Here is a 131,221-nt window from a genome sequence, read left to right as displayed (position 1 = left end):
GCGCACCACAATGAAGAGTAGCCCCTGCTCACCGCGACTAGAGAAAGCCCGCGCACAGCAACAAAGACCCAACGCAGCCAAAAATAAATAAATAAATAAATTTGTGAAGAAAGAAAAAGAAGACTGATTGGGGTTCATGTGTCAAAGCTTCATTTTCTTCTTGTGTCATTTTTGCATGAGAAGAGGGAAAACTTTCTCTTAAACGCTACCTACTGTCTCTTCTGTTTTTGCAGATTTATCCTTTCCCCAGATCTGTTGCACCTCTACAATGAAATATGTTAGATTCCATTATGGACTGAATGCTGGTGTCCTTTCCAAATTCCTGTGTTGGAGGCTTAACCCTCAATAGGATAGTATTTGGAGATGGGCCTTTGGGAGACAATCAGGGTTAGAGGAGGTCATGGAGGGGGAAGCCCTCCTGATGGGATTAGTGCCCTTATTTGAAGAGACAGGGGAGAGCTTTTTCTCTCTCTCTCTCTCTCCTCCCCAAGAACCAAATCAGCTGGCATCTTGATCTTAGACTTCCCAGCCTCCAGAACTGTGAGAAACAAAGTTCTGTGTGTAAGCCCCCAGTCTGTGGTATTTTGCTATGGCAGCCCAAGCCTGCTAAGAGAGATTCGAGCTAAGTTTGGTTTTTTTAAAATAAATTTGTGTGTTTGTTTATGTTTGGCTGCGTTGGGTCTTTGTTGCTGCGCGCGGGCTTTCTCTAGTTGCGGCGAGAGGGGGCTGTTCTTCGTTGCGGTGCGCGGGCTTCTCATTGTGGTGGCTTCTCTTGTTGCGGAGCACAGGCCCTAGGTGTGCGGGCTTCAGTAGTTGTGGCACACGGGCTCAGCAGTTGTGGCACACGGGCTTAGTTGCTCCACTGCATGTGGGATCTTCCCGGACCAGGGCTCGAACCTGTGTCCCTTGTACTGGTGGGCGGATTCTTAACCACTGCGCCACCAGGGAAGTCCTCGAGCTAAGTTTTATCTGAGAACCTCTGTGGCTGAAGCAGGGGCAGAAGTAAGGATAAGACCAAAACTTGGGGGAAAAAAATGCTTAATTCAGGGAATTCCCTGGCAGTCCAGTGGTCCAGTGGTTAGGACTCCGTGCTCTCACTGCCATGGGCCGGGGTTCGATCCCCAGTTGGGGAACTAAGATCCTGCAAGCCACGCGGTCTTGCCAAAAAAAAAAAAAAAAAAAAAAAGCTCAATTCAGTGAAGTAGTTACTTGGCAAATCTGCTTTTTGGAGAATTGGCTTTGGGGATGTAATGGCCTGTCTGCAGAAGAATATGTGTCCAGGATTCAGAAGAGTCATTTCCTAGCTGTGTGACTTTGGATAGGTTATGGAATTTCTCTGGGCCTCAGTTTCCCCACTTACCTGAAAAACAGAGCCATAGAAAAGTTCCTCCACCCCAAACCCAACATGAGGATGAAATAACCCAACACGAGTGCCTGCTCCCAATAAGTGCTCAGAGATGCGGACTCTTATTCTCCCCTCTCTCAACTGGCTTGAGGATAAGGAGATAACAAACATGAGAATGCTCTGAAAAAGTACCATATGCAAAGTCAAAGCGTTACTACAATTAATATTAAGCAAAACTGTTCCGAGTTAGATGGTGAGACCAGACGCCCTCCAGCTATTGGCTGACTCTTGGTCGTAACTGTCTGTCAGCATTCTTGGCTGTTGGATTCTGAACCCAGAAAAGGTAAAAGATACAAACACCATGGTTACAACAAGGCCAAAGGGAAAGTGAAGAGTCATCCTGATTTGCATTTTCAAAGCTCCAAACTATAGTTCCTGGTCACACAATCCCATGGTTGTCGGTGCTGTTTTGGGAAAACCTGAGCTGGGTCCTTCTGTCCCGGGCAGACTCTGGTGACACCTAGCATGGTCCTTGGAGTACACTGCCTACCAGCAAATCTGGTTTTGGACAACGTAGCAGTACGAGGTCAAGATGTAGAGGGGCTGTGAGGGAACCCGTCCTTTGCTGATGATGCCAATTGAAAGTGGGAATTACGTAATACCATTTGCAGCCACATGGATGGACCTAGAGATTGTCATCCTGTGTGAAGTAAGCCAGACAGAGAAAGACAAATACCACATGATATCGCTTATATGTGAAATCTAAAAAAAAAAAAGGGGTACAAATGAACTTACCCATAACACAGAAATAGAGTCACACGTGTAGAAAACAAACTTATGGTTACCAGGGTAACAGGGGAAGGGATAAATTGGGAGATTGGGATTGACATATACACACTACTATATATAAAACAGATAACTAACAAGGACCTACCATACAGCACAGGGAACTCTACTCAATACTCTGTAACGGCCTATATGGGAAAAGAATCTGAAAAAGCACAGATATATGTACATGTATAACAGATTCACTTTGCTGTACATCTGAAACTAACACAACATTGTAAATCAACTATACTCCCATAAAAATTTTTTAAAAAAGAAAGTGGGAATTACATTTTAATATCAGAAACACCCAGAAGGATTACCTGTCCACGACACTGAGCTAACTGCTCCAACAAGAAAACACCACAACTCTAAGATGTGAATTCCATGAGGGAAGGGATGTCTATCTGCTTCACACACTGCATAATCCGGTTACCCAATCCAGGAAGCGTTCAACCCATATTTGCCAAATGAGTGCATCTGACCTGAACCACTACGGCCGAGCCTCCATTCCACCCTGAAAACTCAGCTTCATCTCATCACTTCCCTAAATTCAGATGACCTTTCTCAGTTCCCCTGCCTCTGAGATTCTCACTTGCAAAAGCGCCCTTGCTGACGTGCTGCTTTAGGTGACAATCACATATGTGTCCTCTCTTAAAACTAGAGTAAACACTTTGAGAGTACGGACCACATCCTCCGAGGTGTGGTTTTGTGGCCTGGGAAACTACTGCATTCGCCAGTGCGCATGAGTGGGCTCTATGAGCAGAGGCTGTCCGGACGGAGGAGCGATGGACGTGGGATGGAAGGATGGATGGATGTTGCCTGTACCCAGCCCCGCCCCAGATCCCTACTAAGCATCTGAGCTCAACACAGAGGCCAGAGCCCTCCACCGACCACAGCAGGGCAGGGTCCCTCCTTGCCTCAAACGCCTAACGCAGTCCGGGAGCATCCTTCTAGCTTCCTTGCCTCATCCCGCTAGCCACCTGGAAAAGCATGGATGCACTGCTCTGACAGGGGTAAAATAGAAGCTTGACAGTGTGTGTTGTTCCAGGGAGCAGCCGGACAGGCTGTGCGTGTTTAGACAAGATGGGGAAAGCTAGCATCTCCCTTTAGGCAAGAAACATAGCAGGAGAGCAGGTTTTCATTCCTTGGACTTTGAGGAACATGATGGGTGGGACGTCAACAATTATCCAAAGGAAGTCTGGTTTGGTGGGGACAAAACCCAGTGGTCCCACACCCAGCACTTTCCAAAACTTCATGACTCACGACCGTGCCATGAGTCTAACATGACATGTATTTGTTCCTGAAAGCAATGTGATTAAAATTACTTGGTTCCGAGAATTTTAATTTTCGTTTTGTTCTGTTTTTAGGACTCTTGCAACAGGCTTGAGATCATTTATAGAGGCCTCCTCAGGGCCATTGTTCTATTTTTTTCTTTATAAGCAGTGAGAAAATGACAAAACTACAGGAGCAGTAAACAATGGAGACAAAAAAGGACAAATGTCAGGGTTAACATCCAAGTAAAAGTTACTCCAGAGTGAACGCAATGCACACAGTGATACATCAACACTGCCCAGAATGGTAACCAGGCGTGAGAGAATTCAGATCACCAGAGGCCCCTGGTACCCTGGGTGGGGAGGTGATCTCCCTGTCCCCAAATCCAGCATACTCTCCCCCGACCACCACCTTCCCCTCATTCTCTTCATCCTTCACCCCTCCGCCTTGCCAGTGCTTGCAAGAACTTTCCTACCCATTCTAGGCCCACCGAGCTCCATCTTCCTCAACGCCCCCAGCCTCTTACACAGGTTAATTCAGTTAACCTAGCAACACAGCACTAAGCTCCCCACACAACTACCCTCTGAGGGAGGTATTATTATTATTATTATCATCCCCCTTTCGTGGATGAGCAGACTGAGGTGGAGAGAGGTTAATTCGCCCAAGGTGACACAGCTACCAGGGCAGACCTGGGGTTCCAAGTCGGGCCTTAGAGTCCATGTTCACGTGCATCTTAACATTTATAGCATCTTCCACCAAACCTCTCAATTACACAGCCCCCTCCCTTGCCTCTCACAGTCCAGTGTGGTGACTCTTGGGTTTGTTTTCTCTCTCCAGGGAGAACAGGGAACCTCATCTTGCTTGTCCTCATACTAATACGGATCCTCCTCATTGGCCTGCAAATGTTTCTGCTTGGGTTCCCCACTAAAAGAATCTGGAAAAACAAAACACCCCTTCCGTATTAACTCAAGCTGCCATAGCAAAGTACCATAGACTGGGTGGCTTAAAAAATAGGAATGTATTTTCTCCTGGTTCTGGTGGCCAGCAGTCTGAGATCAGGGTGCCGGCAAGGTCAGGTGCTAGTGAGAGCTCCCTTCCTGGCTTGTAGATGGCTGTCTTCTCACTGCACCCTCACATGGCCTTTCCTCAGTGTGTGCTCACAGAGAGAGACATGGAGAGACAGAGAGATTTCTCTCGCTTCCTCTTCTTATAAGGGCATGAATTCCATCATATGGGCCCCACCCTCATGACCTATCTAACCCTAATTCCTCCCAAAGGCCCCATCTCCAGATACTGTCACATTGCAGGGGGGAGGGGGGAGGGGGAGGAGCTTCAACATCTGAATGGTGAGGGGCACAAACATTCAGCCCCTAAAACCCTCACACAGGGTTAAGTTACCTTCATTACTTCATCACAATTCTAAATAGCTGCAAAAGTTATCACTTCAATTGTATCCATAAATGTTGACTTTTATAACAAAACTATTAAACCATGCTTTTCAATGTATCCCATGTCATATAAACACCAGAGCAATTGCAGGATCTTAGTTCCCTGACCAGGGATTGAATCCAGGCCCCAGCAGTGAAAGCGCCGAGTCCTAACCACTGGACCGTCAGGGAATTCCCACCATCATTCATTCAAAAATTACTTGAGAAGAGTTCTCATTAGGTTGGAAATTTTCTATCATTTCTCTCTCTTTTTTTCAAAACTGTATTTCCATTCTATCTCAATATACTAGACCTTTATGTTCAGAAGTAGTGAATTACCTTATCCTACTTTTCTGGAACACAGACTTTGTGTAGAAATTGAAATTTAATTGCTTATGCTTTGCTCCAAGTGTTAAAAAAAAAAAAAATCTCTTCTGGGTCGAGCCACTATCATTACTACTGTAAGTAACTGTTTAGAATCAAACAACATATATTATCAATTTTGACAAATCATTATTAAGCACAAGGTAACTTTCTTGGAAATGCATCTTTAACAAGATGCACTTGGGAGATGGGACATATTGACTTGAAGAGAGGAGCTTTCCCTGACATAATATTTTGACCTTCCCCCCAGAGGTGTTTACAGCTAGAGCAGGGCACCCTAGTGAGATCTTGGCTCTGACTAAGCAAGAGAAGGCCCACCAGGCAGGAATAAAGGAACAGCGGGCCTGCCCCATGCTGAATTCTCAGACAAATCAGCTTCAGGAAAGAGCTGATGCTCTGAAAAGTGATTCCCCCAAAACTGTGCCTCAGAACAGATCTTCCCATTGGGAAATCTTCAAATTCTCCCCAAAACATGCATTTCTGTTTCCCTCAAACCATCAAATGTCAGGGTTGGGGGAAATCCTGTAAACCTCAAGATAAACCCAGCACCTCCACCTCGAGAGTCAGGATTCCTAGAGGGAAAAGTCTGTGAAGTTCCGTGCTGTCCGGAGAAGCAGATATTAACGTTTTAAAGCGAGAGTTTGAGTTCATCGAATACTCATGGTAAGACAGGCACGTGGTGCCGACACAGGGAAGGAGGAGAGCGGGCGGTGGGCAGGCTGTCCAGGCCTCCCTACGAGCCCCTCCAGGGCTCCCCCTCTGCCTTGGCTGCTCTCAGGACCCAGCCCTTAAAAGCGTGCTTATACTTCCCTGAGCTCCAGACAAGATTCCTTTCAGTCTACTTAGCCCAAGTTGAAGTTCTCACGGGCTGGTAAATGCAGGCAGCTTATTTGCAAGCCAGGGTCATATCTGCCTAGCAACCCAACATGCAGACTAGAAGGACTCGGAACGTCGACAGAGACCCGGCAGGCCAAGTCTGCACAAAGGAATCTGTTCTCATGCAAATGAGCCAAAACAGGAGGGCTAGAAAAGAGACAGCAGTGGGGACAGCTCTCGGGAGCCAATGCATTTCCAGAGATGTTGTGGGACTTTCTAAAGGCATCATTATAGCCTTGCCCCCTGTAAACGAAGGGCCCTAGGGGCTCTGCCGCCACTTGGGTTGCGACAGACACAACAGAAGAGGCTAAGAGGGGCGCTGAACCCTGAACTTAATTTCCTGATTTTTCTGGTTCTGTACTCCAGGTTCTAAAGGTCCTTTTGTTCGTATTTAGCACTAAACAGAGTTAGTTTTGTTTTTCTTTTTTTTTGGGGGGGGGAGGTAATTGATTAGCATGGTAATGCAGTGCTTTCCCTCCTTTGCTTTCCCTGGAAGAGAGAGAAAAACAGGGGTTTTCACACTTGGTCTCACTAGGATTCAGGGAACAAGGTGAAGCCAGCCTCTAATCATGGTGGGCAAATGTCACCAGTTTGTGGCTGGCAAGACTGGACAGGGGTTGGGTTTCCAGACACCTTTTGCTGTTATCCGAGAGCAGGTGGCAAATGTCATACTTGGAAGTGCTCTCAGTTGCAAAAAGAGACAGTGTGTCTAAACCTTGGGGAAAATCCCTTCCATGCTCTGTGCCTCAACTTTTCCCATCTGTAAAATGGAGATGAGTGTCAACTGTAGAAGGTTGCTGATGGGCTTAAAATTAGATCACATGAACCACACCTAATACAGGGAACAAAGCAAAAGTGCAAAAAAAATACTAATAGGTATAATTAATATTAACAAAAGAGCATTACATTATTATTGTTATCATCATTACAGTCATATGCTCCTCCAACAGCTAGCCATCTCACCTGGTCATACGCTCAGATGTGACCTTCCCAAACGTCCATTCACCCCTAGGGCTTTCTGCATCATTTGCCTAATGTTTAAAACCAAGAAGCTGAAGCACCAAGATCTTTGGTGACTGCTTGTCACTCAGCTATAGCTAATGGGCTGCACCCCTAGGTTCCTAAGCAGGTCTCAATACAGTATGTGCTGTGTCATGTTAAATATGACATTTCCACACTCAGCAGGGACAGGTCCCAAGGCACTGTAAGATCCTAAACTATATTTACAGGCATTCCTATTTTAGCATCAAGTGCTTTCATGCCGGTGGTTAAAGTCACATTCTAAATTTCATAACGTGTGGAGTCCTGGAAGAACAGCTCGAAAAAGGACCGCATGCAGGATGTGTGCTGCAGTCAGCTGTTGGACTTGGAAAGCCACAAACAGCAGTAACAGTAAGAGCTACTGGCTACTGAGGGCGTACCATACATAACGCCAGTCGCTGTGATCCGTCCTTCACCGGCATCATCAATTAGATCCTTTGATTCTGGGAATATCATGATTGTCCCCAGGAAGCTAGGTTACTCGGGCAAGGTTGCAAAGCTCATCAGTGGCCCCCGGCTGTACCGTCCCGGTCGTAAGCAGGCACTCTGCGCCAACACACCTGCTCCCCGAACCCACGCCAGAGCTTGTTAACAGCACAAAATGGCACTTAACCCAGTAGACCCGATGCCAAAATCACGGGAGAAATCAGGCAGCGACCGCAATGGGCTTTTTATTACGATTCAGACCGCCGACTCCTCCCGGTGGCGACCCTAGGTACACGCACCCCCAAAGTAGGCTCTCCCGAGTTTCTCACACCAGAAGCACATTCTCCGAACCCAATGCAGGGAGCGGCTGGTGCGAGTCGGCAGGGGGACGCGGAAAATAAGGCATTCTGCTTCCGAGCAGTTCTCAAAGAGGCCCTGGGGACGTGAGGTGGACACCGGGCGGCCGAGTCTGTGCCCCCGCGGGCTCCGAAATGGCTGGCACCCAACACACGGCTTTGTCCCCGTGACGAGCTCCTTACTGAGGTTCCCGAGCATCATCTGCTGAGCCCCCTGTGACCCTGGGGTCCGGGACTCAGGGATGAGGGGCACGCAGCCCCTCGACGTCCGGGTCCCTCGCCCACCGGAGCTCCCCGCGAGTTCTGCGGCCTGGCACCTGTGTGGACGTCGCCTCCCGCTTGGCGGGGAGGATGCGCGCGCGCCCCGGGCCGGGGATGCTGACTCAGCCCGGCTGCTCGCCCGCATCCCTCGCGCGCAACGCGATGCTGTCGCTTCTGCAGCAAAGGGGGGAAAGCAAAGCGCCCGTGACAGCCGGCCGCGAGCTTCCTGGGGCCCGCACACCCCCCCCCCAGGGGAACCGCTGGGGTGCGCGAGTTGACGAAATCGGGGGAAGCGGGCATGAGAAGAGGAACTCGGGGTCCGCGGCGCCGCGCGCGCAGCTCACACTCGAACTGGAAGGAACCTGTTCTGCCCGGGGCGGGCGCTGAGCCGCCGCAGCCCGGAGCCCAAGCCCTCCGGGCGCGGGCGGGGCCGGCGGGAAGGGAGGCGGCCCGGGGACCCCGCACGTCCGGCCGGACGTGTCCGCAGAGTGGGTTGCCGGCGCGCCCCGCTTACAGTGCGGCCGAGCGCCGGGGTCCGGTCGGGCCAGGCGCGCCAGGATGCGCGGGGCCGGGGCGGGTGGGGGGCGGCCCCGCGGGACCCCACGGCCGGTCTGGGGTCTGGCACGGCGAGGCCGTTACCTTCCGTGACCCACGGCCCCGGCCCTGGGCGGGCGCGGGCCCGGCACGGCCTCGTCCACGTGGGCCGGCGCGCGCACGCCGGGCCGGCCCCCTCCTTGGCGGCGCTCCGCGCTCGCAGCACATGGTCGGCGGCGCGCCCCCGAGGCCGGCGGAGACCGGCTGCAGCCGGTATAGGATAAGCGATAGGCAGCGACGCGGGGCCGGGGCGCGGGCGGCGGCACGCACGGCTCGGCGCGGCGCGGCGCGGGCGGCGGGGAGGGGGGCGGGGGGCGCGGCGCGGGGGCCCGAGGCGCGGGAGCGGGCGGGGGGCCGGAGCCGGGCGCGGCGGGGCGGGCGCCCGGGGCTCGCCCGCCGGAGCCAACTTGCCCTAGGCTCGGGCCCACGCCCTAAGGGGTTAATCCTCTCTCGTGTTCCCGAGCGGCTTATAAGGAGGGGGCGGCCTGGCCTCCGCCTTATTGGGAGCCTTTTGGGGTTTATTCTCTTCCCTTCTAACTTGGTGAGTTGGTTTTATCATTTTACATGTTTAAAAGTTTGATGGTGGGGTGTGGGTGGGTTTTTTCTTAAGCTATGTTGGGAGCTTTGGGGGGCTGGTGGTGGGGGAGGCTGGAGGGAGGAAGAGGAAACCACTTAACTGCTTAACATTTTGGAGAGGTTATTCCCCCAAATCTTCTCTGACAGTTGGGAATGCCCGGGGCCCCCGGGATGGCGCGCTCTCACCATTGCGGGCAGCCGAGAGTTGCCTGTCGGTGGCCCGGGTACAGTCGGTGTCCGGAAAACACCTAAAGGCAGGTTTGGCCTTTGGGTGCCCCCCGGCCCAGGCGAGGGCCCCCAGGCTGTCGGGCGAGGGGGGCGCCGCGCTGAGCTCCCTGCACGGATTTTCCGCATGAAGTTGCCCGCGCGTCACAGGAGCGAAATGTCAGAGGTACCGTCCCCAGGCTCGCGCGCGCGCGCGCAGGGCGGCCCCGCAGACAGCGCCAGGGAAAGCGGGGTTCCCGGCCTCCCCCCGCCTGACACACGCACCCGGGGCGGCCGACGGGGAGGCAGGCATGTCCCCGCCGAGAGCAGCTCGTCCACCTTGACCGTCAGGGCTGTCAGCGGCTGACGGCTGGTCCCGCTCAACTTCCAAGGTTCCCAGGGCTGCCAACCACGGGAAAGCGCCCGGGTAGCTGAGCGGCGCTGTAGCCAGGGAGGATGGTTTTGCAGAGGAAATGGGTTATTTCCTTCTGCTTCTTTTTTTTTTTTCTTTTTTAAACCAGACCGCCACACTCTCCCACAGACAGATGATAGAAGTTTGTTAGGTGGCATGTAACATGTCACCAAACACGGGGGGCGTCAGTCTTAGAGAAAAGCTCCCCGGAGCCAACCGGGGAAGAGCAAGCAATGACACCTTGTCATCCTGGAAGCTGGTTTTGTTTGCAGTTATAGACACACCGTGTCAGCTCTTTCTCAAAGGAGACGGTTTCTACCCTGGGAATGGGATTTCTCGGTAATCTTACTATTTTGCAAATCATACTAAGTGGATTGGGTGGAGGGTCTTGTTTGCAAAAACAGCCCCAAGTGCTATGCAGAGATCTCTGAGTGATGCATCTCCCCATGTCCAAGCACCAGTCCCTGTCATGGGGGGGGGGGCGATCAATAATACGTCCTGCCTGCCTGGTGGATACAGAAATACCTCTTCTCGTCATTAAGTGTCCAAGATAGTTCCAGTATGTAAATAAGCAGTGCAGCCAAGTGGAAAAGCTCCTTCTCTATGAGAACCAGCAACCCTGAGTTCTCCTTCTGTGGTTTCCCAAAAAGGACTTTCCTCGGTGGAACTCCTGAGGACGACACTTAAATTAGGGGATAGGTTTCTACATCACGATCTTGTAAAAGGGGGTGAATCGGTGCTCTCCAGGGATTCAGAGCAGCTGAGGCTGCCGTCCAGGTTAGGTTTGGGGGTTTTGTTGTTTTTTTTTAAAATAGAGAATTGAAGTGAGCTTCACCTAAATACAGACTGGTTTTGACAACTAGGGCTGGAAACAACTTGTCGAAAGCTGTTCTCCAGGCGACGCCTTTAAGAAGAATGGAGATTGGCAGTGGCTCGCTGAGGCTTTGTTCACACCAGCCACACCAGCAGCTGCCACCGCTGCCCATCCAGAGGCTGCATTTTGAACTTTGCTCTGATCTGACCCTGGACTGGCACCCTGACGGTCTCTCACAGTCCAGTATTTTGCATTCCTCATGCCTGCAGGGGACAGCTCTTCTCAAGAAATCAAGTCGCAGTTGAGAGTCCCAGCTACAGCAGATTTCCAAGCCTTGGCAGAATTCTCGTTTATTTAAGATTAGACAACCAAATGCTCATAGGAAGCTACTCCAAACCACCCAGTGCATTTTGTCCGTTCCGCTTCCTTTGGGAGAACATTTGGAGGAAGGCGACATGGCTGCCAGGAACCCCTGTTCAGAATCGTAGCATTTTACCCTCCAGACCTCTGTGTCTCACCCCTGCTTTTAGAGGATGAAACTTAGGAACAAAGTCATTTCCCCATGAGCGTGAGGCCAGTTAATGGTAAACAGAAATTCAACAAATAACGCACAAGGGCCTCACAGAGACAGACCTGTGGACCTTGCGTCAAAGGACTCAAAAATGAATTGAGAAAGATGAAAGGGTAACTTGGAGCAAGTGGGGGTCAAAGGCTATCAGAGAAACGTAGATTTTTAGGGCAGGAAGAGATCTGAGATCACCTCCGTCTAGTTCAACTCCCTTGTTCACCTCTTGACAGTGAAAATCAAGCAGCAAGGTGATTCTCCCAAGGCCGTGGGGTTGCTCCTCGCTCGGCTCTATCCCCCCCACAGTAAACGAATATCCCATCCCATCCCGTCAGGGAAATTCACATGCCCGTAAAACCAAAACATTATTTCCATGTTCTGGAATTCTTAGAGCCTTTGAAGCCACAGGCCTTTCTCTTTCGTTTGTAGAGGCCAACCCGTTTGTTAAGCCAGTCGTCCTGCTGAGGGGATGGTAGGAAGGAAAGAGTCCAGGGGAAGGACTGATTATGCAAGCAGGGACTTCCTCACTTGATGACTGGGCTTCAGGGGGCTAGAGCCGTGCATTGCTTTAGGAGTGCCCCAAGACGCATGCTTTGTTTAGTGAACTTTTATTGAGCACATACTGTGTGCCAGGCACATGGCCAGGCACTGGGTCTGGAAAGAGCTGCCGACTGCCCTGTGTGCAAGGCGTCCTCAACCGTATGTTACAGAAACCAGGTTATTCTATTATCATTCTGTACTGTGATCTTCAAAGCTCAATATACCAGGGCATAGGCTGCTTTAGGATGATGAAGGCGTAAACTTGGGAGTATCAGTGGGTTCTGGGGTGTCATCTTTCTTTTATGATGATCCCAGGAAAACAATAAAAAAGCTGTCCTCCCCAAACCTAAGAATGCAGGTGAGAGTTATATTTGGATCTAGCTTCAGGGGAGTAGCCCAGATGTAAAGTTTAAAGAAACAAAGGAGTTGAACACCCAGAAGGAGCTCAGAGAGTGAACAGAAGGAAAGCAGTCAGACAGCTGCCACCTTCGAGCCGGCTGTCCTAGATCAGCTCCAGCCAGCGTCCGGCTCCGTTACAGCCGCGTCTGTAAGAACCGTCTGGCACCTGCACTTTCCTCCCAGCTCCCAGGTCTCCTTGGGCCACTAGGTTTCACCTGAGCAATCAGGTGGTTGAGAACTCAGTGCTGAATAACAGAAGTGTCAGCTGCCAAAGCTGGGGGAGCTTTAAGGGTTCCCAAAGCCAGCCTCTTCATTTGACGAGTGAGGCACTCTGGCCCAGAGAGGTGCAGTGACTTTCTCCAGGTCACACAGTGACGCGGTGAAAGAGTCCTCACAACCTCTATAGGAAACGCCCCCTCCCTGGCCTTCAGAATGCTGTTCTGCATCCTGATACAGCGGGGCCCCGGGGAGACAGGAGATCAGATGCTGGACCATTTCGGTCCAGTCCCTTCCCCTCTCTGGGGGTCGGCTTCCCCATTTTGCAAAATGAGTGGGATTTTACAAAGAGGAGATGGACCCAGATGGGCTCCAAATCCCATTTTGGTTGTAACATTCTGTAATTCTAACTCCACCCACCCGGGGGCCTCCAGCCCCACCCATCTTGCACATTTAAACCACCGATGGCAACAGGCAAAGAAAGAGAGAGATGGGCACCCATCACCAGAACTGAAGCGCTGGCCTCGCCCAGAGCCTTCCCATAGTAGGTAACCTCGTCTTCCTACAAAAACTGCAGTCTAGTCTTGACCCTCTGAAATGCAACCCAACCAAAAGGTTCTGCGCCTTGGTCCTGCAGTGCTTTTAGGCTAGAGAGGGCTTCTGTCTGTCTCTCTGGGGCCTTTATCAATTTTACCCAATGTGTTTTTATTCAAGTTGGCCCCGAGCCCTCTCTTAAAATGCTAAGGTCTTATGGGCACCCTTCGTGCCGACCTGGCCTTGGACTTAGTCGCCACTGCTTGTCAGAAATGTTCTGAGCTCCGGGAGGACATGGCTGAATGGTTTTAAAATGTGATGGGATTTCAGTCTTAAGGTTCCTTATCATTATCATCAACAAACAATTTCATCCAGGGAGGCAGAGGCCATCTCTGTATTGTCACTGTCGCCCCTAGCATAGGCCCTGGCACCCAGCAGTTACTTTGTTGGAAAGAATTAATTAAAGCTGTGTGCAAGGTACCTGGGGGGGGTGGGGGTGGGGAAGGGATGCAAAGAGAAATAGGCCCAGATTTGTTTTCCGTGAGCTTACAGTTTAACTGAGCAAATAAGATAAATGCGTACAAGTAGACAGCAGCCCATTATTAAAGGGTGCCTGTCCCGTGAAGAGAGCTCCTTAGGTCGAGTGGATCAGAGGAAGCCTTATGCGGCAGGAGGATGTGATGAAGCGGGCCCTTGCGGCGCCAGCGGTGGGGGGCCTCCAGCCTGGGGAAGGGGCGCGCCGCAGGCAAGGTGGCTGGCGAGTCAAGCAACAGAACAGGAAGAACTAAGGCTGCTGAGATCCGTGGGGGGCAGGGGCTTCCAATTAGGAAGAACTTTGAAAGTCAAGCTGATCTCGTGGATTTTGTCCTTCAGAAAGAGGAAAGCCACTGAAAAAGTCCGAGCAGAAAAATGTCATGACGATGAGGCATTTCAGAAAAATTAATCGTACCAGACAGTTGAGAGACCAGTAAAGGAGTCTTGGGCTTCCAAGGCGAAGCTCAAAGGAGTGGCCCAGTAGGGGGGGCGAGATGGGAGGGGGACCTGAGCTGTGGACTCCCCCCCGCACTGCCCCTCCTTCCCTCCTACCCCGCTCCCTAGGGCTGAACACGGTTCCAAAGCCAACACTGGCATGTACTTTTTTTTTTTTCCTTCTCAATCTTAAGCCCACTACCGTTGTCAGCTCCTCTGCCCCAGGTGCCTCATCTTGGGAGCAGACTTTGAAAGTCTTAACGGAGGAGGGGACTTGGGAAAACCTCAGCTGCTGGAGGGCTCGGGGTTCCCATGTTAAATCAGCTGCTTTCCGTGTTGGGAACATGAATGACAAACTGGTCTGTAATTGTTACCCTACACCCAGAGCCACTTAAGTGCTCTTCCCACCTTTGCCCTCAGCTCTCAGGCATGCCACACTGACACACACCAAAATGCAGAGGCCTTTGCTGCAGGGAGCACAGCGTCTTAAAGCATCTTATGCCCTATTTATGCAACCAAATAGCCAACAGTAAGAGAGTAATAAGTGAGTATATAGTCCTTTCAGAGTACTAGGCTACCATGCTATCAGTAGGCTGAACAATATGAAATTAGGTCAGATTTGCTGCTTTGTAAGGTGCTCAGAGCAAATTCCGAATACTGGATTCCCGTAGCAGAAACTGGGAAGTCTACTGTCTAGATGAGGTTTTGTCCTGTTATTTCTCAATTGCGCTCCATTTTCAATAAAACCTGCCTTCGTATGTGAACGTGACAACTCGCGGCTAGGCCATCCACGCATCCTGAAAATTCACCTGGCTACGACTGCATAGTTACAGAGAATTCTTAAACTCAAGGTGCGTTGCCATTAAGAGCGCAGAGACCACAGACTCATTTGTTATTTATAGGTATTAATTTTTAGTTGGGTTAAAAACACACATGACTGTTTCAAAGTGTATGTAATTGCAGAGGTTTTGAAAATGTCTGCGTTTTATGTGCTCGAGCCTGCCGCGGAAGACTTAAACGACCCTGCCTCCAGTATTAAATATAGTTTCCCCTTAGTGGTGATACGGCACAGGGATCTGATGTTCTGATGTTGGTTGCAACCTGAATGGAAAAGCATAGCAAGGTCAGGAGTAACTTGGTTTAAGTTCCCTGGCTGTCCAGACCCCACAAATTGGTAGTGCCTTATTTGGTCACTATATCCTAGAGTACTGGTCCTGTGTGGAAAAATTCCATTTCTCATACACCACGTGGCGACCGACTTTGAGGAACTCATTCATGCTAAACCAACACCAAGAAGACAGAATCCCCAAATTTTAATTTGCAGTCACATTCCGTTCACATAGGTACAGCCATATGGGACCCCAGACCATAATCAGAATGTTGCTGAGTAGGAGGTAGGATGGTCTGAATGACCAGGGGCACCAAGCAGAGATGCAGGATTTCTCCAGCACTTAGCTGCCCCTGCAAGGTGGCCTCTGAGCCTCTCTTTGCCGAGGCTTCATTTCTGATCCACATTCCTTACAGTCAATTCAGTCTTCCTTTACCTAACTTGTCTTCAGGTTCAAGGTCTGCACTGATCCTTGGTCTGGTGGCCATTCTTTGTCCTCCAAAGTGCCTCTAAATATTCTGCCCAGGCTCTTTATGTTTTTTTTGGTTAGTTTTTTCATTTAACTGCCATAGCTTGGAAGTCTGCCTTCCCAAAATCTTTCGCGGCTCCATATACAATACAAACATAGTTGGTTCATTAGATAGATAAGACGGATAGACGATAGATGACAGAGACAGATAACGATAGATATAAATGTGATAAGATGACAGATAAAAGATGACATCGATGTATAGGTAGATAGATACCATTATTCAAAGACTTCACACTAACTGCACATGATTTAAATATTCATCAGCCTAAGAAATGTAGTGAGTAGTTCTTATCTGTCGAGCGTTAGAATCATCCACCCTCATGCCATTGCTGGTCTAATTTCTTTTTTTTAACTTTTTCTTTTAGATTAAGAATGACCCAAAAGAAATCACAGCTTTGTTCCAGAGCCAATGTTTATACTCAAGTGCCTGATGGAGGATGGGGCTGGGTGGTAGCTGTTTCTTTTTTCTTCGTTGAAGTCTTCACCTATGGCATCATCAAGTCATTTGGTGTCTTCTTCAATGACTTAATGGACAGTTTTGATGAATCCAATAGCAGGATCTCATGGATAATATCCATTTGTGTGTTTGTCTTAACATTTACAGGTTAGTACATCTTCCAGCTTAAGCGCTACATAAGCATATGCCTCTTTCAGTCTGCCTAATTATGTAAGAGGCGCTGAAGGAAAAAGTCTACTTGCCAGACTTGACTGCCTTCATTTAATGCACACGTATTAAACGCCTACTGTATGCACTCTCTTAGGATACTGCAGATTATTTTGAGGACAATAGCAAACCCCGGTTCAATGGGAATGTGGTCATTTCCTAAAGAAGCATTAAAAGTTCTTGGCATCCTGGGTCCTGGTCTCGTAAAAACATGCTGAGGAAACAGGTTGGGAACATGAAAATGCGACTACATGAAGGAGAAAGATGGAAGGTGTAAAAGGGTGTATGGGAAAACTACCCATATTGCCCGGAGAGGATATTCTGAATTCCAAACACCTGTTTCCCTAAAGGACTTCACTGGCTAATCGGTCTGCCCAGCTCCCAGATCCAACAGCATCAGATGAATGGGACTGTAGTATAATTCTTAACATACTGATTTTCACTTGGTCCCATTCAGACCTAATTCAGCACATCTCTGAGGTCTCATGACTGTTCATCCATCTGTCAGGGGCCGCGCCAGGGTCGTCTGAGAAAGCAAGGCCGTTGAACTTACCGCGGACAGTTAACGGGGCTGAACTTCAGCTTCCCTAACTTTACCCTAATATCCTGTCACGGAACCATTGCCTCTGAAGTTTTCTAAGCCTGTCGTTAAAGGCACTTAGTTTTCAGCCCTATACTGTCTCACAAAGGTAGCTCCACTGTTCTTCGCTACCGAGTAAAGTCAGAATCTCTCCCGTTAGCCCTGATACCCTCTCCTACACGGTTCACGGAAGTACTTCTAGTTCCGGTCTGAGTATTAAGATACTTAATTTCTTAATTGGCAGGATGTTTACTTTCTTGGAAAGATAACTTACATGAATTAGAACCAAAATTTTACATTTGGTAACCAAAATAAAACGAAAATCCCAAAGCTGAACTTTCAGCCGTTTTCTAACCAAAGATAATATAGTCAACAAGAAATTTCCAGCTAATACTATTATACCAGAAGATAATTGTTCTTCATGCTGTTATTCCAGTCATTAATGCCTTGAGTCTACACACTGCCTAAAAATGATCCTAGTGATTTCATTATTTGCTATATTAATATATTAGTTTACATTCAACTCACATAAGAGATAGGTATGCACCAACCCCAACAAAACTTACTCCTTTTTTAGCTCTTTCTATCCAGCATGTACGATGTTGTTCTTCCTCCCCCCAACTCTGGAGGGTTCCCTTATCTCATTGTACTCAAGGCGGTATCAGTGGGAGCCTAAGTAGCATCTGACTAGGAAGCTCATCTTCCAGATTTAAATGTCCCGGAGGATACAGAGCACAGAAGCTACGCCAACTGTAATTCATCAGCCACTCTGAACTGTCTATCCCATAGCTAGCCTCCTTTTGGTATGCGTAACAGAATTCACCACACTTTCATATCATTTGCAAAAAAGTCAAATGGAACTGAGCTGGAATTTGACCCTAACCGGAGCCTTTTAAAAAAGAATCCAAAGCAGTGAGTATAGAAAAAAAAAAAAAAAAAGTGCCTCGTCCAATCACAGGAAAAGCCCATTTTTATTACAGAATAACAAATTTAATGCATATCCAATCTTATAGGGGCTCCTGGTGAGTCAAAATCTTTCATCGGAGACAAAAGATATGTTTTATACTATGACTCTTGATTTCTCTTCAAGGAGCCCCCAAAATATATTGTCCAGCTTGTGCAAATAGTAAAATAAGTCCTGAACTGACTTAAGGAACCATTGCACAAAATGCATACTTATCTTACATCATCACCTCCATGTTAAAGGCTTCAAAGATGGAATCTTACCACAGACTCACAGAGAACACAAGAGACACAGAGAACAGATGTGCGGTTCCCGAGGGGGAGGGGGAGGGAGAGGGATGGGGTGGGTGGATGGGGTGAGCAGGTGTCAGTGAGTGTATACGGGATGGAGAAACACCAAGGCCCCACTGTGTAGCACAGGGAACTGCATTCTACATCCTGGGATAAACCATCCGGGAAAATAATAGTTTTAAAACACGAGTGTATATACATGTACGTATCACTGAACCACTCGGCCGTACACCTGAAACTAACACAACGTGGTAAACCAACTACACTTCACTAAACGTTAGAAAATGTAAAATTAAACAAGACGGAATCTTAGGGTATATGCAGAGCTGATTCACTCTGTTATACAGCAGAAACTAACGCGCCATTGTAAAGCAGTTAAACTCCCATAAAGATGCTAAACACATTTTTAAAAGAAGGAGTCCTAGGGAGGCTAAGGCTTTTTCGCCTCTGGGAGCTGAGACCGTTTTGCTCTTGCTGCAGCTCCTGTGTCCACCGTCCTGAGCATTGGGTTTGGACACCGTCTGGTGGTGATGGTCGGGGGGCTGCTGGTCAGCGTGGGCATGGTGATCGCCTCCTTCTCACAGAAGGTCTACCACATGTACATTGCCATCGGCATCATCTCTGGTAAGTGCTTCTCCTGGGCTCGCTCATTCTCCAGAGACTTAGCTTCTAGAACAATGCGGGGGCGGGGGGGGGGGTAGGGAATCAAATCCAAAGTGTGTTTCTTTCTCCCTTTCTCTCTTTTCTTTAAAATTAATAATGTCCCAGATCAGTGGTTTTGAACTGGTCTGTATGGGCTCCAGGGTGTTCCCCTGGGAACCTCTCCTCAATCAATGCCCAAGACTTTTTGTCTGATTTTTTTTTTTTTTAATATTTACCAATGAGAAAGAGAACTTCTCTTTTGTGATAGTTTGCAGCCCAAAGACATCATTTTCACAAAGCAAGGTTTGCGTTTCTTTAGCTGAGATTTCCCAAGTCAGGCTGTGAGGACCCTGAGCTGTAGGGGAGGGTCTGTGCCGGACTTATTCTTCGGGGTCTGAGAAAAATTTTTCCCTTTCAAAACACTTTAAATCTTTTCATATGTTTCTACACATACCAAAACTCATTTATTTCCAAATAGAAGTCTTAAATAAAAACTATATTCGATAAGAGTTCTGTCCACTGTGGATTATATAAATTGGGGGGAAAAACATTGCAGAAAAGTACGGAAAAAAACCAGAGAACAGGTTTGTTTTTTTAACTCCTAGCTTTCCAAAACAGCTCTTGCAGTTTCTCCAGACCTCTGACGAAACCTGTTTTGTGTTTTTTTTTTGCTACAGCACTATTTTCCAGAATGAATTTCTGGGCTCCCAGAACTTACCATTTTAAATATGGGCACAAAAACCCCAGATCTTTGAGTGCATTCTTCTGGCATCAGTGAGGATGTGGTCCTTTCTATCGTTTTTGACTTTCCATCACAGGTCTGGGATACTGCTTTAGCTTCCTCCCAACTGTCACCATTCTGTCACAGTACTTTGACAGAAGACGCTCTGTGGTCACGGCTGTTGCTTCTACAGGAGAATGTTTCGCTATGTTTGCTTTTGCACCAGGTAAGTGGACGACTACAGTCTACGTGTTCACGTGAACTAGCTCTTCTTGCTACACTGACTCTTGCCAACCGTCAGTTAATAGACTGACAGCTTCGACTGCGTGCAGAAGGAAAGGTTAATTGTCGTCTCTTCTCCAGCACAGTTTCAGGATCTGTCTTCCCTAACCCCGATTTTAGGAATTCAAACATTTTCATACTGGTCCAAGTTTACATAAATAGGAATATACAATGGCACATATTCAGTGGTAAGGCTTGAAACAGCCATTCCAAAATAGATGATTTAATGATTTCAGATTGTTCCTATTATTCTATTTCTCTCCTTGGTCAAAAGAGCCATATTCAATGCGGATTTAAACTGTGCTAGTAAAGTCCCTTTCGTGAATGGTGTGTGGATAATCTCACAGGGAGTTTTTTTTTTTTTTTTTTTTGCGGTATGCAGGCCTCTCACTGTTGTGGCCTCTCCCGTTGCGGAGCACAGGCTCAGTGGCCATGGCTCACGGGCCCAGCCGCCCCGTGGCACGTGGGATCTTCTTGGACCGGGGCACGAACCCGCGTCCCCTGCATCGGCAGGTGGACCCCCAACCACTGCGCCACCAGGGAAGCCCTCACAGGGAGATTTTTATCCCTGGTTTATTTCCCTATCTTAACGAGAACCTGTGAATTTCACTAGCCAGTGGCAGACAAATCACCTTAGAGACTTAGATTAACCTCTTACTCTGCCATTTCTTGGTGAATGTGTCCGTGGATCGCGGCGGATTTGTCCAAAGGAGATACACGTAGTAGTATTTAGGGGTGACGTGTCATGTCTGAAGCTTTTCAGATAGTTCAGAAAAATTAATGTATGCTTGCCTATAAATAGGCAGACAGAGAAGAATGTTAACTGTTGAAATTCGCTGGAGTGCGGGCAGGCAGATAGGTATCATTCTTCGCACTTTTCTGTCCGTTTGAAATTTTTCAGAACAAAACACTGAGGGGAGAATCAGTGGCCTGTGAACGCCCTGAAGGTAGAAACTGCATCTTGGTTGGCTTTGTTCCCTAGCACATCCCTGGCACCTGGTAGGCAGGCACTCAAGGAATGTGAGTTGGAGCAAAGAAGAGCAGACCGATCATTGCCAGAGGAGGGTAAAGCACTTTGAAATACCCAAGCCTGAAAGATTTTGCAATTCTGAGTTTCCCATATTAACAGGGGGAGAAGAGGTGTGAGCAAAGCATGCTACGACAGTAAATGGAGACCCCGTGCCCCGGAATTCGGGGCTGTCTTGCTAAGCTGATCTTTTTTCTCAGGAACCAACTTACCATGTCTCTTATACCTGACTGTCAGCTCTCAGAGAATGAGAATCTAGTGAAATGAAATTCTAATGAACATCATTTCACCTTTGTGGGATGATGATGAAAATTCCTGAAGGTCTCGTGGGGCCCGCATTATCCTCTTCTCACTATGGGTCCTGAAGCCCCCTTTGGCCTGACACCGCCCAACCCCCAGAGGACCCCAGCCAGGGCCCAGTCCCCCCTCCAGGCTGCCTCTGGGCCGGCAGGAAGGTAGAACGTTCCACAAAGCAAGCGGAGAACTGCAGCAATACTGCACAGGACCGTACTGTATTCACACAGTAAGTGTCTTAATTCCAGGATAAGCCTCTGAGCTTTTAGATTCTTCATTTATCCTCTCCTTCATCTGTTACTACTGAGGGTTGAAGGAGTGGATGGAGAACCATCTAGCTCAGAGGGTGGAAATTCTGTCTTGAAGAGGCCAGAGGGGAAATATTTCAGGCGTCACGGGCAAGTCCTTGTGGGATCCACTCCTCTCTGTGGTGACAGCACAGAAGCAGCCGTAGACGACATTAAAGAATGATCTCGGCTGTGTTCTAGTCAAGGTTTATCATCCAGTAACAGGCTGGATTTGGCCCGCAGACGGCTGTCTGCCGAACCTTGATGTGGGTCACGGACTTGGTTCATCTCGAGTCTCTGCCTGGAGGAAGGCACCCACCAGAGCTCTCTCAGAGGCCTGGGCTGAAAATGTGTCTCTCTGCTCATCCTTACGCACCTTCCTCCTTCTCGAGTCCTAAAAGCCCCCAAAACCTAGAAGAAAGGGTAGTGCGTGTCGACTGCATTCCCACGGCCAAGTAACTTTTGTTTACCTGTTTCCCGGTCTGCGTTTCTTCTCGCTTCCCCCCACCCCCGCCCCCGGTCTTGAGTTCGTTTCTGACCTTGGCTTTTCTTTCTCCTTTGCTCCTGCCCACCCAAGCCATCACGGCCCTGAAGGAGACCATCGGCTGGAGGTACAGCCTCCTCTTCGTGGGTCTCCTGCAGCTCAACCTCGTGGTCTGCGGGGCGCTGCTCAGACCTATCATCATCAAAGGACCCGGGACCCCCAAAACCACCGCCCACGAAAATCGGAAAGAAGTGCAATACATGCTTGAGAACGAGAAAACCCGCACCTCGATAGATTCCATTGACTCAGGAGTAGAACTACCTACCTCACCTAAAAACGTGCCTGGTCACACGACCGTAGAGCTCGAGCCCGAGGCCGACCTGCAGCAGACCCTGGGCCAGCCCGGCCCCAGGCCCGGCTGCCAGAAGGCCCCGCTGCTGGACTTCTCCGTTTTGAAAGAGAAGAGTTTTATCTGCTACGCGTTTTTTGGTCTCTTCGTCACCCTGGGGTTCTTCGCCCCGTCCTTGTACATCATTCCCTTGGGCCTCAGTCTGGGCCTGGACCGGGACCGCGCTGCTTTCTTATTATCAGCGATGGCGATCGCAGAAGTGTTCGGGAGGATCGGGGCTGGGCTGGTCCTGAACAGAGAGCCCATCCGCAAGATCTACATCGAGCTCATCTGTGTCGTCTTACTGACCGTGTCCCTGTTTGCCTTTACTTTTGCCACTGAATTCTGGGGTCTCATGTCCTGTAGTGTATTTTCCGGGATTATGGTTGGGACGGTGGCGGGGACCCACATCCCGCTGCTCGCTGAGGACGACGTCGTGGGAATCGAGAAGATGTCTTCAGCGGCTGGCGTCTATGTCTTCTTCCAGAGCATCGCGGGACTGGCTGGACCGCCACTTGCAGGTAAGTTAAATACACAAAGTAAAACCCTTGTCTGCTATCCTTTTACAATATTTTACTTTTCCACGACGGTCTGTCCCAGGATATTGAATACAGTTCCCTGTGCTCTACAGTAGCAGCTTGTTGTTATTCATCCTGTATCTAACAGTTTGCACCTGCTAACCCCAAACTCCCACTCCATCCCTCCCTCATCCCCCTCCCCCTTGGCAACCACAAGTCTGTGAGTCTGTTTCGTAGATGAGTTCATCTGTGTCACAGTTTAGATTCCACCTGTAGTATACTGTCCTTTTACTAATAGTGCCAGCTTCCTATTCAAGTCGAATGGAAAATAAAACTATTGATTTTTATACTTGCAGAGAATTTTAGAGGTGTCGGGATAGAGGTTACCCGAGCCACCTCTCTTGACTTAAATATGAGGAAAGTGAAAGCCAGAGAATGTCAGCGTACCGCCCAATGGTAAATCAGTTACCAAGTCAGGATTAGAACCTGGGTCTGCAGCCCAAGCTGCCCGGGCTTTTTCTACCTTTTTCTACCTTGAAAAATGCTCGCAGCGGGGGCGGGGAACGCTTGGATTTCTGACCTCATTACCCTCTGACTTTTGGGATAACAGAACTAAGGGTCTTCTGTAAGCCAGCTTCCCTTCTAGGGAGGGGTTTTAGGGAACTGAACCTAGAACAGCACTCTGCAGAGCGCTTCACTAATCACTACAGAATATTTCCCTGTAGGAAGGACATGGCTTTGTTTTACATGTTAGCCCTGAAATAAGTCCTTGAGGTTATTGTGATTAGAAATCTTACCCCATGTGAAAAGATACCTGAAGTGAACTCGAGTGAAAATAAAAGAGCTCTTTCCTCTTAGGAGAGGATGTCAGCTTTCCAAAGGAGTGGGCATCTCACCGTTCCCAAGTTTTAGATCAGCCCACAAAGAACATCTGAGTGACAGAATTTTCTCAGGTGCTAAGTAGGTTGTACGTTTGTCTACATCTTCTCTCCCGTCTAGAAAAGACTCCTACCTTCCACATGCTTTTTTCTTAAAAACAAAACAAAAAAAAACAGACAAAACAAGGAAGGCAAAGAGCCTGAGAAGTGGCTGAGTTTGGGGGAGCCTGGCGGGGGGTCTTTGTGGCTAATGTGCTGACGCTCCCGCAGGGCTTCTGGTGGACCAGAGCAAGATCTACGGCAGAGCCTTCTACTCCTGCGCGGCTGGGATGCTTGTGGCCGCTGTGTGCCTCGCCCTCGTGAGACCCTGTAAAAGGGGGCTGTGCCGCCGTCCCCGAGCCGGGGAAGGGAAGGCCGAGAGTCACCGTGGGAAAGCTTTACAAGACATCCCAGAAGACTTTCTTGAAATGGACCTGGGGAAGACTGAGCACAGAGCTCCTATGAAAACGGAGCCCGTGTGATACGCCTGTCATTCACACCAGCCTCCCTGGGGGCTGGAGAGGGTGGGGGACAGGGGACCCAGGGCAGCAGAGATGTGGACCACCCACCCGCTTTCCAGACTACACTCTAAAGGGAATGTATGCGTGAACACCACTACCAACATCCTTCTTTCTTTTCTTGTAAGTTTTCCTTTTCGCTTGTTTTTTAAGCCAAAACAAAAACCACCGAACACCCTTTCTGTCCGTCACCCTGGCTGTACTCAGTAGCAATACGAAGGTGCACAGGACTCTCGGGGTCGCATTCCGGTTTGAAGAGTGACATGAATTGGCAAAGTGGTTTTAAGAGCTCTCACATGTGATAAACTACTATCTTGGCAAAGGACATCTGGCCGAGGCCACTGCAATGAAATTGGCCATTACAAAAAAAAAAAAAAAAGCTTACATCATTTAAAACATTTCTAATTTTCAGAAATATGAACAAATTGTTTAAAACCCTTTGAAAAATACTGAGGTTTCCATTAACAAATTAGGGCCTCTGAATTTTCCACATAGTTCATGGAAATGAAGTACAGTTTGAGACCAAACATTTGGCTAGTAAACGGAAATTTTAAAAATAATGTAACTTGAACTTCATAAATGTGAAGATGGCCACTGTTTTATGGCCAGTCACTACCAGAAGCATTTCGATACAGAACACACAGCACAGCATTCGAAAATGTGTTTCCTATTGCTTTTAATTATTCAGAAATATGTGATTGTAGTGTCTTTAATTTAAACCGCTATTTATTATTAAGTTATTCTAGAATGAATAAAGTAATCAAAAGAAAGAAAATCTGAGACATAAGCAGAATTTCTACCCCCTTTCTGCAATCCTTTACATGCCTCAAAGAATACTTCCTAACTTGTAAAGTGACTCTCGTAAAAGGCCAAGTTTAAGGATTCTTCAGTTTGATTAACGACAACGTGCGTCATTTCAAGGGGGGGGGATGATGATGAGTAGCAAATCGCCTTAGCTTTTTTAAATGATTTGTTTTATCACCTAAGAATACTTGAGGATCTTCTTTGATCAGAATTATATTTCATTGAATTGTTGAAGCATTTCTGATTTTTTTTTTTAATCTCACCGTTGAAGCATTTCTGTATTTCACGTGGGATAGCAGAGACATTTATTTTACCATCATGAGTTATATCATATAAACCCTGATTGCTCTACGTTACCAGAGTTATCGGGTTAACTGGTCACTGGGTTTTTTTTGGAGTTACATTACATGTATAGTATTTCTCATGTGCACATTTTTCTGTAAAAGGGCAAGTATGAGGGTAACAGGTTGGCTGCGTACTCATAATGTCCTGAATCTCACTCTACAGGTGATGGTCAGTACTGCTGCTCCATCTTTATTCATTTACTGTTAATTTATGACAACTCAGGGGGAAAAAAAATATAACAAGCCTAGTTTGGTTACAGGTACACACAAGCTTGAATATTTCTCTGCACTGAAATGAAAGTGGCACAGTTCATCACCACCTGCTACGTTTCTGTACAGTGTTTGATCAGCCATAGAAATAGGACAATCTGTAAAACTTTGGGGAGGGGCTGGGGAGGAAATGACAACGTGTCTGTCAAAAACAGACACACCTAGAACAAGCTGGATGTAGCAAATCTCTGTCACTACCAGAGAAGGACTTGGAGCTTGTGGCACTTTTGCAGACTTCATGACTTCAGCACTTTACAGCCTTTTTTACTATGAATGTTCAATACAACTTAATATTTATATCTGGTTTCAGAGCGATCTGCTTAAGACGTCCATTCTGTTAATTGCATGGAAAATAAAATGTATGCCAGTTTCAGTATGTCAGTAATCAAGGTTTTAAATATTTGGCAGAAAATGAAAACAGGATTGCTGGTTTGTTCTGTATTCTGTGACATTCTGGTACTTCTAGATTTGCAATAAATGTATGGCTTTTTTATTTAAAGAAAGTGATTCGGTTTTTTATTGACTCCTTGGCGTTCATTGTTGGATCCAGTTAAAGTTATAAAAACTCAAGGAAGATTCATGTCAAATAACGTTTTTAAAAGCTTTTGTGCAAAATCTTTTAACTGCACTAGAGACACATAAACGTTTCCAAGACGTGTTAGTTGAACATCATTATTTCATAAATGAAAAATAAATGAATGGGGACTTCCCTGGTGGTCCAATGGTTAAGACTCCACACTCCCAATGCAGTGGGGCACGGGTTCGATCTCTGTTTGGGGAACTAAGATCCCACATGCCACACAGCATGGCAAAAAATTAAAAAATAAATAAATGAATGAAATGATATCCTGGTGGCCACAGAGAGATAGCTCAGCCTATCAAAAGTAATAAGTGAAAATAGTTAAGACTAACCATACGTAGTTACAGAACAGGCCTAAGAACTGCTCTAACCTGTAAGTAAACAGCACGGACTTTCCATGCCAGCGGTCTGCAAAATCTTTTTCTGTAAAGGTCCAGATAGTAACTATTTAAGCCTTTGCAGGCCACACAGGCTTGGTCACAACTATTCAGCTCTGCCTCTGTAGGGCGCAAACAGCCATAGACAAAATGTAAATGAATGAGCATGGCCATCTCAATAAAAGTTTATTTTTGGATACTGAAATTTGAATTCCATAAAATTTTCACACACTATGAAATACTGTTGATTTTTTTCAGCCACACAAAAACGTAAAAATCATTATTAGTTTGCAGGCAGTCAAGAAAAGTCGGCAGTGAACTGGATTTGGCCTGTGGGCCCCACTGATCAGACAGGTACCACCAGTAGCAAAACTGTAAACTAGCTGTCCTGACTGATGGGAAAGGATCATCGTGGCCAGAGTGACCCTTAGATCACAGGTGCCAAAGATAGGAAAGATCAAACAGCTGCTAGCACATTATCAGGTTTCACTGCCTGTGATTAAAGAGATTTGGCTTCCACGTTACTGACGAAATAATTTCACTACAAATGTAGACCACTTCCCTTCCCAAAATAAAATCATTCCAGTTGTAAAAATGAGATAAGATCATGTGTTCTTTTAAGACAAATGCATCCTTAACAGATACAATGTTTCCAAGCTTTTGAACCAGGTTATCAATTTTCGACTCCAATAACGTGTAGGGTAGCTTTCGTACATTTATCTGCCTTTCCTTTCACTCAATACCTGGTGATAAAATACAGATTCTAACTCAGAGTTCCGTGGCCGAGTCATCCATTCACGGCACTTGAGGTACTTATTACATTTAGATTTCTTTACTTCTCAAATATTATAAATCAGAAATGATCATGAATCCCTTCTTTTTTTTTTCCTCTTCTTGGCCGCAACGCACTGCACAGCTTGCGGGATCCAGTTCCCCGACCAGGATTGAGCCCACCCCACGGCAGTCATAGCACCGCATCCTAACCACTAGGCCACCAAAGAAGTCCCATGAATCCTTATTTTTAAAAGCTCCCAGATATGGGGTTCACTAATACGCCTAGAATTTAGAAGCCACTGCCCTTAAAATTTTAAATGGTTATAAGCATTCATTAAAACGACCAATTTAAAGACAATCCAGACATGGTACACGCTAAAAGATCACTCCTATAAGTATACATCGCACTGCAAAACGAGAAGCTGTCCTGGGTTTCAGGTTTATGGTTAATACAGGGGAGGCCTACAGTCTCCAACAGGTGGGCCAGACTCTGTTGCATAAGTAAGGAAACTAGCTCCCCCTGGTGTTCAGTGTCTGTCATGACCGCCTGAGGGTGCTGAACAAGAAAAGTGCCAAGGTCAGGAACTTGCAAAATTTCGTTTTTCATGTACGAAAAACTCTCACGGCCAAATCACAATGACCACAGTGACTATAGATCTCCTAGTGGGGAAATGGGACAGCAAAACTGATACCCCAGAACACTTTATCTATAAAGGCTTTTAAAATATAGCTCACCCAAGGTTATGGGAAAAAAATACAAACTGTTGTGGCCATGAATTTATATTATGTATCTACCTTTCCGGCAACTCAAGAAGAGAACAAGCACGCTAACCATCCTAGCAACTTACTCCCCTAGAATTCGACCCAAACTCTACCTTCTCTACACTGGGGACTCTCTTGCTAAGTCCCCACTTCACTGCGGGTCTCCCGACTGTGTGAGGGCAGCAGGGCCACGCTAACCTGTCCTCAGCAGAAGCCTGATCCTTCCCCCACATCCTACCGGCTCTGCTTGCTAAATATATCCAGAACCTGACTGCCTTTGCCAACTCCGCCAGCAGCCCTGATCCGAGTCAATGTCATCTTCGCTCCATCACTGCAATCGTCTTACAGCAAGTTTGCCCACTTCCGCTCTCGCCACACATGTACCCCAGCCCACCCTGGCCTTCGTTTTCCAGACAGAAGCCTTGTAACAATCCTTTTAAAGCATGAGTTGTACACGACCACATGCCCAAGTCTAGTACTTTCTGCCCGGCTCTTACTGCACCGGCTTTATTATTGTTCCTTGGAATCACACGCCTCAGGCCTTGGCATCTGTGGTTCCCTTTGCCTGGTCCCGCTTCCCTGAGATGTGCACATGACATGAGCCTTCAATTTGGTCCCCCCCGCAAAAGTCACCCCCCTGAGGAGGCATGTGCGAATATCCTATCCAAAACAGCACTTGTTTCTACCCCTTTACTCTGAGGTTATACAAGTATTGTTTACTCACTTATTATCATTAAAGCATAGCAGTTTTTGTTCACCGCTATATCCCCAAAGCTTTGAGCAGGGCCTGGCACATTGCAGGTGATGCTCCAAAAAAAATGGATGAGTTAACGAGTGCCTCATTTTTCACTGACATTTTCCAGAGGAAAAAAAAATGGTACCTATTTACGATTACACTCAAGAGTCTGGTGCTTCTACGAATCAGCTCAGACGGCCTGAAAGCACGGTGCTCAAAAGCTGCTGGTCCCAGGCTTGTCCTGCATTCCGTACCCCTCCCTCTCCCCTGCTTGAGTGAGTCAGGGCCCCTTAATCAGCTGCTCCTTTAACCCCGTCCTGTCTGAGCGAAGAACAGATGCCCTCAGGCGACCTACAGGCACAGGAGAGGCCAAATCCAAAGCTGAACCCCAGGAGCTGTGCAAACAAAGAAGAGAAAGGGAAATCTCTCCCAGCAGCCTCAGGAGCAGCGGATTAAATCTCCACAATCAACCTGATGTACCTGCATCTGGGGAACACCTGAATACACAACGAATCATCCCAAATTGAGGCGGTGGACTTTGGGAGCAACGGTAGACTTGGGGTTTGCTTTCTGCATCTAATTTGTTTCTGGATTTATGTTTATCTTAGTTTAGTATTTAGAGTTTATTATCATTGGTAGATTTATTGATTTGGTTACGCTCTTTCTTTTTTTTAATATTTATATATATTTTTTATTTTTCTCTTTTTGTGAGTGTGTATATGTACGCTTCTTTGTGTGATTTTGTCTGTATAGCTTTGCTTTTACCATTTGTCCTAGGGTTCTGTCTGTCCATTTTTTGTTTGTTTTTTTTTTAGTATAGTTTTTAATGCTTGTTATCATTGGTGGATTTGTTTTTCAGTTTGGTTGCTCTCTTCTTTCTTTTATTACTTTTTAATTTTAATAACTTTATTTTATTTTATTTATTTTTTTCTTTCTTTCTTTCTCCCTTTTCTTCTGAGCCATGTGGCTGACAGGGTCTTAGTGCTCCGGCCCGGTGGCAGCCTGTGCCTCTGAGGCAGGAAAGCAGAGTTCAGGACATTGGTCCACCAGAGACGTCCTGGCGCCATGTAATATCAAACAGCGAAAGCTCTCCCAGAGATCTCCATCTCAACGCTAAGACCCAGCTCCACTCAACGACCAGCAAGCTACAGGGCTGGACGCCCCATGCCAAACAACTAGCAAGATAGGAACACAACCCCACCCATCAGCAGAGAGGCTGCCTAAAATCATAATAAGGTCACAGACACCCCAAAACACACCACCAGATGTGGTCCTGCCCACCAGAAAGACAAGATCCAGCCTCATCCACCAGAACACAGGCACCAGTCCCCTCCACCAGGAAGCCTACACAACCCACTGAACCAACCTTACCCACTGGGGACAGACACCAAAAACAACAGAAACTACGAACCTGCAGCTTGCAAAAAGGAGACCCCAAACACAGTAAGTTAAGAAAAATGAGAAGACAGAAAAACACATAGCAGATGAAGAAGCAAGGTAAAAACCCACCAGACCAAACAAATGAAGAGGAAATAGGCAGTCTACCTGAAAAAGAATTCAGAGTAGTGACAGTAAAGATGATCCAAAATCTTGGAAATAGAATGAAGAAAATACAAGAAATGTTTGACAAGGACCGAGAAGAACTAAGGAGCAAACAAACAATGATGAACAGCACAATAAGTGAAATTAAAATTCTCTACAAGGAATCAATAGCAGAATAACTGAGGCAGAAGAACAGATAAGTGACGTGGAAGATAAAATAGTGGAAATAACTACTGCAGAGAAGAATAAAGAAAAAAGAATTGAGGACAATCTGAGACAACATTAAACGCACCAACATTCGCATTATAGGGGTCCCAGAAGGAGAAGAGAGAGAGAAAGGACCCAAGAAAATATGTGAAGAGATTATAGTTGAAAACTTCCCTAACATGGGAAAGGAAATAGCCACCCAAGTCCAGGAAGAGCAGGGAGTCCCCTACAGGATAAACCCAAGGAGAAACACGCCGAGACACATAGTAATCAAATTGGCAAAAATTAAAGACAAAGAAAGATTATTGAAAGCAGCAAGGGAAAAACAACAAATAACATAAAAGGGAACTCCCATGAGGTTAACAGCTGATTTCTCAGCAGAAACTCTACAAGCCAGAAGGGAGTGGCATGATATACTTAAAATGATGAAAGGGAAGAACCTACAACCAAGATTACTCTACTGGGCAAGGATCTCATTCAGATTCGATGGAGAAATCAAAAGCTTTACAGACAAACAAAAGCTAAGAGAATTCAGCACCACCAAACCAACTCTACAAGAAATGCGAAAGGAACTTCTCTAAGTGGGAAATACAAGAGAAGAAAAGTACCTACAAAAACAAACCCAAAATAATTAAGAAAATTGATATACATATAAATAATTACCTTAAACGTGAATGGATTAAATGTTCCAACCAAAAGACACAGGCTCGCTGAATGGATACAAAAACAAGACCCATATATATGCTGTCTACAAGAGACCCACTTCAGACCTAGGGACACAAACAGACTGAAAGTGAGGGGATGGAAAAAGATATTCCATGCAAATGGAAATCAAAAGAAAGCTGGAGTAGCAATACTCGTATCAGATAAAATAGATTTTAAAGTAAAGAATGTTACAAGAGACAAGGAAGGACACTACATAATGATCAAGGGATCAATTCAAGAAGAAGATATAACAATTATAAATATATATGCACCCAACATAGGAGCACCTCAATAGATAAGGCAACTGCTAACAGCTCTAAAAGAGGAAATCAACAGTTACACAATAGTAGTGGGGGGCTTTAACACGTCACTTACACCAATGGACAGATCATCCAAACAGAAAATTAATAAGGAAAGACAAGCTTTAAATGGTACAATAGACCAGATAGATTTAATTGATATTTATAGGACATTCCATCCAAAAACAACAGACTACATTTTCTTCTCAAGTGTGCACAGAACATTCTCCAGGATAGATCACATCTTGGGTCACAAATCAAGCCTCAGTAAATGTAAGAAAATTGAAATCATATCAAGCATCTTTTCTGACCACAACGCTATGAGATTAGAAATGAATTATAGGGGAAAAAACATAAAAAAACACAAACACATGGAGGCTAAACAATACGTTACTGAATAACCAAGAGATCACTAAAGAAATCAAAGAGGAAATCAAACAATACCTACAGACAAATGACAATGAAAACACGACAATCCAAAACCTATGGGATGCAGCAAAAGCAGTTCTAAGAGGGAAGTTTATAGCTATACAAGCCTACCTCAAGAAACAAGAAAAATCTCAAATAAACAATCTAACCTTACACCTAAAGGAACTAGAGAAAGAAGAACAAACAAAACCCAAAGTTAGCAGAAGGAAAGAAATCATAAGATCAGAACAGAAATAAATGAAATAGAAACAAAGAAAACAATAGCAAAGATCAATAAAACTAAAAGCTGGTTCTTTGAGAAGATAAACAAAATTGATAAACCATTAGCTAAATTCATCAAGAAAAAGAAAGAGAGGACTCAACTCAGTAAAATTAGAAATGAAAAAGAAGTTACAACAGACACCGCAGAAATACAAAGCATCCTAAGAGAATACTACAAGCGACTCTATGCCTATAAAATGGACAACCTGGAAGAAATGGACAAGTTCTTAGAAAGGTATAACCTTCCAAGACTGAACCAGGAAGAAACAGAAAATATGAACAGACCAATCACAAGTAATGAAATTGAAACTGTGATTAAATATCTTCCAACAAACAAAAGTCCATGCCCAGATGGCTTCACAGGTGAATTCTATCAAACATTTAGAGAAGAGCTAACACCCAACCTCCTCAAACTCTTCCAAAAAATTGCAGAGGAAGGAAAACTCCCAAACTCATTCTATGAGGCCACCATCACCCTGATACCAAAACCAGACAAAGATACTACAAAAAAAGAAAATTACAGACCAATATCACTGGTGAACATAGATGCAAAAATCCTCAACAAAACACTACCAAACAGAATCCAACAACACATTAAAAGGATCATACACCATGATCAAGTGGGATTTATCCCAGAGATGCAAGGATTCTTCAATATAGGCAAATCAATCAATGTGATACATCATATTAACAAATTGAAGAATAAAAACCATATGATCATCTCAAGAGATGCAGAAAAAGCTTCTGGGGCTTCCCTGGTGGCGCAGTGGTTGAGAGTCCGCCTGCCGATGCAGGGGACATGGGTTCGTGCCCCAGTCCGGGAGGATCCCACATGCCGCGGAGCAGCTGGGCCCGTGAGCCATGGCCGCTGAGCCTGCATGTCCAGAGCCTGTGAGAGGCCACAACAGTGAGAGGCCTGCGTACCGCAAAAAAAAAAAAAAAAAGCTTCTGACAAAATTCAACACCCATTTATGATAAAAACTCTCCAGAAAGTGTGCATAGAGGGAACCTACTTCAACATGATAAAGGCCATATACGACAAACCCAGAGCAAACATCATTCTCAATGGTGAAAAACTGAAAGCATTTCCTCTAAGATCAGAAACAAGACAAGGATGTCCACTCTCACCACTATTATTCAACATAGTTTTGGAAGTCCTAGCCACGGCAATCAGAGAAAAAAAAGAAATAAAAGGAATCCAAATTGGAAAAGAAGAAGTAAAACTGTCACTGTTTGCAGATGACATGATACTATACATAGAGAATCCTGAAGATGCCACCAGAAAACTACTAGAGCTAATCAATGAATTTGCTAAAGTTGCAGGATACAAAATTAATGCACAGAAATCTCTTGCATTCCTATACACTAATGATGAAAAATCTGAAAGAAAAATTAAGGAAACACTCCCACTTACCATTGCAACAAAAAGAATAAAATACCTAGGAATAAACCTACCTAGGGAGACAAAACACCTGTATGCAGAAAACTATAAGACACTGATGAAGGAAAGTAAAGATGATACAAACAGATGGAGAGATATATCATGTTCTTGGATTGGAAGAATCAATACTGTGAAAATGACTCTACTACACAAAGCAATCTACAGATTCAATGCAATCCCTATCCCAATCAAATTACCTATCCCAATCCCAATCAAATTACCAATGGCATTTTTTACAGAACTAGAACAAAATATCTTGAAATTTGTATGGAGACACAAAAGACCCCGAATAGCCAAAGCAGTCTTGAGGGAAAAAAACGAAGCTGGAGGAATCAGACTCCCTGACTTCAGACTATACTGCAAAGCTACAGTAATCAAGACAATATGGTACTGGCACAAAAACAGAAATATAGATCAATGCAACAGGATAGAAAGCCCAGAGATAAACCTACACACCTATACTCAACTAATCTATGACAAAGGAGGCAAGGATACACAATGGAGAAAAGACAGTCTCTTCAATAAGTGATGATGGGAAAATTGGACAGCTACATGTAAAAGAATGAAATTAGAACACTCCCTAACACCATACACAAAAATAAACTCAAAATGGATTAGAGACCTAAATGTAAGACTGGACACTATAAAACTCTTAGAGGAAAACATAGGAAGAACACTCTCTGACATAAATCACAGCAAGATCTTTTTTGATCCACCTCCTAGAGTAATGGAAATAAAACCAAAAATAAACAAATGGGACCTAATGAAACTTAAAAGCTTTTGCACATCAAAGGAAACCATAAACAAGACGGAAAGACAACTCTCAGAATGGGAGAAAATATTTGCAAATGAATCATCGGACAAAGGATTAATCTCCAAAATATATAAATAGCTCATGCAGCTCAATATTAAAAAAACAAACAACCCAGTGCAAAAATGGGCAGAAGACCTAAATAGACATTTCTCCAAAGAAGATATACAGATTGCCAACAAACACATGAAGAGCTGCTCAACATCATTAATTATTAGAGAAATGCAAATCAAAACTACAATGAGGTATCACCTCACACCAGTTAGAATGGGCATCATCAGAAAATCTACAAACAACAAATGCTGGAGAGGGTGTGGAGAAAAGGGAACCCTCTTGCACTGTTGGTAGGAATGTAATTGATACAGCCACTATGGAGAACAGTACGGAGGTTCCTTTAAAAACTAAAAATAGAACTACCATATGACCCAGCAATCCCACTACTGGGCGTATACCCTGAGAAAACCATAATTCAAAAAGACACATGCACCCCAGTGTTCACTGCAGCACTATTAACAATAGCCAGGTCATGGAAGCAACCTAAATGTCCACCGACAGATGAATGGATAAAGAAGATGTGGCACGTATATACAATGGAATATTACTCAGCCATAAAAAGAAATGAAATTTAGTTTTTTGTAGCGAGGTGGATAGACCTGGAGTCTGTCATACAGAGTGAATTAAGTCAGAAAGAGAAAAACAAATACCACATGCTAACACATATATATGGAATCTAAAAAAAAAAAAAAGGTTATGAAGAACCTAGGGGCAGGACAGGAATAATGACGCAGATGTAGAGAATGGACTTGAGGACACAGGGAGGGGGAAGGGTAAGCTGGGACGAAGTGAGAGAGTGGCACAGACATATATACACTACCAAATGTAAAACAGATAGCTAGTGGGAAGCAGCCGCATAGCACAGGGAGATCAGCTCAGTGCTTTGTGACCACCTAGAAGGGTGGGATAGGGAGGGTGGGAGGGAGACACAACAGGGAGGAGATACGGGGATACATGTATATGTATAGCTGATTCATTTTGTTATATAGCAGACACACACCACTGTAAAGCAATTATACTCCAATAAAAATGTTAAAAAAATTAAAAAAAAGCCCTGCTGGTCCAGGGACTTCCCTGGTGGCTCAGTGGTTAAGGATCCGCCTGCCAATGCAGGGGACACAGGTTCGAGCCCTGGTCCGGGAAGATCCCACATGCCACAGAGCAACTAAGCCCGTGTGCCACAACTACTGAGCCCACATGCCACAGCTACTGAAGCCCGCGCACCTAGAGCCCGTGCTCCATAACAAGAGAAGCCACCGGAATGAGAAGCCGGCGCACCACAACAAAGAGTAGCCCCCTCTCACCACAAGTGGAGAAAGCCCCGCACAGCAATGAAGACCCAACGCAGCCAAAAATAAATTAAACTAAATAAATAAATTTGTTCAAAAAAAACCCTGCTGGTCCAACATCTGAGATGGGTGTCAAAGGGCAGTAAGGTCCTATATGGGCAGGTCAGCTCTGAGGAAGAAAACATAAATCCATTGGAGACTAAACAAACAGTGGGAAGAAATCACCACTAGGGTAGGTACGTCAGTCTTCAGTATCTGCTGGTTCCACATCTGAGGAGCCACCCAACTGAGGACTGAAAACATTTGGGAAAAAAGGCTTCCAGAAAGTTCCAAAAAGCAAAACTTGAATTTCCCACATGCCTGGCAACTATTTAAATAGCATTTACATTGTATTTACAACTCTTTATATTGTATCAGGTATTATAAGTGAACTAGGGATGCTTTAAGGTATACTGGAGGATGTGCATAGGTAATATACAAATACTACACCATTTTATATCAGCGACTTGAGCATCCACAGATTTTGGTATTGGGCGCAGGGGGCAGGTCCTGGAACCAATCCTCCTGCAGATACAGGGAGCCTGCATGCGAACGGAATGCTGTGAGTTTGAACACACACTGCTGGTGTAGAATTTGTTTTGACTTAACCTATTTTCCAGCAGACTTCTTCTTCATGATGCCTCCCCCCTCACCCACAACGGACCGCACACAGCTTGTGGGATCTTAGTTCCCTGACCCCAGGCCCTTGGCGGCAAAAGCACAGTCCTAACCACTGGACCGCCAGGGAATTCCCTCACAATGCTTTTTTTTTTTTCCCCCCAGTGGCTCAACTGGTAGCAAGTGCTTTTCTATATATTGAGCTTCTTTTTTTTTTTTGGTGCTCAAGCAAAGCACTGTGATTTCTCGGACTTTGAGCAACCCCAGATGGCCCAACTTGAATAGAAAAGAGGTTGAAAGAAAGTTTAATCTTATAAGCTCTTCTCTAAACAATGTGAAAAAAAACTGGTTAGGTGTCTGGCTTGTGGTATTTTACTCCTTATGAGGTCATACAGCACAGTGACAACAAAGCAGAACCTGAAATTGGGGAGATCTGGTCCCACCTTTGCCATTGGTGTAACTAACTACACAAGAGTTTACTTCGCTACTGCGGGCTTGTTTGCACATTAACACTTCCCAACTCTGCTTTCCAAAAGTGGAAAGGACGCACCAGGTCCTTCGCAATGGGAGGAGACAGTAAAACTCCATCCGCCACCGGGAAAACCCGCAAGTCCCAAGGCAAATCTACAGGGAACCCAGAGACCCTTCCAGTGCTCCCCCCTTTCAGCCTGAATGTGAACCCTCTCTGTACACACTGTCCGGAGACCCCGTGACCTTTCCCTTTCAAAGCCTCACTCCCTTGTTACTTCAGCTTCACAGGGACATCTTTGCATGCGGACTAGAAATCGGTCCGAACTGAGCTCCGCCCCGTCCAATACAGCAGCCAGGACCCGTGGGACCTGCTGGCCACTTGAAATGCGGCCAATGGGAACTGAGAGGCGCTGCCCCAGTAAAACACACGCGGAATTTGAAGACTTAGTAGGTGAAAATAATGTGAAGTGAGATAAGCAGAGAAAGACTGATGCTGTATGCCATCACACACACGTGGGCTTTACCAGAGCAGAACTGATACAAACAGGGAGAGAATGGTAGTTATCAGGGGTTGGGGGAGGGCGAACAGGAGCGAAGGTTTAAGGATCCAAATTCTCAACCAGTAGATAAATAAATCCTGGAGATGAGTGCACAGTACTGGGACGACACAGACAACAATACCGTATTATAAACATCCAACCTGCCGGGAGACTAGGTCTTAGTTATTCCCAGACACACACACATATACACACACGCAAGGAACGTAAAATATGTAAGTCTTATACCCATCTCCCGTTGGTAATATTCTGGACGTACTGGAGCACGCAGACTACACGATTACATTAATTTCACCTGCTTCTCTCTGCACGCGCTCACGGGGCTCCTAGAAACATGCCCTGCCACAGTGGCTCGTGTTACACCGGCCGGAGCCGCTCTGATCACCCATCGGAGCCGAAACAAGGAATGAGGTTAAGGCTCCACAGGCCTCGGCACCGCTGGGTCCGCGCGGATGCACTCACGGCTCTGCGCTCGCGCCCCTCGCCCGCCGGCCTCCAGCCCCGCCTGCGGCCCACGTGGCTGCGCTGCGCTCGGTCGTCCGGTCCCGCGGAAGGGAGGCCCGCTGCGCCCCGCGGTCCGGTCGGTCCGGACGGGGGAGCCCCGGGCGGAAGCTGCCGGGCGCTTCCTGCGGGGGAGAGGGAGGAGGAGGGAGAGGGGGAGGAGGGAGGTCGGGGGACCAGGATGGGAGCGCGCTCGTTCGCGGCGTGGGCATCTCTGCTGCGGAGCCGGGGCCGCGCTCGGCCTCCCGCTTTAGTCTCTGCGGCCTGAACTGAAAACGTAACCCTTCCCTTGCCCCAAGAGACACTGCTGAGTCCCTGGGCGCCACCGTGAACGCTCCAGATTCACTGTTTTCTAGAATGGTGTTCACCCGTGGAAAACTACTCTCTTTACTCCCAAATACCTTGTTCCTTCAGCACTTGCAGAGCAAAAGCTGCATAGGTTTCTGTTTGTCACTAAGTGAAAATCATTCTTAAAAACTACAAAGATTTACCTACAGTGTATAAATTTAGTTGCAGGAAACAAATTATCTAACTTAACCCTAAGAAATGTTCCAAAAGTAAATGCAATGCAATAATTGGTTATACACACTTCAGTGATGATTTCTGAATAAGTGCCCATGACCTAAAACTTCTGCTCATCCAGCTTGTGACAAGAGTGAATGATTTGTTTCAATCGACCTTTTTCCTGGTCTCACAGTGCAAAGGCGGTGCAAACAGGCTTCTATCTTGACCAAATAACTGTAACCCCCACTGACACACACAGCCAAATCTGAGTTCTTTTAGGCTTGTAACTAACGCTGACCTACACGACTAAAGCTGTGCTTACCCTGTAGGAAAAGGAAAGAAAACTGGACGGAATGGAGAAGAGTTAAAAGCGCATGACTCCAGGAAGATACACAACCCGTAATACAATCCACAAAAGTCCACGCTGCACTGGGTTCTCTCTGCAGTATTAGAATGACCAAGCGTCTGCCCTCCAGTTAGTTTTAACGGCAAACCACCATTTTCTAAATGACTCAGGGAGGTTTAATCGAGTAGGAGAGTGAATGGAAGAGAAACCGTTGGTTCGGTTCTAAAATGTGCTTTAAGTCATACTGCAATAAATAATAACTGAAAGGATTTAGGCATCAAAGTTAAAAAATTACCTTTAGTTTCACCCTCGAGATTAAAGGAGAAGTGGGAATCTGCTGGGCATGCAGTCATGTGATTTGCTCTAACTTCCAGATTTCCGGGAGACTGGATCCAGCTGAGGCAGGCTCTCCGGCTCTCAGGTCTGAGGTCTTCGCCCTGTTCCCCACGGTGGGAATCCAGCCCATGTTCCCAGCCGGACAGGCCGTCATGGGCATTCCTGGCACACCCACGGGGAACCCCACCCGGCGCTCTCACTCAAAGAAACAATGCAACAGAAAAAGTGCAACACTCACAACCGTAAGGACCAGTATGTAAGAGGGAAGAACCAACCAGACTCCATACTGGATCTGTGTCTTTCACTTTAACCTTCCTGTTCTGCCACTTTTGCTACAATTTAAGAATGTTGCCTAGAGCCTGAAATATACAGAAGGGCCCATTCTCAAGGCTCTGACCTTGAAGGGTGTAACACTTCTCCATCCATATACAGGGAAAAGCTGCAGAAGAGAATAACATTTATCTTGTTGGAGGTTCACAGAACATGGTGACCTGACCTAAGGGGACAGCTGCAAGAACAAAGGATTCTGACACCAAGAAGTCTGCAACAACCCACCACGGCCCCGCCCCTTTTAGTATAAGAGCCTGAATTCTACCAACCACATCCCCGCCCCTTTCAGTTTAAAAGCCTGAATTCTAACTCCTTTGGGACACTAGTCTACCATCTTCTTGGTCTGCTGGCTTTCTGAATAAGGTCACTATTCCTTGCCCCCAAAATTCGCCTCTTGACTTACTGGCCTGCCGTGCCGGCCAGCGGGACAAGCTTGCACTCCGCAACAACTACAACAAATCATCGCAAGACCCCTCACAAAGGGCTCTCTGAGAGCTGAGAACTGCAGTCCCCACAAGCATACGGCGCACTGCAAGCGCCACTGGCGTTTTCACTGGAAAATACTCTTGAGAAGAGGACATGTTTTAAGCTGCTAAAAGCTGAAGCGAGCTGTTGCTTCTTTCAGGGATGAGCTAACAATCAGCAAAGGAAAAAAAGAGGTAAGGCAGCCCCCAAGGGTGGAAAAGTTTGCAGAAAAGCAGAAGGGGTGTGAATGGAGAAAGTGACTTGGCCCGGTCAGCAGACGGGGAGCACCTCTTTCTAAAAACTGAACCAGAAATCATCCTCTGGAAATTATGTTCCTTGGAAACCCTTTCTCAGGACAGGGAGAGCTATGTTTACAGGACTCGTTAGTTACTAGTTATGGCTGGCCCTGGCTCTCTCAGGAGACATAAACGTATCTGAAGAATGGAAATGTCGTGCTTGCTGCCACACCCCAGGCTACTAAGACAGAAGAGAAAGCGTTTCGAATTGTTATCATTGTAAATGAGCCCCAGTTCGAAGTTCCAAGTTCCAGTGCTTTGAAAAAAAATTCCACTGTTACTTTGACACAGTGCAGAATCAGTGTAACAGTTTATTCCAACACAGTACAGTACTCCACCCAAATGAAAGCATGATGTGCAAGTGTTTATTTTAATTACTCCTATTTGAAGGTTCTTATTTCTGGAGAACAGCAAGGCATTTTGTTATCCACTCTTTCCATTCTTTAAAGGCTTCCACAGGTTTTGGCAAACTCAGAGGATCCTCACGACTATGTTTTGGAGTAACTGTAGGTGTGTCAGTGGACTCAGCATCAACCCACCTCACCAGCGCCTTGAAAAACAGATTCACCTTTTAACAAATCCCAGCAAAACAGACTTAGGCAAGAGAAAAACATTAGCTTCCAAATCAAGTTATCAACATCGGTGACTTATGCTACCCCACGGAGCTGTTCCATTTGATAAAGATGGTCACGAAGGTGAGACCATGCTTGTCAAAGGGCATGCACCAGAAACACGCCAGCTGTGAGCACACAGGACAGTCATGAGGATGCACAGAAGAGAAGAATTACACTGAGTCCTCACAGTTTTTTGAAGGTGGGAGGATAATTACTTTCTTTCCTCAACTTGCTAGGTGTTCCACAGGCATTATTATATCGTGGTTGCAATTTCACGGGGATACGTATACACCTGTTAAGTGTACACATAGGCATGCCAGATATACATATGTGAAGACACACGTGTAGACAGGGATTGCAGTCACTATGTTTGTGGACACACAGACATTCACTTGCACATGGAGATTAGATACTTTCCCTCCTTCTTAAAATCATGCCTTCCTCCTAATGAATATCATACCCTTGTCCCATGTGTGGAAAGATAAATCGCTTCCACATATTCATAGTTTTGGGGGGGTTTTAATGTAAATTTATTATTATTTATTTATTTTTGGCTGTGTTGGGTCTTCATTGCTGTGCGCAGGCTTTCTCTAGTTGCTGCGAGCGGGGGCTACTCTTCATTGTGGTGCATGGGCTTCTCATCACGGTGGCTTCCCTTGTTGTGGAGCATGGGCTCTAGGTGCGCGGGCTTCAGTAGTTGTGGCTCGCGGGCTCTAGAGCGCAGGCTCAGTAGTTGTGGCGCACAGGCTTAGTTGCTCCGTGGCATGTGGGATCTTCCCGGGCCGGGGCTGGAACCCGTGTCCCCTGCACTGGCAGGCGGATTCTTAACCACTGCACTACCAGGCAAGTCCCTTCATAGAGTTTTTAAACATGAACTTTCCCTCACTTATCAATATTTATTCTGCTCTGCAAAGTCAAGCTCTCTGGCCCTAAATGAACGGGAGACACAGAAACCTCTTCCACCATTTCTCATTGAATTCTAAGTGTAAGGCAAGTCAAAGTTTTTAAGGAAGATATTTCTTTGCACTTTTTTTAAAACCACAGCTTCCTGCTTACCTTTGCACTAATTTCCTCTGATAAATCACCTCCAGAGAAGGGCCTAATAGAAAATGGTAGTTTGCTACTTAAATAACCACTTCCCCCTTTATGGCTTCCCCCACTTACTTTGTATCTGTCTTTAAGGTGGAAGCCGACAGCACTCTGCAACTTGCGTAAACAGATGGGGCAAAGGTCGAGGGGACGCTGGTCAGCTTCTTCCAAGTGGTTGGAGCCTTGCATCAGGCATGCGAGCCACTGGCAGTGCCGAAGTCCAAAGATATGTCCAATCTCATGGGTTAAAGTCTGCAAGACATTCACATGGAGGCTTACAGCAGCACGGTCATCAGCAACAAGGTACACCCCCTTCTTTGCATGCTCTTCCAAGAAACCAATTCACAGGAATGAGCTCCCTTACCATCACCACCAAAACCTCAATCTGCCCCAAGACTTAGTCCCTCATTTCCCTGAATGTCTTACTGCCTTCCTCTCTGGGCTTCAGTACTCCCCTGCCCAGGGTTTCTCCACCTCGACACCACTCACATGTTGGACAGGATCATTCCTTGATGGGGTCGGGGTGGGGTGTCTTGTGCACTGCAGGGTGTTGAGCAGCCCGGGCCTCCACCCACCAGACGCCAGTAGCATCTCCTCCCCCGCTGTGACAACCAGAAATGTCTCCAGACACGGCCAAATATTCCCTGGGTGGCAAAACCACCACCCCTGGTTGAGACCACTGCTCTGGACCAGTGGGATGCTTGCTAACACGTAGATTCTGAGGCCCTTCCCCCAGAGATGCCCAGCTGGTAGGTAGCAGGGGAGCAGCTTGAACTGCATGTTAACAAGCAGATTAATGCAGGGAACGTACAGCTGACCCTTGAACGAGGGGGGGTGGGGCACCGACCCCCCTGCAGTCAAGAACCTGCTCTGGCTTTACAGTCAGCCCTCTGCATCCGCAGTTCCGCGGGCCCTTGCGGTAGGGCAGTACCTATGGCACCAGTGAGGAACACTGCACGTAAGGGGACCCTTGCAGTTTAAAGCCATGTCGCTTAACGGTCGGCTGTACTCTGAACCCGTCATTCCATCAGGTGTCGTTCTCTACCCCCGACACACAGCAGTGGTGAAAGCAGAAAAGCCCGTCTGGCTATGAAGAAAGGGGGAAACGAGGAGACAGGCTTTCCACAGAGCAGGGCAGGGGGAGACACGAGGAACCAGCAGCAGAACCAGCAGCTGCAGTAGGCAGCCCGCAGCCCAAGGGGAAGGCCCATTCCCCGCCAGGAGCTAGAGCGCAGGGGTCCCGCAGGCCCCCGGGAGTTAGCCCGACTTGACGAGCACGGCGTCCCTACCTGCCCAGAATTCTGGAATTAAGCTAATGGTCAGGAGACGGGTACAGCCAAGGCCGCGTGTCACTAACAGGACAAAAAACCGTCACAGGTACTGTACATTTCAGTACGAAGGTACCATTTACATTCTGGTTTTATTGCTAACTTCAGTCAAGCAGTATCCACCAAAAGTATACAGATGACACAAAGTCATTTATAAAACTACCTTAAGGACTGTCGACATACAAAGGCAGGGGATCAAGATCTCTTAAAAAAACACTCCTGGTGGATCGTCCGAACAGCTCACCTTACAGGACCGAAGCAGCAAAACACTAGTCACTTCAGGAACGTAATAATTATCAAAAACCGAGTAGTCACTTGAAGACTTCTTCTGCAGCTTCTTCAGTTTGCCTTCGTAGTGGGAGCTATAAAAATCACTGCCGTACCTGGCAAAGCTGAATATCCCCACACCTAGGAAAAGAAGACAAGCAACGACGGAGTAAGAGGAAGATTCCTGAAGAAAAGACTGAAAAAGAGCCCGCCTGGGCACCTGGCTGGGGAGTGCCCGCAGCCCCAGTAAGCTTGGCTAAGGTTCGCCCGGACAAAGGAGACTTCTGCCCCGACTTCCCGATCAGAATCTTCTGCTAACCAACCTGCTCTGCTCTGCAAAACTTAATGATCTTGACGTCAAATTCTTGAGAAATTTTAAGTTCCACAAAGTTTTTTTCCCCACAAAAGAAGTCATTTTGGGGGGAATTCCCTGGCGGTACAGTGGTTAGGACTCTGCGCTTTCACTGCCTTGGGCCCGGGTTCAATTCCTAGTTGGGGAACTAAGATCCCACAAGCCAAGTGGAAAATAAGAATAAAAAAAGAAGTCATTTTCTTAAATAGCCCAAATAAAGTACTCCAAAAGGAGCGACAGAGTGAATGAACCGCAGGCTCATGACCTCACTCTGGAAGATCCCGGTAAACAGGTCTCGGTGCCGTGCATGTCACTGAGGGTCCCGTCCTGCCCTCGTGCCCTGCTATACAGGAAGACATCCGGCCACTGCCCCACTGCCTTGGTGACCATGTTTGGACCCTGCCTTCAGAGAGAAGAACCTCTCCTGTCCTCCCCCCTGTAAACCCAGCACAACTCTCTGCAGCTGTGCCGGTTAGCAGAGCAAACCCCTGTAACTGACTTCCTGTGACATCTAGGCTAGTTTCAACCATCTCTGCACAGAGAACAGACTGACGCGCCACTCGTTCTACAGGGGACTGACCGCTCTACGATTCCACTTGTTCACGGTGTTGCTTGCACGTATGCCTCTTTCAGCTGCTCTTCGGAAGTAGTAAGGAACATTTGTGTTAAGGAAGTGAATTCGTAGTAAGTTTGTCCAACCTAATTTGATTCAAGAAGACTGCACCTCACTCCACCTTGGTATTTGAGATTTAGGGGAAGAGAGCATTCTGGAAATTAAGAAAAAACTAAACCTACTCACATCACAAGTGACCTCCTCTGACCAAACAAGTGTGGGTATATTTCACTATAATACCTTCAGCAAGAACATTTTTTTCTTCTAATAATCCTACCAATAGATTACTTCCTTTGGTAATTAAAAATTTCTCAATTTTAAAATACCAATCTTTATAAACTTGGAGAGAATGAAGTCACTTGTAGTAGGATACTGTCTCACTGCACAGCAGATCAACCCTGCTCTCCTACTACATCTTCTCTTACATCACACAATATTTAAGAAACTTACTGAGAAAAAAAAAAGAAATAGAAACATTTGGGGGGAGTGCTTCCTGACCTCCTCAAATGCATAAGATAGATTAGTTAACAATATCTAGATAAATACATTGTTTAAAATTTTTTTAATGGTTCTATCTCTATCAGGTTAATAATAAAAGGGGAAATAAAGATTTAGCTCATACAAATTTATTTCTGATAGAAAGCTCGTACAAAAGCTCAGGGGGACAGCAGTGACCCAGGTCTCTGAGAGAGTGGGTTAGTTAGTGAGGTCATGGGGGCGGGGGGGCTGGCGCTGTAAGAATGTAAATGGAGAGTGAGGATGAAGGGGTGGGAGAGGATGAAGGTGTGGGTGGGAAGAGGAGGCCCCACAGCACCCTAGGCCCCCACCCCTAATGAACTGGGAGAAGAGGTGTGTCTCTAATAGGAAGAAACGTTTGTTAGCGAGAGCTCCCACCCCAACAAACCCCGGGGCTGATGTGACAGCCAGTCTATAACCTCTGTACTCGTACGGGCCCTGGTACTTGCTCCCCATACCTAGAACGCTAATGCACTATCATGCCCCTCAGTTTACTGGACTTTTCCCCTTGAAACCTGTTTTAGATCCTGGGGGAAAAGGGGAGAAAAATAAAAGCAAAAGCAGAGGGTGGGGAGAAGGCAAAAAGAAAACCAAAATAGGCAAAAGTACGATCTGCTTCTGGGTCCTTCCCCACCCCCAGGGTTATCAAGCAGGGCTCGCAATGAGTCAAAGGTTATTTTACTTCAAGTCAAAGACTGAAACTGACCATAAATAAAATAACAAAATGTCCTGAGACGCTGGATATGAAGCACACTCGTAAATCAGTCTACAGCTGCCTCATCTGTGCAAGAAGACTACTAGAAGAGCTGAAAAACAATCAGCAAGATTTTCACTGACATTAATGACAATTCAAATATCCTTATTTAAGTCACCTTGCCACGGAATTACCTACATTCACCACCTGTTGTGCTGAATGCCTATGTATGTGCCAGGCATATGTACACACTTTTTACAGATCAGCACTCTTATGTAAATTATCTCAAAATGGCACTGTGAAATAGGTATTATTAGCTTCCAGGTCACACAGGCGCTGAATGGCCAACCTGTGGAGAAACCCAGATCAAAGGGGTCTATCAGCAGCACCCTTCCCTTTACGGCAGGTGCCGCGCCAGAGATACTATACAGTCTTAGGTAGCAACAATGTCAAAAAGGAATACCATCTGTCAAAGAGGCCTGTCCAAAGACAAAATTCCAGGAGTCTCTTGGGTAAAGATCGATCATCGTTATTCCCACAACACAAAAAGCATCTTCAGGTTTCTTCTTTTTTAAGAACTTCAGGATCTGCCCTATTTAAAAAGAAACATGCGTGTGATATACACACACACACACACACACACACACACACACACACACACATATAGCTCAATTCAAAGTGTAAAGCTGTTTAATTCACCTGCATGAATCTGTAGGTTCTGCGTGTTATCATTGATTCTAAAGGAGCACCTCGTTGCAGAGACAGGAACTGGTTCTAGGAGTTTTACTGTCAAGCCATAGAAAAATGCTTCACAGTAGCCCTTGAGCCATTTCACATATTCTTCACTGATACTTCTGGTGTTTCCTAGCAATCCTATAGCATGGAAGAAAATTTAAAGACAGACTATGAGATGATTAAAATAGCCTTTACCTCAGTCTACAATTAGAAATTTGGGATTAGACACAAACCAACTGTAAATTTTCAATACACCTTTATCGTTCACTGAGGTGAATACGAATTAGAAAGAAACAAAACATCCTCTTTTAAGGCAGTTTGGCTACAAAACTTCCACCTTGGGAATGAATGTCAAAAATGATTATAAAAACTGCCCGCTTAAATGAGATCGACACCCCAAACTACCCCTGGCCACAGCACCACTGCAAAACCAAACAAATCCAATATGTACCAATGCACTGTATATAAACACTGTGCTTCTGCGGAGAGGGTGTCTTTCTGTAAGGATCACTGAAAAACTCTTCGAAGCCTTGGGGAGCCTCAGGATGGGAGGTCATCCAGTCTGACTGCGAATGCAAAGTAATGGGTCCAAAGAGATCACTGTCTGGCCGGAAGGCTTCGTCCATCAGACGCTTTTCCCCAGCATCTAACTTCTCATACTGTGACACAAGCGCTGGGTTCTTTGAGATGAGAGCTGTCTTTAGTGTGCGCTCAGAGTGCCGTACTGTTTGCATCTACCAGAAAGACACAAGTAGTCAAATATAAAATGCACACCCATACTGGTGACTCTAATCTATGTACATCCTCCACAGACATCTTTTATTTCTCCCTGGCACGGAATGACTGATTGATTGCTAATGCCTTGGAGTGATCACTCCAAATTACTGTTTGCTTTGCCCATTTCTAATCAATTTCTTGGGGAGGGTCTCTGAAAGAGTGAAAAGACAACCATGATATTCATTCCTCCATCTCTTAGGGAACCTCCTCCTATTATAAAAACTAGTGGTAACCATAAGACGTGACCTGATTTCCCATTTCCTTCTGCCATTTAGGTAATAATATTGTGAACTGACTCATTAGGGCCACATGAAAAATATTCATCCTTTCCAGTGTGACCCAAAGATGTTCACGACCGAATGGAAAGAGAACTAATGTAAATCTCGCCATTTCTGTAACTTAACTGCAGGCTAATAATATATCTCAGCCACTGAAGTTCATCGTCTCCGGGTCGTGTCACCCTGAGGAAGACACCAGGTGACTAAAAGCCAGACTCACAGTGACACGCCTCTTCCATTCACATCGCGTGCCTGCGCAGAGACTTCATCCTTCCCTTTGAACGGGTCAGACAGCTGTTCCACCGCGAGGCTTTGTGAGGGAGGAAAGGAAAAAACTGGACGTCACTGTCTGGAACTAGCATATTTTCTAATTATCTACATTTCCTCCAGTTTAATGACAGGCAATTGATGGGCAAGTTTAAGCGAATGGCTGTCCTGGCTGGACATCTGAACTCTGACGTTCCAGAGTGTGGAAGAAATCCCCCAAACGAAGCTCTGTCTTGTCAAAGCTCTCCTATGAGCAGAGGCTCGTCCTCACTGCTCCACAATGGGCCGAAATGCGACTTCTCCCCCAGGACAACGTCCTGTCGTTCTACCCACCTTCAGGGAGAGGACGGCTCCCTCTCAAGTTTCTGCCTCACAAGGACCGGCATGTCTGGGCCTGGGCGGGAGCGCGTGGTGCCTTCACCCTAACGGTAAAAAGGCGGTGTCAAAGGTCAGGAGGCCTCCCACGTGGGGGTCACTTCGGGGGATGGGGGTCACTTCGGGGGATGGGGGTCACTTCGGGGGATGGGGGCCCGAGAGCTGCCGGCGCGCTGGGACCGGAAGCGGACGGCCACCCTGGCCGGGTGTCCATAGCAACTCGCTCCTTGGGCTCTGCCCCGCGCCAGCGCGAGCCGGCCCGGTAGGGGGCGGCCTGGGGGATCCCCGGGTACTGTCGCTTCGTCTTTTCCACCCAAGGAAGCCTGGCCTGGCTCTCCCGAGATACTCCCGCCCCCGCCGTCCTCCCCGCTTCCGCCACGGCTGCTCCTCCCACATCTTCCTCCCTCCCCACCGACCGCGACCGTCCTTATCCTCTACCAGCCGGCCGCCCGGCCAGGAGGCCCCAGCCCGGAGGCTCCAGCCCGGCCCCGCCACCCTCACCCCGTCACCCTCACCCCATCACCGTCATCCCGCCTGGCGTCGACGCCGCCCGCCCCGTGCCCTGCGCCGTGCCCTGTGCCCGACGCCGTGCCCCGCCTCTTCGCGCGACGCCACGCCCCACCGTAGCAGGCACGCACCGTTGTGCCCCGCCCCTGACGCCCTGTCAAGGCCCCGCGCACCATGCCCCGCCCCCGCTGCGCTCCACGCCCCGCCGTCGCGCTCCACGTCTGGCCGTCGCGCCCCACGCCTCGCCCACGCACCCCGCCCACGCCCCTTGACGCCCTGTCACGGCCCCGCCCACGCCGCGCACTACGCCCCGCCCACGCGCCCCACGCTGCGCTCCACGCCCCGCCCGGCTGCGCGAGGCAGTCTCGAGGGCTTGGGGCCCGAGTCCTAGTGGCCGCCGTGGCCCCAGGTTCTCGGCAAAGCGCGGTCACGAGGGGCCACGAGGCGCTGAGATCAGCCCCGCGCTCGGCCTTTCCGCCCTGACCTCCCGGGGCGCCGCTCTCCGGGGCGCCGCTCCCCGGCCGCGCCCGCGCCGCGGGGTCAGCTGCTCGTGCACGTGCTCGGCTGGCCGTGGGTGTGAGCAGAGCCCTCGGCGTGACAGAGTCCACTGGCGCGGAAGCGAGTCCGCGGCGGCCGCAGGTGGACTCACGGCCCGGCGCGGGTATGCGGCCACTGGCGGCCTCTGAACAAGCCCCCGCCTCCCACTCGCTCCTTTCTGTCCAGCTCCCGTCATTCTTCCCCAAGTTCGCACCGCGCTCACCAGCCCCTCTGTCCTGACGGCTTCCTAGGAAGGAACCTGGGGAACACCTGGCCCTTTGTAATCCTGTTTCCTCAAACCCTTATTCACGACCTCACCAAAAGGGACGCCCAGCTCCCCCTGAGCCAGCCCCAGACATGACTCCTGCCCTCCCAGCCTTAACTCAAAGATACTCCTAAGTCCTGTTTTTCATTCTAAGCCCCTGTCCTACTGCTGCAAAGCAACCTCTGGAAGAGGTTCTCATGTTTAGAATCATCCAAGTTGTCCAAAAAGAAAATTTGTGGGCTTCCCTGGTGGTGCAGTGGTTGAGAATCTGCCTGCCAATGCAGGGGACACGGGTTCAAGCCCTGGTCTGGGAAGATCCCACATGCCGCGGAGCAACTAGGCCCATGAGCCACAGCTACTGAGCCGGCGCGTCTGGAGCCTATGCTCCGCAACGAGAGAGGCTGCGATAGTGAGACGCCCGCGCACCGTGATGAAGAGTGGCCCCCACTTGCCGCAACTAGAGAAAGCCCTCGCACAGACACGAAGACCCAACACAGCCAAAAATAAATAAATAAATTTTAAAAATAACAATAAAAAAGAAAATTTAAAAAAAAGAAAATTTGTAACAAGATTAGAAGACTGCAGAACGGGGTAAAGAAATGCCAAGTATATGGCAGATGAAGGATTTTTAAATGACTTTAAGGAGATGGACATCATGACATGAAAACGAACAAAGAACGGGTACTTTGAATGATCCATTAACATAAAAGGGTTCAACTTTACTCAAAATAAAATGAAAACCATTCCAATACTTTTTTCTTATCGATCAAGTGACAAAACTGTTTACAGTTGACCCTTGAACAACAGGGGTTTGAACTGCAGAGATCCACCTCTGCACAGGCTTTTTTCACTAAATACATAACGGCAGTGCTACAAGATCCTCGGTTGGTTGAATCCATGGATGTGAAGCTGAGGATACAGAGGGGTGACTGAAAAGTTATATGCAGATTTTCTGACTGCAAGGGGGTCGGTGCTTCTAATGGCCCATGTTGTTCAAGGGTCAACTATATTTTGAAAGAATTGCAAGCTTGGGACTTCCCTGGTGGTGCAGTGGTTAAGAATCCACCTTCTAATGCAGGGGACACGGGTTCGAGCCCTGGTCCGGGAAGATCCCACATGCCGGAGAGCAACAGCCTGTGTGCCACAAGTACTGAGCCTGCGCTCTAGAGCCCGTGTGCCACAACTACTGAGCCCATGTGCTACAACTACTGAAGCCCACACGCCTAGAGCCCATGCTCCACAACAAGAGAAGCCACCGCAATGAGAAGCCCGCGCATTGCAATGAAGAGTAGACCCTGCTCACCGCAACTAGAGAAAGCCCGCGCGCAGCAACGAAGAACCAACACAACCAAAATTAAATAAAATTGATTCTTTAAAAAAAAAGAATTGTGGGCTTCCCTGGTGGCGCAGTGGTTGAGAGTCCGCCTGCCGATGCAGGGGACACGGGTTCGTGCCCCGGTGCGGGAAGATCCCACATGCTGCGGAGCGGCTGGGCCCGTGAGCCACGGCCGCTGAGCCTGTGCGTCCGAAGCCTGTGCTCCGCAACGGGAGAGGCCACAGCAGTGAGAGGCCCGCGTACCGCAAAAAAAAAAAAAAATTCTCGGTCTGTGATGCCATTTTTGTCACCAAAAGGTGACACCTGAGCTCAAGGTCCCCTGAGAGAGGAGTCCTGTCGATACTGGCGGGTGGGGGGGAGGAGGGTGCCGTTCGTGAAGTTCAGCCTTATATGAATGGGACCCATGAGCACAGTACACGCGCACCCCGATCTTGCGATCAGCTGAGCACACAGGTATAAACCCGTACTACATCAGTGACCAATGACCTATAGAGTTCAGCTCTATTTTTACTATGGGCAAGCACAAAATAGGTATTTTTTCAAGTTAGCATTGTGTTCAGGAATATACTAAACATTCCTCCACGGGTGAAGGGTTTAACATTCATTTTTCGAACATTTTTAATTCAGACAAGAGTGTATAGAAAAAACGGGGTCCCAGGTTGCCCCATCTCATTTTGGCCCCTAGAGCGTGAAAAAAGAGGAACACAGTGTGGTCTCTGCCTGAAGCTGGTTCCGTTAAGGGCCCTCCTGGGACCTGTCTCAGTAGAGAGGACGCCCTTGCAAATTTGACTTGCCCAGGTGGGTTCGCTAGGGTGACGGGCAGCAAAATTAATTCAGGAAGGCATTTTATAAGACTATCCCCTCCAAGGGGGAGGAGGGTGGAGGAGGGACGGACTGGGAGTTTGGGATTACTGGATGCAAACTATTATCTAGAGGATGGATAAACAACAAGGTCTGACTGTAGAGCCCAGGAAACTGTATTCAATATCCTGTGATAAACCATCATGGAAAAAAATATGAAAAAATATCTAACATATATGTATAACTGAATCACTTTGCTGTACAGCAGAAATTAACACAACATTGTAAATCAACTAAACTTCATTAAAATAAATTTAAAAAAAAGAATATCACCTCAAAAAGGAATTAAAGATGTAGCCATCTAGGAATTGTCTGGCAGTCTGGTGGTTAGGACTCCGAGCTTTCACCGCTGAGGGCCTGGGTTCAATCCCTGGTCAGGGAACTCCCGCAAGCTACGTGGCATGGCCAAAAAAAGAAGAAAGACGTACACATCTGAATGCAAACACGCAAAACAAAAACTGGGGCGAATGCTGCTAATTGTGTCCGTTTGCCTCTGTTTTGTGCCCTGTGAGCTACCCAGGAGGCTCGATCCACCCAGAAGAACGGAGAGTCGCTGAGGCTGCCTTAGGGGTGGGGAGTGAGGGTATGCACGCCTCTTCCGGGAAAGTTTCCGGATGCAGTGTAGCTCTGGAGATTGGTTGCTCTGTCTCGTCTGTCTGTCTGTCTCTCGTCAATCCTCTCCACATTCTCCAATTCACTCCAGGGAGCTGCTCTGGTTAATCCAATTGCTCGCCCAGTAGGAGGGCACCTGATGGGCCATCAGTCAGCCAGTGGATGGGCCCATTTTTGGCAGGTGCCCCCCACCCCGTGCGATGTGTCATCCGGGAAGTGCCCAGTCCCACTTCCCTTGCACCTTCTGGGGGGCGGCAAGCATCACACCTCACGTGCCCAGAACACGTGTGTCAGGAGAGTGTGTTTGACTTCAGATCTTTGTTCTGGAGCATGGTCCTGGGTCTGCCTTAGATAGCGAGGGTCGTGTAACCAAGCCGGCATTTCTTTTCGCATTTCAGCTGCTTAATTTGCTCCTAAAATATAGGGTGGGAACATTCTGAATTAGCTTCTGATTCTGGCTCTAACTTCAGGGACCAGCCTTAAGGCAGTGAACAAGCCACCGCCTCTTAGGGTCCCAGTTTGTTGCCCTGTGACGTGTCTCAGGACATAGATGCTCAAAGCCCCATTACGGGACTAACAAGCTCTACGTGCAGTTGTGATACGTAGTAGCTTTATAACTTAGGGCACTGAAAGAAGAAGGTACCACTTCCATCACCAGGACCTGCAAGCTTGTGTGGGTGTCATGTTTAGGAGCATGTGTTCAGCTGGGACAGAGGCCGGCGCAGTGGTTAAGAGGGTCACCCCTGGAGTCACCCACCTCTGTATAGCTCTGTCACTCGCCAGCTCTGCGACCTCTGAAGGGTTGTCCGACCTCTGTGCCTCATCTTCCTCCTTTGGGAAGTGAGGATTCTAACAGTCCCTGCCTCACAGGCTCTTCAGAGGGGTGAGAGATAACATACCCAAAGCACTAACCTGGGGCCCAGGTGAGGGACCTGGCGGTGAGTTAAGAGTCTGTGATTGAGGGGACGCCCAGTGTATTCACTTCCTGTGGCTGCTGGTAGAAATTACCGCAAAGTCTTGGTGGCTTAAAGGAACAGAAGTCTTTCGTCTCAGAGTCCTGGAGGCTGGGTGTCTGAAAACACTGTCTCTCGGCTACACCCCCTCTGGCAGCTGCAGGGGTGAATCTGCTCTTTGCCTCTTCCAGTTCCTGGGGGTGGCCGTCGTTCCTCGGCTTGTGGCCGGCATCCCTCAATCTTCAAGGCCAGCATCTTCAAATCTCTCTCTGCTCCGTCTTCACATCACCTTCTCCTCTGGGTGTCAAATCTCCCTCCGCCTCCCTGTTATAAGAACACACATGGGACTTCCCTGATGGCGCAGTGGTTAAGAATCCGCCTGCCAATGCAGGAGACACGGGTTCGAGCCCTGGTCAGGGGAGATCCCACATGCCGCGGAGCAACTAAGCCTGTGCGCCACAACTACTGAGCCCATGAGCCACAACTACTGAAGCCCATGCACCTAGTGCCCGTGCTCCACAACAAGAGAAGCCACGGCGATGAGAAGCCCGCGCACAGCAACGAAGAGTAGCCCCTGCTGGCCGCAAAGACCCAGCACAGCCAAAAAAAAAAAAAAAAAAGAGAGAACACACATGAGGGCATTCAGGACCTACCCAATAATCCAGCATATCTCCCATCTCAAGACCTTTACTTAATCACATCTGCAAAGACCTTTCTTCCACGTAAGGTAACCTTCACAGTTTGGGGGGATTAGGACTTGGCTGTCTTTTTTTTGTTGGTTTTTTTTGGTTGTTTTTTTTTTTTGTTGTTTTACGGTACGCGGGCCTCTCACTGTTGTGGCCTCTACCGTTGCGGAGCACAGGCTCCGGACGCGCAGGCTCAGCGGCCATGGCTCACGGGCCCAGCCGCTCCGCGGCACGTGGGATCTTCCCGGACCGGGGCACGAACCCGCGTCCCCTGCATCGGCAGGCGGACTCTCAACCACTGCGCCACCAGGGAAGCCCTTGGCTGTCTTTTGGGGGGCCATGGAGAGAATGTTCTAGTTGGCTGTGATTTTTTTGCCTCTACTGCCCATTTGAAGATGTGCCCTTGTCCCCTTTAAACTTCCCTAACGGCAAACATGTCATCTTTCCCCCCCCAGCCCAGTTCTCCCTTCTGACTTCCGGTTTCTGCTGACAGCTGCCTTATTTTCTCCATGCCCCTCCTCAGGACTGTCTTTGATCCTCCCATCTCCTTCCCTTCCTGACACCACCCTATCCACACTCGACATTAGTCACCAGATCTCAGAGACACCAAGTCCCTGAGCACAGGGGAAACTTCTCCCCTAACACCTTTGATTCACGGACACAGAGCTGAGCCCTGCAGAGAGGTGGCAACTTGCCCACGTCGCCTGGTGATGTGATGCCCAGGCTGGACCAGAGCCCGTGGCCCGGGAGATGCCCTCCTACCACAGCTGCTCATCCTGGTCAGGTTCTTCCCTAGGATGATCCCCCATCCTTTCTCTGTGCCTCTATTCAGCAAACATCTATTGAGCATCTCTTGTGTGCTAGCTGCTGGACAGTCAGTGATGGGCCAGACCCAGGCCCAGCCTTCCATCGCAGTCTGGTCCCTATGCCACCTTGGCCTGGCCTGCTTGTTTTTCACCTGTCCTCCTGTCCCAGGCAGCATGCTCCTGTTTCTGCACCTTCGGGGGTGTCCCTGGGTGCAGAGCACCCTGCCCCTTCCTGACCCCATGGAAGTGTAAGCTGCTTTCAGAGCCCCAGGCTTGCCCCTGCCCGGGAAGCCCTGGCCCCCAGTCCAGGCCCTGAATGTAGGCCCCATCCGGGTGGGTCCCCTCCTGCCACTCTCCGTCCTGCTTCCTGTCCTGGGGTGACTGAAGGAGCCCCCAGAGCTGCCTCTGCTGCTGAATAGGGTGGTTCCCCGCTCCCCCTCCCCCTCCCCGCCTCCTATCTCTTTTCATTCTTGCTGCTTCCCAGAAGGTGAGGGCCCCCCGACTTGGTCCCCACCAAACCTCCCCAGAACACAGCTCCCCGTATCCTTGCCTCTCTGGGAGAGCACAGCGAGGGCTGAACAAAGCCGGGGCAGGTCCCTCAGCCCAGGGCTGCTGAGCGAGAGCTGAGAACCCCCCTGGGGGCTGTCACCCATTCCCAGCCCAGAGCCCAGGAACCTGCGGTCCTCAGGGAACTCCTGTTTGGTCCCCAATAGGAAGTGCTCCTGCCTGTGGTTTCAACTGCGCACATCCTTTCTTTTGACCCTGAGAAACCCGACCAGCTGGACAGCACAGATTCCTGACATATTTTTTGGGGGGGGATGGTGTACCTTTCCTGTGAGTGTGGGATTTCATGACCCAGTGCTGTACCCAAAACATCAGAGCTGAAAATAGCGGCGACGCTATTTGCTCACAAATCTGTGGGTCGAGAATTTAAACAAGGGCACTGGGTGGCTGGTCTCTGTCTGGGTGGAACGTCTGAGGTGTTGTCTCCGCTCCCGTGTCAGGTGACCCAGAAGTGGAGGTGGGTGGGGACACATGGGAGGGGTGGCAGGGTGGTCTGTAACAGGGACAAACGTCCGGCTGGGTCCTCGGTTCTCCACGGAGCCCAGGGCCTCTCCCTCTCCACGTGGCCTCTCCAACAGGATACAGGGTGCAGGCTATGTGGTAGCTCAGGTCTCCCAAGAGAGCAAAAGCAGAATCCCCCGAGCTTCCTTAAGATGTTGGCCTAGAGCCAGTACAGAGTCACCCCTGTCCCGTTCTATTGCTTGAAGCAGCCCAGAGTCAAGGATGGGTACCGTGCACGTCAAGAGGCCATGAGTAGCAGGAGGTGTGGCCCACTGCAGGCCTGTAGTGTTCACTGTCACAAGCACTCTACGTGCCTTATCTTTCCAGGGGCAGCCTAATCCTTCTGCGATGGGGGCTGTGCTCCCCCTCAGTACACTTCCTGTGGGCTGGCTTGCTCCTAGGACTGGCTTCATCTATACTGTCCTATCAAGAAGGGACTAAGGGAACTGCAGGTGCCCTGGGGCCCTCTGAGCTGGACTGTTATCCTGCCAACCCCTCCCTCACCAAGAGCTTTCTTTTGGGTCAATTGGAGGAAAACGTAGTGATTTGGGCCACACTCCCATTTTACAGATGAGAAAACTGAGTCTCACCAGGGTTTTTAGCTCGCACACTTGCTAAATTAAAGGTCACATAAGAAATGAGCAAATTAGCTTTGAGAGCCCAGGACAGCTCGTTTTTTATTTGAAAAATTGGGAAATAAATTTACTTTTCAGAAATTCATTTCCCGGACAGCTTCTCTGGACTGTATCTAATCTGTCAAGCAAGCGATATCCATGTGGTCTTCCACGGCCACCTTTGCTTAGACGTCACTTGGCCAGACCTGATTCTCTCTCATACCTTTCGCTGGACCCCAGGAATGAGTTCACCCACAGAAGCAACCTTTTGTGAAAGGAACTCACTCTCAATGGGGTGAAACCTTCTCCTCAAAGGACTAGGTAAGCCCCCACCTCCTCCTCTCCCAAGAGAACATTTGGGAATACTTCCTTATTTGAAAAGTACACGCACAAAAAGTTGGGGTGACTCTGGGTTCTTTCCTTGGCTTCTTTTCTGTGGTTCTTGAACCTCACCTCCTCTTTCCAGACTTACTTCCCCTTCTTTGTCTCTTGATGTCATCTACATTCTGCCCAAAGAAGCCACCAAGTATGCATGAAGTTCTCCCTCGACTTTGCATGCATTTAAGTCACTCCTTCCACTCAGTGACATCGAGGAGCATCTAAATGCCACCCCAACGAGGAGTCTTTCTCCATATGGCCCCCTCAAGCCAATGCCATGTCCTCTCCCCTGAACTGGGAAGGCGTGGAGACCTCCGCAGGGCTCTTGTGCTCTGCTCTGGTTTTTGCGGTTAACTGCACTATGGTCTACTCTGCGAGCTCCCTGACGGCAAAGACTGTGATCTACCAGCCTCTTCTTTCCTGGAGCCACCCAGCAAAGCCGTGCCTCGCGTGGGGAGATACTTGCTGTTTGTGTGGAAATGTGTCTTTGTGCATAAAGAATGACCATGCTTACCTTTCCAGGACTGTGTATATGTTATAGAAGCATCCCCCAGGTCACCCCCTCCAAGAATTTGGAAACAGGGAAATAAGATTTTTATTTGTTTGTTTTATTTTTATTTTTAATTTTTATTTTATATTGGGGTATAGTTGATTGACAATGTTGTGCTAGTTTCAGGTGCACAGCAAAGTGAATCAGTTATAAATATACATGTATCCATTCTTTTTCAGATTCTTTTTCCATACAGGTTATTACAAAATATTGAGCAGAGTTCTCTGTGCTATACAGTAGGTCCTTGTTGATTATCTATTTTATATATAGATAATAACAATCTATTATTATCTGCGTATCTGTTAATCCCAAGCTTCTGATTTATCCCCCCACTTCCCCTTCCATAACCATGTGTTTGTTTTCTATGTCTGTGAGTCTGCTTCTGTTTTGTAAATCAGTTCTTTTATATCTTTTTTTTAGATTCCACATATAAGTGATATCATGTGATATTTGTCTTTCTCTGTCTGACTTACTTCACTTAGTATGACAATCTCTAGGTCCATCCATGTTGCTGTAAATGCCATTATTTCATTCTTTTTCATGGCTGAGTAGTATTCCATTGTATATATTACCATATCTTCTTTATTTTTCATGTGTTGATGGACATTAGGTTGCTTCCATGTCTTGGCTATGGTAAATAGGGGTGCATGTATCTTTTTGAATCATGGTTTTCTCCAGGTATATATGCCCAGGAGCAGGATTGCCTACAGCCATACCACCCTGCATATGTCCAGCCCAAGCTCTTCTGATCTCAGAAGCTAAGCAGGGTCGGGCCTGGCTAGTACTTGGGTGGAAGGAAATAAGATCTCCCATGGACAGGGAGTTGCCAGATATATACAGCAAAGAAAAAGACAGGATGCCCAGTTCATTAGAATTTCAGAGCAGCAACAAATAATCTTTTAGTCTGAGTACGTCCCATCCAATATTTGGGACATACTCATACATGAAAAATTATTCACTGTTGATCTGAAACTCAAATGTAACTGGGAACCCTGTCTCGTATCTGGCAAACCTACCTGGAGAGTTCACGTATGAAACTAACACGCACAGATTCGAGCAAAGTCGTCACCTTAAGAAGTCAGCGTTGGGTCCTTCAGCAAGACGATGTAATTGGAGAATACAAGAAAAGCATATTGACAAAACCACTTTAAACCTTCTCTTGTAACATAGCTCAGGAATGGGCCAGTCAGAAAGTGGAGGGTCAAAGAGACAAGCTTTGGTCACTGTCTCCAAGTTTGTCCAGGAGAATCAACTTTGAGGTCCGGGGCGGCTCTGATCCCTCATGTCTCTGGGTGGCAGGGGCCACTGGGGTTGTCCAACGGATTCCCCGGGTTTCCCAGGAAGAATTGTTAGAATTTGGCTTCTTGTGCCTCGTGGGGAGTGAATGTGCTGACCTGGGAACTATGACCTCTGAGGGAGGCAGCTAAATGACATTGGTTTTTTTTCCGCCCCATTCTCTCTGTGAACTTGACTCTGATCCATTCTCCACGTGCCGGGTCACCCCCATGGGACATCCAATGTCAGTAAGTCGTGTTTTACTTCAACCAGTGCCCTCTGTTTTCTGGGTCTCTGCTACAGCCGAGGGCAGCATCCGTTTCTTCAAGGTCCAGGGGCAGCATTGACGGAGTGCTTCCTTCATGCCCCGTAATCGTCACACTAACTCTCTATCCAGCTTCAGAGACAAAGAAATAGAGAGGTTTCGTAACCCCTCACAAGGGGTACAGCTGGGGCTTAAACCCGTGGCTGCTTCCCGTGGTTACTAACCATTATTAACATTCTGGCCAACATGTTTTTAGGACAATTTTCAAAATTTTTAATACAATTTTGAAAGGTCTTTCCATTTACAGTTATTACAAAATATTGGCTATACTCCCCGTGTTGTACATACATCCTTGAGCCTGTCTTACACCCAAGAGGCTGCATCTCTCACTCCCGCACCCTTATATGGCCCCTCCTCCCAGAGCCCACTGGAAACCACTAGTTTGTTCTCTAGACCTGTGAGTCTGCTTCTTTTTTGGCAAACAACTTGAAACACAGGTACACCCACGTTTTTACATAAGTAAGCTCAAGTTATATATATGTGTGTGTGTGTATATATATATATATATACACACACACACACTGTTTGAAACTTTAAAAGAAAATGTAGCCAGATCTTGGGGAATCTTCTACGTCTGTGCTTCTAACAGCCAGGCCACAGAATCCTGCAGAGAAGAGCCTTCAGTGCGATCCAACATGATGACAATTCGGAAAACAAGCTCAAGAAGCTTCCAGGGAGGAGATGCAAACATTTAGGAAGAAGAAATTTTCGCCGTTGAGAGAAAGTGACGTTCTCACGCCCTTTCCCACCTAGGCCCATCGACCAAAGCCGATTCCTTTCTGAGGTCCCTTCGTGGAGTCCCCGACTTTAAGTAGACTCTTCTCCCATCTGTGCTTTCCAAGTGGACTGAAGTTATCTGAACTGCCATGTGAAGTAATTTACCCAGGTTACCAGGCCGGATCCTGAATCAACAGAGGTGTGTACGTAAAAGAAAGGACTCCAAACGGAAGCAAATACGAGAGAAGGAAATTCAGGAAAGTCAGAGGACGGAGACCCTGGGACTTTATATTCACCACCTGGTGTTTCAGAAGGCTGTTACTTTCTGGACTGTAAATTCATCCTCCTGGATGAAAATGATTCCAAACCACTGCTGTCTTTTCCCAAGAATGTACATGTCTGCAACCCATTCTTAGGAGAGACCTTGGCCTTGAGACTTAAACCACCCGGTGACTCATGTCAACAGGCTGTTTTGTCAGAGAGTTTCCGTAATTAGAACCTGTGACTGACACGTCTGACCACGAGAATGTATCACAAGGACTTTTCGTGAGCATGGGTTTTTTTAGCAAAACCTGACCTGTTGAAATGTCAGGGCTTGGCGTTTTGGCCTTTGGGGTTTTTTCAGGCTGTCTGTCCTTCCTGGAATCAGCTTCTTTGGATACTACCTTCTCAGCAACCCTATGGGGTAAGGTTCTTATTGTCCCATTTAATGGATAATGACCCTGAGGTTCAGAGAGGTAGTGGATTTCATCTGAGACAGGCCATGGCGGGGAGGCGGGGATGTCTCACCTTGAGCCCAAGTCCACTGACCCAGATTCTAGGCTCTCTCTCCCGTGGTGCCCAGGCCTGAGCCTCCAGGAGATTATGAACGAGGTCGGTTGAATCCTCGTGCTCTCTACAGAGTCCCTGCCCGACACAACCAAGGTCACTGTCCAGTGCCTCATTCCCTCAGGGCCCCAAGTGCCTGTATGGTTGACTGGAGCCACTGCAGCCCAGAGAAGACAGTGACCCAGAAAAGCCAGGAGGAAATTTCAGAAGGAGGGAGCGCTCCGTGGTTTCAGATGCCAGGGGCGATAGGCTGACAAACGCACCCGCTTTGTTGTGACTTTGTGCCTTCCTTGGGGACGTGCTGTTCCCTCACTCCGGACTGTCCTGCACTGGCCAGTCCTCCTCCAAGACTCAGCCTGAAATACTGCCCACCCTCACAACGGAAATATCGTTACTGTTTAAGATATAACACAGTGTCATGATTTTATAAAAAAGCACCCACCATAACAAGTTTTTAAACTTGCTTTTAGGGATTTCCCTGGTGGCACAGGGGTTAAGAATCCGCCTGCCAACGCAGGGGACACGGGTTCGGGCCCTGGTCTGGGAAGATCCCACATGCCACGGAACAACTAAGCCCGTGCGCCACAACTCCGAGCCTGCGCTCTAGAGCCCGCAAGCCACAGCTAATGAGCCCGTGCGCCTAGAACCCGTGCTCCGCAAGAAGCCACTGCAATGAGAAGCCTGCGCACTGCAACGAAGACCCAACGCAGCCAAAAATAAATACATTTATTTAAAAAAAACAACAACTTGCTTTTATATACGTGTAAAGTGGATATGTAAATTTCATACTTAACCTTTGTAATGTATATATTTTTGTACTCGCAGATTATATATATAAAATATGCCAACTTGTGTATAGAAATGTTAAATACCAAAATGGTACCGTATTGTGTATAGGTTTTCTATCTCCTCTCACTTTCACTCACTTTTTATTTATTTATTTATTTATTTATTTATTTATTTATTGGCTGTGCCGCATGGCTTGTGGGATCTCTGTTCCCTGACCAGGGATTGAACCTAGGCCCATGGCAGTGAGAGCCCCGAGTCCTAACCACTAGACCACCAGGGAATTCCCTCACTCCCTTTATAGTGGATATATTTGATATCAGTAAGTATAGATTTACCTAATTTTTTTTCTCAAAATGAAGTTTTAAAAAACATAAAACTAGTAAATGTTCCTTGCAAAATATATGTAAATGGTACAAAAAATGTATAAAGTAAACAGCCAGATAGCCCTCCTTCTGGAGAGAACCATTATTAAAATTTTGGCAAACATCCTTACACACACAGACACCCACGTTTTTATATGAATGGGCTCAAGTGATATATACTGTTTTGAAAACTTTTAAAAAAATTCAGCCAGGTCTTGGCAACATCCTTCTATGTGAATCACAGCATGAGATCAATCTTTTTAATGACTGCGTTCTATTTTACTGGGAGATTATAACTGCTTGACTGAAACACTAACGATGAACATGGGCTTTTCAGGTTTTCCGGATTATAAACAATGCTGTGATACACATCCTCAGAGGCAGAGAATTCTTTCTGGAAAAAGAAAGAAATGGATTGAAAAGCCAGTCTGTACCAGTTTGGAGGTCCCGGATGATGGCAATTATGTTGAAAAACGCACAGCACGAAAACATCTGAAGCTTCAGCCAATGTTCACCCAGGTTATTTCTGGGCAGAACCAGGAGTGATTTTCTTCCTTTGTGTACTCTCCTGTCCTTTCGAATGTTTCTATTCTAAGCACGTCTCACCACTGTCTTTCGTGACGTGGACTCCAGTAGAAATGTATTTTTACGTGGCATAAGAAATGTGTGCTTTCTCACCACTCAAGCATCACCCTGGCGATGCCCTCTTTCCTGTTTCCTCTGCACCAGCCTTTGCCCTCCATCTTCACATCTGTCCTCTCCCTCAGAGGCTGTCAGTCCTCCCCTGTCCCTGAGTTAGCACCAGCTGCCCTCATGGGGGGGGCAGCTGTCTGACTTGGAGAACGAGCTGGACTCATGGTCCCCCTCAGATGGTACCTCCATGGGCACAGCCTGGTTTCCCCACGTCGGGAGCTCAGTGGATTGCAGCTCGTAGGGAAGAAGCCTTGAGGGTCACACGGGGGCCAGGAGGCCTCCCCGCCTCGGGCACATCCGGCCCCAAGGCCCCACGCACCCTCCCCCAGAGCTGCTTCTACCTCCAGGCAGGTGACGCCGATGACCTGGCCAGGAGGAAGCTGGTTGCTTCTGGGTAGCAGCTGCCCTCGCTCCCAGAAGGTCTAAGAGGACACAGAGGATGTCCTCAGTATTTCCACCGAGGTCACTGGTCGAGTCGGGTGTTGGATGTCTCCTTAGTGCTGAGACACTTCCTCTTTCGTTTGTGTCTCATTCATCCCCTCCCCCCCACCTTCTTGGAGACTGAAAAAGGGGAACGTGAAAGAAAAACTGTAAATTTCAGACGCAGCTCCAGCACGGAGACTGTGTGACCGCCTTCAGCAGAGGCCGGGGCAGTGGGTGGGGTGGCCCGGGTGGGAGTGGGATGGCGGCATCCTCCAGGGGTCCCGAGGTCACTGGACCCGGTCTTTCTTCCTCCCCTCCTGTTCACTTTCTTAGCTCCCACCCACGGAGTCCTCAATGCCACCCACAGGAGATCCTTGGGACCCCAATTCCTATTTTTCAGGGAGTGACGTTCTTAAAGTAAAAACCAAAGTCTGAGTTTGCTCATTTCACTGAGTTTACTATGTTCATTTGCAAGATAGATAGATCTAGACACACATTTGTGTGTATATATATGCGTGCATGCGCACGCACACACACACACACGGATTGTGGCAGCTTTTTGGAAACTATCTGAGGCTCAGAAAATAACTTGCCTGACAAGACATCAAAGAACTACAGAAGGAGGCCACAGCGCCGAAGGCCGTGGCGACGCACTGCTTCGCAATTTGCAGTGTGACTGATGATAAGCATCTATTTGCTCCAGCAAGTTGAAGTAGAACTGTAACATTCTGTTTGTTCCGGGAAACAGTAACCGAAGTCACAAATCATAAATAATAAAAGTTAGAAAAATCCCCTTTTAACCTAATGGACTAAAAGATTTTAGTTTGCTTCTCATTTCTGCTAATGGCCTCTCTCCCTTGGCACTGTCGGAGCTGGCCCATTACAGGCAAATCAAGCCTTGGTTTGCAAGTAGGACAGGATCCAGAAGATCATTTATAAGCTGGGTGTTTGGGATGCAGGATGTGTTTCCCCTAGAAACTGTCTTCCCAGAGTGCCTGGGTTCTCAGCTTCACTACACAGCCCAACCCCCGCTGTACCTGGGCTGTGAGTTTTTGAGGGCAGGTTGTCTGCAGTGCAGGAGAGAGAAAACAAGTCAGCTCCTGCTCTCCCCGTAGACCCCTGGCTCTGCGCACAGTTTAAACACAGGTTAACTTTCTTTTCCATCTTCCTAACTCCTTTGAGGCATCCAGGTCCCAGTGTCCTAATCTCCTGGATCACAGCATCCTCCCTAATCTGCCTTATCTGTTCTGGGCTGCTCTCCTGCTGGGGGGCTCTGAGACCTCAAACTCCCCACCTTTCCCCACCAATGTAGGGGACATGGGTTCGAGCCCTGGTCCGGGAAGATCCCATGTGTCATGGAGCAACTAAGCCCGTGCACCACAACTGCTGAAGCCCGCGTGCCACAACTACTGAAGCCTGCGCGCCTAGAGCCCACGCTCCACAACAAGAGAAGCCACCGCGATGAGAAGCCCGTGCACCGCAACGAAGAGTAGCCCCCGCTCGCCGCAACTAGAGAAAGCCCATGCCAGCAACAAAGACCCAACGCAGCCAAAAGTAAATAAATAAATAAAATTTTTTAAAAATAAAAAATAAAACAGTTATCATTGAGACTTAAGCTAATGACATGTTAATGAATCATATATAGGGAAAACTGACTAGACAGAGCCATTAAAATGATTTACAGTGGCTGTGATAGCCTAGTAAGATTGGCGAGATTTTTTTTCTTTTTACCAAAAGTTTTTGGTATTATATGGAGGAAGTTTATACCAAAAAAAGGTGTTAGACAGAAGATACTCAGGAGCTGCTGGATTCTTACCCCTGCACTGATCCACTGAAAACAAACAAAAAACAGGTCCTTCTTAGAGGGAAAAAAAGGCAGAAATCAAGCTGGATTGAAACCAATCCTGATGATGACTGTTATGGACTGAATACATCCCCTCCAAGTTCATTTGTCAGAGCCCTAATCCCCATGTGATGGTATTTGGAGGTGAGACCTTCGGGAGGCGATTAGGTCATGAGGGTGGAGCCCTGATGAATGGATTAGTGCCCTTGGAAGAGGCCAGCTAAGTGAGGATAAGTCTGCAAACCAGAAGAGGGCTCTCCCTGGAACCTGATTCTGCTCAAACCCTGGTCTCCGACCCCCAGCCTCCCAAGCTCTAAGAAATGTATTTCTGTGGTTTGTAAGCCACCCAGTCTATGGTACTTTTTATAGCAGGCTGAACTAAGATAATGACCATAAAATGAATGAATCTGACCTTCACACATCTGAACACTCCAGTGAGTTTTGGAGGCTATCAGATCCAGACTTTCAACACCTCAGAAAGACTAACAGCACACTCTTGAATATCTATGGCCTGTTACAAGGACATTCCCCATGAGGAAAAGAGTGCAGGAAAAAAATAACAACACACGGGGTGGGGGGGGGTCACTTTTCCAAAAACCTACTGAGTTCCCCTTAGGGTCCTTAAAGACACATACTTAAAATTTTCCCCATAAAGTCCCTCTCTTTACTTTTTTTTTTTCAGGAAAATTTGAAGACCTTATCATAGGAATTTTGTATTATCATTATTATTTTTGGCCTCGCCGAGTGGCTTGCGGGATCTTAGTTCTCCAGCCAGGGATTGAACCTGCGCCCTCGACAGTGAAAGCCCCGAGTCCTAACCACTGGGTCACCAGGGAATTCCTGGAATTTTGTATTATAGACTATATTACGCTATGAACAATTTTTGTTGCAAGTGGGAATATTCTAGAAGGCTTTCAAGAATCTGAAAGTAGTAAAGAACATGGAAACCATTGAGCTCAAGCTCCTTATTTCCCAGATAATTTGTCTAATCTTAAACTCCTTAAGTTAGTGACCGTGCACTCAAGGGGCACTTGTCCACACAGTAGGGACACGTTCTCTCCACCCCTCCTCGGGCTGGTTCCACTCAGGCTCCCGTCACAACTGGACTGTGAGTCTCCTAAGGAGGAGACCCTGTGTCGGTGCCTCTTGGGAACAGTCAGACGTGTCAGCCGGGCACACGGGGAGCTTAGCAAAAGCATCTGTGTAACAATGTCAGATTCGTGTCACTGTCGAGCAGAAGCATTAAGACGTGAACGTAAATCGCTCTACAGTAAGTGCCCTGGGAGAGGGGTAGGATGGGAGGCGCACACAGAGGAAGAAACTGCTCCAGCCCCGGGGTGGTAGTCATCCCGCCATCCTCCTCAGAGTGAGGCCTTAAAGGGTGAGCAGGACTTGGCCCATGGCCAAGAGAACCAGAGAGGCGAGACGTGGGGAAAACAGCTACCTAGTTCAGCTGGTGTGAAGGAAACTGGAAGGGCAGGCTGGCTGGAGAGGGAGGTTGACGCCTTGAATGTTGGACAGGTGTTTGAACATGATTCTGTTCCATGCACTTTGGAGAGGGCTATGCTGTCCAGTGCACCTGTGTTACACTGACGCTCATTATTGCCATAAAGTTGGGCATCCACCCTTGGTCTGGAATGTCATCCTCCTTTACATTGATTTATAGCATCTTCCCCCAAACTATCACCTGCTGCAGAAATGCGAGGGCAGCCTGGACAACGCTAGCTCGAATGTGGAATTTCATCAGTACTGCTGAGCCCTGGGTGCTGTGACGCTCTTCCTTTCGGGATAAAGTTTCGATATACTCATTCTGGCCTTAAATGAAACCAGTGATTTAAATCTCCAAGTCGACAAGCACTGGGATTTTCCATGGAGAATAATAGAAAAAGAAAACAACTCTACTTTTCCTCTCCCGAGGTCAGTGGTGTTTGACCTCGTGGCATCTTAAGAGTTAAGTCTCTCTTCTTCCACGTTTGACGGGGGAGGAAAATCAAGCCCCAAGTCTAGAGCGGCCGTGGACTTAATTACAAAAGAATGATCGACTTTTAAAAAGACTTTGTTGCTTGTTTTCCTATCATGTACCTTCACGGGGAAAAGATAAATCAACACACTCCTCCACTCAGTATAAATGTTCACTCTGGACATAACTTCCCTCTGTATCCTTGGGGCCAGCACAGAAGATTAACCCTCTGCCCTGAAGAGTTACTTTGTATGGAACCCTTGTCTGAGCCCTTTGTCATCTTGGTGGCCTCGGAAAATGGACGCTCGGGAAGTGTAGGTGACAGTGCTCGGCAGATACCCCTTCCTCTAGCTGCGATGCTGTATTCCAGGGGCCCCGCTCACTTCTGAGGGAAAGTTACAATGTGTCTTTTAAAACAATGCCCAAGTCATTCCTTTTCTGAGGATTTGCCAAATTTCTCGTCACCAAACAAACCTCTGGTTTAACCTATGAACTGCGGGTTTCCTGCATTCTCAAGAGACCAAAGGCTCTTTTCTCTTTCAACAACCCACATTGTGGGCAACGGAACAGGTCATTTTGAGAGCATCTCATGCCAAGGCTCTGTGATGGGGCCCAGCACTTCAGTGGACAATAGTTTTTTAGCTGTTTCCGCCGACAAATCAATATTCTCTCGTTCTAACAATAGCCTAAGAAAAGGTTTGTTTTTCTTTTTTTTTTTTTTTTTTTGGTAAAGACTTCTTGGTTTCCTTTGGGGGATTCAAATGCAAGTGAGTTTAGTTTCCACTTTAAAAGACCTTAAGTCTAACGAAGGCTAATCTAATGACCTGTTTCCAATCTAGAAATTTGTAGGTATTTGTAGATTTGTAAACATCTCTAAGCCCCAATTTTTCTATCTCAGTTTTTCTTGGGACCAATAGTGAAATCTCACTGTAAAGGTCAGGACTTGGACACAATTTTTATTTTGCCAGAAAGGCCTGGAAGCAACCAGTCCTGGATTACAGCCATCACCACTGAACATTTATTCACACCTGCTTTGCAATTCTGATTGTGGGAAAAGGCCCTTCATTCTGCTTTGGGGAAGAAAAGTACATGCTCAGCTTCCCATAAACGCCACTTAAAGAAAAGGTATAAACATACCAAAAGTTATTTAACAACTTCTAATTCGGCTGAAGTTGCAAAGGGAAAAGACGAGCGACGTGATTTCACGAGAGTGGTAATTTTACCCCTGTGGTCCCCACACACAGAATCCAGTCTGATCACAAGGAAGATACCAGGCTGATCCCAACGGACGGACAACCTACAAAATACCTGACCAGCACTCCTCCTCCTCAAAACAGCCGAGGTCATCAAAAACAAGGAAAGCCTGGGCAACTGTAATAGCTGAGAGGAGCTCAGACAGACAGGACAAATCAGTGTAAGACGGTGTCCTGGAGGGATTCTGGAACAGAAAGGGGCAACAGGGAAAAACTAAGGAAACCTGAATACAGTATGGGCTTAAGGATAAATTACCAATATTGGTTCATTAATTTTGAACCAATATGGTGAATTAGTATAATGCAAGATGTTAATTAGTACGATGCAAGATGGTAAATGGGGAAACTGTTGCCAACAGTGTGGAGTACAGGGAAACTACTATCTTTGCAATTTTTCTGTAAATCATCATCTTAAAGCTTCTTGAAACAAGGAGTGTAACATGTTGGTTTGTTTTTAAAACGCTATTTTGATGACAGAAGACATAGCAGCATTACTCCTGCAGGTGGACAAACCGTGAGCCCAGAGACACCCTAGGGCAATTTCAGCGATTTTAAGAGGAGCAGAGAGAAAAGTGGGGTGTTCCCCATTCCCACATCAAAACAAGTGTTTGGGAACGTTCTTGAAGCCCGCATCTCCGTCTTCAGTGAGGAAACGTTTACAGACTAGTATTAAGTCAAAGTATCGCTGGAGATCTGACAAAAGAGCGATTTCTGTGCTTTCAGTCACTGGGTGAAACCTCTGCTTTCAAATATTAAGTGTCTGCTTTACACTTGACATTTAATCAGATTTAAATAACATCATAGTATGGAATAGTTTATAAATGTTTATTAAACGTCCGTAATTTTTACAAAGCAAATATTAATAGCAAGAGGCAAAATTTTTGCAAAATATGTACAAAAGTAAAAAGCCTGGATGACTAGCAACTCATTTTATCAAATCAAACCATTCTTTCCACTTTCAGACCTCCTGTAGAAATAATTTATTGCCAATCCTGAACTAAAGCACTGACAGAAAAAAAATTTACAACAGTATCAGATAATGTGCTCAGTTCTGGGAAGGTTATAAAAAGATACATGTATAAAAAATCCTAAGCCACAAATACTTTCATACAGAGCTAATACAAATCATGTTTTGTTAGGTACAGTATCTATGAGGTTGTTATGAAATAGACTTTTTGATAAGGCTTCCGTGGTAAATGAGCTCCACCTTTAGACTAGTAAAGCCATTTAAACATGTTGCGATTCTGCTTTCAAGTAAGAGGTAAAGAAAGGGTAAATGGTATCGTCTGTTGCACTGTTACATATACTTTCCAAGAATTAACCCCTACCTGCCCCCTCTGTTTTTTTCCCTAGAGCCATCAAATAGGCATGATTTGAGAACAAATGCAGCCCTTTTACTATGGCAAGAAATATTATAAACGAGCTTTCCAAAGACAAACCCAAATCAGAGAACAGGTACAAGTAGCATACTTCTACCATGACCGTCACTGACTGATGATGTAGGCGTACTGGGTCCCTACTTCCATCCTTCTGGACATTTTCATTATCAAAGGTAATGTGGTTTTGGAAAGGTCGCAGAATCTCTCATCAACCCAGAAATGACTGCCCTATCATTAACACTTTGTTCCATACGAGCTCTGGCATTTGAAATCAGATGGTTAGACCTAGATGTCACAAGAATGAACAGAGTTATTTAAATGCTAACTATACATTCAAGTACAGACATAAGAATGCTAGTGGCACAAACACTGGTACTTCAGATTATGTTAATAATCACTTATCAGCCTAAGGTGAGTATCAACTCAATGGTACTTGAAAAGGCCATAAAGTTCAACTTGTTTAAAATGGTCCGGCTTAGACTTATACTTTAATCTCTCTATAAATTTATTAAGCCCTAACCTCGTACCATAAAATAATGGGTATGTACTATCACTTGCTTTATTTGGAACAGGGGGACATGTACACACCACTCACGTACAAGTCCCTCCCTTCCTCATGTTTACTACACTGAAGAGCCAACCTGTGTCCTATCACTAAAAAAAAGAAAAAAAAAAAACAGTACTTTTTGTCCAGCAGCACAAACACATGGACAGATCATCTGTAATTAATGTAACTTTATGTACTGAAATGATGGGAAAGAGAGATAAAGTCAGATTTCCAACTGAAAAAAGACATGCAAAATTTATTCTCGATCCCTCAATTAAAACTAAAAGAAATGAAAAGGTAACAGAGTGACTGTCTCTAGATTTATTAGGGAGTTTATTACAAATGTTTGACTGAGCTTTACAGGCACGATTTCATGGATTCAAACAAGAAATTAAGAGTTAACACTGGTATTTAGCCTTCTCATTACATATACAGAAATAACATTGCTACAAATTGCAATGAAGAGAATCTTGTTTCAAATGGCTTGGTTTGGGGTTTTGTCTAAATGTATCATTATATAATGAAAGCACCAATTTGAGGGTTTCTCAAATAGTGATTTGAGTTTCAGAACATAACAGAACATAACTTGGTGACTTTATTCTTCACATAAATAAGGCATAACACCGGATATGTGTACTAATGCTGAAAATACATTTTACCAAAAGCATAAATACAAGTATTGGGGTATACATTGGAAGTTCAGATTTACTCATTCCCGCTTACAAACAATTCTGGGGCATATGATTTTTGTGAGTCTGAACCAACACTTCTAATCACTTCTGGTATTAAGGGAATCTTCCTTTCTTCTACTTTATACTGACCACTGCCAACAAATGAACAAGGACCTCGCTCGACAACCTCCCTTGGGAGTTTAACCAGAGGACCTTCACCATGTAAAATACACGCCAGTGCAGCTTCAAACCAAACCAAACAGCCAAACCATGTTCACTCCACGATGCCTTCTTTGGTCGCTGCTGTGATCTAGCTGTCAAATGCCCTTTCCAGACAATACAATTGAGAAGAAGATTTCAATGCAATATATTTGGCAGCAAGCAATGATACGGGTTATTAAAAATATCTGACAGAGGCATTACATTATTTGGATCTTCAGAAAAACGTCTGACAATACCTCTTCCCTATAAGATAATCAAGGCAAAACTCTGTGCTGTTCTTTGATTTATAAGGCAACTCTGTATACTATAAATTTCTTCAAGATCAGTGAAGACACTTGTGTGACATTTCTTAAGAATTAATAAGCAAGAAGACACTCAGACTTAAGAGGAGAATGTAATAGAGAATTGGGCACATTTTATTCCAAATCATAACCATGAAGACTTAGAAAATCAAACACACTGAACAGCTTTAAAGCCAACTTACATATTTAGAGACTGGGGGGACACTGGCATAGGGCAAAACTATGAGCTCCCTTTCAGCTTTGTCACTGAATCTCATCTCCCTCTTCACACAGTGGTGTTTCAAAAGGGTCTGGTTTTCATGCTGTAGGTATAGGACTCCTTCAAACGGTTTAAAAGTACAGTATATAAAACATGTGGACTAAAGCCTTCAGATTGGAACTTAAAGTTCCACTGAGTGTCTAAACCAGCCTGCCATTAAATGTAAGTAATTTACTGCCTCAAAATATAGGCTAGGTTTTATTTTAAAAGAAAGCTGACTTTGAGACTTCACACACGTCAGGAAAGGAAATCTCAAATGCCCAAAGTAATATCCTATCTATTTGGTGTTTTAACATTTCTCTGTGGTAGTCAAAATGGTGCTTGTCAGGCAGTATTTATGGTTCATATATTTCAGATCTGAAATATAACTTAACTGAGAGTAACCTTCCTCTTTATACATACACTGGAGTGAAATGATGCTTTGGCCATTCGATAGGACCATTTGCTAAATTTACACACAGACCTTCCACCCAAAGTCTCCACGTTACTGTGCATATACTCAGATACTCCTCGGCCCTGAAATGGTTCTAACTCTGTGGATTAAACAATGCACTCTTTTTGGTAAGAAGCACTATAGATACAGAACTATTCTGATGTGCGTGAACTCTGCTGTACTATGGACGCCTGCATCAGGATGTAGGGCTACATGTCAATAGCTCAGGTGTCGACCAAGACACGAAAACACTGGCAGTTATGGGGGTAATGATGGTGGAGTTTCAAATGCAAGAAAAGTCAGGTACATTGAGAACAATCCCTGGTCAGTTCACTGCAAAGCCCTATTCTTACTAGACAGCAAGACAGACCCAGAGCCACTGTCTTAGAAAGGCTGGGTGATCCAGAATGTTGACCAATCTTTCAAGGACTTTCTAGCCAATAAAATACCTGAGAACACAGTCAGCTATACAGTAAAGTGAAAGATATCACGGTCTTAATCCCAATTTTCAGGAAAGGAAGAAAAGCCATCAGACTTTCCAAACTGTCACCAGTCTCGTACATCTGTTTCTCTAATCCAATTCTGACACTACACATAACCTACAGGGCAGTATTTTTAGTACTGCAAACCAGCCACTCTGATGAGTTCACTATGAATGTATCTGTAATTGCAAAGCTACTTCATGGGTACGTTTTAATTTGGTAAGTGGTGGAGGAGGTCAAATGTAATCACCTTTCAGTATGAACTAAAAAAATTACTACTTATTCTTGAAAGTATCCTTGAAACCTTCAAAATGTACCTCAAGAAAGCTGGAATTTCGTAAACAATGATGTTGCAAACACACACATACTCTTTCAGAGACACACCAAGAATGAATAAGAATCTCAAATAGAAGTGAATAGTGTGACAGGAAAATACTGCCCTTGGCAAGCTCCAAAAAACAAAAAACATCCCATAAATGCCACCGTCTGGAGTTGATGGGAACAGACAGGAGAGCGAAAGAACAAGGTTTGTGATGGTGCAGCAGTGATCCCACCGTAAGGACCCACATCAGCTGAGACAGGATTTCAAAGTCTGAGAGTAAAACACATAATATTCTTGGGCAAGGGTGTATTTATTTAGGACGTTCTGTTATCAGGTTCTCGCACATTTTTAGCTGCTGCTATGGCCAGAAGGTTTCCCGTATAGCACACTGATTACATGATATTTAAATATGAAAAGGGCAAATAACATTTCACTCATGACTTTTAATCAAAACACTACGGATGGCATGCGCCTGCCTTGTGCTCCCCTGGACCATTTGTGAGCGTTCATTACCATCAGACCAGAGATCCTCATGTAAACTTTAAACACACCAGAATATTGCCTTCAGAAACCACAGAAATTTAAAAAACAAAACAACTGCTGTGTATATAAGCAATCAGAAAACGGTGAAGGCTGAATCTGGGTGAAGCTACAGAACGCCATTCCTTAGATCACACATTTTCCAGTGGCCCTTTCAAAACAGGTCACCATAAAGCTGGGCACAAGTGTGGCTGCTACCTGCAGGGCGAACAAAAGGTATCTTACTCGTTCTAGAACTGAACATTCTCAACCTCAGGCCTACAAATATTAAGGACACCTTCTATACTTGGCACTACAGGAGAATTCAGTTTGAAAAGTGGAAGAATTTAAAGCCTGAGGGATGCCTTGTCTGAGGTCTGGCAGGAAATGACTCCACTCCAATGGAAGCCGGAGTGAAAGAGATCAAAGCCAAGCCTCAGCAGATATTGGCCCCGTGTTACTCAGCGGCTCTCAGCCACAACCAAAGGCCGCAGAAGAACGACTAAGATTTCCAAGAAGTTAAACACAGAATCAAGATTTTTCTAATTCCTGTTGTAAACTTCTATTTTAAAGAAACAAAACAAACCGAAAACAATCAAAAAGACAAAAAGGTACGAAGACAGCGAGTCTTCTGTACGTCACTGGAGCATGAGCTGCTTGAGGTTGTCGTGAAGGATGGTGTCCTTCACGTCACGGAAGACGAGGCGGATGTTCTCCGTGTTGATGGCTGTGGTGAAGTGGTGGTACAGGGGCTTCTGCTGCTGGTCTCGCCGCTTGTTCCGGAAACACTCCACCAGGAATTTTTGGACGTCTCTTAAGCAGTGGGGATCCCCTTCGAATTCTAAGAAATAGTCTTTGATGCTCACAATTTGCACTTTCTCCTCAAGCAAATCTGTCTTGTTCAAGAAGAGAATTATGGAGACGTTGCTGAAAACCCGGTTATTGACGATGGTTTCAAAAATGTTCAGAGACTCTGTCAGGCGATTGGTCAGACGATCTTCCATAAGCACCTGGTCAAACTCACTTGAGGAAACAAGGAAAAGTATTGATGTCACGCTGTCGAAGCATTCAAACCAACGTTTTCTTTCTGATCTCTGACCACCTACATCAACCATTTTGAAAGGGACATTTTTAATTTCAAAGTCGTACTCGTGAATGCCTTTGGTGGGTCTTCTGGCTAGCAGAATGTCTTGCTGTGATGGAATGTAATCCTGGAAAAGAAAAAAAATCGTTTCCTACTCAGTAATCCAGGAGTAATGAGAATATTTAATGTACTACTAACTGGGCTAGCGAATGGATACGTAAACAAAAGTATCTTTTAAATGACAATCCCCTGGTAACATTAAAGCATCAACGCTATTCTGATGCTCATCATAAAACAGCAAGATACGCTGCAATGTTAGCGTCCGCACTGGTTCGAAATTCGCCGCAAATGAAGGCGCCTATGATTTTTTCAGCCTGCCGGACGACCCGAGTGTCCGTCCACGCGTGACGCCCACCGTGCCAGCAGCCGCCTGCCGCTGCGTGTCCACGGCCACGGTCACGGCTCCTCGCCCCTCCGTCAACAGCGGCGGGGCCCCAAGTCAAGGTTCTCCGCCCCCTGCGGCCCCTGCTCTGCGCCCCTGCCTGCAGGACCGACAGCTCTACCCGGGTCGCCTATGTTCTCACTGCTGCAACGCGGCCTCTGCTCTGCACCCTTGACCGAGCTCACTCTGCGGGGCTTCCCAGCTGTTGGCGGGGGGCCGTCTCCGTGGCAGGGCCCCAGCTTTTCTCCTCTGCCGGCACCCGTGCCCGGACACAGCGGTGTCTCGGAGGGAGGGTCTACACCAAGACCCTGGACAGATGGATGGACGTACGGACAGAAGCTGCTGGCCTCCCGAGCCCCTGGCTGTGGCCGACAGTGAGTGCCCCTGGGCGGTGAAACTGGTTCTTTCTTCTCAGCTTAGTATTTTTCCAGAACTTTGATGGAGCTTTTGGACAATACTGAACAGGAAGGCTTTAAATGCTCATCACCAAGGTCACAATTTTTTTAAATCAAGGCAAGGTTTTAAAACAATGCCAACTGTTACTCACAGTGCTGCATTTTATACCTTTCCAAATACTATGATTTTGAAATTTCATTACAGTGTGAATACTTATCTCCTTAAAATAGTGTAGCTAAGAATCAAAAAAAAAAAAAAAAACAAAACAGAAAAAACCCAGCAGTTCTCAGTTGTCTGCAACCCACAGCGATGTATAAAGTGCCCACAGGGCTCTAATGAGACACGCTGGGGCTCGCACGTGTACCCCAGCTCCCGCAGACGCACGCGCACCTGCCTCGTCTGTAAGCAGCACCACCCCGATTCTCTGCCCGGCCCCGGCTTTCGGCTGACACTTAATCATGAACTGTTTCACATGCTGACACGGTTGTATTTCATTTTAAAAGAGCATAACATACATCAAATGGATCAGTGTGCTATCATTTACATAAATATTCCCCTACTAGTGGTCATTTAGGTTGGTTCCAATTTTTTGCTTAATATAAATGCTGCAATTAAAATTCTCATGCACATCCTTCTTTCCCCCCCTTTTGGGCTATTTCCTGAAACTGAATAACCAGGAATAAGATGGTGATGCAGTCAAGGCTTGTGAAGATTTTCATGACTGGGACCTAATGTCCACCTGCTCTCCAGAAAGGTGCGGCCGGTTCACGGCACTCGTGCGTGCCAGCCGCCTCAGAAACAGGCCAGCCCCGAGGGGCAATTTTTAATTTTCTAATTTCATAAAAATAAAAAGTCCTTTATTATTGCCTTAGTTAGGCGCTCAGGGCTAATTCACATAGAGCGCAAACACAGGACGAGGTAATCAAGTGCTCAAGGGTCTGGCAGAGCCACGGGGATTAGGACTGTGGATGCTACAGCCAGCTGCCCACAGACCACCTGGGTGACCTGCAACAAGTCATCACTTAACCTCTCTGCGTCTCAGTTTTCTCACCTGTGAAAAACACAGACAACAGCACCCACGGGGTGCTGTGAGGACTAAACACGGCAAGTGGGTGAAGCGCTTAGGAACCGGGTTCGGCACACAGCCCGTGTGTTACTGTCCAGCGGTTCCCACTGTCACCACTGCTGCCAAGAGAGGGAAACCAAGGCAGCAACGGCCCCCCTACCTGTGCGCACCTGACAGCCCTCCACGGATGCAGCCTCTTCAGTCCCAACACTCACCGTCTTCGTCCCCAGCCCCGTCCACCAGGACGCTCTCCTGCCCACGTCCTGCCCCGCCCGCACCCCAAGCCTGCCCCTCACGGTGGACCTTCTCCATCACCTCCTACTTTATATCAAATCCCGCTGCTCCTTCTCTGAACCTTCCTCACCTTTTCTTTCCCCTCTTTATTTTCACTGCCCCCGTTTTTTAACATCTCAGCCTGGATTACCATCTTGCCCCTTGGTCCTCCGCACCTCCTGGGTCCACCTCTAAGCCCCCAGAGACCACCCCTCCTGCACCATGCCCTCAGAGCTGGCGGTGAGGCCCCTCCCTGCAGCAGACCAGACCTCGCTGACCCGGCTTCCATGACCCTCCTTATTCCTTGTTTTCCGGAACCGGCAGACTCTGCCCCACCTCGTCAGGCTCCCCAGAGCCCAGCGTGGAGAGCTGCACGAGCCTCACATCCTGAGACCGCCGCATGTCGTCAGCGTGATGCGTGACTGTGCAACGAACGGCGCATCCAGACCCTGGTGACTGCCTTCCTGAAATCTGTTCTTGTACGTTAGAGCCAAGCACTTCTGTCAGACAGATGTGCCTCCTGACCCCAGGCATGGCCCGCTGTGCGCGTCCCCTCGTCCCCCCAGCCGCCCAGGCTCACGTCCTCTCAAGGGCTAGCTCCAGCTTCTCCATCCATGCACTAACACCATCTTCACCATCAGTCTCATTTAATCGTCCTCTGCTTGTTTTATGTATGTTAGTTTTGTCTCTGACTAGAATGAGTTCCTTAAACATGGAGGTCAAAGAACCAAACAGCTACTGACGAGCAGATATTACAACTGCAAGGCACCAACCTGAACACCTCACGGGGCGGCACGGATTGAACTGCGTTCCGGCACCGTCCCCGCACACCCCGCCTGCGTTCATGTGCTGAAGCCCTAACCCTCAGTGTGACTGTCTTTGGGGACAGGGCTTTTAGGAGGCGACCAAGGTTAAATGAAGTCATATGGGTGGTGTCCTAATCAGGTAAGTGTTGGTGGCCTTAAAAAGAAGAGGCCATACACTTCTTGCACGTGTGTGTGCTGACCAAAGGGCACGTCAAGGCACAGCGAGAAGGCCACAGCCTACAAGTCAGGAAGAGTCCTCACGAGAAACCGACCATGCTAGCAACTTGACCTTGGACTTCTAGCTTCAAAAACTACAAGAAATAAAGGTCTGTTATTTAAGCCACCCAGCATGTGGTATTTCGTTATGGCAGCCTGAGCAGACTTTTGAGACATGGGGTTTATTTCACGTAATCGCCCCCGAGCCCGACGGGGATGGTTCTCTTACTATGCCTATGATGTGGATGAAGAAACTAACGTCTAGAGATGCCTAAGGTCACACAGCCAGTCTGTGATGGAACTGGGATTGGAACTCTGGTGGTCTGGCTGCAGAGCCCTGTCCTTGACCCCTGTGGTTCCATCTCCCAGAGGGCCATGGGGCTTGGCACACAGCGGGGATTCAACGGTCCTAGAACTTCAGTCAGAGATGGCGAAGCAAACGCAATCTCGTGACCTGTCTGATGTGCACAGAGTGGGCGGCCAGTCTGCAGCACACCCACATTTATTCTCCTCGCCTTTACAACTACCTACTGATCACAAAAACACTTTTTTGTTTTTATTCCAGATGTGGCCTCAAAACTGTTCTCAGCGTAAGCCTCTAAGCAGCCAGTACAAACTGACGGGGGCTGGCTCTGAGTCACTCGCTCCGACGCTATTTGTTGAGCGCCTACGAGGCACCAGGCACTGTCACCGGGCAGCAAGGACTCAGCCCTTCACAACCAAGACCCGAGGTCCTTGCCCTCAGGGAAAGAGGTGGGGGAAAGACCAGCAAAACCTGTAAGTGAAGAGACCAACTGTAACAAGAACAATCGAGCCTGAGAAGAGCCAGTGCTGACGCTGAAGACAGCGGAGGGGACCCACCTCGAATGGCTGCTCAAGGAAGGCCTGTCCGAAAAGGCAGACTGAGAAGAACGGGGCGAATGCGCACTACTGGGATCAGAAAACGTGAAATAACTCTTAAAGAATTAGTTTACCTACTAAAGCTTCTCTCCATTTGGCTTATACGGAACTTTTTTTTAAGGCTTATTGCAATCTGACCACACGGAAAAGTGACAATGAAACAAGTCTTAATACAAAGTCTCACTGATGTGGATTGAGTGAACAAAAACAGACAAATACAGAGACCCTAACTTCTAGAGCACCTGTGTCTACGAAACAGGTGGGAGAAACACATACTGACTGAACGGCAGACAAGTGCAATTTAGCAAAATACAAAAAAATAAGGGAAAATGCAAAACTTAGCGTTCTAGACACACATATGGTACTTTCCTACTTGCAATAGGTTTCATTTTGTGCTTTCCTTCTGTTTTATTTTTAAAGTTAAACATCTCGAAGAACCCATAAAACCACATTAAACTTTACAACAGAAATCTGGTTTAAGAGGCGGCATACGAAGCTATACTCAATTGAATGGGTCACCACTGACGCTAGGGCAATGGTTTTCGAGCATTTTCTAAGCAGCACAAAGCTTCCTTCCAGTGAAATCTCTGCACAAGTCCAACACAGAGAGCGGCCAGCACCAGCCCTCGCCAGTCGGCCACGGCCTCAAGGACGCACTACAGGACAGTCTGATGGTCCAGCTCCTTTGCAAGGGCGACTCCTCCCACATCACGGCCTTGAGAATCCAGCCTCCTACGCTCCACCCCAACACACGGGGGGTCCTGGACTGGAAAATAACGTTTGCTGAAAAGTTCTGAAATCAATCAGCCCACCGCGTTCTTTCGGTTTCCACTTACAGAAAAGCAAAAGACACTGACGTAGGCTAGTTAATGTGCCACCTCATTTTCAAGCATAAACTTCTTTCCATAAAGAGTTTTACTTTCACAAAATAGTGGACAGGGCATTCCTCAAGGAACTGGCAGAGGTCAGGACAGGAGAGGGAGAAAACATGAAGCAGGAACAGTCGGCATACTGCCACTAGGAAAAAGGATACCGCTTAATACATCATTTTTCTAAGTTTCCTTATCCTAACTACTGCCTTCAAATGGCAATAAACACAAACATTCAGTCTGAAAACTTACTGGTTCTCCAAGTTTATCCAAGTTATCCAGGAAATATTTTACAGATTCACCCTGAAAACAAGAAGAAAATAAATAGTTATTAGGGCTTAGAGATGGAAGACTTTGCTACAACAGTTTATATTAAACTGTCTGGTTGTACACTTAATCCAAATCCAAACATACTTCGTTTAGTCACCAATTTCAGACTGAGCAGCTAACCCCACTAAAGACACATAAAGTGTCTGCCTCTGTCAAAGTGCTGCAGCCTGGCGAGGCTCACAGAGTCCTTACAGAAGCCATACCCCAAGCACTCGTCCATTCGGACAGGATCACATGTACGTGTTCCGATGTATCTGTGTATCCAAAGGGAAGATGTAATTAAAAGGTGAAAACTGCTTTTGCGATACACATACAACTACAAGTCAGGTGGGATTATTTCTGTCTACATTTTTCAATCACGTTTATATCAAAAGCGAAGCAGGGATGAGGTGAGAACACCTAACAGGCAAGCGCCTAGACGGACACGCCTTTTTGCTCCTGAACCCTGAATAAGGCTGCAGGCTTCACCTCTCCTCCCTACCTGAGTGATCAGTCTACCCTGTCTGAGCCCAGACTTCTATCAGACCTCAGGCAATTTCCAACATCTAAAGTGCATGAGAACACATTCCTAAGAGGAAATACTCGAACAAAGGACCGGCAGGGCTGTGTCCTGGAGTCTCCCAGGGTCCTCCCGGTCCTGCTGGGTTTCTACCAGCGCAGCACTTGTCCTGCCCGAGCTCCAGAAGGCAGTGCTTCTTTCACACAGAAGAGAATTCCCTGAAGACCTTGTCTGACTGCAGGTTCTGAGGGGGCATCTGAGGGGACAGGGGCGGGCACGTAATTCCTGCAATTCAGGTGATTTCTGGGACCACAGTTTGAGTCACGAGGCCTTAAAGCGGCAGTTCTCAAGATTTTAGTCTCTGGATCCCTTCATACGTCTGAAAATTCTTCAGGATCCCGAAAAGACGTTGTTTAAGTGGGTTATGGTTACCAGTACTTACCACGTTAGAAGGTAAAACTGAGACACTGTAACAAATATTTATTAATTCATTTAAAAATATCAATAATAAACCCATTCACGTTAACGTATTTTAGTGTAGCTTCATAAAAGCCAGTGAGACACTTCTGCTTCTGCATCTGAACTGCTACTACAGGTCGTTTCCGCTGTAGCATATGAAGATCTGGCCTCACAAAGAATGCTGATTGGAAAAGGGAGCATTTTGATAACCTTTGTAACTGTAGATATTTTTGTTTCTACACCAGAATTTGACAAACGGTAGTTTCTTGAAAGTGACGTCCCTGTGGAATGGAAAGCCTACGGATGAACTTTCTGCACTTTTGTTACAGACACTAAAATTCACTGGTCTATCTTGTACTTTGAATGGGTCTTTCACCCACCCACAATTTTGTAACACCAAGCGCTGATCACATGGAACATGGTGGGCAATTAAGTATACAGCTCTTCCAAATGTCGGCATGTTTCATGACATAATATTAAGAAAATCATATTCATTAACATCATAATGATCTCATAAGAAGCCTTAAGGCTTGGGAAGTTGACAACCTCACAGTGGTGGGCAGATACAAGTTTTCCTAAATTCTGATTTTCACTTGAAAGCTCAAATTTTATCAATGGCAACAAATACTGTTACTTTCCTTGAACTGGCAGGCTAAACTTCATTCATTTTCTAAAACAATGCCTGTCAAATGCCCAAGTCTGAGTAAGTTGATTGTTTCTTTCAAGTAGAAATGGTGTTCCACGAAAAATACAGTTAGTTCAGCTCACGTCACAACCAGTCACAAAAGTATTTTCCCTGGAGACCACAGTCCTGCTGCAGGAGCGTTTTCAGTGTGCCGCCCAAGCCAGCATACGGCGTAGTACAGAGCTGCTGAAACTGATCTAACACAACTTTTACTGCTTAATCAAGGATCTCTTCAGTGAACCTGGTGTGTGTGTCTTAAACTGCAGATGTAGAGCGGTGATGAATACACCAACTAGTAGTGTGTTTGGGGCTGATACCCCATCTGCGCTCAGGCACTGGCTGGCAACTGCAGCCCTGCTGTTCTGTTCTATCGGTGCGAGTGTCAGCTTAATGAAGGGAAAGAACATCTTAAGTGACACCCTCAAGAGTGCTGAACACGAAGACTCCTTTTAAAGGGTTTCTGGGATCCCCAGTGGTCCACGGACCGCACTTGAGAACTGCTGCCTTAAAGCACATGGTGGCGAGCGCGTACACGGGCATGTGCTTGTGGTGGGCACGGGGGGAAGGGGGGGTGGGGAGGCCTGGCTGCAATCTCCTGGTGACTGCGAAGGAGCAGCGGCAGATGAGTCTGCCTTCTTCTGGACCTGGAACATTCGTACAGTGTTTATAGCACCTAAAGATGATTTTTAAGAGAAGGGAAAAGAAAAAGCTTCCAAAAAATTCATTCTGGGGTAATGAAGAGATTATTTGGTCAAGCCTGTACAGGTACTTTGCATTATTTCATCCATTTTAATGAAAAACATAATATTTTTGGTTTTATGATGGACAACATATATAGGCCAAAGGGAATTTGGGCTTAATCTTTAAATAACATCAATATTTACTTATTGAGTTGTCTGTACAACCCAAATGAGGCTATATATTTAAAGTACTTTAAAAAGTAAAATTCAAACGAATATTACCAATCCTGTTACACTGAAGTATACACGGTAGAGTCTCTTGGACAAATGTGATAAAAAGCAGTCACTCTGCTTCTGCATGAGTAAGACTTACAGAACTGCTACCCTTTCAGTAATGTACACATTGAATACTTACATAATGTTAAATACCTTAAATGAAATTCAGAACATTTCAGAAAGGTGTTTTTTTGTTTTGGTTTTGGTTTTTTCTTGCGGTACGCGGGCCTCTCACTGCTGTGGCCTCTCCCGTTGCGGAGCACAGGCTCCGGACGCGCAGGCTCAGCGGCCATGGCTCACGGGCCCAGCTGCTCCGCAGCACGTAGGATCCTCCCAGACCGGGGCACGAACCCGTGTCCCCTGCATCGGCAGGCGGACTCCCAACCACTGCGCCACCAGGGAAGCCCCAAAAAGGTGTTTTTTGACTGGTGTTATATGTTGCATTAATTGACTTTCCTTGATTTTAGAATTAGTAAAATTCACTGTAGAAAACTTGAAAATTAGAAAAAGGAACAAAGAAGGAAAGAGGCAATAATCATTAATTCCATCGTTCAGAAACAACTACAGTTAACGCTTGAAGAGATTGCCTTCCAATCACTTTTTGTATATTTAACACTGCTGAAATAATATAGACAACTCTGCATCCTTATTTTTCACTTACGTAACTGTAAGTACATTTTAACGGTCAAAATAATTCCCAGTATTTATATGCTAAAAAGTTAACTAAAACCGCTAATCTAATGTTGGATATTTGAGTTATTTCCACCTTTTAAATAAGGTTTTAATATTTTAAAAATAAATAATGTTGTGTAAACAGCTTTATGCGCTCTTGAATTACATTCTTAGTGATCTCAGAAGAATTACTAAGGCAAAGAGATCCAACGTTTTTAATACGCCTACTACTCACTGACACACAGGTCCTATTGATTCTCTCCTACACAACAGCTACAACACTGAGTATATGAATAGTGAAACTATGAGGACGAAAAATAAGCCAAGATCACAGGAGAGTGTCTTACAGATGCTTCTGTAATAAGCTAGAATGCGGACTCTCAGCGGCCCCACGCTGTGCGGGCTGCTGCTCATCACTTTGGGACCCCAGAGCAAAGGAGCTCTGTGTGAAAGAGAAAATAACACGTTCCATATCCAAACTGACAATGAAGGTTCAACTACACAAAAATTTACTTCAATTAATATTGCTGTTTAACTAATGGTCAAATAAACGAAGGTTAAAGTAACCCTAAGATGAACATATTATCGAAAGCAGCAAGCCTTTCCCCCTTTAAGAGCTAAACGCTTACACCGAACCCACCATTTCTGAGGGTGTTGGGAAACTGGTATACTCATTCTAGCGACCTTGCAAGTTCACACAAACTGTTTAGAGAGTACGAGTAGTATAAAGCTTTTCATGAACTTTTGCATATTCTAAGGAACTTACTGAACATAAAACGACACAAACAAAACGATATTTTACTTGATGCTACCTATAATAGCAAGATTTGGAAGTTTATTTTCCCACTTATTACGGGAATGAGTTAATAAATTTTGGCACACTAACATAACAACATAGTATAAGTCATCAGGTAACAATTATTTCGATACAATCGCTACATATGAAATATGTATGCCGTTAAGAGCTCAATTAAAGCAGGGGCTGACACAGCTAAGCTCCGCAACCCCTTACCCGACCCACACGCTGCTCGTATGCTCACCCCTACACCCACCTGGCAGCAAAACCTGACCTCAAGCGGCTGAGGCTCCTTATATAGTCTTTATTTCTCCTACTTAGTGAAACTGTTCAAATGTTTTGCTGCAAAAGAAGTGTGGAGGGACTTCCCTGCTGGTCCAGTGGTAAAGAATCTGCCTTGCAATGAATGCAGGGGACGCGGGTTCGATCCCTAGTCGGGAACTAAGATCCCACATGCCGCGGGGCAACTAAGCCCGCGTGCCAGAACTACTGAGCTCGTGTGCCTCAACTAGAGCCTGTGTGCCGCAAACTACAGGGCCCACGCACCCTGGAACCCATGCACCACAGATACAGAGCCCAGGCGCCATGGAGTCTGTGCAGCACAGCTAGAGAGAAGCCCGCGCGCCACAACGAAGAGCCCACGCACCGCAATGAAAGATCCCACATGCCGCAACTAAGACCCGACGCAGCCAAAAAATTATAATAGAAAGTAATAATAAGTAAATAAATAGAAAAACAAAAGAAGTGTGGAGATTACGTAATAAACAGTACATGCATTATATTATCTATCTGTAATCCAAAAAATTCTTAATGCCATTAATAAATGTGGACTCGGGGATTTATGATAAGAATAGTTCTGCATTACATATGCTTTGATTTTCGCTATTTAAAATATGGACAAGGTAACTTTGCACTTCTGTGAGTGACTATATTCTCTTTTCAAAAAAGGAAAAAAGGAAAAATCATCCCTATTTGTTCTTCTCTTGGTATTACAATACAAATATAAAAAAGTATTTAGAAAGTTCTTTTCACTGAAGCTTCCTGATTTAACTGCATTCCCTAAGAGGGAATCTTAGATCTTTGGGGTTCAAATTATTACATACCTTTGTTTATTAGGAATTCATCATCTCACCAAAATCAAATAATATAACACAAATATGCACGTGCTCCTGTTATTAAGCTTCAGCTTCTACTGAAGAAAGTTTCATCAGTGTAATTTACAAAGTCCTTTGTGCACTTGAGACTGTATAAAATCTAAACAAAAACATTTTAATACATTTCACACATTTAAATGCGTGGATTATCCCTAATATTTTAAGTCCTAAATAAAGTCCCCTTTGCCTTCTCCCCCATCACCCGGCCAGGACTCAAGGATTATAAATGCTTTAAAATATTATTCCTAAGAAAAACACATTTTGGTTTAAAATAACTCCTCAAAAAAAAGCTATTTACATCATAGGTGATACTACTAATCCTTGCATTAGTGAGAAAACTGAAAGTGGGAGACATAAGAATAATCTTAATCATCTTTTAATGCACGTGGTGGTAACTCTTACTGTTAAGAGATGAAGTTTAGCCAAATGAACCTATTCTGAAATAAAACAGTTTTAAACACACGCATGCAAACGCACACGTGCATATGCGAACACACACATGCTATAAAAGGATGAATACTTTTCTGAATTAGGTAATTTAAGGGAAATTTCTTTTTTTTTTTTTTTTGCTGTACGCGGGCCTCTCACTGTCGTGGCCTCTCCCGTTGCGGAGCACAGGCTCCGGACGCGCAGGCTCAGCGGCCATGGCTCACGGGCCCAGCTGCTCTGCGGCATGTGGGATCTTCCCGGACCGGGGCACAAACCCGTGTCCCCTGCATCGGCAGGCGGACTCTCAACCACTGCGCCACCAGGGAAGCCCTAAGGGAAATTTCTTACAGTAGCTTTAAAGACCTTTTACTGGGAAAAAAAAAAAAAAGAGAGAGAGAGAGAGAGAGAGAGAAATCTTTCACAACCTAAAAAAACAAAAAAACCCCACCAAACTAAAAAATATAAAATGTGTGTTATTTGCAACTGAACCATGAAGGACATAGAAAGTGAATAACGGCATCTCTGTTCTCAGTAACCGAGAGCTTCTGCCCTGGCCTTTTGTCTGAGCGTTAGGCCCTCATGCAAATCGGATACCTCGCTCAGTGCCTGGCACCTGGCGGCCTGGCTCCCTCCTCCCCAAGTGTCCGGTGAACGAAGTGTGACTAACCAGGGGGTGATTCCCCTCAAATCCTTTTCCCTAACCGGTTCAGAGGTGATCGGAAGTCTTCTGGTTGTCTAATATTACCACTAAATCTAGTCCTTTCCCTAACACTGAGCCATCTGCAAGTCTCTAGACTTGTCTGGGCCTCAATTTAACCGTCAGTAAAACGAGGAAGTCGCGTGGTTCAATGCATAATCACCAGAGCTCTGTCAGCCCTAGGCAACAATTTCAGTTTGTACAATTGATTTAAATTTAAGTTCTTCTTTCCTTTATCTACGTGCCTGTTACCCTTAAAGTCACTTTTGTTGTGACTCATTATTCAGGTTGTGTTGCTTAGTCTCCTGGCTAACACAGAAGTAAACAATTTCATGTATCAGGCAAGAAAGACCACGGGTTTAAGACTCACTCTTTGTTGGTTATGACTTGAGAGCTATTGTAACTCTCCACAGTATGATTTATGTTACGGAAGGGAATTTTTAATAAAATTCCAAAGAAAAGCCATTTCGCACTTACGACTTTTTAAGTTTCAGATGTTTTAGGTCATCCCTTAGTTCTTTTTCTCTGTTTGAAATGCTGAGATAACTTTCTAGTTACCGAAGCAAGGCTGAAGCGTCCGCCGTGGCGCGGCACTCCTGAAGTTTCCGTACTTCCTTAACCTGTGGATGTTTGGGTTCTGCCTAAACAAGGGCAGAGCAGCCAGTGGGTCTGGGTTCTACTCGCAAGACAGGCTCTGCTACTGACAAAGCCAGGGAACCCTGGTGAAGTTAACTCCAAGGACAAAATAAAATGACATGATATTAATTTGTGTCAGCTTTGCAGAGCTGAGCCTAAACTAGGAATGGCTTCAATGTCGTCCCCATTTACAAGAGTCATGTGTTAGAAAGACTGTCTTTGCTTGCAGAGACAAAACGGGTCAGGGACCCTGAGTTTGAAGGTAACAGAAGAGCTGAGAACATAAATTAGAAAATAACTTCTATTAAACAAATGTGTAATTATAGGGATACCTGGCAGTTTATTGGCCCAGTTATCAAACAAGTGACAGATTTATTCAGCACCCTCTTGTGCACGGCTAAAATATATACAGGACAGGATTTAGAATGTACTACTTTAAAAGGATGTGGAGGGGCTGCCCTGGTGGCGCAGTGGTTAAGAATCCGCCTGCCAGTGCAGGGGACACGGGTTCGAGCCCTGGACCGAGAAGATCCCACATGCCACGGAGCAACTAAGCCCGTGCGCCACAACTACTGAGCCTGTGCTCTAAAGCCTGCGAGCCACAACTACTGAGCCTGCGTGCCACAACTACTGAAGCCCTTGCGCCTAGAGCCTGTGCTCCGCAACAAGAGAAGCCACCGCAATGAGAAGCCTGCGCACCACAACGAAGGGTAGCCCGCGCTCGCCGCAACTAGAGAAAGCCCGTGCGCAGCAACAAAGACCCAAAGCAGCCAAAAATAAATAAATTAATTTAAAAAAAAAAGGATGTGGAATTTCAGCTAGATAGCCAAAGAATACACAAGAAGAAATTATCTGCTTTTTAAGAAGAATATACTCATTTACTGGCAGCTTCATAGCAACAGGAAGGGGACGACTCTACTTAAACAATATAGGTACAATCTAGAGGAGATTTTAACTTCAAAGTCTTATTTAAATTTCTAAGGTCTATAGAGATAAGGATCAACTTCAGATATTTTAAAAGCAAGGCATACATATTCTAGAAAGCAGTTTGGTAATCTGTAACAGGGGCTGTAGAAACGGCCCAGGCCCTAGAGCTGCGGGAGTAGCACAGGAGCGGAGCGGATGCCACTGCGGCAGAGGGGGAGCCACTGGGGCGCTCCCTTCTTGTGTTTCATATATTCTAGCCCAGGGTCCTCCAACCATGACCTGTAGGCCAGACCCAGCCCACTGTCTGTGTTTGTGTGGCCCATTTAAGGAGTTTGGAAAAAAAAAAAATTAAAAGACTACTTCATGATATCTGAAAATGATATGAAATTCAAATTTCAGTGTCCATAAATAACACCGCATCGGAGCACAGCCGTGCTCATCGGTTTATGTCCTTACTGTCTACAGCTGCTTCCTGGCCGCCGCCAGGACAGCAGTCGTGACAGGCCACGCGTGGTGCTCTTCACTCTGCACCACGAACTGCACGGACGCAGTTGTAACGTGAAAATGTTTCAAGTGTCATCAGTAGTGCAATACCATGACTTTTTGTTTTTTTATTATTACTAGTGCACGTCCAGCAAAACAAGCAGAAAAGAAGAGGACTTTCTGTGTCGCGCTTTCAAGGCACAATGGAATGTGGATCATTTTGATATCAAATGAGATGGCAAAGCCCCGTGTTTATTATGCAATGACCCTACGACTGCGCTAAAAGTACACACGGACATCAATACTACCAGACAAACACTCTGCAAAATAATCCCAACTCCTACAGAAAAGCAATAGTCAGAAAAATTACAAAATTTTAAATGGAATAGCTCATCACAGAATTTCTTCACAAGAGGGAAAAAACGAAAATGAGACGGCAGCTGATAGCTGACAAGTTTCCAAGGAGTTCGCATTTGTTAGCCAAGCAAGGACTGCCACGGACTGCTCAGCGGTTGTGTACTCAAGGGATCAATGCCAAGGGTGAAGTGACTGAAGAATAAGCCTGTGTGAATAGGCTGTGTGGAAGAACTACAGATGAGGCTACTGTCAAGGAAGCTGAGCAAACACTGCGTCAGCACAACCTGAATTGGGACGTGCACTACAACTGACGGTGGTAAAAATGTGGGGAGAAGAAAAAGGACGCATTTACAAAGACTGTGAAGATGGTTACATCATGTACTCTTCACCAGCAGGGACTCTGTAGGAAATACATTAAATCTATATTGTTACTGAACCAGTATTGTTAACGACGAATTTAATTCACTCTCATGGACTTGACCATCACCAGTTCCGTGAATTTCTGTCAGAAACAGAAGCTGAATATGCTGATTTGCCCTATTACACCAGTTCCATGTCTTGGCAGAGGTAAGTTTTTACTGAGATTTTTTGAACTAATGGATGAAATCGAATTTTTTCTGAACAAGAACCACCTTCAACCACTAATGCAGAACACTGAATGGCTTTTCAAAATCAGCTTTAGGGAAGACTTGATTACATTTCATAATGAATTCAATCCAAAACTAAAAGGCAAAACAGTTTCTTGCAAACTTTATACTGTGGTAAAATCATGTTGACAATTAGTGTTACTGGAATCATAAGCAATGTCCAACTGCTTTATACCCTTTCTTTGCTGTCAAGTTAAAACAGTAGGCCTCCATTCTCATGCAAATGTGCAGCAGATATACATTTCTAAAGTCAAACTACAGTTCCAGCAACATCTTTCAGACCGTAATACAAGTGTAAAAAAAAATCCATACTTCAAAATCCATTTAACTGTGCAACGACTGGAAATGGTAAACCTGCAATGTAAATGACATGCCCAGAGGCAAACACCAGGAACAAGCTAACAGAATTCTCTAAATGTCTTCCAAGCAAAGTCTATGCTCAATTAAAACCAGATGCTTGGGTTTCCCTGGTGGCACAGTGGCTAAGAATACACCTGCCAATGTAGGGGGCACGGGTTTGAGCCCTGGTCCGGGAAGATCCCATATGCCACGGAGCAACAAAGCCCCGTGCGCCACAACTACTGAGCCTGCGCTCTAGAGCCCTCGAGCCACAACTACTGGGCCCACGTGCCACAACTACTGAAGCCTGCACGCCTAGAGCCTATGCTCCGCAACAGGAGAAGCCACTGCAATGAGAAGCCCACACACCGCAACGAAGAGTAGCCCCCGCTCGCCGCAACTAGAGAAAGCCTGCGCGCAGCAACGAAGACCCAACACAGCCAAAAATACATAAATAAAAAAAATAAAAATTAAAAACAAAACAAAAAAACTCCCCCAAATGCTCACTTGGCAGTACCCATCTGTGTGCAAAGACACTTCCAAGGGCGGAACGTGTAAAATCATTAAGGGATGAACATTTGCACCTGACTGTGATAACAGGGAACACCAAAACCCTGAACCCTACTTAAGCAAAATGTCATCCCCTTCCAAAAGAATCCAATTCTTCTCATTAGTAAACCTATACTACAAAAAACCGTAGGCAACTTTATTATGTTCTGAATTGCGTCAATAAAAACATCTGTGCAAACCTGAACTCTCTCCTGTTACACTGATTTTGTCTCCTGGCATGTGACGTCTAAGGTATCACACCACCGGGCCCTTTACAGAAAGCCTCTGACTCCTGTGCTAGCCAAGCGCTTCTTCATCTCGGCAGAGCCTCAGGACCACCTAACGTGCTCCTTAGAGACAAAGACCCCCAGGCCCACCACAACTCCACCAAACCAAACTTTTCCGAAGGCCCACGAGACATGGTTCTGAGGGGCCGGCTCCAGCATCAGCTCAGATCTGCACAGACAGCAGATTTTATTCAAAACTGGATTTTATATTAATTTTACCTTTTGATACTGATTATATCAAATCACCTAGGGTTTTTATTAAAAGCTTTGTAAAAATGCCAAGAATATTAAGAATCCAGATCAGAAACTTATTTAGCTTCTTCATCTTATTACAAAAGTAGGTTTCAAGCAATATTTACTTGAGTTCAACTAGGTCTCACATGAAAAGCATCAGGCCTCCATTTGACATATTTGAATTGTGACATAAACAGCCGAATTAAGTCTAGAAATAGCTTTCTTTCTCTCTCTCTCTTTTTTTTTTTTGTGGTACACGGGCCTCTCACCGTCGTGGCCTCTCCCGTTGCGGAGCAGAGGCTCCGGATGCGCAGGCTCAGCGGCCATGGCTCACAGGCCCAGCCACTCCGCGGCACGTGGGATCCTCCCGGACCGGGGCACGAACCCACGTCCCCTGCATCGGCAGGCAGACTCTCAACCACTGCGCCACCAGGGAAGCCCTCTTTCTCTTTTTTAAAAACTGATTTGGTGATTCAGACACACTTTATTTCCTGTGTTACTACAGTTCTAGCAGCCTTCCTCTCCATATTCCTAGAGCCCATTTTCAAATGTCCAACAGCCTTCAAAACTTAACTCCCAGAGATTTTTGTGGTTAAAAATTAATGCACCTGGTACTCTAGCTGTAACACTGTTAAGCAGCTAAAAAAAGCATAAATGAGAACAAGTATTAGAACTGCTACTTATATTTTAGCAATAGGACCCTAATGAACTTAAAACCTCAATTAAACTTATAAAATTATTTTGCTTCTGCAACAGACACTGAAACTTTGCATGACAGGTAAATAAAGCAATGCAGTGTTTAATAAGGAGCACATAAGGAGCACTATCTTTTTACCTGGTAAACAGGTGAAAATTACACTGTGGAATGAAAAAAGAGGTAAGTAATGCAGTGGATTTCAGTTTGCTACTAAAATGAACTACTGTTGCTTAATCTTGTCAAATGTCTGGAATTTAATTGCAGGCTTATTGGGTATGTCTATAAATGGCAGAAAATCCACTGTGAAGAAGTAAGTCAATTAGAAAGAAAGAAGTGAATTAAAAAGCATCCCGGGCTTCCCTGGTGTCACAGTGGTTCAGAATCCACCTGCCAATGCAGGGGACACGGGTTCGAACCCTGGTCCGGGAAGATCCCATGTGCCGTGGAGCAACTAAGCCCGTGCGCCACAACTACTGAGCCTGCGCTCTAGAGCCCGCTAGTCACAACTACAGAAGCCTACACACCTAGAGCCCGTGCTCTGCAACAAGAGAAGCCACCGCAATGAGAAACCTGCGCAGCACAACGAAGAGTAGACCCCACTCGCCACAACTAGAGAAAGCCCGCGCGCAGCAACGAAGACCCAACGCAGCCAAAAAAAGGAAAAAAAGCATCCCATTTTTATGTGTGGAGGCCCTTTTAGTTATGAGATTAGCATTACCTAAAATGGTTTTTTAAGAGTAAACATATTTCTTGAGAGTACAAGAAATATTAAAATTCAAAGAAAATCTATATTACCAAGACAATTAAGCAGTGAGAAATTTTCTTTTGAAATCTAAGTATACATGTGATTCTGAAAATGATGGCATAACTCGAAGTTAATATCCAGTTTCTCTTTATATAGAGAAGCAACCACTAGCCAAGTACTACAAACAACAAACACTTCCTGAAGTACTAGTAAACTACAGAACAGAGGTCTGTGTTCTAAAATAGCTAAATGCAACGGTTTAAAGTGGTTCACACCCTTGCCATGCACTTTAAGTCCTTCCATTTGCAAGTCTGGAATATTCAAAGAGGAAAAGGAATCAAGACATAAAATTACAAATCTGTTTACTCTTTAAACTGGTTACAACTGTGAACTCAACTGCCGTATGGTGCTGCCCTGATTGCCGTAGCAAGGTTTCTGTATACCTATAACATGCCTTTAATTGTCATCAGTCTTACAATCCCAAAACTAAGCCAGGTAGAAATGTTCTCTGAATATTCATTAGGCAGGCTTCACTATGCATATATTTGGAGAACATCTATTCAATAGGAAACTAATTAACTTGCCTTTAAAAGTGACCTAGAAGTACGGTTGTTGTTTTTTTTTAAATCAATAATTCATATTTTGTATACACTTGTAGTTTCAGCCCTGCAAATATCCTGGTGAAGCCACACCTAAATAAGGAGGCTTTAAATATTCTATGAATAGACTCTGTAATATAAGCCTTTCCATCTAACATTTACTTATATATAAGGTTTACAGCAAAATTTAAATGCCCAATAAGTAAGGTACAAAATGGAAATATGTGAGGTCAAAGCTGGCTAATGAATCCAGACTCCTCCTTTCAATAAGGACGTGGCTAGTAATAAAGACAGAAGGTAATACTTCTTACTGGATGGGTTCTGGGTCTTTTTTCCTCCTTAGTTTTTATTTCAAAATAAACTACAATGGAGCGGCTGGCGAGCCCACACACAGGGTAGGCATGAGACTCTCCTGGTGCTCAGGCCCTCGCCACGAACAGCCTCACTTCTGCGTTCATCCGCCTGCCCTTCCAACATTCTTGCTTTGCCTGGTCTTCACAAAGGACCCATTTTACTATTTCTTATCTTTGAGATGACCTACTTTTTTTTTTTTTTTAATGACTTTCTCTATTCATTTTTCTCTGGACAAAAACATTGTAAGGTATTGAAGTGACACACAGCACATGTTTAATAAGGGGATACTGTCATTTTTATCACTGAAGCATAAAGTACTACCACTCATGCCTGTTCTTTGGTTCACAAGGAGAAAGACAGTATTTACTTATATTCAAAGAAATACAAGCTATTTTCTTTTGCTCTGTAGACAGGTCAAAATTAAGTAGGCTCCAACTGAATGCACTTCCAAATTTCTTGCTGGCATTTTCTATGTACGTCACTCAAAACTCCCAAAAGAGCCAAAATTAGTCAGTTACGTTAAAACCATCCAAACATTTGAAAATATTTTTCAAATTAAATAGCTCTCCAAACTAAGATAGTTTATAATAGCCTAAACAGAATTTCAGAAAGAATACCTCTAAACAGTTAGTTTCAGATTTTTCTTGCATATAAGCTATAAAAACAAACTAGTGCACGATATTAGTAATAAGAAATTTTTGGAAAGAAGTTAACACTTTATTTTGTAAATTGCCGTTTTCTTGCCACTGCTCACAAATTAATAAATTCTTTTTTATATCAAGTTTTCTAATTAGACTTATCAACAAAATGATTTAAAGCTAATGATCTTAGTTTTCTAAGAGTACTCCTGTCGTCCCACCAAATTCCAGTTGACATATAACACAAAAGGTAAATGCAGTTTAATAATTCTACTACAGATGTCACAAAAAAGAAGGCCTTTATTTTATTAAAATGCTTCATCCTGAAGAGACAGAAAAAAGAGTTTGGCCATATGTCTAATAAGCATTTATAGGTGCTTATGTCTTACACTTATATGCTGTTCAACTTTGTTATCTTAACGTATCAATTATTTTCAAAACCCTATATGAGAATTACAGCCGCTTCTTTAAAATACAGGTTTCAGAGTGGCAGCCAGCATTTCTTTATAAAATCTTATTCCCTGAAAAATCAGACACACCTTTTAAGTGTGAGGAAGGAGCTGAACACCGCAGAGGCGGGCTAGCTCTGACACGGTGTACGGTGCTGCTCACTACGGCAGCAACGTGGCATGATTTACCGAATTATTTATTCCAGGTTACTATTTACCACCCTACTATTCATAAATACGTATATATGAAAGAATTTTCCATATAAGTCAAAAACGCACATCCATTTCTAGAAGAATGCCTTACCAGTCCTCTGAGAAAAATCACCTCCTCCAAGAAATCCGAATGGCACAACATTAAATGAACAGGATAGAAAACTGTACAGAAACTACAGAAAAGTTTAACTCAACAGCCAATAGTGTATTCAAATACTGGAAGAAAATACACCCAACTGTCAACACAGATGTCTCGGGGTGGAGGGATGGTGGCCAACTAGATGATCTTCTACAATGGGCATATACACATGTTTTAAAATCTAAATTAAAAAAAAAAAAGCTAATTTAGATTCTGGAGCCCATTTCAAATCAAAAAGCAAAAACAGCTTCCCTGTTTTTCAGTTTTCACATAATGATAACACTAAAAAGCTTAGAGTTTTGAACCCTTAAAAATTCCTCAAAGTTAAAATACTTTTTTGAAAAGGGTCAATCATACACAATCCCAACAGCATATAAAGAAATGTCTCGAATTCTAAAAGAAATGACCTCAGTTGTTAAAAAAAAAAAAAAGAATGTGCAGTTTTCCAACATAAGACATAACTTCCCAAATATAGTTTCAATTCCCCTGCTGTCTAAATAGAGGGGCTCATACAAGCACTTTTTAACACCCAGAAGTCCTTGTGAACGGACACCAGATGGAAAGCTCTGCTCTGGGCTGATGTGCTGCAATGCATCTTGAAATCCCCACAACTCAAACATTACGCAATAATCCACGTTAATTAACAAAGTAATTCTATGCCTAAGATCACAGCAGGTGACAGGAAAACCCAGACTTCGATGGATTTCACATTCAAGCCATCACCCCGAACTCTCCGCGGCAGAGAAGCTCCGCACGCCACCCCTCGCCTCCGATCAATCAGGTCAGACAGCAAAGACACATGCAGCCTGGAATGTTTTACATGTTGATGAATGTGGGTAACAGCTCATAACGTGTGCTGGAGTATCAATTCCTGTTTCTAAGTCACTACGGGGCTAATGTGTTATTAAGGGACACGGGGAAGCACAGCAGTAATTATGACTGTCACACCCAAACTAGCTACGACCTTAACCCTGATGGACCTGGGTTTTATGTACAAAGCGAAGCGAACTGGCCTACCTGCCCTCCTAGGCCTCTTCTCAGTCAGTGAACACTTGCTGATTCTGCAAACTCTCGGAAGAGAGGTTACCAATGCAGCACTCTACACCGTTTATTGTATCATTGGCAGCCACCGCTGGGTGACTTATGCGCTCCTCACTGGATCGAGAGCCTCCGTGAAGGCAGGCCAGCCAGGCAGCTCCTGAGTCCCAGGGCCTGCTCATCCCAGAACATGGTGTGGGCAGATACTCAGCACACGCCTGCTGAAGGAGGGAAGGAGCATCGCTGCTAAGTTACCGCCCTCACTGCATAAGCAATGGTCTCAAGTAAACATTATTTGTGTTTGCCTGGCCCAACAGATTAACACTATCATTAACTGATATTAACTCTTCTTCTGAGAGTGAGAGTCAAAGAAATTGGTTAATATAAATACAATATACTCTTAAGACTTTAAAAAGGCTTGAAAAAACCCAACCTAGTACGTCAGGTGGGCTGAACGCGCTGCAAAAGGGCAATGAGAAGAGTCAGCTGGACTTCAAGAGAACTTCTCCACTTCCTCGCATCACCTGCCAGCCAGCAGTAACCTTCCTGCTGTCCGGCATCAATGGACACGTCCGTCTTCACCTCACGAGACCTCTCAGGGGCACGTGGCGCTCCTGACCATTTATTCCTCTTTAAAACCCTCTCCCGGCCCCCATGGCATTACACGTTCCTGAACGTCTTCTACCTTTCTGGCCATCTCCGCTAGCATCTCCTCCTCTGAACAGTCTCAAACAGTCTGAAGGTTCCTTAAGACTCACTCCTGAGCCCTAACTGATTTTACGCCCTTTCCCTGAGTAACTGTACGCGTTCTAAAGACTTTAAATATCATCTGAACACAAACAGCTCTGAAATTTCTCCCTCTAGCACGAAGCTGTTCTAGATTCCAGACATATATACCCAACTGTCTACCTGATTCCTCCTGTATGTCTCAGAGAGCTCAAAACCCAATAAACCCAAACTAAAGCCGTACTCTTCCCCCTCAAATTTCCTTCTCACAGGGTCTTTTCATTTCAGCAAAAAGCATCACTGCCCACCTGGTTGTCAAACCAGAAATCCAAGCCCCTCTTTACTCATGCTTTTCCCCCTCCCCTCAGTCAATCCATCGGCAGCCCCGTGACTCCCCTACCAAGTGTCCCTGATGCATCTCCAAGGCGACCACCTGACAAGGAGGGCTCCTTCTGCAGAAGCCTCCCAGCTCTGGGGCTGCTCGGCCCCCAGGACAGCCCAAAGGCTCTCCTCCCTTCCCTCGGATTCCCGCACTCAGGCGAGCCCTGGCCCGCTGCAGGCCCTGCACACGTGGTGCTCCTTCTGCCTGTCCAACTCTCCCCTCTCCTGGCCTGGCCGACCCTTTCCCACCCCTGGGGTCTCAACTTCAGTGTCACCTCCTCTGACTGCCCTCTCGTTGCTTCCTCTTCTTCTCCTCCAGAGCATTTATCACAGGTGGGATTATTTACTTGTTTGCATCCAAGATCAACGGGAACAAAGATTACTCTCATGTGGTTTGCCAGCAAGTACCCAGCCTGCAGAAAAGCACCTGACTCATTAACAGGTGGCAGGTAACATGTCCCTGAACAGCTGCTGAAAGCTGCCAGGTACCATGATTTCACTAAGGCTTAACTCTTGTTAAAGAGGAATACGTCTCCTGAAATGTGCTACCCAAGGCCTTCTTGTTCTTTTACACTTGCTCTTCAGTTTTCACATTTGAGAAGAAAAGAATTCAGATTATCATGATGAAAAACGGATACTTCTGAAGTAATGCCCTAAACCTTAATATCTGCACATAGTATAAAATACAGTTACATATAAAAATATCAAATGGATATGTATTCCTATCAAAAGAATAAAGTTCTACGGAATGATTTTTTTTTAAATAAAGCACCTTTTTCAAAAGAAAGCTATCTTACATTAAGGCCAAATGTGCAAAATACAAGAGATGGGAACCTTGGTTTCTTACTAGATTGTAACGCCATCTTAAAATTGATTGTAGCATTTGCTCGTAACATAACAGTTTAAAAAGTCAAGAAAAAAGTTAAGTATAATTCTCCTTACCCTAGCCTAGAGCTGAAGTGTATATAATCTATACGATGATTCAATGTCCCCATCAGTTTTGAAGCTGTAGCTAACAAAGGCAGTTTTACTGCAAACGTGGCAAGTCAGTATCAGTTAAAAATGGGAAATCACTTGTACTGCAATATTTCACTCGGTAGGCTAAATCACATCACTCTTTTAAAACTATTTCAACTAGGATATATGGTATTTGCAGCTTTGTGAACATGAAGCATTTAATTACTTAGGTTTAAAAAAAATCACTAAAAATGAATCTAAGAGACCATCGGACATTTGAACAGCAGACAAGCTTACCTGTCTGAAGCACAGGTGTGTGCATCCTCTCATCTGTGAGGCCTCGCAGAGCCAAGCTGGCCAGGAAACCCCTTGTGAGCAACTCGCTAGCGACCTGGAGAAGCTAGAGCCACTGCTCACTGCCAGCAGCTTCTGTGAGTGTTTCTTTTACTTAATATCAATAAATGGAAACCACCACACTACACAGCGTGAAGCCTAAATGCAAGTCACATGATGTAAGAGGACAGACTCTCTATACAATTTCTATTGAGGAAGTTCATTCTATCTAACAGGAAAATAATTTTTAAAAGATTACCCAGGGATCAAAAAATGGTAACCAGGATATTGAAAAGGAAAGCGAAAGTCTCTCACCCCCATGACAGTACTCATTATCCCAGCACTTCTTGTTTAACCTCTCTAGAAGGGAGAAAAGAGATGTCCTATTAACAGGCTAAATGTAGTTGCACTGGTTGGAAGAACCCAAACACACTGGGTTATTTTGGGGGACGGGGGTGACAATACAAGAGTTTTGTTTGCTGGCTAACATTGTTTTTAAATGGCAAAATTAAAATTTCGGGGCTTCCCTGGTGGCGCAGTGGTTGAGAGTCCGCCTGCCAATGCAGGGGACACGGGTTCGTGCCCCGGTCTGGGAAGATCCCACAGGCTGCGCAGCGGCTGGGCCTGTGAGCCATGGCTGCTGAGCCTGCGCGTCTGGAGCCTGTGCTCCGCGACGGGAGAGGCCACAGCAGTGAGAGGCCACGTACCGCAAAAAAAAAAAAAAAAAAAAAATTAAAATTTCATTTTCTTTAGGGGAGCAAAATTGAAATTTGTTTATTTTGCTCCATTATTCTTTTAGGCTAATGAAAGTTGGTGTTTTTTTTTTTTTAACAAAGTGGTCAGTAGTTCTAAAATCTCACAAAAAGTAAAATGAAATCTTAAAAAAAAAATGATTCAGTATTTTATGAATATAAGGAATTTTTTAGGTTGGAAAAGAAGCCCAAATACCCTCCTCAACGTGAGTCCTCACAACACCTCTGCCAGGCCACAGGCACAGGAAACGGCAAAAAGGGAAAGAGGATACATGTGTGCAGGGGGAAGGGCGCCAGAAACAACCGAGCAGGGAGAGGGAAAGACAGAAAGCGGCACATTTGGCGAGAGTCACGGAGCACCTGCGCCCATGCTGCGGTGACCTCACGACGCCGCTGGCAGGAAGACAACTTTGGCTAATTCAGACCACACATCTGAAGCGTCTCAGGAGCACGTTCTCCAAATTAAATACTTCTGGCTAGAAATCTCACGGTGCAAATGGGAAAGATCAGTACTGGTGAGTTTTACCATACATCTATACACTGCCTTATTTTCAAAGCATTTTAATTATCATTATTACATTTGATTCCTTAGAATTGTGTTTTAAAAATCATTTACAAATATACACAAGGACTAACCATAAAGATATAGGCCTGTCATTTATAAAATGTTTTTTGTTTAAAATAAATACATAAGCAAAGGGCTTTCCGAACTGACATTGCTATAGCTGTCAGGAAGACAGATTAAGCAACATTTTTTAAAAGTTTGTATATTTGTCAAGGAAATGGAAACTATACAATCAATACAGTGAAAGGTAAGGTAAAATTAGCTAATTTGGGTCAGTATGGTAATTTATGTACGAGAAAAACAGTCAAAATAAAATAAGTAGAGAGAAGACTTTCAAACGGACGTCGCGCTGGGTGGGATACTTGGGGTTAATGTTTCTAATGTTAAAAGTTGAGAACATATCATCCCCATTTTCACAAAATGTTGAAAAGGTACTATGAAGAAATGAAGAGCCACATCATGAATTTTCGATCTGGAAACAAAGCACGGTGACGTTGGAAAGGAAACAAGAACTGACGTAACAATGAAAACCTCAAACCTCTCCCTGGTGCTGCCTTCATTAGAGATGCCAAATGGTCTAATGAGACTGTAAGTCATATTCTGCACTGTTTACAATTCAGGATTTTTATACGGGAAATCAAGTTCACAGAGTTAATCAAATCAAAGTTTACAGCACTCTTATCTCGTAGGAAACTACTTATGGCTTGTGGATATGGCATATACTAGGGCTGTTAATGGCTAACGATATTAAAATGATTAATGTGTGTCAGGCACTGTGTCAAAGGCTTTACATGGATTACCTCATGTAATCCCTACGACGACTAACAAAGGTAGTTGAATCATCCCCATTTCACAGGCACAGAAAGAGAAAGAGAGCCTGGGGGACTCGCTCAGTCTCACACAGTGAGAGGCAGAACCCACACGAGTTCCGTCTGGCCACCTAGCTCCACTTTACTGCACAGCACAGCAGAAAACCACATCACATTTTAAGGTCCCCACGTTAAAACCATTTGTAATAATGTTTTACAATATGGAAAATAAATGAATAGATATGAACATGGTTATTTTCTAATTTGTTTGGAAGATACAAAGTAAAGTTCCATGTAGCAAAACCAAGTATACAAGTCTTATGACTTAGACCAAAAACCAAAATAAATCAGAGAAGGGTAATTCTACTAAAGCATTCTGCTTCTGTTGTAGACTAGCTGTGTATGAAAAAGTCCACCCACTGCAGTGATTTAAAACTCTTTTTTATTCGTTTTGCCAAAAGAAGAGAGATTAAATTTGAAAGATTAAGACAAACAACTACCATCGCTGAAAGAGACTGGTAAATGTAGCCAAGGCCACTAAAGTCCAGTTTTCAAAACAAAACTATTTCCTTGATCCATATCAGCTCATTCTAATAATGCTCTGCTAATGTGGATGTAACAAAGTCTCTTAAAAAAAGGCATCTCGTAAAAAAAAAAAACGTTCACAACAAAGACTGAAGTGAATTGTATCATACAGCTAGAAAAAAAAAAAATTTTCAAAAAAGGAAATAAAAATCACTGCTAATTTCCAGAAATAGGTACTTTCTAACTGGAACAAAAACTTGCAACAAACTACAATCTGGAATGCTCATAAGCAGAATGAAATATGTGACAACTACATGAGAAACACTGCAAAGGAATTCATAAAAATAACTAAGACTGCTCTGATTATCTCCTCCAAACCAAGAGCAAATCTGCGCAACTGTATACCAGATACGTGCCCATTTCAGAACGTCACTTTCTTACAAAAAATATATGGCTGCTTTTCAGATAACTGGTTGCCATTAAACTTCTCTGTTTCAGGGTACGTTAAAAACCATGTTGACTGATGAAACATCAGTTGAGGGTCACTAGTAGTTAGCTTTCAAGGAGGTGAACATTCAAACAGCCTTCACCCTAATGCATGGTGGTTAGGATAAACTGTACCTCTCTAACTTAGTAAATTTACCATTACATTTACGTTTATTACCATTTCCACTGTAACCATAATCTAAGTTCATAAAGTAAAAAAGGAATGGCACAAGGAAACTATGGAAAGTTCGGAATACTAAAAACAACTGTGTGCGTACCGGTGCAGCGCTATGTATCTGTAAGAAAACCTTACATATATTTAAAATAACATGCTAGAACTTAACTAGGGGAGTGTTAACTATCAGTGCAGGGTGTTGCTCAGAAGAGGAAAGAGCCCTGGAGGGCTTGCAAAATGGGGCTCTGTGCACAGGCAGTCAGCAGGCTGAGGCTCCAGGGTCTATCCTGTCATCGTTGACTACCTCTGTGAGCCGAAGGAACCTCTCTGTCTCTGAATTTTTTAATCTGTGAAATGAGGACAACAGCCCACATTCCCTTTGTTTTCTTTTACTTAAGGATTAAATGATAGTGTATGTGGTAGAAATAATTAATGTACTCTGAAAAGTACAAAGCAATTTTTGTAAAACATAAGGTGTTAAAAAGTGATGTAATTAATTATCAGCACTTGAAGTAATTTTCTGGAGAAAGAAGCTGGCACCTGTTTGGGGTTAATATGACAAGATACGGCAGATTGGATGGGCTGCTGCTTATCTGTGACAGATGAACAGGGACTGTGCAACGCACGAAGTCCTTGGGCCGTTATGCTTTTCTTAAAAGCAAGCTCACAAGTCTTTCTCCTGAGTTAGGTCCACACTCTAGTAAAGAAGAGCAATAAAAGGTAATATAAAAAGCAGCACAAGGACTTCCCTGGTGGCGCAGTGGTTAGGAGTCCCCCTGCCAATGCAGGGGACACAGGTTCGAGCCCTGGTCTGGGAAGATCCCACATGCCACAGAGCAACTAAGCCTGTGCGCCACAACTACTGAGCCTGTGCTCTACAGTCCACGAGCCACACCTACTGAAGCCCACGTGCCTAGAGCCTGTGCTCCGCAACAAGAGAAGCCACCGTAGTCGGAAGCCTGTGCACGGCAACGAAGAGCAGCCCCTGCTCACCGCAACTAGAGAAAGCCCGTGCGCAGCAACGAAGAAGACCTGATGCAGCCATAAATAAATTAATTAATTAATTTAAAAAAAAAAAAGGCAGCACAGTATTTTACAATCCCTCTTCAGCACCCAGGGTTCGGATATCCCACAGCTAGTCAAGTTTCTACCAAAAATAAAATCATGTAAACATGAACACATCAACTGGATATAACAAATCAAGAGATCTACTTAGGTGTGCATGTGTATGTGTTACACACGTGCACACACACACAAAATCTCACCAAGTTATATGAAAACTATAAGCACGTGCCAAAACAACCTCTTTGTTTTCAACGTAAACAGCAGTACAGCTCTGGGTTTCCAAGGCCTGGATAACACATGACCATTGTGACATTGGATCAAGTTTACCAAAACCAAATTCTATAGACCTAAATTTAAAAATCTCTACAATTCCTAATGTAACATATAATACTTGTTATATAGGCTGAACTATTTCATCCTAAGCCTAGAATCAGGAGGTTTTTAGCAACTTGAAGTCAAAGTCCTTCTTTGATTTTATTCGTAAAGAAAATGGACAAAACCCTTCTCCAACAGAAAACTGAAAATAGTTTACAACTGAAAGTAGTAATTCACCCTTTAAAGCAAATCCTATCTAGCGTTAAAGAACAAACAAATGCCTCTAACTCTATAGTATTTCAAATCCATACTGCAGTGCAAACAAAGAAACGAATCCCTCAGCCCAAAGGGAAGTTCCTATTCTACTGAGCACTCAGCTCCTTTTTGCAGGCCGCTGCGTGAGGCTAAATAGGTACTTTGTTACACAGACTGAGGGAAGAGCTGTCTTAATGAAAAAACTAGCTCCTCAGCTTGGAGAAGTGTAACTATCCTCAAGCACAAACTGTACTACTTGAGTATGAAAAATTAAGTCTAACCCAAGGTACCACGATAACAAAGAAAATGGTTTCAGTGGCAGGAATTGCAAAGAAAAGCCCGGTCATCACAGGAAGCTGTATTAACGCTGACACCGTCACAGTATGTACAGACGCAGCAGTGCTCCTCCCAGAGTCACACACCTTCTTGTCCTGTGTAACCAGGTCTATGCGTTCTGCTTACATTCCTGGATAAGTAACTGTGTTACACAGTCCAGAACAATCTAACTGGCAGTGACTCCTGCTACATGTCCCCAGTTGCATCGCTTCCCAGCCATCTCTTTAGTCCTCTAAGTTAGCAAATTCCCTAGTTACAGTCACGCGAGTTTTTCTAAAGAGAGGGTATCTCCTCAGTACAGTGCCAGGCTATGGTGAATGTACAGCCAAGGCAGAGCATTACAGACATTTAATTGAGACCTAGAAGAGACCACTTCTTAGGATATACTGTCCTCAGTGTGCTAGCTTATACGAACGAGAAAGGCACCATAAGCTGTAACAACAACTTGAATCTTTAGACTTTTCTTTTTCCACAGTAAGCTATTTAGCTTACCCACAATGAGACTAACCAGAAAAGGAAATGTTTGCCTTTGGGAACTAGGGAAAGAAAACATTCATGTTTGCACCCAAAGTTATTACTAACAAACGAACGGCCTGCTAAAAACTAAAAACCAAAGCTGTGATATCACTACCCTACCCTCGTCCCAAAAACTGATTAAAGGGCGGTCATTCATCTTAAGCAAAAAAGCTGTAGGGAGGCTTAAAAACTGCCCCCATTTTTTTGCATTTAAATTTGCATTAATAAATTTAATAATCAAGGGTTAGTTGAAACCAAAAAGGCTACTTTTTCTTATTTTATCTGCTAACTCCTCTCATTTCCCCCGTGACTACTTTTTCCATCCAAGATTCAAGAATACACTATACTGTTAAACATAACAAAAAGGAAAAACTGATTCTGTAATACAAGAACTTCCCATCTCCTGGAAAATTAACAAACTAGCATACAGAAACACTCATGTTTCCCAGGAAAAAAATGAGGACTGTTTCTTTTTTTCTAGAAGAATATTATAATTCAGATCGTCTAAAAAAAATGAGGAAATAAAATGTGTCAGGCCCTATGTTAATGAGAGAAAAAGACCAAAAAAAGGCAGACCAAAGGAGATTCTGCTTTAGAGGGAGATGAAAACACAAATCAAAGAGCTGGAACACCAGGTGAGGCACCAGATGGGGGTCGGCACGCAGGCAGGCAGGCAGGCAGGCTAAGGAAAGGCATCCCCGTCCAGCGCGAGGCCCAGGGAAGGCTCCCCGCAGGAGAGGTTGGGCCCGGCGGAACGGTGGCCCCGGAGCAAACCCACCCCACGGCCTACGGCCTGCCACAGATACAGACCACGGGGCTCCTCCCAGGCTCCCCAGGCAAGGAAGGGAGTTGAGGAAACTGTTCTGTTCTGGTTAAGCAATGATTCCGGCTGAATCTGCTTCAAGGGGCCCATGGACCACATGCAGTCACGTTAAAATCTGGTTGGCGTTGTTCTAAGTGAAGGGGGAGACCTAGTAACCAGCTACGGGCCTGAAGAACCCAGGCAGAGGGACTCTGTGAAGACGGCCACGGATGCAGAAGCCCAGGGCACGTGGGATTTGAGAGGTCATAGGGTATGTGATGTGGTCTAATGACAGTGGAATCCTAGGCAAGCCAGTGAGAGTCCGGACTCACACGGAGAGGTTGCACTCTGTTCCAGAAGCTGTGGAGAACAAGCAGAGCTTTCTGAGCAGACCTGGCCGTGTCTGGACAAGATCACCTGGGAGTCCAAGCAGGAGGTACCAGGACATGGAAAGGTGGAAAGGAGGGACTGATGCAAGAGACTTTTGGAGGCAGAAAAGACAGGACTCGGGGCTTTGTGTGTGTGGGCGGGAGAAGGAACCAAAGAGGACCCCGAGGAAAAGTTGAAGTAGGCAAAGTGCCTCCCCAGGGTCAACAGCACGCCAAGCACCACGGAGCATCCTGAAGTCTGAGAGCCACTGATCCAGCGCACTCACTGAGCACCTACTACCTGTGCCAGGTATACCATTAACAATGCCGAGGAGACACACGGGAAAAAAAATCCCTGTCCTCCAGGAGTTAACACTAGATCTCTCCCTGCTCCTCTTTCCCTGTGTCTCTACCTTTCATCAGAAAAGAAGTATTTCTGGAACTCGTCTCTCCTTGTCTGTGAGGCCTTCTCTGCTCTGAAAGCATCAGCTGGCTCAAGTCAAGAACCTGCAGGTCCTCAGCCTGAGTGGTTTTACCCATTCATTCTTAATGGCGAATAAATCCTCAGGAATGCCTTCTCCACAACGATGGCCATGAGACTGTAAGATGTGAACGTTCAAATTCAATAAGTGTCACCGAGGTCCAACTTCAATTAAATGGACTTATGGAACTTTCCCACAGAGAACGTTACAGTACAGCCGTTTGTTTATTCACTGAATCAATATGTAGTGTGTGCTATTACAGATGGATGCTTTTTCCCTGACCTGGAAGGACGAATAACATCCTGAGAAAATTCATAGTGAAAAGTGTGGTTTGTTGAGAAAATGAATTTAGAAGAGAATAAGCAGCACTTAAAAACAGGACGGAGGGGCTTCCCTGGTGGCGCAGTGGTTGAGAGTCCACCTGCCGATGCAGGGGACACGGGTTCGTGCCCCGGTCCGGGAGGATCCCACATGCCGCGGAGCAGCTGGGCCCGTGAGCCATGGCCGCTGAGCCTGCACATCCGGAGCCTGTGCTCCGCAACGGGAGAGGCCACAGCAGTGAGAGGCCCGCGTACCGCAAAAAGAACCCAAAGAAAACAGGGGGGAGGGTAAAGGGAGATGAGAAGGGGTGTGTGGAAGACAAAAATTAACCCCAAGTCTGAGAATTAGATGGAGGTCACTTGTCAAGTTAATTCATAATATTCAACATATAATGCTGCCAGCTACTCAATTTTAACAATTATGTGAGATTGCCCTTGTCTCTCATTAATGGATAAATTAACAGACAAGATACACACACTAAAGAAGAGAACTATACCAGACAATACATAATCAAGTGCTAGGCTGTATGTTACACACCAGGGCCATAATTCAGAGAAAGTAAAGATTCAGGTCTCAGTTTTATCAAGAGCAAACGTGAACGCTCTTCTAGAACTCTTAATTGCCAAGACTGCTGCTGAGTACAAACTGTAACAGCAAGGACTGCTGGCTGCACATCATCTTGCAGCCACACCCAGAAATGTGAGTTGCTTTAATGCCAGTGACATCATCAAACAACTTTCTAAGCAGTTTTACTTTTAACTGTCACTTTATTTTGATCACATTACAGTAAAACACTTCAGATCTGAACTCCCTCCAAATTGCATACAGTCTAGATGGCTATCATTCCTGGGACCTTTCCGGTCTTTGGCAAATAAAACCCCGAATACAATCAAAGCATTCACAATTAAATTACAAAACACTTGATTAAAAAAATCTATTTCAATCATTATTTTTGTATCTTTAACCTAGATCAGATCCTTTTCCACTCTCTCTTCAATGTTGTATAATAGCTACAAAGTTTTACGGGAGTCTCGTTTAAGATAAAGTAGATATGATAAATATAAAATAAATTCTAGGTGCTTCCCATGTGAAACAGAGGTATAAAAAATAACAGATTATTTTTGTTTTTTAAGAAGGAACATTTTGTAAAACGTGCTTAGAAGTCTTAAAAAAACACAGCATGCAAATATACAAAAAGGATGACTGTTAAACAGTATTAAGGACTTTAACCTCTTTACAGATTAAATTAATCTGAATCATGAAATAAATACCTCTGAAGACTAAGGATAAAGAGCACATCTGAACAATCAGGTTACTGAACTCTTAATCCAAGAGTAAAAGGTCAGTTTCTAGAAAGATCAATATTGTTGCTGGAATTGAGAGATTACTTCTAAAAGGAGAAAAAAAACTAATAATTTGAAAGTGCCTGAGAAAATCATGATGATCTTACTTTCAAAAAGGAAAAATGACCAACTAATTATAACAACTTCACCAAACCTATGGGGTTTACCTTACTTTTATCTTGCTCAGTTTAAAAAGCTCATCTATAGAGCAATCCAAGTTTCTGAGGCTAAAATTCTGGATAGATACATTATATTGTGGAAGTCAGTGAAAAAGGTGTGTTAGAATCAGATGTTAATAAATGCCGTTAAAATAAAATCACAACATTAAAAAAAAAAAAAACAAATCTCTTACCAATTGAAATTCTCGACGCCGGTCATAGGCATTCTGTATACCACTGTCTGCCCATAATGCTCTTATAGCAGGAAGATACTGTAAAAAAACTCGAGTTTCCACGATTCCCTGGGCCGTCAAGGGGGTCCGTGTATCAAACGCCATCAGCTTGTCTCCATTGAGGTGGTTTGAGGTATCCCCCCAAGGAATGTGAAGCTTCTCTCGAGCATCTACCAGCACCCTCATACCTTTGTTTAAAAAAAAAAAAAAAGTGTGATGGGAGTCATTAGATATTCTCAGAGATTTGGTTCTAGTATTATTTCCTTAAACTTCTTAAGTACTCCAGGCCTGCTGCCTCCAAAACTGGAGACCAACATCAAGACAAACAGGAGCAACTTCTCAGAGTGTAAAAAAAAAAACTAACAGTTGTTCACAATCATAAAATTAGAGCCTTGCAAAGCAAATACAATTAACACAAGTGCTCCTCCTAAAGGATTTTAACATGTTCTAATTTATAAACTAACTCCTGGGTAGAACGCAGTCACAAGAGAACAAAAACTAGCAAAGGAAAAAGAAATTATGCTGCATAGCCTGATGTCCAGGCTCTGAAGAAAGATCTGCAAGCAAGATTTTATGAGTCTCTCAAAGAGACGTTTATTTATGAGACGTCAAGAACCAAACTTATCACCCTGTGATCTGCTTGGTCCCTGAGCACCCTGCTTAACCCTGAGTCTTCCAGGATCACATTCAAAGCTCAGAAACTTCTCCCGTCTCAAGCTTCAAATCAGTGTAACGCAGAGAATGGAGTCAGACCTCCCTAGAAGGAGGAAGACCAACTGCAAAAAAGACGTAGAAGCTGAGATTTCAACTCACAGAGATTAAATCAAACCCATTATTTCTAACACTAGACTGTTACCTTTAGTCCCTCTTAACAATCACAGGACTATTAGGTCATCTGTTTGGTTAACTGAAAAACCGTTTTGCTGTCAATTTTCTGATCACGCCAACTCAAAAAATGCAGATGGCTAGTGACTGCATCTCATCATCAAAGCTCGAAGTAGGTCACGCGTAGGAGCCCGTGCACATGAAGAACCAGGTGTTTACCTGGCTGACTATCAGTTAACATGCTGGCTCTATTCATTGACAGAATCCCTTCCGTTCAGCTGCACCGTTCAGCTGCATGGGGATACAAAGGTACCTTCGGTTAAGGACTGGCTAGGCAGTCTTCGGCCTTGAAAGACACCTTAATTAGTTTGGTTCTAAACTTGAAGAGAGGATAAATACAACCACTTTTTACAGCTTAACGTCAGAGGTACTAGGGCTGGCTGTGGTCTGTGAGCTCCTGGCCTAGTGCCCTTCCCCCATCCTTACCCCCCCCCACCCCCAAGCAGTTTTCCTCTACTCAATCCCGGGAGAAAAAAAGTGTCACCAAAGAGTGACTTAGGTACTTCCTGAAAAAAAAAAAAACCCTTAAAAAAAACGATGCTTGGATAGGCCTGAAATCTATAACCAGCTCCTATATAACTGCTACCCAGATGCAACACAGAACCCTCATGCACCTGAAGTACCAGGCTCTGTATTCAACTCTGCCAAAATGCCTTTTATATAAAGTACAAAATAGGTGCTAGTGAGAAAAATGAGTGCTAATTATCGCTCCAATGACAAAAATAAAATCCCCTCTTGTGTAATTCTTTGAAAGCCCAGAACTAAAATTCTTGTGTGTTTTTCACCTGAGAACAAAGCTTACTCTCAATTTTAAAAATACCGACAAACAGCAGCAGAGCCTATGGTCTAAGCCAACACTAATTCATTGACTCAACCTGTACAGGCTCCGCATCACATTTAGGCCGAAGATTCTTTGTATCAACACACGATTTCATTTAAGTAGTAGAAACAAGTGTGGTACCCCCTCCCTCCCGCCCCCAATTATTAAGCAAAAGAAGAGTGGAACGTGCTGCATGGTGATTACAGGCAAACATCCTGCCCGACCGTGACACTGGGGCGAAAAACCACCGCTAACTTTTTTAGGCTGACTGTATGGTGCACTCTTTCCTGATAGCAGCACAGTAAATAGGACACCCTCAAGTTTCATATCCTTGCCCCAAAGAGCTGTCACACTTCGCTCTTGAGCAGGGTCTCGGGCACAAGTTTCCTGACTGCGGCGGTTCCAGAACTCCCCGGCTCAGGAGTTGGGAGCAGCCCCGACCCCATGTGACTCGGGTCACCCACCAACCGGGGCGGCGAGGCTGGGCGGGCAGCGCCCCGGCGTGGGGTGAGGATGGACGGTCTGGGTTTGGCTCGTCCGGAGGGAGGACAGGAGAGGTCACCCCACGCTCCGGAGCACCCGGCTCGCCTCACTTCCCTCTCGCAGGGGGCGAGGCCAGCGGCGGGGTTGGGGGTGGGGGACCCGCCGCGCCCCCTGGCCGGGCGGCAAGGGGGAGAACGGGTCGCCCCCGGGCATCCTCTCCCCCGGGCCGCGCCCCCTTCCCGCCCGCCGGGCCCGGTCCTCCGCCAGGGACAGAGCGAACGAGGGCGGTGCCCGGCCCCGCGCCGCGGCCCGAGTCCGGGCCCAGCGACCCACCGGCCCCCGGCCCCCGGGCCCGGGACCCCCGGCACCTTTGATCACGTTGCTGTAGATGGTGGGGCGGAACTCCTCGCGCGCGCGCTGGTCGAAGTCCTGCCCGTGGATGATGCGCATCTGCTTGAGGAAGGTGGACTTGCCGCTCTCGCCCGCGCCCAGCAGCAGGATCTTCACGAGCCGCTTCACGTAGGTCTTCTCCCGCGACAGGCATTTGTCGATCTCCTTGGACTTGCGCTGCTGCTCGGCCTCGCCGCTCGTCAGCACGCAGCCCGGGAAGCACACGGACAGCACGGACCGCGACGGCAGGAAGTCCGCCATCTTGCCGCCGCCGCCGCCTCGGCGGGCCCCTCCGGCTCCTCCGCCTCCTCCGCGGGCGGCGGGCGGCTCCGGCTCGGCGGCTCGAGGGCGCGGAGCGCTGCGGCGGCCCGAGCGCGCTGGGGGAGGGAGGGAGCCAGCGGACTGACTCGCAGGGCGGGCCGGGCAGGGCGGGCCAGGCTGGCCGGGGAGGGAGGGAAGGAGGGCGGGCCCGGGAGGGGCGGTGGCCCCGGGGCGTGCGCGCGCCCGCAGCCTCCCGGGGGCGCGCGCGCACGCCGCGGCCGCTCCCCCGACTCGCGCCCCGGGCCGGAGACTCACGTTCTCTCGCGAGCCCGCGACCGCCGCCGGGCGCGCGCGGGGAGGTGTCGGCTGGGCGGAGTCTTGTGGTCACGTGACCTCCATCGGGGCCGGGCGCCTCCGCCCGGGGCAGGCACCTGGGGAGCCGGACTTTCGGTTGCCCTTGAATTGGCTGCACCCACTTAGGTGCAGAAGGGCTACTTCCGATGGCCCGGGCGGCCGGAGACCAGGTCGCGGGCGCTGCCCTTTGGGCTCCCCAGCCGTTCCCGCCGTTCTTACTCCTGGTTACTCCCCGCCGCCGGCTGTCACGTAATTTCGAAGTCTTTGGTTCGAAGTTATACAAACAGCGAGCGCGAGCTTGGAAAGTTTTTGGTGCATTTTCTTAAAGTGGGTTCCTTGATGTCCCAGAACTGTGACCAGACGTCATCCATCCTCCTCCAGCCCCACCCGCAGCTCCCTTTGTCATTCTCAGACCTTGCCGTTCCTCTGAGATGTGCCAGGAGCGATTGTTGATGTTTCGTTGATGTGGGTTTCCACCCGAGCTGCCGCGCTGAAATCTGGACAGTAGCTGCCGGAGGGTGAGGTCATGGTGAAAATCCCCCTTCACCGGACACTGTGATGCAGGCTCTTCCCTAGAAGGAAGCAGATAAGCAAACAGACCGAGGACAAGAGCCGGCAAATTTTAGGTTTCCTGCCAGATTGCAGAGGATATGACCAGCCGAGGGACTTTTTTTCTATCTTAGTAGCGGATTCAGGCCAGGACACCTGAAGGGCTGCCAGGAGACAAGCGACAAGTGACAGCTGGCTTGGCAGAGAGACTGCATCGCAAGGACCCCGGAAGCCGACTTCTTCTCTCTTAGTATTCTAGTTTAAAGTGGAAAAAGGCATTTGGGTCGGTCTCTGTTTATGGCAGTGCAGCCCTAATGCTCCTTGATTGGGGCTTCTGGGGCTCAGAAACTTCTGTGTCAGGCACTGAGGTGAGAAGGAGGTCAGCAGTCTGAGAGGCTCATGAACACGTTTAAATTTAAAAATCAGTGCTAATCAGTTTACTGGCCGGGTTGGGTTAATGGCTGAGGAGCCTCATGACTCGGTAAATTGGCTGCAGTAAACAATACCTACAGTAGGATTACCTCCTGTTGTCCTGGCCGAGCCCACAGGGGTGGATAAGCTACAATATACAAAGTAGGGTCAGTTCAACTCCAGTATCTGTGGATTGATAGGGTCAGAAGCACTAGGCCATGCCTTCAGGCAGAATCGATGGTAAAAGTCCACCCGGGATGCAAGATATCTCTGTAGCCTCAGCTAGTGTTTGGGAAGTTCTGTTCTCCAACCATGAGAGGACAGACCTCTGCCCAGGACAGGGATATAGCATTGGCCCCCAAACACCCATTTCTATGTGGACTTTAGATGCTAATTTGAATTCTACAAAAGCAGGAAGAGAGAAGCCTATCAGTTAGTTAGTTAACATCTTTTTCCAGTAGTGTGTGCAACATAATTGGAGAACCAAGGATCTCTAGGAGGCAGGAAGGTATTCCCGCCCTGCCAGTTCATGTTGTGACATGTAGACCAGCAGAGAAAGTTGTTCCAAGCCCTGCCTGTAACCTTCTGTTGGAACGAGCTTGGCTCAGATCAAGCCCAGCTGCTCTAATCAGTGTTTCTGAAAAAAAGAGACCTCTTTGGGCCCAGCCTGGAGTCTGGCTGCAGTTGTCCAACTGCTTCTAACCGTCTGGTCATCAAGCCACCTTGAAAACATGAGCATTAAAATGAGCTAGAGGTTTGGTGACTCCTCGGAAAGTTAAACATAACAATTGCCCTGTGACCCAGCAATTCCACTCCCAGGTATATACCCAAAAGAAATGAAAACAGGCGTTCAAAGAAAAAAATTACACCTGTGTTCATGGCAGCACTATTCAGAAGAACCCAAAGGGGTGAACAACTCATAAATCCATCAATGGATGGATGGATAAACAAAATGTAGTGTACCCATGGAACGCAATTATTCAGCCGTGAAAGCAAATGGAGTACTAACACATGCTACAATGTGGATGAACCCTGAAAACATTAATGCTACATGAAAAAGCCGGTCACAAAAGGCCACACAGGTAAGGCTCCATTGATATGAAATGCCCAGAATAGACAAATCCATAGAAACAGCAGATTAGTAGTTGCCAGGGGCAGGGGGAGGGGGGAACAGGGAGTGACTGCTTAATGGGTATATGGGCTTTCCTTTTGGGGTGATGAAGTTGTTTAGGAACTAGATAGTGGTGATGGTTCATTCACAGAACATTGGGAATGAACTAAATGCCCCCAAATTATACACTTTAAAATGGTCAAATGATGAATTTAATGTTATGTAAATTTCACCACAATAAAAAAAAATGAAGTAGGGAAAACAATAGTTTCCATAAAAGTCTTTGGATTCATTTAACATTGTGCAATATTCAGTGAATAGAAGTGTGATTATGGTTTTTGGGGTTTTTTTTTTGGCCGTGCAGCTTGTGGAATCTTAGTTCCCTGACCAGGGATTGAACCTGGGCCCTTGGCAGTGAAAGCACAGAGTCCTAACCACTGGACGGCCAGTGAATTCCCTGATGATGATTATTTTAAAGTAGTGCTAACAGTTTAAATTATTTGCACCAGAAGCAAATCCACTCTAGCTGTTGCTTCAGGTTACGTTGTAATGATATTAGTGATATTCTAATTTTCAGATAGTTTCATAACCAAAAATAAATTCTGAACTTTTTAAGGGAATATAGAGTTTGTTGGTTGGAATTGGATTGGCTGGCTACTCCATTTTCAATAGACCCAGATGTGAATTCATTGGAAACATCTGTATTAGCCAGTTAATCCATATGCAAATGAGGGGTTCAGATGCCCAGAGGAGCTGTGATAAAATGATTAAACAGTTAATTAGTTGCAGTGCTCTTTTCTTTCTGGAAACTCTAAGTCTAGTGGCAGTCTTGCTAGATAAATAATGAAGGTGTGACTAAAATTGTAGAAATGCATTTCCAGATGGCTTTTCTACTCTAATGTGGGCACCTTATGAAGGATCCTTTCTAGCAATACTGTCGATTCCTGAAATCTACTATTTGTGTTTTTTTTTTTTTTTGGCTGTGCTGCTTGGCTTGCAGATCTCAGCTCCCCAACCGGGGGTTGAGCCGTGCCCCCTAGAGTGGAAGCACGGAGTCCTAACCACTGGACCACCAGGGAACTCCAACCATTTGTAACTTGCTGTGGGAACTGAAAGAAAGTTTTCCTATCTTATAGTCACAGTTTTTAAAAAAGTGGCATTACTTAGCCCGTTTACCAAACTCCATGCCAAATAACTTCGGGCTGTTTACAAAAATCAGTATTTTCCACAAAGGACAAAAATTTGTCACCCTCAGACATGTTCGAAAGAATGCGCCAGAGGCTCTAGGAACAATTCCAAAAGAAGAGTTAAAAACAAAAATGTTTTTTTTGGAATGATGGGACATATAATTTAAATAAGTGTATCACCTGCCAAGGTGACTACTCACTACTCAGGACAGGACCCCACCCATTTAAATATGTTTATTTAAAAATCAGTCACATTACTGGATGGTGAAACCATGTGTTAATTTTCTAATAAGGATGACGACATATCCACGGTTCTCGTTACTGTACTGTCTTCTGTCTCATCATCAGTGTTACGAATAGGTGGGTTCTAATTCTTTCTTACAGGTAAAACAGGCATGGGTTTTTCATATCTTCCTTTCTGTCCCAGGAGGAAGGGAATTCTCTAGTCCTCCCATAATACAAATCCCTTACAGTTGTGTGTGTGTGTGTGTGTGTGTGTGTGTGTGTGTGTAATGTTTTAACTGCCGCAAAGCACTTTGACCTACTTGATCTCATTCTCTGCTCACAATAGCCTGACAGGAACACCCAGCATTAAGGTCACTCCCAGAGCAGGAGGAAACTGAGGGAAGAAAGGTCTGAGTGATGTACTACGCACAGCCTCCCTCAGCCTGGCTACTTGCAGAGCCAGAACTAAGAAATCCCCCCTTTTGACTCTGAACTCAGGGCTCTTTCTGATATGCCGAAAAGCGGTAGTTCCCCGAGTGCCCAAGTGTATGAAGATCAAATTTAAGGAACAAACAGTTAAGTTTATTTGTTTATTTGTTGGGTGGTTGCTTGGTCTGTTTTCCCAGCCCCTTTCGGGCTAACTGCCACCTCAAAGTTTACCATCTTTTAGGCTGATTCTACTAAGATGTTCTCTGATGGAGTTCAGGCTCTGGTTTGTAAAATGTTCCAGGTGGTTGATGTAGAAATAAGAAAAGAGGACCCACGCTTCTGGCAATATTTACATGGTGGCGGAAGCCCCAGATGTTCCCTTAACGTGCGTTCCATATGAAAAGGCAGCTTCTTTTGTTATGAAATGCAGTGGTGCCCCTACCAGAATAAGCCTCTCATGGGGAAAGTTTTGTATGAAATGCAGCATGTGGAATTGCATTGTCAGTGGGTTTTGTTGCTGTTGTTATTAAAGGAGAACATGATTTTAATTACTGGTCGTGTTTTTCTCAGCCTCCGAGAAAGATCCGTGAGCTGGTGTTGACAAGCTGTGACCTCACTCAGCTTCTCCAAAGTCAAAAGCCTGTGTCTGAAAGACACACGCCAGCTCTCGTAGAAACCCTTACACCTTGCTTACTGCATCGGACGCATTTATGGGCAGTCTATTTGTATAACACTCAACACAGGGCTTTGGTTGGAAATCTGAGACTCTTTCTGGGAAACTCGAAACATCCTAGCTCAGTCTCTCACCTTTCTTTTCCCTTACAGCTTTTCAAGGTGAGGATGACTTTTTATGTTTTATTGGCTGTAAATGGGCTGCCCCTTGCCGGTAACAGGTAAAGGTCCTCTAACATAAGCTCTGTTTCTCCAAAGAAGTTTAAGTGTGCAAAATCTCAGCTGATTCCTCTAAATTAACATCCTCTGCCCCCAGTCCAGCTGCTGCATTTTTTTTTCCCCCCCTCGGAACATGGAGTAGCAGGAACCACGATCCCGGCTAGCTGGCTAGCCGGGCATCATCACATGTCATGGCCTATAGACCTAGCATTTGCCTCAGTATAAATGCCAGGACGTGTTGACCATCGTGCAGTAAGGGCTCACCCAGGGGCACTGAGAAACAGTCCACGTTGCCTTTGTCAGACTATGACAGCCTGGCTATCCCTGGAGCAAATAATGTCATCGACGTATCTGTCTCCAAGCTCCTGTGTCAGCTGCTAAGGAAAAGGAGGGCTAGCTCAGGGCAGGACTCAGGGAAAGGAACCCACTGCTGAATCAGAATCACAGTCAGAGGTCTGGAAAATGAGCGCCGGCCACAGAGGTCCTTCTCTCGCTTCAGCTGCTGCCTGTACCCTGGCCGTGGGAGGGTCATGCCAGACCCACACACGAGAAGATAGAGAGGAGATAAAAGCAAGAGGCAGCATCTCTTTGTGTGGCAAGCGGTTTTGTACTGTGATTCCTTTCCCTTTTTCTGCTAACACACAGAATGGTAATAGGAAAAAGTCCCTCAAGCAGCAAGTTGAGGTCATCTGCTTTTCCGGTTAAACCACACGAAGCACATCAGATTGTTTGCTAGTCGTTTCGTTTCCCAGAGAGGGTGCAGAGTACGGGAACTTGGGGAGAACGCAGTTAACGTATCCGAGCCTTGCCTCCCTATCTGTAAAATGGGAGTATCGATACCTAAAGATATGTCCTGAGGATTAAAGCATAGAACAAATGCACTCAGCCCAAACAGGAGAGATTCCGTTTTAGATTATTTGAGGACGAAGCTACCAAACTTCTTTAAAAACCTTCTGAAGGTTTAGCAATATTGTGCTGGTCAGAACGTCGTCCCAGGTATTTCCTGAGCTCTCCCTTCTATGGTTGAAATATCTCTCTTCTAGAGAACCATATTCAATATCCTATGATAAACCATAATGGAAAAGAATATATGTAAAAAAAGAATGTATATATATGTATAACTGAATCACTTTGCTGTATAGCAGTAACTAACACAACATCGTAAATCAACGGCGCTTCAATAAAAGGAAAAAAGAAAGAAAGAAAGAAGAGAACAAAAAAAAATCTCTTCTCTCTCCTGTGCTCAGATTCACTCACAGACGCTGATGTCTCTCTTCCCCAACAGGGTCTGTTGATAACAACAGTGAGAAAAATACATGCATATTGGATGTTGTCCCCCAAATCTGAACTCTGAAGTAGGGCGGGGTTTATTCATTTTCAACAGCACCAGGAGTGTCAGGTAAGGAATCACCTCAACCAGAGGGCAGAGGTTCCAGTGGAGATGTCAGCACAGTGCATTCAGAGCATGGGCTCTGTCTTCTAATCTGTAAAGTGGGTGCAATAATCTCAGAGTATTTGGGGGGAGTTATATAAAATGACAGAGCAGGCTTTTAGTCTGTGTCACCATGTTTCCTTCAGTCAAAAGTATTTGCTTGGGCTTCCCTGGTGGCGCAGTGGTTGAGAGTCCGCCTGCCGATGCAGGGGACGCGGGTTCGTGCCCCGGTCCTGGAAGATCCCACGTGCCGCGGAGCGGCTGGGCCCGTGAGCCATGGCCTCTGGGCCTGCGCTTCCGGAGCCTGTGCTCCGCAATGGGAGAGGCCACAACAGTGAGAGGCCCGCGTACCACAAAAAAAAAAAAAAAAAAAAAAAAAAAAGTATTTGCTTGTCCAACTGATAAAGCAACAGCTGCGTCATCAAGGTCATGGGGATGAGGGAATGCCTCAGCCCACACACCATGCTCTGTGCACACCCCTCCCTACAGCCTCCATTGGACACCCCTTGCCCTAGGGGTGGGTGCATTTAGTGTGGGGGGGAGCACAGGCTATGGGTGGGTCCCTTGGCCTCACCCTGTGAGTAGGGACTGCAGCAGAAGAGCGTCAGAGCAGGACCTTCTAAAGCACAGGTCGGGGGCAAGGGGGCTTCTCTTGCCTGGAGCTAGGGCAGTACTGGCTGGGAGGGTGTAATGAGATACCATCTAAATTGCCCCATTTTACAGACATGGGGCCTAAACTAGACCTCAAAAACCTCCAACTCCCCAGGCCCTTGAACTGGGTCCCCCCGGGGAAACCTATGAATGCTCGGCCGAAACACGGCGTAGAAGTCATCCCTTAGCCAGTCCCGGGCCGGGGACTTCCGCGCCTCTGGCAGAAGCATCGCCGTCCTTCCCAAGGCCACCCTGGGCAAGAGATCAAAGAGTGCTCTGTGCGACAGCAGACACACCGCGCGCTTCGGCCCAACCTCAGTTCTTCCCTTACCCTGGATTTCTGCTCAGGGCCTGAGGGGAAGCAAAGGAAGTGACCCCAAGTTAAACCCAGCTCCAAGGGGACATGGGGTTCCGTGGGACCACCTCAGGCAGGATGTGAGGCCCTTCAAGCAAAACCTCACCCACCATCCCCCATCCCAGTCTTGGTCCCAGTGAACTGTAACTGTCCCCTCCCTCACCCACTGCACCAGAATGTGGCCCCGAGACGAGGGACACAGCCAACTTCCCTGGTACCTTCAGCATCGAAGCAGGTGATTTAAATCAGTAGAGGCACCACCTGCTGCTCCCAGATTGTTTTCCCGCGTTTCTGAGGGCTGCCAGCTGGACTTGCAGCCCTCCAGGACTGGGAGGATCATGTGCGGTGACTAGAGGGACTCATGGCTCAGCCCCGCATGTCAGAAGCAGGGTCCCAGATCGCGCTACATGCTCTAACTTGGCACTGCCAGACACTACCACATTATGAGTTGTTAAGTGACTTGAACTAGCTGAAGGGTGTGCACGGGGTGGGGTGATTGGGACACACCGTCACCCTCTGCACATCGATCAAGTGGCCTGCTCACAGCCGGCAAGCAGGATGGCAGGGTTTGCCTGTGTGGGCCAGGAGAAACTAGAACTTGAGCCCTCGCCCTTCTCAGCAGCAGCTCCTTCGTGGCTGCCCACGCCTATCAGACATGAGCTGGGGCCGCAAAGAGCAGCAGCGAGAGGCAGGCAGGGGTGGGATCAAATCCCAGCTTTGCTGCTTCACGCCTCTACCATGAGAATCCTGGCAAAACCCACCTGAACTCTCAGACCTTCATTTCTGTTATCTGAAAAATGGAGCTAATTATGCCCACACGTCACGGAGTTGCCGAGAGGGCTCAGTATGATGGTAACATGTAAAGCGCCTGACAGAGTGCCTTGCCCACATAGGTGTCAGATAATGTAGCGTTTGCTGCTAGGTGTTGGGGATTGAAGGTGGTCAATGATTTTGTTAGATAAATATGGAGATTTAAAAAAAATACAAAGTTGTGTATGCTAAGTTTTAAATGTACTCTACTGATCACTGCTTCAGGAATCTAGAGTTTTGAACGTGGCTGTTTAATAAAAATATAATGCAAGCCACAGACGTAATTTTAAACTTTCTAGTAGCCACATTAGAAAAAAAAAGTGAAATTGATTTTCACGATAGAGTTTATTGAACCCACCATATCCAAAATATTTCAACACGTAATCAACGTACGGATTATTACAGACATATCTTACATTCTAATATATTGGACTAAGTCTTCAAAATCCAGTGTATGTTTTTACATTTGCAGCGATCTCAACTCAGATGCTAAGTTTTCATTGAGGACATCTGGCCTGTATTTAGACTTCATACAATTTACAGTTGAAAAAATAGAGTCACAAAACCAAATTGTTCCCAACAGACGTAAACATTTCCCAGTACCTGAGCCGAATTTTTTTTCAGTCTTTACATTTAAATTAATTAAAATTTAAATAAAATTTAAAATTAAGTTCCTCGGTGTCACGAGCCACATTTGAAGTGTTCAGAAGCTACTTGGAGCTAGTGGCTGTTTCCTGGGCCAAACCATGGGAGGTGCACGGAAGCCTGGAATGATTGTTTGCAGAGAAAGGAAGGGCATTGCAGGCAGGTGCCCGGCATGTGCCCAGGACACCGTGGGAGCCGTCGGTTTGATCAGAATCAGCCAGGTTAGGTGGACGAGGCATGGTGGTGTCAGGTCACAATGCTGAGATTTTATTCCGTCGCTGAGTAGAAAGCACAGAAACACTCTCGAGCAGGGGGCGGGCGCCACGTGCAGTTTTAGTCTGATGCACCTGGCGCTGGTGCCCGTGAGGGGACGAGAGGGAGGGGGCCCAAGCCAGGAAGAGCAGCTTGGAGGTGGCTGCAGTAATTCAGGTGTGTAGGGACAGTACCTGGCTGGCGTGAGAGCGAACAGAACCGTCCGGAGACTCCTCAGAGGCAGCCTCCACAGGACTTGGAAAGCCACGAGCCTCTATAGTGTGAGGGCAAGGACAGAGGCAGACATGCTAGGAGGCTTGGGGACCGCGTGCCCGCTTGGGAGACTGGCTTGACCCTGAGAGGTTTAAGGAACCAGGGTGCTTCTGCCCGTCAGAAAGCAACTGCCCGAGACAGATGCCTGAGCCCGGGCCCACGAGACTGTTCTTCTTTTTTTTTTTATGGTTTGTTTTTTTTTAAGCAAATATATAATTTATAGCATCCACTCCACCCTCTGAATCACACGGTGACCCTGGACTTTGCCCAGAGTCTCTGAGATTGTGAAAGACACTCCTTAATTCTAGGGAACTCCTTGAGGTGCTGGGTCCAGGCTGGAGCTGAATTAAAGACTTCAGAAGTTGGAGGAAAAGTTGAGGCTGCAACGGCTCCCTGGCTAGTTTTTCACCCCCCTCACACCCTCCCTGGGAAAGCATGACTTGTTTTTTTGGGTTTTTTTACATCTTTATTGGAGTATAATTGCTTTACAATGGTGTGTTAGTTTCTGCTTTATAACAAAGTGAATCAGTTATACATATACATATGTTCCCATCTCTTCCCTCTTGCGTCTCCCTCCCTCCCACCCTCCCTACCCCACCCATCCATGCGGTCACAGAGCACCGAGCTGATCTCCCTGTGCTATGCGGCTGCTTCCCACTAGCTATCCACCTTACGTTTGGTAGTGTGTATATGTCCGTGCCTCTCTCTCGCTTTGTCACAGCTTACCCTTCCCCCCCCATATCCTCACGTCCATTCTCTAGTAGGTCTGTGTCTTTATTCCTGTCTTACCCCTAGGTTCTTCATGATATTTTTTTTCTTAAATTCCATATATATGTGTTAGCATACGGTATTTGTCTTTCTCTTTCTGACTTACTTCACTCTGTGTGACAGACTCTAGGTCCATCCACCTCATTACAAATAGCTCAATTTCGTTTCTTTTTATGGCTGAGTAATATTCCATTGTATATACGTGCCACATCTTCTTTATCCATTCATCCGATGATGGACACTTAGGTTGTTTCCATCTCCGGGCTATTGTACGTAGAGCTGCAATGAACATTTTGGTACATGACTCTTTTTGAATTATGGTTTTCTCAGGGTATATGCCCAGTAGTGGGATTGCTGGGTCATATGGTAGTTCTATTTGTAGTTTTTTGTTTGTTTGTTTTTGTTTTTGCGGTACGCGGGCCTCTCACTGTTGTGCCTCTCCCGTTGCGGAGCACAGGCTCCGGACGCGCAGGCTCAGTGGCCATGGCTCACGGGCCCAGCCGCTCCGCGGCATGTGGGATCTTCCCGGACCGGGGCACGAACCCGCGTCCCCTGCATCGGCAGGCGGACTCTCAACCACTGCGCCACCAGGGAAGCCCTATTTGTAGTTTTTAAGGAACCTCCATACTGTTCTGCATAGTGGCTGTACCAATTCACTTTCCCACCAGCAGTGCAAGAGTGTTCCCTTTTCTCCACACCCTCTCCAGCATTTATTGTTTCTAGATTTTTTGATGATGGCCATTCTGACTGGTGTGAGGTGATATCTCATTGTAGTTTTGATTTGCATTTCTCTAATGATTAATGATGTTGAGCATTCTTTCATGTGTTTGTTGGCAGTCTGTATATCTTCTTTGGAGAAATGTCTATTTAGGTCTTCTGCCCATTTTTGGATTGGGTTGTTTGGTTTTTTGTTACTGAGCTGCATTAGCTGCTTATAAATTTTGGAGATTAACCCTTTGTCAGTTGCTTCATTTGCAAATATTTTCTCCCATTCTGAGGGTTGTCTTTTGGTCTTGTTTATGATTTCCTTTGCTGTGCCAAAGCTTTGAAGTTTCATTAGGTCCCATTTGTTTATTTTTGTTTTTATTTCCATTTCTCTAGGAGGTGGGTCAAAAAGGATCTTGCTGTGATTTATGTCATAGAGTGTTCTGCCTATGTTTTCCTCTCAGAGTTTGATAGTTTCTGGCCTTACATTTAGGTCTTTAATCCATTTTGAGCTTATTTTTGTGTATGGTGTTAGTATGCAGAAAATTATAAGACATTGATGAAAGAAATTAAAGATGATACAAACAGATGGAGAGTTATACCATGTTCTTGGATTGGAAGAATCAACATCGTGAAAATGACTCTACTACCCAAAGCAATCTACAGATTCAATGCAACCCCTATCAAACTACCACTGGCGTTTTTCACAGAACTAGAACAAGAAATTTCACAATTTGTATGGAAACGCAAAAGACCCCGAATAGCCAAAGCAATCTTGAGAACGAAAAATGGAGCTGGAGGAATCAGGCTCCCTGACTTCAACTATACTACAAAGCTACAGTAATCAAGACAGTATGGTACTGGCACAAAAACAGAAAGATAGGTCAGTGGAACAGGATAGAAAGCCCAGAGATAAACCCACGCACATATGGTCACCTTATCTTTGAAAGCATGACTTCTAACGTGACTTGAGGCTTTGCTATGTTGTAAGGGAAAGGACAGCTCCCCGACCTAACCACGCCCCCTCCACGCCCCCTCCAAGCCCTCCTCCACACTCCGCTCCCCCCACCTCCACGCCCCCCCCCCGCCACCCCGGGCTCCTCTAATCCTCCTGTGGCCTGAGTCACTGTGATGTCCAGTCTCCTCCTGCGATGGTCCAGGTCAAAAGCAAGCCTGTGGCTGCTGGCACACAGGGAGGGACTGACCTATAGAGGGTGAAGCCAGCCTAGCACTGCCTGGTCTGGACACGTGGGGAGCGTCTGCATGGGCCGGGCACTGTGCCGCGTGTTGTGGGGTACGAAGGGGAGGGCGTTTACGGGAAGGTTGCAGTGGGCGAGGCCAAGTGGCCAACTAGCCATCACAGTGCTAAGTGGGGAACAGGGACAGCTGATGTGTTAGAGCACATCTACCAGCCTGGGAGCTCGGCTGGGGCCTCGGAAAGCAGGTGAATGGGATCTGAATTGTTTTGAAAGAAGGGAAAGGGAAGAGGGAGAACGGGAAGGTGGGCGTTCTGAGCTTTTCTTATTGTCCTGATGAATGAACCTAACTGGAGGGGTTGCAGGTAGTTCTGTGCGGGACACAAAGGGGACACGTACGTGACCGTCATGGCCCCAGTGTGTGCAGAGCGGTCCTCTTCCCCAGGCGCATCCAAGCAGCTATGCACTCACGGGCTGGTTGGGGCTGGGCAGGCAGTTCCTCCAGGCACTGGCTGGGCACCAGATGTGGGTTCTTCTAGGTCAGGCGGCTCGAGGATGCAGTTTGTATAAACTGCAGGCATGGCCCGAGCACTATGTAAACATAGACTATCTCCCACTCCAACGTTTCCTTTGGGGAGGTCCCTCTCCAGCTGGGATGCTCGATTCCAACTTTCTTATCAACTTGCGCTTCCTACCCTGATATAAGGAAGCTATTAAAGTCTGGTTCCTGGTATTGCCTTGACCCCCCAGGCCATGCTTGCATTGAAGTGAATGCCCCCTTAGAGGAAAACATTCTTCACCTTTGAGAATTCTTTAGCCTCAAATGTCCCACATCAAACAAGCCTGCAAGCATTTTGAAAATGTTTCTCCAAAGCCTTATGCCCTTAACGTTTACTTTCTACTCCAGCTAGTTTATGCCTATTTACTTGGCTTTTGCGACTCTCCTTGGCAAAAGGCAGCCCAGGCTGCCTCTCTCACCCTATTTCTGGAGTTTTTTCCTTCCCAATGTTAGTCTCCTTTTTACTATCCCTTAAATAAATCCCGTTCACCTCTTTTAAAATTTTCCTCCTACTTCCCCTGTCTCCCCTTTGCCCTTCTGATTATCAAAGTCCTACCCTCCTCTCTGTCCAAGTGCCACAGAAACAAGGAATTTGAGGAAAAAGAAGTGGCGACGGACACCCCGCAAGATCTAGCTTTAAAACCTCCACGCATTGCCTAAGCCCTCTTACCTTCATTTTTCTCCCTCTCATCTGAACTCCTATGGAAGTTATAGTCTCTGCCACACAATTTAGGACGTGGTGGTGGTCAGCCTCCAATGCGTCTCTACTCCAGGTGTTCACACCCTTGTGTAGCCCCTCCCAAAATGAACAGGGTCGACCCCCATAGCTAGTAGGTTATTGTGGCTCAATAAAAAACAATAAGAGACACTGTGGCTTCTGCCTCTCTTGGATTATTTTGCAGGCAAGGATCCAGCTGCCATATTGTGAGGACTCAAGCAGCCCCACGCAGGGGTCCACGTGGGAAAGAACTGAGGCCACTGCCAACGGCCAGCACCAACTTGCCAGCCTCGTGAGTGAGCCATCCGGGAAGCAGATCCTAGTCAAGCCCCAGGTAATGGCTTGTCTGCAGCCTCTTGAGAGATCCTGAGTTAGGACCAGGCAGCTGTAAGTGGCTGCCGAACTCCTGACCCACAGAGACTAATAATAAGTGAGATAATAAATGTTTCTTGTTGCATTAAGCTGCTAAGTTCTGGAGTGATTTGTTATACAGACATAGAAAACTAATTCAGGACGTAAAAATAAAAATGATAGTAATCATAATAGTAATAGCAATTAATATTACTGAGTGTTTCATAAATGCCAGGCACTGCTTAGCACTTTATATATAATATCTCACTTAACAGTATAGTCAATCATAATCATCACCACCACAGTTAACACGGGTTAAGTGCTGCACGCATATTCTATTCAGTCAATGAAGTGGGTACGGTGATTAGTATCATTCCCGTCTTACTTTTAAAGAACTTGAGACACAGAGAGGTTGAGTCACGTGTCCAGGGCGCACACAGCTTGGATGTGGCAGAGCTGGGACTGGAACCCAGTCTGGCTGTAAAGCCTGCGCCCCCAACCCCTCTTCCCTACACCGTTTGTGCTGGTCTGTGTGAGTCTTGGTTCTCTGATACAAGCTGACTCTTTTTTTGGTGACTGTGCCTTTTGCCTTTGATTCCCCACCACAGTGTGCAGATAATAAGGCTCAATAAATGCTTAAGGATCTATGGGATTCCCACTCAGCGCTCAGTCATTCAACCAGTCGGGGTGGCACTTACCACTTGTAAATACGGCAACGAACTTATCACATGTAAATACGGTAACGTCCTTATCACATGTAAATACGGTAAAGCTTTTTCCAGGCGGGAGCACAACTGCTGTCACACCGAGAGACCAAGACGAGGGCTCTGTTTGGCCCGTGTGGGGATGTGACCTGAGGCCACTCATGTTCCTCGACCCTCCACGCTTCTGTTCCACCCATCGGGGTACTTTGCCCCGACTGTGGCCCTGGGAACATGGAAAGCATCTTGCATTTACCTGTCAGACGCTGGCTTGGAGAAGCTCTGACAGCCAACAGGTCACTTGAAAGCGCAGTTGCTCATGTCCCACATCAACATCCGCCCCCTCCGGCCCCGCCTTGGGTCTGGGAGTCCGAGAGGTGAGAGCTTGGGAGAAAAGAGGCTGTGGGTCTCCTGCAAAACTGTGGGATCCTTTGTTATCACACGGCTACTGCCAGGGGCTGCTGGCAGGAGCCTGATAGAACAGGGGGCTGGAAACCCTCCCCCGAGTAAAGGTCCTCTGTGTCCTGTTGCTCCAACGTGGACCTGACGGATGACTCCACAACTGCTTCACAAATTCATTTTACCAAACACCTGGGAGCTCCTCCTAGGAGCAGAGCCCCAGACCAGAAAGATGAATACGACAGGGTCCCTGCTTCCCGAGTGCTAACAGCGAGGGACGAGTACTGACTGAATATATAATTCAGACCTCTTTCAAGGCCCGGGGGGGAGGGGCGATGGGGAGATGGTGGGGGGATGGGGGATGGGGAATTGGGATTGGGAGGAGGCCAGTTGCCAGGCCCCAGTTTTCACATGAGAGCATCATGCTCAGGCCTGCTTAAATGTTAACCTGCTGGCCTGCCCAGCCTCTTGCCTCTGGAAGCAAGATGCCAGGCTGGATGGAAAGAGCTGTTTCTACATCTGTTCCAAGGGCTTCCTGGAAACACAGAAGAAAGGAAAAGAAAGCCCAGGCCCTTGAGTCCCAGCCTGCTTCTCTCCAGGGAGCTGTGAGTCACCCTTGGGAAATAGTGTGACGAGCCCACCAGAGCATCCTGAACCTTTACCTGACGGTCTTGACCGTGGCATCGCCTCCCCAGCTGTCTGACCTTCCCAGGGCTGCTGCTGTAACAAAGTACCAACACTGGCTGACTTCAAACAATGGAAATGCACTGTCTCCATTCTGGGGGCTCCGCGTCCTAATTCAAGTGCGGCCAGGGCCACGCCCTCTCTGACGGCTCTAGGGGAGGATCCTTCTTTGCTTCTTCCAGCATCTGGTGTTTGCCAGCACTCTGGGCACCCCTTGCTTGTACACGCATCACTCCGCTCCCATGGCCATCGTCTTCCTTCCGTCCAAATTTCCCCTTTTTATAAAGACGCCAGTCATATTGGGTTAGGGTCCATCTGACCTCATTTTAATTTGATTTTCTCTGTACAGACCGTGTTTCCTAATAAGGTCACATTCTCAAGTAGTGGGTGTCAGGACTTGGGCATATCTTTTTTTTTTTTTTAATATGCTCAATGTGATTCTTTTTTAAAAAATTAATTAATTTTATTTATTTTTGGCTATGTTAGGTGTTCGTTGCTGCGCACGAGCTTTTTTTTTCTTCTCTAGTTGCGGCGAGCAGGGGCTAGCTACTCTTCGTTGCAGTGCACAGGCTTCTCACTGCAGTGGCTTCTCTCGTTGGGAGCACGGGCTCTAGGCGCGCAGGCTTCAGTAGTTGTGGCACGTGGGCTCAGTAGTTGTGGCGCACGGGCTTAGTTGCTCCGCGGCATGTGGGATCTTCCTGGACCAGCGCTTGAACCCGTGTCCCCTGCGTTGGCAGGCGGATTCTTAACCACTGTGCCACCAGGGAAGCCCTTGGGCATAACTTCTTTGGGGACACAATTGGACTCATATCACTGGTCTCACCAGGCTATTCTTGGCAAGCCCAGTAGCCAAGGGAGAAGGGGACAGGGAGACAGGGACAGAGACAGAGAGACAGGATGGAGCAGGGTCAAGAAGGAGATAGCAGGAAACAGACCCAAGTGCACACACATGACCTATATGGGAATAGAATCTAAAAGAGAGTGGGTATATATGTACAGGCATAGCTGATTCACTGTGCTGTAGAGCAGAACCTGACGCAACATTGTAAATCAACTCTACTCCAATAAAAATTAATTTAAAAGAAAAAGAGCACACACAGCTGGAGGTGGTGGCCTTGAACAGGAGAAATGGCCCCTTACCCTCTGGCAGAATCCTCCAGCCGCGTTGCCTACAGAAACAGTGGTGGAGGTCTGGTCGGGCACTGGGGAAGAGCGCTAGCGTGGGGAAGGGTGGCAGAGGGATCCGCCAAGTTCAAGGGGGGGACATGTAGTTTGAGGACTCAAGTGAGCTGGCAGCCTCGGTGACAAGGTCAGCTTCCCTTATGCTCTTGCATGTAGGTTTCCGCTCGCCTGGGGGATGTGCAGGCACGTCTGTGGGCGGCAGGGCCCACGAGGCTCTGAGAAGTCAGTTCACCTGCTGACCTGGGGCCCTGTGAAGGAGGTGGGTAGCGTGGCCGCCGGGGCCCGGTGTCCCGAGGGGCTGGGCGGGGCGTGCCCTGGCCTTTCCGGGCCTGGAGAGGGGAGCGAGGGAGGGAGAGCCGGAGGGCCCGGAAGGCGGCTCGCAGGGCCAGAAGCTGGAATCCAGTATTTGGAGGCTGCACATTTCTGGGTGAGGACAAGGTCCAGGGTGTGGCTCTGGGGGGTGGGGGGTGGCCGGAACGAAGGGGCAGCAGGGGTCCTTGGGGGTCTGTGAGGTGGAGAAGTGCGATGGGTCACCCAGGGGCCTGAGCACAAGAGGCTGGACACAGGGAAGACACCTGGCGGCCATGCCTGGTACCTGCGTGGCTGGAAAGAGGCGGAGCTGGGTGGCGCGCGCCCCCGAGGAGAGGGGCCTGTACGTCTGAGCGCGGGCGTGTCCGGCGGAGCTAGGAGGGGCCTCTGGGCCGGGCTGGGCCGGGCAGGTGGGGAGCCCCTAGGGAGTGGCCCCTCGAGGGCTGCTGCCTTTCAGTGTGGAGTTCTGGGGGGCGGAAGCCAGTTTGTTTAAGGAAGGGGGTCCCATGGGGGCGCGGGTGGAGAGTGTGCGATGCCGAGGCAGGATGAGGGGTCTCGGGAAGCTGTCCCAGAGGGGCCAGGGTTCCCCGGAAGCTGTGTGTCACATGCAGGCACGAGCCAGCCCCAGCGAAGAGGAAGGAAGCGTGGCTCCGACCGGGGCGCAGGGGGCTTCGGGCCCGCAGCAACGGTCAAAGATGTGGACGTGCGGGCGGGGATTCAGGCCGAGGAGGAGCAAACCAGTTCAGCTAGGCAACTGGTTCGACGAGTGCCCAGGACAAAGCCGGCCGCCTGAAATGACCAAAGAACAGTGTGTTCGGGAGGGTGAGGGAGCACCAATGGCTGGAAAACTAGCGCAGATCCCGGGCCGGCCACGAGGGGGCGCCGGCTTCCTCCCGGAGGTACGGGATGCTAGCAGTCACCGCGGAAGATAACTTCTGAGTTTGGATCGAAAAAGAGAAAAAAGTTTGGTGTCTGCAGGGCAGCCTTGGCGTTGATCCTGGAAAAGCTGCCTACCCAAGAAGAGAAAGGAGACCAAAGGGTAGGACTGCTGCTTCCAAGGTCAAGGTGCTCACTACTGTCACTGGGGAAAGAGAGAGAAGGGGTGGAGAGGCGGGGAGAAGAGGGCAGGAACGGGAGGAGAGAGAGAAGCCGTGCTGAGATCCACACGGGGAGCAAAGAGAAGTAAGGGCGAGGGAGGCGGGGGCTGGAACTCCGCGTCTAAAGAAAGAAAGTGAAACTGGTGGATGTGGAACGGAATCCTCGCAGGTGCCTCTGCTTTCATTTCCTTCGCTCTCCTGCATCAGTCAGCTTCCTGAGCCCTTCCAGAGGGGCTCTTCCCAGGAAAGTCAGAGCCCGAAGGCAGCCGGGTGGGAACTGGAAAATCCCTGACTTGGGAAAGTCACAGTTGGAAGGACGTGGAAATAACACTTTTCTTTCTGATAGGGGCTAAGTTGGAGACCTGAGCTTCGTCTGAGGGTCAAACGGGCCCGCGGAAGCCACAGCGAGACAGGATCTCCCACCTGGTCCAGGGCAGGGCTCCTCAGGGTGGGCAACGCAAAAGAGATGCCGCCTGGATGGGAAGGCGCGGGGGGGGGGGGCCGGGGAGCAGCAGCCCGGAGGGGAGAGGAGCCTTCTCCGTTCAGCTACACCTCGCCTCCTGCATCTTTATTCCACAGACATTTATGCCACCCTTCACGGGGCCGGGGGTGGGGGGGCGTTTCAATGCAGTATAGCAGTTAGGCTGTGGACTTTGGTGCTGCACTGCTAGGCCGGAATCCTCCCTCTGCTACTTCCTAGTTCTGTGCCAGGCCTCACGGGACCTCTAGGTTCTCCCCTGAACGGTGGGCAGGGTATCCAGTTGACATGAAGATTGTCTTTAAAAAACACACCAGCGCCGGGCTCACGATCGCTTGGCCCTATGAGTTTTGTTGTCATTATCATTATCATCTGGAAGGTTTCCGGGGGGGTTCCGGCACTCCAGGAACAGAAAGGCCCTGTGCCACCTCATGTAAAGTGATTGCAATGACATGTCCGTGCATCCAAGCACAGGCAGCAAAATCAATGGACAGCAGGGCCTATGAGAGCTGAAGAGACAGAAACGGAGACTCCTGGGCCCCGGGGTCCCTCATTTCTGTTCTCTGTGAGTCTTTCTGCATCTCCTTCTCTCACATATTGACTAAAAGCCTCCTCTACCCCAAGTGCTGGAAATAGCAATGTGGATAAGAGAACCAGGTCCCTGCCCTCATGGGGCTGAGGGTCCGGTTAGGAAGACAGACAGACGGTACCGAGAGACTCACATAATGATCAACCATGTTGGAGCACGTGCCAGATTTTCTTCCTTTTGAAGGCTGAATAATATTCCATTATATGCACATATTACGTTTTATTGACCCATTCATCCACTGATGGACGTTTGGGTTGTTTCCACCTTTGGGCTACTGTGACTGACACTACTATGAAAGTTGGGTGTGGGGGCCTTGCCTGGTGGCGCAGTGGTTGAGAGTCTGCCTGCCAATGCAGGGGACATGGGTTCGAGCCCTGGTCTGGGAAGATCCCACATGCCGCGGAGTAACTGGGCCTGTGAGCCACAACTACTGAGCCTGCGCGTCTGGAGCCTGTGCTCCGCAACAAGAGAGGCCGCGATAGTGAGAGGCCCGCGCATCGCGCTGAAGAGTGGCCCCCGCTCGCCGCAACTAGAGAAAGCCCTCGCACAGAAACGAAGACCCAATGCAGCCATAAATAAATAAATAATAAAAATAAAGAAATTCCCTTAAAAAAAGAAAAAAAGAAAGTTGGGTGTGCAAATCCAACCTTTTCCTTTTACAAGTGAAAAGAATTATAGTTGTGGAAAGTTGACCAAGAAGAGGCAGAGTTGAAGGACCTAACCCAGTCTGGGGAGGGAGTCAGGGAAGGTTTTCGGCTGAGGAAGTGACGTTTTGGCTGGAACCCCAAACATGAGAAGTGAGCCAGGTGCAAAAGTAAATGGAGCTCTTTCCCTTCGGCGCGGTGAGTAGTCGGCGGTCGTGGCTCGTGCGGTGCCCTCGCCGTTTCTCTCCTCTAGTCCAAGGCCTGTCTTCGACTGCTCTTTCGATCTTGTATGTTTTGTTGCAGCCACTGAAGATCTTGCTGTCGCCATGGGCCGCCGCCCCGCCCGCTGTTACCGGTATTGCAAGAACAAGCCATACCCCAAGTCTCGCTTCTGCCGAGGTGTCCCTGATGCTGAGATCCGCATCTTTGACCTGGGGCGGAAGAAGGCAGAAGTGGATGCGTTCCCACTCTGTGGCCACGTGGTGTCGGATGAATGTGAGCAGCTCTCCTCTGAAGCCCTGGAGGCTGCCCGTATCTGTGCCAACAAGTACATGGTGAAAAGCTGCGGCAAAGATGGTTTTCACATCCGAGTGCGGCTCCACCCCTTCCACGTCATCCGCATCAACAAGATGTTGTCCTGTGCTGGAGCTGATAGGCTCCAGACGGGTATGCGTGGTGCCTTTGGAAAGCCCCAGGGCACAGTGGCCAGGGTCCACATTGGCCAGGTCATAATGTCCATCCGCACCAAGCTGCAGAACAAGGAGCATGTGATTGAGGCCCTCCGCAGGGCCAAGTTCAAGTTCCCTGGCCGCCAGAAGATCCACATCTCCAAGAAGTGGGGATTTACTAAGTTTAATGCGGATGAGTTTGAAAACATGGTGGCAGAAAAGCGGCTCATTCCGGATGGCTGTGGGGTCAAGTACATCCCTAATCGTGGCCCCCTGGACAAATGGCGGGCCCTGCACTCGTGAGAGCCTTGGCGCCCCCTCCCCACCTATGGCCACTAATAAACTCTACTTTCTTCAAAAAAAAAAAAAAAAAAAGTAAATGAAGAAGAGTTTTGGCCACAGGTGACAGCCCTGGGACAGAAGGAGGCTTGGGTTGTTCTAGGAATGGAAAGGGGGCCAGTGTGGCAGGGGCATAGTGAAGAAGGGGGCGACGGGCGGGGTGCACCTGAGGGGTCTTGCAGCACTCATTACAGACGGGCTTTTTCCTAAGAGCCTGGTGGACAACAGAAGCCCTCGAAGCAGAAGAGTAAAATGTCCAGATATGGAGTTAAAACAAAAAATGGCTCCTGTCGCAGTGGGAGGAGTGAATTGGAGTTTGGCCAGGTAAGGGGTCAGGAGAGAGCACCACCCCCTTAGACAGCGTCATAGTTGCCC

At 46.6% G+C, this 131,221-nt stretch overlaps 4 protein-coding genes across 7 annotated transcripts; 2 read left to right on the top strand and 2 right to left on the bottom strand.

Moving 5' to 3' along the window:
• Window positions 1-9,738: 9,738 nt before the first annotated feature.
• Window positions 9,739-24,219, top strand: SLC16A6 (solute carrier family 16 member 6; the record flags this gene model as incomplete). 2 transcript variants are annotated; one of them, XM_082679902.1, is made up of 6 exons in its annotated part: window positions 9,739-9,782; window positions 16,045-16,283; window positions 18,658-18,801; window positions 19,638-19,766; window positions 22,008-22,823; window positions 23,969-24,219. In XM_082679902.1, the coding sequence occupies 6 exons, from the start codon at window positions 9,739-9,741 to the stop codon at window positions 24,217-24,219; spliced, it is 1,623 nt and encodes a 540-aa protein (XP_082536028.1). The 2 variants fall into 2 exon arrangements, with proteins under 2 accessions (XP_082536028.1, XP_082536027.1); XM_082679901.1 differs by lacking the exon at window positions 9,739-9,782.
• A 16,489-nt stretch (window positions 24,220-40,708) lies between these two features.
• Window positions 40,709-48,939, bottom strand: AMZ2 (archaelysin family metallopeptidase 2). The gene is made up of 9 exons (XM_082679724.1): window positions 48,824-48,939; window positions 48,267-48,355; window positions 47,887-47,976; window positions 47,063-47,345; window positions 46,576-46,749; window positions 46,340-46,468; window positions 43,679-43,842; window positions 42,182-42,358; window positions 40,709-40,953 (listed from the first exon to the last, which is right to left on the bottom strand). Exons 4-9 carry the CDS (start codon window positions 47,343-47,345, stop codon window positions 40,798-40,800), a joined length of 1,083 nt encoding a protein of 360 aa, XP_082535850.1. The 5' UTR covers window positions 47,887-47,976; window positions 48,267-48,355; window positions 48,824-48,939; the 3' UTR covers window positions 40,709-40,797.
• Window positions 48,940-68,757: 19,818 nt separating this feature from the next.
• GNA13 (G protein subunit alpha 13) lies at window positions 68,758-109,884 on the bottom strand (the record flags this gene model as incomplete). Of its 2 annotated transcripts, none has more annotated exons than XM_082678065.1 (4): window positions 68,758-74,293; window positions 79,387-79,437; window positions 107,007-107,233; window positions 109,602-109,884. In XM_082678065.1, 4 exons carry the CDS (start codon window positions 109,882-109,884, stop codon window positions 73,721-73,723), a joined length of 1,134 nt encoding a protein of 377 aa, XP_082534191.1. In that variant the 3' UTR covers window positions 68,758-73,720. The 2 variants fall into 2 exon arrangements, with proteins under 2 accessions (XP_082534191.1, XP_082534192.1); XM_082678066.1 differs by lacking the exon at window positions 109,602-109,884 and adding an exon at window positions 107,902-107,947.
• Window positions 109,885-127,100: 17,216 nt separating this feature from the next.
• On the top strand, window positions 127,101-130,847 carry LOC309838567 (large ribosomal subunit protein uL16-like). 2 transcript variants are annotated; one of them, XM_082679722.1, is made up of 2 exons: window positions 127,101-127,149; window positions 130,143-130,847. In XM_082679722.1, exon 2 carries the CDS (start codon window positions 130,166-130,168, stop codon window positions 130,808-130,810), a length of 645 nt encoding a protein of 214 aa, XP_082535848.1. In that variant the 5' UTR covers window positions 127,101-127,149; window positions 130,143-130,165; the 3' UTR covers window positions 130,811-130,847. The 2 variants fall into 2 exon arrangements, with proteins under 2 accessions (XP_082535848.1, XP_082535849.1); XM_082679723.1 differs by lacking the exon at window positions 127,101-127,149 and adding an exon at window positions 130,025-130,037.
• The last annotated feature ends 374 nt before the right edge of the window (window positions 130,848-131,221 follow it).

This window comes from Grampus griseus (assembly GCF_964374135.1).
Source record: "Grampus griseus genome assembly, chromosome: 20".
Taxonomy (NCBI): Eukaryota; Metazoa; Chordata; class Mammalia; order Artiodactyla; family Delphinidae; genus Grampus; species Grampus griseus.
Note: the sequence above shows the minus strand (reverse complement) of the source record. Positions and strands in the feature narration are given on the sequence as shown.

What these genes read in the sequence shown, in the direction of transcription:
- AMZ2 (XM_082679724.1), bottom strand. Translation starts at nt 47,345, where the DNA reads ATGCAAACAGTACGGCACTCTGAGCGCACACTAAAGACAGCTCTCATC. An exon ending in TGTTTATATACAGTGCATTG is followed by an intron (nt 46,750 to 47,062) that starts GTACATATTGGA and finishes TCCATGCTATAG; the next exon opens with GATTGCTAGGAAACACCAGA. An exon ending in GAACCTACAGATTCATGCAG is followed by an intron (nt 46,469 to 46,575) that starts GTGAATTAAACA and finishes CTTTTTAAATAG; the next exon opens with GGCAGATCCTGAAGTTCTTA.
- LOC309838567 (XM_082679722.1), top strand. Translation starts at nt 130,166, where the DNA reads ATGGGCCGCCGCCCCGCCCGCTGTTACCGGTATTGCAAGAACAAGCCA.